Below are 144,179 nucleotides of genomic sequence, written 5' to 3' on the forward strand. Positions count from 1 at the left end.
CATCACCAGAGAAAAAAATAATATATTTGAACGTGAGAACACGCGCGCGCGCTCGGCCGCGCTTGCACGGTGCTGCCATCTATACACACACTTTCGAATTTGCTACCTTCTACATTTACGGTCTAGATATACGCGCGTATATACATACACTTATACATATACATATATAACGAAAGCATTTAAACGCGCCGCGAAAGAATTCAGCTCCGCAACTTTTTACTTTTTCCTCGACGAGAAAAAGTCATCCGTATTTTCCGAGTGTGTGCGATGAAACGTCGCCAATCCGAGTATTCCATCGAATGTATCCTATGTGCTTGCGTGCGTATATATATATATATATCTATATATATATATATATCTATCTATATACTTTTCGAAAAACGACAATACACGTGCGTTACGTTATCATCGATATAATTATTATTATTATTATTATTATGTTTTATCACAATTTTTTCACCATCTACTGAAAATGAACGACGCGTCTCTCCGGAGACGATGGCGAAGCCTCCTTCGTTTCTCGAATCCCCCTAATCCTCCTAATTGGTCATGGAGTACGGTCCGTCTGTGACTTGACTCTGCGGGCACGATGCCTCCGTTGGCCGACGCGACGTAGCGCGATGTATCACAATGTTTCAACGTATTTTGATCGTCTGTTATGGTTGTCTATTTTACGCGTTCACTGTATGCACTGGCTGATGTTGTCGATCCAGACCTGCGCGTTTAGATGATCGGGCGCCAAGAAATTGTAGACCCTTCGCACCGTTTTCATCTGGAAAACAAAACGATCGAATCAATAATTACTACATAATTTACACATTGTCTTTATAGTAGAGCACTAGAAAACTAAATCTCCCACCAGAAGAAATAGAAACCATTCTGGTATTCAGGATTCAGGATTTGAAATTGTGACCTAGACTCGAACTTCGTCAATCCAAATATTTACCTCGAAGAATGCGTTTTCGTCATAGCGTTTCGGGGCGCCCTCTATCTTCTTGGTCGTCGTTACGGACGTCACTTCTTGTAAATCGATGAAACCTTTACAATGAGGATCGTCGTTCGTGTCATAGTAACGCAGCTACAGAAAAACAGAGTAAAACATTCAATGATCTGATCCAGTTTTACCACTTCAGTGCGGTGTATTAATCGGTGATTGACTTCCCTCGTACACCGCAGTGCCATGTATAAATTTATTTTCACTTAGTTATTATCTCTTTTGAAAGATAGCAGCACCAGTCAAACAAGTTGAAATGTTACAAGTAACTACCGATACACAGCGCCACGGTGTAGAGATTAGCAGTAACTAACGATACACAGCCCCGCGGTGTAGAGATTAGCAGTAACTAACGATACACAGCGCCGCGGTGTAAATGTCGTTTAGCGTTACGCCCATTTTACAATGCGCTGCAGTTTTTCAAACCATCTCCAGCACTATATCTTCATATTTTCGAGTTTAAAACTGACCTGATGTTTAACGGAATCGAGCACGAACCAGCGTTGTTTCCAGCCTTTCAGTCGAAATGCGCCGCGCTTGTACAAGTAGCCTTCATGCGTTCGATGTTCCTCGCACGGTTCAGCGGCGAACGTATCGAACGTCGGGCTGTCCACTTCTAAACGAAAACCGAAAATACATTATCGACCACACACAAAAGGTTCACGCATTAACCCTTTCATTAACTGCCAATCTTTCAATTACATTAACTATTGAAAGAGGGCAGCACCTGTGAAAAGAATTCCGAAATCTGAAGCTGCGTTCACTCCACCTGCTAGTTTTTATCGTATGCCCAGCAAATCGTCACCGGAGAAATGGTTAATGTCAATGAAATGTTTTTGTTTGACTGTTTAACGCACCTTGTCTGGCTCCGCTGGTCTCCTGCGGTAACGCTGCCACGTTACTATTTGACGACTGGCTCTCGGTCACCGATCGAATTCTCGCGCAGTTCTTCGGCACGTGCACCATGCATTTCTCGTGGCAATTATACGCGCAATCAGAACATCGCATACCTATCAAATAGAAATACAGAAAATATACGTTAAATAGAATTTGAAAAGCATATTACAGTATGCGTCATACGATAAGCGTTGAACTCTGTTCTTTTCGAAACCTACAGTTGATGACTTAAAGGTTTGTTCCGATAGTTTCGTAGTTTTGACTAGACTCCAACATCGGAGAAACCAAACTAACATAACCTGTAACTTTCTTGTGTTTAAACACACAACTGATTTTAATCATCTAAGATGAACTCGGTCTGAAGACTATTCACATCGATACAAACTTTCACGACTTTCCAACACTCTTAGTTTCACTTGATAACATAACAGATGCCTCTGACAATCTGGGGCTGCAGTTGCTCAAAGATTGGTAGCAGTTAACGGGATGTAGATACCATAGTATCAATGAAGTTTCAATCTTCACTATGTCGACTATCCACTTGTAAAAAGTTTAAACAACTTTTGAGCAACTGCAGTTCCATTATTTTATTTCGGTTTCATTGAAATCGTACCTGTTTTGACTAGACCCCACAATACGTGCGAGCAGTAATCGCAGTAAGCCGGCGTCGAGTAGGTGAACTTCTCGAACCGATGCGGCTGACTGAACATCTTCGCCGCCTCGCCGACCATTTTACCCTTGACGAGAATCTCGAGCGTCGATCGTTTGTGAATCGAACGTCCGTGCGATCGTACGAGCTGCGTGTTGAACGACGAATGCCGTCGCACCGATGAGTGATGCGGATGCTCCAGCTTCTCCCACACGAGTTTCCACTTCTGCGCGAGTCGATCCAAATCGAGTTCCAGTTTGTGGATTTCCTGCAGCAGACGAACAGCACGAATTATATATAGTTATCATCTGGAAGTTTTACCGGACGTTGAATGGTAAGAAGTAACACAGTTACTACAAGGGACTGAATACTTGAGAATATTACCAGTCTTAGTAAATATCATTGATAGAAACAATATCAATCTGAACTGTTACGGTTTTCCCTTACGTTTCAGGTGGAATCTTCCACCCATCTTCAGAGTTTATTTGTTTAGTGATTAGGCCCTATTTGAAATAAACAACAGGGTCCAGTTCCACAGTTCTGAGTTAAGATTCCCTGGGTTAAAAGATTGAAAATGAACTAACTTTAACTCAAGAGTTAACTCTAACTCACAACCGTGGAACTGGGTCCAGTTGTTTGTATTGATATTGAGCGTTTAAATCATTCACTCGTTACTAAACAATGCTTAACCAAAGCGGGGTAATTCACTTGGGAACCAGTTGCAAATCACGCACAATGATTTGACACTTTGTGCTAAAATTTGGTTCGGACCAGGTCCGACATTTTAACCCCATTTGGCACCATGTGAACAGTTGTTCCGGGCTAAAAATGCTCATGTCATCGCGACGAAGGCTTGTGAAAACGTGAAAAGGTGAATTTTCTACATCATACCTGTAGATAAAAGGTGCAAGCATCGGGCATTTTCGAATCGATGTTGTCGTAGCAGCCGTTGACGATACGCCGCATGCTCGGCGGACCGTCGATCAGTTCGTGTTCTTCCTCTTGTTTCGTCTCCTTGGCGACGACCTCGAAATCGTACGGCGGCCCGTGCGCGAGGTTCTCGTTCAGGTAGTAATCCCAGATCTTCAGGTTCGAAATGTTCGAGTACGGTCGCAATATCTGTAACAAACAGAAAAATAAAACAAATTCTTTTTAATCATTCGGATATTTTCCACGTAATATATTGGATGGACTGCGGTAAAATAAGAAATAAGAGCGAAAATTGTGTTAGTGAATAATTCAACTGTCGGGAGAAACGAAGATAACTACCTTCAAATACATGTAATTAGACAAGAATAAGAAGAAAGATTTTTCACTGTTTTTGAAAAAGATTATGATGAAAACATCACAGATATGAACGATATGATGTTTTAGGTGGAATGCCGGTTTAGCGCATCAGTACTACAAGTAAATCAAGCAAAATCTAAAGGCGCCGTTTGTTAAGTAGCCAATCTCTAACCCGGCAAACTGTTCCAAGACCACACGGACTGACACTTCCAACAAGTCAAGAGAATTTGAGGAAATGCATATTGATACGGTGTCAAGTCAGGAGACTACAATGTCAATTTTAAATTTTGATTAAAAATACAGCTATTATCATAGCCTATATTTCATCAGTCTGACGAAAGCAGAATTGATTAAGCTAATCAATAAACGTTAACTAAATTCAAAATTTTAAAAGAGTTATCACTTTTACATCCATCTACGGGTTAGAAAGCCTTGTACTGCTAGAAAGTGTGCGCTTAAAGTGATATGTGTTGTTAGCAATGTGCGATTAAAACTAAGAGAAGGACAGGACTAGACATGAATATGAAATTTTGACGATGAAGACATCGGACTACCCTCATACCATACAAAACTAGTAGTTAAAACTAGGCACGTCACTGATTTTAGCTGAAGTGAGCAAAGCGCTGGCACTAAACATGACGAATCGTGAGAATATAAGTCTTATCGCCAGAAATACGTTCGAAGCTCGTAAAAACTACAGACCAGACTATATCTGAAATCTCTAATTGCACACCAGACTACCTGATATCTCTTGATTATAGTAGTTATCACCAAAAAGGAGAGATATATGAAAATAGCATCCTGTCTCGGTGGGGATTCGAACCTGATGGCATCGCTACTCGACTTAGTAGTCACGTTCGAATCCTTACCGGGAAGGATGTGAAAATGGTAGTTTAATCGAAAATGAACTAAAAAACATTCTGATTTTGATGATTTTGCCAGTAGCGGGTTAAAAAGAGTGGAAACTACTCTACAAATAAAAGTCGTAGTCTGGCGCAAATATATTTAGTTTATACCGGATCCCGACAGTCGGTTAATGGGGAATGCTCCGATGCTGACTGCGGCGATCAAGCAATCACCAGATGGCTATTGTACGTAGAGTAAATACGAACCTTGAAAATACACAAATTGCTAAATTGCTTAAAATCATTTCGGGACCAGTCGATCGACAATTTTCAGACGGCACAAAAATCAAAAACTTTGGGAGAGAGAACTACTGTTCAAGGGCTGCCACCTGGTGGGATACAGTAGAGTTACACGGGTTCCGATACATCGATAGCAGCAGCAGCAGCAGCAGCCAGATAAAACGAACACTTACTTGTCTGCCGAGGGCAGTCCATTCATTAGGAACGGACGCCCCGCTCAATCTTTTCATTCTAATCTCATGCTCATCAATCTACACATACACGTATATTCAAATTTTACTACAACATATTCTACCGCCATCCACGCAGTTTGTGACAACGCATAATTTGAATAGGGCTATTTGGATTCATCAAATAGCTTACTACAGGACCCAGTTCAACGGTTGTGTTCACAGTGAAAATGAACCGAATCGAAACGCAGACGTGTGGAACTGGGTTTACTTATGCCGAGTGTGCCCGTAATTAAGAGCATACTTGCCGCCAGTTTTATTTAGCACCAACACACGATCACACGATCAAACATAGCAGCAGACGCAGTATGCGCGCGTTAGTGACAGGGGACAGATCGGGTGGTTTACTTGTCGCTAGCGTACAGCGGGCTTAAACAAAGAATCACGTAGAGGCGAGGTGATGAAGTAACAGCCGAAAAATAAAAATAAAGCTGAAAAAAATTGTAATTCAATAGAGTTAGATTTTTGAAACGTTAAAAGGTACACAGTCTACGGGGGTCGTTACCAGCTGCCCCATGTTTACTACGTACGCCTGCGCGTATGAAGATCGAAAGCTCTAGTGAGTTTTCTACGAAATCGTGTATTATTTCCCACGTTTCAAAAATCGAACTTCGTCGTCAAACTGCTTCTCTTACCCAATCTTGGTCGCACGGTCCGCTGTACATGAAATTGTGGAACACCGGCGACTTTTTGTTGTACTTGTCCATGTAATCCCAGATCGACAGCGGCGACGATTTCATCGACGCCGACGACGACATCACCGACGACGGCAGCAGGCCGGCGGACGTCGCGCTGCCGTCGATCGGCGACTGCAGTTTCGACGACGTCGTCGCCTCGAGCAGCCAGCCGGCCTCCATGCGTTCGTACTCGTTGTCGAGCATGAACGTGCGGAAACGATTCGACACGTAGTGATACGCGAGGAACTTCAGGAAGAACTGATTGAATTCGAAAGACAACGGGAACTGTACTTGCACCTGCACGTGGAAAGATAAATCCAAAGGGCAAAATCAGAGAAATTTGCAAAAAAAACTGTAGAGTACTTAACAATGTTCATACAGATCAGTCATTCTAGAATTCAAGGAGTTTTCAGAGAGAAAATTTCAAATTTCGAGGTGTGTATGCATCACTATCATATCACTATTAGACTCCAACTAAATTGGTACCGTTTATCTCGGTAAATCAGTAATTCAGTGGAATCTGCTTGTATAATAACTAGGCCTAAAACCTAAAAATATTCTAATCGCTAATTTCTCAAAATTCAAGTAGTTTTCAAGGATTTTTGGGCATTTTGCTCAAATTCAAAGATATTCAAGGATCTTGAAAAAACATTATTGGTTTAGAAGGAGTCGTACGGACCCCGATATTCAAAGGAAATTAATAATCTATCGGTTGTTTATTTACCTGATGAACGGCGTCCAAAAACTGCAGAAACATCGGCGCGAATCCACTCGCCTGATTAGCCGCCGTCTGGTTGCTGCGATGCGTGAACCGATGTCCGAACGACAGCCACTCCTTCTCGATCAACACTTTGAATCCGTCGATCGTGCGGTAGAACGGATCGAGCAACACCTGCGCGACGGTGACAACCTGAAATATCGAATGCAATCAGATGATTTCAAGTAGTAGTCAGGGGGAACAATACTAGTAGTCAGGGGGAACAATACTATTCCCTGACATGGATGTTGTTGTCCCTGACTGAATCTGCTAAAGCCTAGCGCACATCGACACTGCGATTGGAGACAACTAGTTGCAAGGCAGTTTTCGGCGCATGAGAGGAAATGGCTGGATACAATCAGTTGCTTGAATGTGTCGATGTGAGCGAGCTTACGATTGGTAAGCGTCGATCTATCTCCAGTTCCAGCCAGTTGCCCATGTTCTACTTTTGAGCAACTGGTTGTACTCAATCGCAGTCATATCCGTCGATGTGCGCGCTCTGGATCTCGACGATCGACACGCGCCATGCAGTTGCTGCAACTGACCGGTTGTAACTAGATTTCGATGTGCGCGGGGTAATCGTTCGGTAGCAACTAGTTGTCTCCAATCGCAGTGTCGATGTGCGCTAGGCTTAAGAATCCAATCGATTAACACAGACAAATACATAGGACGTAGATGGACATAAGATGTAGACGCAGATTTTCAATGAGTTAACTCTTGAGTCAAATCTTAATTCGGAACTGCGGAACTGTAGTATACAGTTCTAGCCGTAGAGCCATTAAAATTACCCTTAAAACTTGACCTAATCTAGGGAATCAGATATTATTGTTCATTGAGACCCTGACGTCCGGGTTTGATAAGTAAATCCGGAATTCCCCGATTTCGGCGATCCCTAAGAACCCTTCCAGAAACGTTAATAATACGACCCGTACCTGCGTGGTGATATCCCAGCCGTCCTCTAAACACACCATAACGGACGAACCCTGCACGTCGATCAGATCGACGACGGCTCCGGCCAGTTGTAGAATATTACGAATCTGCGGCAACCACTCGGAATCCTCGACGAGTTTATAGAAGTTCGACTCGACGTCCGACGACGGGTTGTTCGGCGCGCACGCCCGCATCAACTTCTTGAAACTCGCCTTGACGTGTCGCACTTCGTTGAAGTCGACCGGGATGAAATCGCATTTCGGAAACGCTTCGATTTTGATGCCCTGAAACGATGAAATAGAAATTAATTCATCGACTTATATTACATTACCATATTATTTATTATCTGTAATTTTCTAATGTAATTTAATTCGTAAATAAAGAATTTCAATTTCAATTTCAATTTGAAACTGCCTCGAAACACGGGCTACAGATCCTAAAAATACCCATACAGTCGATATTAAACGTCATAATGAGCTTAATCTTATGAAGTAGACTTCGGTTAACTCAAATCATTGGGGACCGGTTAGAATCTATTCTATTAACTACAGCCTCAGTAGCTCAGTGGAATAAAGACGTGATGTTGTCACATTCATTATCAGTGCCGAGTGACAAGCGGGTTCGAGTCCTGCTGGCTGTTTATGGTGTGCAGGCAACATTATAGAGGCCGTGGTCCGGCGTGAGGTTTAAATGTACAATCCAATAGGATTAGTCTTGGGAAACCGAAAGAAGTATGATAAAGTAAGATAAGTAGCACTAGTTGCGAAAGCTTATACTTCAAATAAATCTGGTTAACCTTCGAAGTATCTTTACTTTTACTGATCAAATCCGGACCCGACGCGAAGAAACTCCTACCTTCACTTGCGCTTTTTCTCCCAGCACGTAGAGGGCGGCGCGTTGTAAACCTTGCACGGCGCCTTCGACGAGATCGATGCTGTCGACGCCGCCGTTCGCTTTCGGCGTCAGCGACATGCCGACTTGTAGGCTACCGGTCTGCGCTGCTTTACGATCGCGATAGCTGCCGATTCGTCCGAGAGCTGCACGACGCGAAAAAAGAAATTACGAGAAAAAAACGATTAAATCATTTTGAATACCGTTACACGTCAGTATGAAGTTATGTATTGTTTGAGCTATAACTCTTTTAACTTCCACTTGTGACTACTACAAATACAACAATACTAATGTCTATTTCAACCTGACTTGAGAGCATTCCGGGTGGCCTAGCTCAGTCAGTTTTAGTAGTACATACCTGATAAAGGTCTTAGTAAGACCAGAAAGGAATGGCAGTCGACCTAAATCATCATTTTTTAATCCATTTGAAACTGTATTGAAGGATATCCAAAAAGACTTCACTGAAAGGGGTTTAATGAAGAGAAGCGACTCCATGATTTAAAAGTTTAACAATATGTTTCCATGCCTACATACCTAGCTTCAGTTGGTAGGCATGGAGACATATTGTTAAACTTTCAAATCATGGAGTCTCTTTTCTCTCATGAACCCCTTTCAATAAAGATTTTTTGGATATCCTTCAATACAGTTTAAAGTGGATTAAAAAACAATGTTTAAGGTCGACTGCCTGTCCTTTCTGGTCCTACTAAGACCTTTATCAGGTATGTGCTACCAAAACTGATTGAGCTAGGTCACCCGGAATGCTCTCAAGTCGGGCTGAAATAGACATTAACCACAAAGTTAACTTAACGTATGAAATGAAGAAGAATTAGAAATAATTCATATTTTTCAGTAGAAACGGCGAAGACATCATTAATTACGTTCATATGCGAATCATTGCTTTATCACGTTTAAAGGTTAGGGATTTGCTATATATATACACACACACGCACGCACGCACGCACGCACGCACGCACGCACGCACGCACGCACGCACGCACGCACGCACGCACGCACGCACGCACGCACGCACGCACGCACGCACGCACGCACGCACGCACGCACACACACACACACACGCACATATATATATAGAGAGTATACACTCTTCCTTACTCGGTAAAATTTCCGTCGGGGAAAACTTTCTTCACCGACTACACTTTTAGCTCTGAAAATAGCAGAGACTCCTTACTAAGTAAACCGGCCTCAAATCAGTGAATTTCTCCATGAAGAATCAATTTTGAAAAACATTCTCTATCGGCCCTGATTTTCAAATCCGGTGAAATAGCGTATTTAGTGTCCCACTACGTTGTCGAGTAAGGTAGAGCTTAATGCGATATCTCGGACTGCGAGTGCTTAGAGACGAATTCGAACTCCTTTCGATCCGAGATATTGCATCGAATCGGTTTAAATCGTAATTTTTCGAAATCATTATTTTACGTAATGATACATCAGATTTTAGACAGACTACATAGGTTTACTATATACACAGATACATTAAGATACACGTAAGGTAATAAATGCATAAACCATAGCGTAGATGAGTATAGCGAGTATACGAAATTCAGAATAGAAATTTGGAAACTTTTTTCGAGAAAAACTCGGCGATTTCGAAAGTTAAGTACAAACACCGAGAAGCAACAATTCCGGCGTAGATTTTGATCGAAATGTCATCGATAATGAAATAATCAAACAGCAGATCGAATGAGAAAAAGAAATCAATGACATTCTTGACGAATATGTTAAAGACTAAACAGAGAAGTTTGAAATACGACAATATAGACTTAAGCGAAGAACTAGAAAATATATATATGAGAAAAACCCTCTATCATCCATGGATTTCGAAAAACAGGATTTCGGCGCTTTTGTAAAATATTTGTCGCCGGAACAGCTTTAGTACTTCACAAGAAATTTTTAGAAAATAGATAAAAATATTTTTGATGGTATTTTTTTCTAGATAGTAGGATATAGTTCGTTAATTTGTACATGTATACACGTATATCATATCTATGTTAGTCGTGATTATTGAATCGTACATTTTGAAGGGTAGGGTAAAAGGGGGTGGTTGAAAATTTTCGACGTGTCCTCAAGTGCAACCGAAACGGCCATTCCTATATTGCTGGAATACTAGTGCTAGGATACAGGGAATCGGTTCTGTAGCTTAGAATCTGGTCCAAAAGTGGTTCTAAATCTTAACACCGGGCCCAATTGTTAGATTAGCTATAGGACAACGACAGTCGAAGCCATGACTTCGGAACCGGTCTCTGGGGCCGTTTCCATAGTCATTACTTAGACTTAAGACCAGTCCAAGACCATCTTAGTTCTATAGCCAATCTAACAACTTAAGACCAGTCTTAAGATATAAGACCACTTTCGGACTTAAGTCACCACTATGGGACCGGCCCCTGGAGTACATTCCGACAAAAATTCATTGACCAAAAAAAAAATCTTTTTTTCTTGATTTCATGAATTTTTGTTTTTCCACTAGTAGTAGATGAAAAACGTGGCGCCACCTATCTGGCCTCGTCGTATACATACGTTGCGCGCCTTTTCCACCGCTGGTGCGAAACGCGTTTCCGATCATACTGAACAATCCGCTCGAATTACGGCGCAAGAACTGCGGACTGGAGTGAGCGACGGCGGCGCCACCAGTGGTGGTGCTCGCGACGAGGGTCGAGTCGACTAGAGCGAAAAAAAAACATAGAGAAAAAAGTAGCCCTAGAACGTTCGCCTATCAGTTCGTTTAAACCGGTATATCGACATGGCTGTAGCACTGGGCTGATCCAGAAAAATGGGTTTTTTTTTGAAAGGACCAAATCCCACAGCACCTCAAACCTTTCAAATGACTTATCAAAATCTAATGGGGTACCCCCGAAACCAGCTATACCACCAGATGGCGCGACAAGCAGTAGGTCGTGTGTTGTCAAAATTAGTTCATTTTCAATGACATTTAAACTGGATTTTTGAACTCCTCAATCCATATACTATCACAGCACCTACCAATATACAATACTTTCATTCTTCTAATCGGATATCGGTAAAGTTTCCAAAAAATGATTCATTCATTTAAGAGAAAAGTTAATTTAGGTTTAATTGAAATGTAGACGAAATCGAACGTGGACGACCAACTATCTACTAGCGACACCTGGCGGATCCTCGCCTGCCATACGTGGAATCCTCGATTGCCACAGTAGCACTGCGGGTACCCCATTGAGTTATATCTTAACCTTAGAACCCCTGAGTAGCAAATCAGCTACAATGATAATCATAGCCAATTTGGATAGATGGCGTATAGGTGCAGACTGAAGTATTCTCTGATATCTAATATCGAAGATGTGTAGCCCCTTGTGGGGGTCCAACTCCAGGCCTAGCTCAGGGTGGGTACTGTTATTTATCCTGAATATAAAAATGTCTGCAACGGCATAGTATAAGAAGAGTTTGATGAATTTGGATGCTTCTAGGTATCTATTAAGCAGTAAGATAAGCAATTGGAACACGTTTGTAAGGCCCAGGACCCCAGGAGCCTGAGGAGTCTACGCCCATTATTGGTTCCATAGCCAATCTCACAATCTAAGACTTATTGGTTCTACAGACAATGATTGAAGACCATTACAGTCAGAACTGGGCAACTTGGTCCTAATAGTTTTTAAAACATAAAAAATTCACATCGAAAAGAAGTAATAGCTGAAAGAAATTTCTTCGTAGTCAGAATGTCACCAATATTCACTAGGATTCCTACAGCCATGTGTAATACCAGTAACGATGTCGCTGCCACCAACGAAGAACGTAAAGTTAAAAAGTGATAAGTTAGCGACGTTTCAACAAACGAAAACAAAAACAACGTAAATCAGTCTGTCGAAAACGACGAACGAATAAAACACAACTTAAACGAAAGAAATACGATTTCAAACGTAACATTTCTCGCAAAAATGCTAGCGTTAAATGAAACGTGAAGAAACAGAAGTGAACGAACGCTAACGATGCTGATGCTGATGCGGAAATCTGAGCAAAAAAAAAACTAAACATGCACAGTGGAATAACAAGAGCGTTAATAACGAGAGCCCGTGATAGTGATGTATAATAAATAAAGAAGTTCGTGTTTCGAGAAAGTGTTTTTTTTTTTAATCGTATACAGTGTTTCGGTTACCTTTGCTTAGATTTGCCCCAAAGTCATCTGCATATACGGCGCACGATGCGTGTGTGATTCGTAATGATAATGATAAAACCAGATATATTAGGGTGAATCGCGACAATAATTATAATGCGCGTATTACTTTCAGATGGGTCGAACAACTTCATAAGGACAATGCGGTTCAATTTCAGTTGTACAGCTAAGGCTTAGATTTATAACCAGTCTAAATTCATTTTGGACCTGTGACCACTATCTAACAACTTAAGACCAGTTTAAGCTCATTTTGGTTCTATAGCCAATCTGACAAGACCAGTCTAAGCTCATCTTTGTTCTATAGCCAATCTGATAAGACCAGTCTAAGCTCATTTTAGTTCTATAGTCAATCTAACAACAACTTAAGACCAGTCTAAGCCCATTTTAGTTCTATAGCCGATCTAACAACAACTTAAGACCAGTCTAAGTTCATTTTTGTTCTATAGCCAATCTGACAAGTAAAGACCAGTCTAAGCTAATCTTGGTTCCATATGCAATTTAACAGCTCAAGCTAAGACCAGTCCAAAGTCATTTTGGTTTCTATAACTAATCTCTAATAACTTAAAACTAGTATGATTTAATATCAGTTTCAGTCATAACTGTGCAATATTTTCAATACCGGGTTCTTACAGATCACAGAATCCAAAATCTGATTTTCTCCCACCCTTGACCAAAAAGTAAATCCGCAATTCTCCAGTTTTCCTATTAGAACCCTGGGGCCAGTTGCATAGTCACGATTTAGACATAAGACCAGTCTAAGACCAACTTAGTTCTATCACCAATGGAACAACTTAGGACAGCTTAAGTTTTACGCTTTTTTCCACTTTTGGACTTAACCCGCAACTGCGCAACCAGCCCCTGTTAATAGTCGAGCCTTTCCAATTGAAACTGGCCCCGTGTGTCATACGTGAATGTATATAAATATGTAAATTGAATACTTCAATTTTCGATCAAATCCGACAACGGTGGGAAACAAACTTCAAGCTTAAATAATAATCAACGCGTTATCACATCACAAACCTTCGTAACGGATTGAAAAACTGTGGCCGAATAAACAACATCATGCCCGAACACGCAAAAAGTAAACGGCAAACCGTAGCTGAAGCGCCCAAATTCGACGGGGATCGGGGCCACCGAGGGGGTGGGGCGGGGTAAAAACAACACGATCGATGTTTCGAGAAAAGCGCGAATACACGACCGTAAAAATATCCGCGCTTTTCTACATTTTGATGCCTTGTCAAATGCTCGAATTTGGAATTACTGATGACGGGTAACAGTCGGCGGCGACCGGTCGCTCAAAAATTGGTTCAAATTAACGAGTGGATAGTCGACGTAGCGACGATTAAAACTTCGCGTTGTTACGACGATATCTATCCAACGGTGAACTCCAACCAAACTTTAAGCGACTGAGCCCGAGCTGCTTTTTCTATTTTAAAGGCAATTTAAACTGGTCATTCAATGAAAAACTCAGCCTCTGAAATACTTCAATTACGACCCAATATTGAAAGTCGTCGCGCAAATTTTTTCCGCAAGAGACGCGCGAGAAATTTCGACTGGTATTGATTTTGATTTTCTACATTTTAGAATCATTTGACAAGTTCGACATGAGACAAACCGCGCTTCGATATTCTACGTTCTCCTAGCTCTCGAAAGGTGGCGAGTTTAACACGAAAACATTATTCCCATAAAACAACTCCATTTTGGCCGATTTAAGTATCAAAGGAGAATTCGAAATTTGATGATAGGAATTTGTGAGTAATATCTTCATAGGGGTTTTAGAATCGAGAATATAGAAGCGCAGTGACGCTGTAGACCACACACACACACACAAGATGCGTCTAGGCTAACAACTATAATACGTTAATTCAAACTAGTCACATTTATAGCTTTAAGACCTTTCAATTATGTCGCGCCAATACAAAAGGTATATAAATGGTTGGTTTTTTAAAATTTTTGGCTTAAGACTATTTGGTAAATACAGGCCTGCGTTCAAGACCTTACTAATACTAACATTATAATATTTTAGGAATATTCCAATTTGTGGTGAAATTCAAAAGGTCTTTCCCTAAATAGTTGTCTAAATCAGGGCCTCACAACTAGTCCCATTAATATTCATTGATATTGATAGCCTCTTAAAACACTTGTTTACTTAATACTCTTAGCTATTGGCTTAAAGCTGGTAGGTGGATACGGGCATTATACAACTAGTCACATCGGTAACTTTCCAATTACCGGTAATACCAATCTTAAAGGACTCATCGTTATCATTCTTCATTAGAATCAACCTTATTCCGCCAGGTAGGCCTATAGGCTTGACGACTTTCTAATGATTTTAAAATCAACATTTTTTCATAAGGCTTGGCAACTTTCTAATGAATTGAGAATCAACATTATTTATAACGAGCGTGAGGTGGCCCACAGCGCGATGTCTGACATAGACACAGATAATGATCGACAGTAATGATAGAGAGATAGAGAGAGAGAGAGTACAGGCTGCTTACACTTGGCTTTTCCGCTGCTGCGTATGCTAGTCATAGCTCGTGATAGAGGGTTCTTACGTGCAGAATTAGGCGTAGTATCAGGCGCCACAGAAAGAGCGGTAAGCGTATCGGACGTGCCTGCTGTTAACATGAGCGAGTCGAGACTCGACAACGAGTCGCTGACGTTCGCCGCGTGTTTCTGGTTCCCGGACGGCGTCGCGGCCACCAACGCCGAGAAGTATTTCTCCTGTTCGAGACTCGTCGATGTTTCTCCGCTTGAACTTCCTGAATTTAGAAAACAGAACATTCAGCGAACTTGAAGAAGATTCAATATTTGTTTTCAAATGAATGAATGCATGAATGAATGCTCACCAGATCCTTGCGAATGATGTTTCAACATGCCCATTACTCCTTTACCGTGGAAACCGCTAGCCCTTAACAGCACGGCTTTTGTTCTCGGGTGTTTCCACGTGACGACAGGGAATCTGTGTGAGAAAAAAAGAAATTCTCAAAATTTGCAAATTCTTTTCCCACAACCCTTACACGATTTTATGCGAAACATATTCTAATAATCTAAGCCTTCATTTCCATTTTTTCCACTCACTGTTCCCTTGCATTTTAAAATGCTTGTAACAGGAGAATTTTTTATATTTTTCCCACAGCCCTTCCATGATTTTATGCGAAATATACTCCAATAATCTAAGCTTCCACATCCAGTTTTTCCCCAGTTCCCTTCCATTTTAAAATGCCCGTAACAGGACATTTCTTTATATTTTTCCCTCCCCTCTCCATTTTTTTCTTGAAAGAATCCATACTCCAGGTAACTCAAAATAGGCGTCACATGTTAAGAGGGTAGTAGGGGAAAGAGAGAGAGAGAGTAAAGTACGCTTTACCTGTATTGTCTATGACTACGAGCAAACTTTCGTATACTTTCATCCGAGATCGACTGAGGTACAACGATTAATGCCGGATAACTGAACAAGAAAGAGAATAAACATTATCAAAACTGAAGTGTGTAATTTCATATCATCGGACTCTAAGTGTTTCATCAATTTCAGTATTCCTGAAAATCACTATCAAGTCTAGCGTACATCGAACAATTACTTGTGAGCGAGTACCCTGGTCACATTGAAAATCTAGAGAAAACTAGCAAACTGCCTCGCAACTAGTTGTCTCCAGTTACTTAGTCGATGTACACTAGGTTTTAGAATATAGTCGTAATGTTGGAATAAACTACTTGCTCAACTATCACTCACTATCGATGTGGGGTTTTATATAACCAGTGTTTTCACAAGGACATTGTGCAGCGGCTCCAGGGGCCGGTTCCATAGTCATGACTTAAGACTTAAGACTAGTCTAAGACTCTTTTAGTTCTATAGCTAATGTAATAGCTTAAGACCAGTCTTAAGATTTAAGACCACTTTTGGACTTAAGTCTCGACTATGGAACAGGCCCCAGGGCCTAAATGAATTTATTTAGTACACTTGTTCCAAGAGGCGGGGGACAGCGTCTGAGGATTGTTACCTGCGCGATACGGAGTAGTTACAGTTGACGGTAGATATTCTAAACGGATCGGCGCGACGTTGAAACCCGGTGTGCGACGACGTGCAGAATCCCTGCCGCGTGTAATCGCGATACGCCGGACGTTCCATCAGTTTCTCTAGACTCTTCGGGTCGGTCGCCATCGACATCGACAACTCTTTCTCGTCGATTACTGAAATACGAGACGGTAATCATGTAGCGTGTCTCTCGAACTACAAGCTTAACTTGTAAGTGGTTGAAATTTGCTGTGTGTTGTAAACTAAAGAACTAAAGACTAGAGCGTCGCACCCTCTATAACCTGGAGGCTAACTTAATGGGGAGTGCTACTGTGGCAATCGAGGATTCCACATATGGCAGATAAGGTTCCACCAGGAGTCGCTAGTAGATAGTCAGTCGTATTGCGGGTTCCCTATTCATTCTTTTAATTCATTTTCAATCGAGTTAGTTCCCAGGTTAAAGATAATACCAGTCTATAAAACCGGGCTCTAATATCACGCCATAGTAAACTTTCATTGGTTTACTGGTCAATCCTATTATATGTAATTATTAGTAATGAGTTGAACTTGTAACGTTCATATTCCATAAACACGTGGTATGCTGTACCTAGTCATTCTGTAATAATGATTTTTTGTTCAAAACGAAAAATCTTTCTGAGTTTTGGTAGATGGATGGATAATTTGGTGATGGATGTTTTACATTTCCAGATTTTTTAATTGTGCGTTTGACGCTCTTAATTCTAAGGTTGCAAAATTAACAGCAATAAAACAATATTTTGTGGACTTTCGGCAAGTAATTGAGTGACAATTTTCCAGGATATTTGAATGAATATGGGGTATTTTCATAGGAAATTGAGGGAGTGTTGTACGAACGGGAAAATGGACTCACTTGATAAATCGTCGTCGTACGCTACACTGGAACGTCGACTCTCAGAGTCGCTATCGCCCGACCGCACGGACGTGATCGACTTCCTCGAGAACGACGGCGACGGCACGAGGAATTTCTGTTTCCGCGACGACGATGACGACGACGACGTCGTGGACGACTTCGACTTGATGCCCGCTTTACGCGCGGTTTTCATCAACGTGCGTTTCGCGAAACCCCTACAGTACGACGAAAACACATTATACAATTACATTTCTCTATTAGATTTCCGAGGTCAGCATAACTTAGCATCTAGAGTTACATCGCGAGCATCATAGAAAACTGAACAGGCTGGCGACTTTTTTGCAATTTCTTTTACCCTGACTATTCCCTGATATACACGTTGTTTTCCCTGACTTGATCTGCTAAGAATCCAATCAATTAACACAGTCAAATACTAAGACATAGACGGAAACTGTTTGATTTTACACGCGATCTGGCGATCTGAATAAATTTCCGTGACCTATCCCCGATTTTTCATTTTTTTTCCAAATTCCCTGACTTATTTAGGAAAAGAAAATTTCCAGACCGTTTCCCGATATCTAAGTAAGCAGTCCCCTTGCTGAATGTGGGAAATGACGAGAACTTACTTCAGCGAAGCGTGTTTTTCTTTTTTTCCGTGTATCGGCGTTGTTTGTTGCGGTAACAACAGCCCGGTGAATGCGAACGTGTGGAACACCGACATCGGATGTCGCAATTTACTCAACAACTTGCGGAAAGTTTCCACGTCCTCCGAACTGACCTCTTCATCAAATGCCACTTTGATTAGCTGAAAAAGAGAAACGGACGGTGGAATAACTCTGGAACAAGCGCACACTTATCATAAAAGATATCAAATTTGAACCAAAAAACGATCCCACTGAGCACCACTTAAGGCATTAAAAAGAAAGACTAACTGACATTTACCACATGGACTCAAACACATGAACCCTGGATTGATGAGAGACCAGTGTAAGACTGACTGACTGCTACCACCAGGATTCAAACGCATGAACCATAGATCAGTAAGTGAAAGACCGATGCCTGAAACAACTCAGTCGCTGTAACTCCCCCTGAGACAAATCATTACCTGGAATGTACTTGATCTTATTTGTAGTCCCTCTTGTACCCATTGGTCTATATGTGATAGATATTGCACGCCTAATTTCTTCTCTTTCGTTAACGTCGACACGGGAAAACTGCGACTGACAATCTGTTCACAAACTGAATATAAAACGACCATTAAAATCAAATATATATTTCGCCTCGAATTTCTTCGAAAAAAATAAAATCTGCGCAAACCATACACGTACCTAGAGGGTCGCAAGGCGTACCCTTGAATAGAACGCGATATGTAGTGAGAAATATGGCGCCCTCGGCCGGTATCAGCGTCGGTCCGCCCATGTTTCCGCCGGTGCCCTCTTCCCGTCCGTCCGGTATGAGATAAACGCGTAGTCCACCCATGATCACCTCCTCTCCGGGCAGCGGAGTCGGTGTCAATATCTTCGGCTGTAAGTATGAACGTGCGCTGTGAGAAACTGGCTCAATTTGCATCGATAAATTTCACAATTTTCGCAGAATCTCAATCGTATGAGATACCCAACGTAATGAATAATAATATACGAACCTTTTGTATTGGAGGGAGTCGTTTACTCTCTGAATAAACAGCTTCTAGTGTTTCTATATGAGCTGCTACTGCAACTGTTAAATAGAAACATTCGATACACGTGAATTAAACAAACCATCTGTGCTGAGGATCACTGCGATATCAACCAACTGTTCCAGGAGATCTAATGAGGCCATTTTAGGTCGGACCGAATTCAAAATTTAAACAACTTAGCAAAATACCGGTCTAAAGGTTGAATTAGATTATTATTACCAAACTTATATAGCAACTTATTTAAAATGAGCTCTTAAGTGCTGTATACATACATATACATATAAACACAAAATAAAGATGGAGAGAGGATCAACGTATCACATCACAAACTGAAATGGGGATCCTGCTGAAATGTTCGAATTTGGGTAGCCTTTGTGCTGTGATCAATGCGATGGTATAATTATAGCCAAACACTGGGAAGATTTAAACCTTTCAGTGCCTGAACACTGCAGTGCGGTGAATAAATAGGTGATTGACTTGGCTAGTACCAATAACGATACACTGCACTGCGGTGTAGACGCACTTTAGCGGTATGCTCGACATACAACAGACTTAAGGAGGAATTTTTTGAAAATTTCAAATAATCTTCAGCACTGAAAAGGTTTAATGCGACCACTTTAGGTTGAACTGAATTCCAAATTTAAACAACTTAGTGCAATACACAAGTCCTACTCGAATACCTAATCCTACTTAAAATTACCTGGTATCATTTGATGTAAGGCTCTTATATGATCTTGCGTGACGCCGCTTTCATTGCATACTTTATCGACGAACCGCGTGACCCAGCGTACGACCACCGAACTGACGTCTTCCACTTCGCGCTCGTCGAAGCCAGATTCGGCGTCGAAACTATCGCTCTCCGCGACGCTGACCATGAAATAAAACATCGAAAAATTAGAAGAAGACGATTTACAGCAACTTAGTTTAACTGTGCATCTGACTCAGTAGCCGCACTACTAAGTGCGACAGTAAATTATTCACCAAGTTGACAAGATTATTATAATTATTGCTACAGGGTGGCCACTTTCCACCCATTTACAAATCTCATTACACAAAATTACCACCCCCCAGTATCCGAGAGAAATTTCTAGGTTTAAAATTTCACAATTCACTTAATTTTCATTGAATCACGTATTGATAAAGAAACATGCGGTCAAGAGAATTATCCAAATTTGACGAGTTTTCCAGGTTTTTCGTGAAATTTGTCAAATTCCACGAGTTCTCCCTGATTCTTTTCTAGATTTCTCTAATTCCCTGAGTTTCCGAGGTTTTCTAGATCTTTCAGGTCAGTGGCCACCCTACCCACACCTCACTTAGTAGCATTGCGCGACCGTGAATTCATCACCGAATTTCATCAAATTTCACACGTCGGCTAAATTTCTACATTATTCACTCACTTCGCAGAAATTCAAAAGAATTTTTAATATCAATCTCATCAAAACACACTAACCTGTTTGTAATGTTGCTGTTACTTTTACTTTCGTCGGCGTCGATGTTAACGTGCGTGCGCGCGTGTTTACTCGCGTCCAACGGCACGCGCATATAAACCATCTGATTGCTGTAGTGAATGGCCTGACTGTAAACCGTCGACTCCTCGTTGTTGATCATCTCCGTCTGCCGGTCCTTCGCCAGCGTCGGCCACAAACGCAACTGTTCGGCGGCGATCTCCAACGCGCTCACCTCCATCGGTTTGAACGACGCCGACGTCACCGAGCGGCGCTGCGAGTCGGGCGTGTGCCCGGTCGACGACTTCCACGAGTCGCGGCCGTGATTGTTGAAGTCGCGCGATTCGCGGTGATTGTCGACGACCGGGTCGTCGTACGCCGACGAGTAAAGTTTGCGTATTCCTTTTTGCACGTCCTGATAGAACGTCGCCTCCCAGAATTGTAAGTTCATCCAGACGGCGTGTTCCTGCACGCACGTGTACGCGAACTGTAACACGTTCGTACATAATTTCTGAAATTAGAGATCATGGGAAAAACCGTCGTTATTTCATCAACCTTTTCGCGTTAATCAAGGGTCAAGAGGTGTCTGTCTACATTTAACGGGCAGTTTAAATCAGGATTCCGAATCAGACTTCCCGCTATCTCGCAATTGAAAGAAGTTTTCACCGAAACATGAGAGTAACATAAAATCAAAGTTGAATTGAAAATGAACTAGAGATTATTTTGATTTTGAGATTATTTTCATATTCTTGGGAGTAGCGGAGCTCTTTAACAGTAGAAACTACTCTCAAAGATGAATTTGTATCTCTATGGATGTTCATAGACAGATGTATCTAATGCGTAGCATAGAAAGGGCTTTAGAGGCAGTAATAGAGTTTCTGCAAATGACGTCACATCGCCATTTTGGATGGGACGCCACAATTGATTTACTATAGAAATACTATAGAACGTATTCATCACTAAAATCCATCTTTCGTTGTAAAATTTCCTGTGTTGTTGTAGCTTATACCATAACATATAGGCTTCCTCTCCAATCGGTTCCCATAGTGACATGACATCATCGTAGAACCTCTATAACGATGTTCTAATAGATTTATAAATACAATCAACGGTTACTTACCCTATAAAAAGCGCAGGCTAGCGGTAGAATGGCGGCGGCGACGCCGTTCTCGTCCATCGTCGAATCGTTCTGCAACGCTCCGTTGAGCAGACGCACGATCAAATCGAACTGTTGATGTTCCAACTGTACGCGATTCGACTGCACGTGATAACGCAGTTCCTGGACTAGAGCGAGCCGCGCCACTTTGCTTTTCAACGCGCGCAACACGGCCGGAAATATCTTACGCGCGTCCGAGATCTTGTTGTCGAATATGAAACTGACGCAGTTGCGCAACACCTCGAGGCGTCGCGCGTTCACGCTGACGAGCTGTCGACCGGTCAACGTCGCGATGTGCGGACCCATCGGCACGATGCGCGGCTGATGCGGTCGAATTTGCGATAACCTGAAATAAGCCCAAATAAAAAATCAACGAACTCTGGAATTATCACCTTTTTTCACATGTCTTACAAGAGACATTTTTTCACATTTCTTAGCAACAATATAGCAGCATTTTTCGCATAATTCTTTCAAGTCAAGGTACAACAACATAAGTGGTTACGAAGCATAATCTGGATGGATTCAAGCAAAATTTCTCAAGCTTATCTCAGGTCGAATTACGTCCCAATCAGTACTGTAACGTGCCTGAACAAGACACTTATCTTCATAACCTCTCTCTTTGCCCAGGTCGCTGTAGTTTGGACGTTATTTCTCACCAGTAAGAGAAAACTGACCCATTAGATCAATTAAAACGTGCAAACAGTTCAATGAACAACTTCCCCCACTTACTTAGATTTAACGCTTGACTTAGCGAGGCCTTCGTCAATGATTTCTTGCACTAAAACCCAGTCTAACGTCGGGAAGGGCGGCTGGTGTATACGATTATTCACTCCTTCCGTCGGTTTTGGAATCTTTTGCGTATATACTTGCGGGTTTGGACATTCCTGTAGAAATGATGAAATGAACAAACTTCAAGAAACAGCAAATCATTTATAGCATTGAACGAAAAGACCCTAAGAAAAACCGTTCACATTTCTGTTCAAATTAATCAATAATCAACAGTAAAACCTTCAGTAACATCTTTCATATTTCTGTTCAAATTAATCAGTAATCAACAGTAAGACCCTCAGTAACATCTTTGATATTTCTGTTCAAATTAATCAGTAATCAACAGTAAGACCCTCAGTAACAACTTTTATATTTCCACTCAAATTAGTCAGTAAGCAGGGGGTAAGACCCTAAGTAACACTTTTCACATTTCTGTTCAATTTATCAGTAATCAACAGTAAGACCCTCAGTAACATCTTTCATATTTCTGTTCAAATTAATCAGTAACCAACAGTAAGACCCTCAGTAACATCTTTCATATTTCTGTTCAAATTAATCAGTAATCAAAAGTAAGACCTTCAGTAACATCTTTCATATTTCTGTTCAAATTAATCAGTAATCAACAGTAAGACCCTCAGTAACACCTTTCATATTTCTGTTCAAATTAATCAGTAATCAACAGTAAGACCCTCAGTAACATCTTTCATATTTCTGTTCGAATTAATCAGTAATCAACAGTAAAACCCTCAGTAACATCTTTTATTTCATAGTTCATCCCCTCATAAACACTTTTCATATCTCAGCACATATTCTAACAAATACGATGAGCATTTCTCATCAGGCCAAAGTACAAAATCTTACAAACACTGAAAGAGTAGTAACCTTAAGCCTTAGGAGTGATTACAGTAAAAACAGTGTAAACTTACATGTATATACAGTTGACTAGCTAATTCACGTATATTTACAATTTCTCGATCGGGATTTTCATCCTCTTCTTTACGAACTTCGTGCAGCGTCGCGAAAACCTATCGATCATTACAAACATTAACAAACTTTTAAAAAGAGAATCTAACGATAAAAATATTCATTCCGTCAAAAAAAAGAAAAAGCGAACCAAATACCTCGTCGAAGAGATCGCATACTCTGTACGGCGGGCCGCGTTCAGCGACGAACGAACTGAAGCCCATACTGTCGAGGACTTTAGTGAGAAATTCTTCCTCTACCATTGCACGATGACCCAGAAAGTTTGCCTGCAAGTAGGTCACCATTTATAGAATAATAACACTTCCGAGATAGTTACAACGTAAAAGAGTCGAAGAAACAATGTAGCACAAATTATTGTGCAATCTTTACTTGGAGTGCTGAAGACAGTATTCCTGAAGATGAGTAATAGGATAAAGTCGAAATCTTGAATTAAAATACTAGATTGAGGAAATGTTACGGAGTCTATTTTTCATTCTTAGTGCAAGATTTTACATTACGGTTACCGGTAAGCACACACTGTGTGACTGAGGGTTGACTTTCTACAGGCCAGATTCTACTTTTCATTCTTTACAATAATAAACACTATTGCGTTTATTTTTCTATCTCATGACAAGTGTGAAACTCACCTTATGAAATGAGATGAATGGTTCGGGATGAATTCGTATGATCGTTAAACAAGACCGATATCCGGTAAACAGGTCAGCAAAAAACCGTATGAACACAGCACGGATCTCTTTATCCTACAAATGAAACATAACCATTCCTTATTGAGAGATGTTTCAAACATTGAGGAACGATGATTGTTTCTGGTCTCGTTACAGGCTATGATAAACCCGTGAAGACGCTTATTGCTTCTCTTACACCTAGCAATTAATATAATAATAATAATAATTGACATTTATATAGCGCAGGTATCCGAACTTGAGTCTGTTCAAATGCGCTCAAACTTGGTATTATTACCCCCAGCCTATAACTCTATTCCATGTATCAGTCATCTCTCCCTGGGGAGAGGTAACATCCGAGCAGCTGCTAGGCGCTCAGGAGTCATCTATCAGACCAGGTACCCATTTACTCCTGGGTGGAGAGAGGCAATGAGGATAAGTGTCTTGCCCGAGGACACTACGGCAATGTACGGGGTTCGAACCCATGACCTGGGTTCCCTGAGTGGAACGCTCTAACCACTCGGCCACACCGCTCCACAATTAGATATTACTGCACTAAATGGAGCCATGTGGGCAAGAGGATAGCGCATTCAAGGCTATAGGTTCAAACCTTGCACAGTACCGTAGTGTCTCTCGGTAAGACACTAATCCTCAGTACTTCTCTGCACCCAGCAATAAGATACTAGTGTACTGGTGGAGCAGTGTGGGTGACTAGTTAGATGATTTGATACCATGCCGTAGGTTCAAACTCCCCACACTACTGAACTGTCCTCTGACAAGACACATAAACTCTCAGTACCAGGCCTGATAGATGACATTGAGAAATGTGTAACGTAACTTTGGATGGTTGATATCTTGTATGAAAGTTGATAAAGAGATTTTTATTACTACTACTGACCATCATGATGAAGCCCGATGATTTCGACACGGGAGGCGGAAACGCTTCGTCAGCTGTCAGCAATTCCGGCTTCAGTATCTTCGTCAACAATCCGATCATTTTGTTGTTCAACGTTTCCGGAATCTGCGATAATGAAATGCACTCTGGGATATGAACGCTGCCGCCGTCGAGGTCGACGATGATGACATCGAGCTGAAAATAAAACACGTGAAAGCAGACGCTTGATGAGTAGAAAAGGACTCAGGGTTCATAGACTTTCAACGACTTCTTTTATTCTTATTCTAGGACTTGTATGTAATTGTCATGCTTAAAGACAAGCATGCTGCAATCTAGATTTTCCAGGCAATCTTAAAATCAGTAGATTTTAAGAGCTCAAACAGTGAACTTGGATCTTGGATCCGCAGATGATAACTAATGACTGATGCCATTCAAGGACCATGACAATGATTTTAGGATTTTAGAGCCCATTCCTTGAAACTCAAGGCCATGAACTGACCCATTGTCAGTGGTGAGATTAAGCGTCGAGTGGAATTTTCATATTTTTCATATCACGCCTTTTTACTTATCTCTACTGCATTAAACTTGGAATTTTTGAAATATGAATATTTTTCATATTTTCATACAGATCATCTCTATTGCCGTTAGTAAAATTTAAGTCAGTATTGAGATTTATGGAGGCTTGGCAGGACAAGGTAATCGAGAAGAAATGTGTGCTTTCATCGGTGCTAAATCTTGGGAGACACATAATGCGCTAGCTGGTGACTGAAAATCCTTCGACATTGTGCTACAAGTCTCGGTTAATGTAATCATCGTAATACTCACCAGCTCGGACACTTCTAGCCGATGCATCGCGTGCACGCCGGCCATGAACGGCGTCGGCGTATTCAGTACCTCTAACAGACTAGAGGGCAGCACCGGTATGTAGACGTAGCTGTATTTCAACGGGTAGATGAGCGCGGTGAGGGCGTGGCAGGCGTCGGTGAGCCGCGAGTAACTCTGCGACAGGAACAATATCTTGTGGTCGGTTAAAGTGGCAGTGAATAGGTTCACCGTATTCTGTATTCCTGCAAGTATAAACCCACGAGCGATGAGAAAATTTACAAAATAGATTTGACTGGTATCAACATTAACCTAGGTGTTAACTCAATTCATTTTCAATTTCAATGCCCATACACTAAAGGAAAAATTGATAACACAAATGTTATAGTAATACTTCTTTTATAGACTGGTTACTATTACCTTTAACCCGAGGGTTAACTCAAATCATTTTCAATTGAGTTAACCCCTGGGGCTGGTTTCATTGACTGGTTATTACCTTTAACCCCGTAGGTAAACTCAATTGAAAATGAATCGAGTTAACCCCCAGCTTAAGTAAATACCAGCCTATAAACCGGGCCCCGGGTCTATGAAACCGGGCCGAGGAGTCTAGCGTATGCGACGATGTATTATGAGCAGAAACTGATAACGTACCCATCTGTAAGAATAGATTAGCTACCGTCGTTCCGGTCGTTGGAATGCTCGGATGTAACGGCGGCTGCAGCGCCTGACGATCTCCGGCGCCGATCGAGAATCGCACCTGCGGCCCGCCAGGCGGCGGTACTTGCACGCAGCCCAATATGTTGCCGATGATCGTTTCGATTTGGTACGGTAGATTATCTATATACACCGTATATATAAGCCCTAAACAATTCTGAATAAAACAAAGCATATTCAATGTATTATTCAACGTATTAGAGAGACTGTCGTTAGGAGGGAAATGTATTTATGAAACGCTATTATTATTTTTTTATCATGATTCCGATATTTTTCCTGAATTCTACTACTACTACTACAGGAATCATGGCGATAATCAGAGTATCTCAAAACAACGCTTTGTTTCAAGGATTAATCCGTCAATGGTCCCGTGTCAATCCCGGGTTCATGGGTTTGAATCTTGGTGGTCACAGTTTCTTCGGTTGATGGTTCTTTTCTGCCCTATTTCCCCTTAATCGGGAAAAAGAAACTGCGAACCTACTGAAAATACTTTGAGTGGCACTCAGCAACCTCAGGGGAAAATAGAAACCTCAAATCATGCTCGGAGTGGCGCTCAGCGGGTGGAAGAGTGGAACCTGCTGATAACGCTACGAGTGGCGCTCAGCGCGAGGGACGTAAAATCGAGAGAGCTTTCGAACGATACTTACCCTAAATGCTTCGAAGTAATCTAACCGTGAAACGAGTACTACACTCTTCGGAGCGTACAGTAGCTGATGCGGCTGTACGGCTGGCGGCGACTCGGCTATCACGACGTCCACGGAATCCGAGTCTCCGCCCGCGAGCGGCGCCGTCGTTATGGCGCGTTGTTTCAGCGGATTCTTCGCGATCGGCTCGTTGAACGTGAGAACGGCGCAGTAGTGCCGATCGGCGTCGATGTCGGTGAGAACCGACACGAAGTACGTCGGCGGCGTCCAGTGAGACGATACCTGCCATCCTGCCGGTTGACAAAACTGCAATCGAAAAAAATCGAAGATAAGATTTTCTATATATCTATATATTGTGAGAAAAGTAAGCAGAAAGTAGGCCAGGGTGCGATCTAAACACTTGTCCGATTGCCCGGGACAATTATATCCTCATCAGGGCAAGTAGGTTATCATTATCACTCGTCCGCCGGGCTAGAGCAATTTTATATCACAAAGCTATTTTCCCACTCGATACAATGAACCCCAATCGGACTGCCTGTGAAGGGCTAGTAGTTTCTTGAGGGGGCAAGCAAAATTTCAGATATGCTTGCCCCCCGGGCAAGTGGCTTTCACTCCTTAGATCGGACCCTGCTTTCAGTGAGCCAAGATCAAGCGAGGGTTTTTGCCCAGGGTTATATTTGACCTATGACATGACCAACGGTTTTCACGAAAGCGCTAAATGGCGGAATAGACATGTTTGATAAATTTTGGCGCTGGTCAAATTATAACGTGTGAATGCTAAATGGTTCTGGAAGTGAGTCTCGTCACCTGCCACAGCATCATTATGATAGTATTTTAGTATCGAATATTTTAGTGGTGAATGAGTGATTTACATGCAGAGAGGCCTATTTTGACTCGCCCAGTTTCAGCATCTTATTTTTCAGTTATATACCCGTTCGAACGAAATAATGGTATTCAAAAACGTGGCTTAGAAACGTGGACCCGATAGCAATCATAAACTTACCAGCTCGATGCCCTGCGTGAAGGGGCAGTCGTCCCAATCTTTCTCTGGGAAGCGCTGTAAAACTTTACCGTAGCTGGCTCCGCTGCCTGTATTCAAAGACAAAGAGAACAAATTGTAAAAACAAAGAGAACAAATTGTAAAATCTAACCACACAAGCAAACTTAAATTCATTCTATAGCATTATACAATAGGACGCCTTGTATAGTGAGTGCCTGTTGGACCAAGTAAGATATACTCACTATCAGAGGTTTTCACTGTAAGGAGGGCCAGGTTCTGATGCATTGCATCCTCTTAATAAACCACAAATAAAGCCAAACACTAAATTAACCATGAAATTAAATGCTAGACGATTATACAAGAAAATTGTGGCTACACGTACTGAAGGTCCTGAAGAGTTGGCTACATGTACCGAAGGTTAGGTAAAAATTGTAGAGAAACCCGTGTTAACCGTGGGTCTAATCAATAAGTAGTTATCCTTCAAAGTGTTATCCGTCTTCACTGGTTTTACCGATAATTAGTTTTGAACGATACCTGGCCAGAACGCGTGATTTGAACGGGCCGATTGAGGAAATTAGTCAGGACCGCGCATAGGGCCTAACCGCTGGAGGTAAAATGAACGTTTTATCCCAGAAAAAGTGTTCGCTATAGAGAGGTTTCACTATAGGCAGGTACTGATGTATCTATTCAAATTTTCAGACCAGGCCAAAGGCAAGGTGCTCACTTTTACTATATCTATGACATGTGTGGGTGTTAATAAGGTCAGAATTTCAGTACCGCCTCTGTTTTCGATTCAGGTGACTGTCTGCTTGCGTGCGTGCAGCAGTCCTGTGTTGATACATAAACAAACATCGGCGATTGTTGAATATATCAATATTAGTAAATAAACCGTCCCGAGTGAGAGCACTATTTATATTTTTTTGATGTGGTGCAGTTGATAAAGACGCACTGCTGTGAATAAGCCTCATTAGTCTCGAGTTAAAAAAAATACACGACAACTCAATACTAGCTAAATCGATGCAATTGATACTGGCAACTCATGTATGGGCTAATAGGGAATGCTTTATTGTCTTATGCGAGGGGGGTACAATAATAAACTAACCAAACCAGCTATGAAACGGGACCGGTTTGTTGGCCATCCCACTAGATGGCATTGACGAAAGTAACATGTTGGTAGGATTTTTTCATTTTCAATTTGTTCGGGATCTTGGGGACCCAGTTCAGACCCAGGTTATATGAGTTAAGACTTGACTCATTAGATAACTCATTGAAAATGAAATAATCTTAACTCAGAGTTAACTCTAACTCGCAATAGTGGATCCAGTAGATTTGACTTTGTCGATAGTTAACTCATTGAAAATGAACTAATTCTACCTCAAGAGTTAACTCAAACTCACTACCATCTCCAAAATCTTATCATACAAGTCTCAAAAAAGATTGTAGATGTTGATCTAAATCACTGATCGTAGATGTCGATCTAAATCGCTGTATATCAATGAATTGTTGATGATTCATTGACAATTCTATAAGTACGTATTTTCCTGAATTTTTTATGCGCGCCTGAAATCACGCTTATCAGTCGCGTGGTTAAACACGAATTGTGATCGATGCGCTAGAGATAAAAGAGCTCTGGTGACACACGATATTGTCTGCTCAATATGTGCTCAAGCGATCTTAATCTATTTTTGATAACGTGCGGGTATCATCATCATCATCGATCTAATAGCTGTCAGCCGGTGCAGCGAGCATGCGTCTAGGTGAGAGCAGACGACCGTTTCCTCCTCGTCATTAATCATCATACGCAACGATGACGATTTAAAGACGGTCGAATTTTAAACGACGAATGGGTTACTGGCGAGGTTAATCCACCAGGTGTCGCTAGTGGCGCTGGGTTACAGCTCTTTAATGGGTTACCGGCGACAGGTGCTGCCATCTTTCATTAGAGATAAAACTAATTGCCAATTACACCAATACACCGCGATGCGGTGTACTAGCAAAGTTTGACACTGATGTATGCACCGCACTGCGGTGTAGACACAGTATGAGGGTTTGAAAGGTTAACCGAGGTGAACATAAAAATGACAGGGGTAGCTCTAAAACAGGTGTACTAGCAAAATCTGATACATCGCACTGCGGTGTAGACACACTAAGAGGGTTTAAAAGGTTAACCAAGGTGTACATAAAAATGACATGGGTTGCTTAAAAACAGTTTGCGTTCATAAAAAGAAAACATCAACTTCGTCACAATCAGCAATTTGCGAAACAATAGGCGAATGGTTAATCGGTGTAAATTGCAACACGGCGTTAATATCGCTTTTTCCTACGACACGTTTTACAGACTACAGATGATGATTCAACAGCACGTGTACCTATAGGAACGCTGCTGCTGCTGAAATAATCAACACCGCGCGCTACAACAACTAGAAAATTATTCATCAGCAAACACCGCGCGAGCAGCGAATTAAAACCAACCGGGACAACGCGACGATGATTGAGACTTGATGGGCATAATCACCGCTCATTAACCCCATACCAGTCACACGCGCGCTCGTACTGTAGTATAGTAGTAATGCGCGCGCAACACCTCCTCCTCGTGATGATAGTCATCGCTATTAGCTTTTTTTTACTACGGTTCAATTACTATCTTTACTATACAGATATAAACAGATCGGAATTACCGAGTTCAAGGTCATACGATATCCGATCTCCATATGGCGGAGGTTGGGGGGAATATCTTTACGTTAACAGACAGGTACTTGAAAAAATGACTGGCCGCTGGTCGTTCATGAGACCAGTGAACGACTGATGGACTCCTACCATAGGATTCAAACACATGAACCCTGGATTGATAAGAGACCAGTGAAAGACTGATGGACTCCTACCATAGGATTCAAACACATGAACCTTGGATTGATAAGAGACCAGTGAAAGACTGATGGACTCCTACCATAGGATTCAAACACATGAACCTTGGATTGATAAGAGACCAGTGAAAGACTGATGGACTCCTACCATAGGATTCAAACACATGAACCTTGGATTGATAAGAGACCAGTGAAAGACTGATGGACTCCTACCATAGGATTCAAACACATGAACCTTGGATTGATAAGAGACCAGTGAAAGACTGATGGACTCCTACCATAGGATTCAAACACATGAACCTTGGATTGATAAGAGACCAGTGAAAGACTGATGGACTGATACCACCAGGATTCAAACACATGAACCCTGGATTGATGAGAGACCAGTGAAAGACTGATGGACTCCTACCATAGGATTCAAACACATGAACCCTGGATTGATGAGAGACCATTGAAAGATTGACTGACTGCTACTGCCAGGATTAAATTTCCTGATTTTAAACTTTCTGAAAAACGGCCTTGAACCCCTTGGGAAATAAATGCATACTAACAGCAATAATTGAAGATATTGGATTCAGTAATGTAGAATTTATAAACAACGTCTACTGAAAAATGAAAGTTTAATGAAATCATTCGACCCTGGAAATAACCGTTAATATACAGACAGTTATAGATAGGCTGCTGCTGCTGCTGCTGTTGTACCCTAGTAAACGACCAATCTGTTTTTAAGTTCCTCGTTACGATCAATAATACCAACACACTCCCTATTAACAATTCTCTCAGGCTAACAGCGCAACGGACGCAAAGAAATCAGCCAGCCAGGGGGAGAGGCTGAGGGCGGGGGAGTAGGAGGGAGAGGAGAGAGTAAGAGGAGAGGGGGAGAAGAGAGTAAGAAGAGAGAGGGACAGGAGGGAGTAAGAGAAGCGGTAAGAGGAAAGGGAGAGGAAGGAGTGAGAGGGAGAGGAGAGAGACGAAATGAGTGGAGAGGCAGAGGGGGTTAGGGAGAAAGGGGGAAGGGAGGCAGGGGGTAGGGAGTAAATGAGAGGGGGAGGGAGTGAGGAGAGAGTAAGAGGGAAGAGGAATGGAAAGAGGAAGAGAGGATTAGAGAGGAAGGGAGGGAGGAAGGGGTGAAGCGAGAGAGCGAGCTACAGCACTGTTGAAGAGTGGAAGAATGTATGGTCGGGCAGACGGACGAACGGATGTTTCGTTGAAGGAATGTTCGCAAAAAACGCGTGTTAATTATCGCACATAATCACATATCTGTTTAGACAACAACGTTTTATTCTCTCTCTCTCTCTCTCTCTCTCTCTCTCTCTCTCTCTCTCTCTCTCTCTCTCTCTCTCTCTCTCTCTCTCTCTCTAGGATAGCAGTAAATTATTACAAACTTATCCAACATCGGTGCAAATAAATTCAGTAGTGCTTAACCCTACAATCAGTAATCACGGGTCAAATACATTCGACTTGTGCGGTTAACTATCGCGATCCCAAATATTGTGGTCTAGATTTTACTACTACTATTTTCAAATCAAATTTTACTTCCGTCAAAATTCCTCTCTCAAGTTGCGGTCTTTGAGTGTGACACGTCTTTCTGGCATTTACCAGTAAAGGTTGTTGCCCTTAGTTATCACCCTGATCGCAATCACGCGGACTTCACGAGGAGACGCTGACCACAGGATTAATTTATACCAGAGAGTGTCCTCTCCGGATACCTGATCCTTCACTGTTGGTATCCAGCCTCAAGGTTTGGTGCTATCTCAGTTTGCCTGATGATAAATTCTTCTAAACGGTGAAATCAGAAATTTGTAATGGTTTCATTTCAACTTTTAGTAACTGAGCAAAAATTGACTTTCTATTTCTTTCCATTCTAAATGCATGTCCACTTTAGTACAGTTTCTCCTGCCTATTGATGTTGATATTTTATTGCAAGTCATTTCCTATGTAACCTGTATACGGAGCAATAAAATTAAAGTTCGAGTTATCACCCTCGAGGCACACGGGATGCTGTCAAAATTGACTCGCAATCTCAATCTGCACAGGGTGCACTGTATAATGACCAAGTGATGACCTTCAAAGACTTAGTTTGACTTCAAACATTGCATAAGCGCATCACAAGGCCTATGCATGAAATTGAAAGGTTCAAGACCCAGAATCTTCAATCTCAGTATCTCAGTATTCCCTGATAATTCCTCAATTCCCATGAGAATCCCCGATTTCCCAGCAGGGAATTTGGAAACCTGCATTCCCTGATCCACAGGACCCTAATAAAGTCATTAAATTGATACGCAAAAAGATTTCTCTTCAAACGGAAACTATACGGCGAAAATTCATTCATTAGGTTTTGATTACTCATTCCCCCTGAGATATTACGATTATCACATAAACATTTTAGTTCGGAAATCGGACATGCACCAGAGAGGGAGAGAGGGAGGGAGGGAGGGAGGGAGGGAGAGAGGGAGGGAGGGAGGGAGGGAGGGAGGGAGGGAGAGAGAGAGAGAGAGAGAGAGAGAGAGAGAGAGAGAGAGAGAGAGAGAGAGAGAGAGAGAGAGAGAGAGAGCACACTCTACGAAGCACAAGAACTACGTATAGTAAAGTATTAATAGCAAACTGACATCATCGCAATACAATCACCGAGTTGGAAGAGAGAGAGGTTGTGGTACACACAGTGGTGTATCCAGCCAAGCACAGGTAGTTTAGTAAAGGTATCTTTTCGAAATCTGCTACGATCATTCAATTTAACTCGCCTCACGTCGGCAGCTTCCACTACCGCGGAGGAGGCGCTGCTCACATCGTTATATCAAAACATACGATCATCATCAGTCGGTCGGATGCATACCTATTAATGATTGCCAGATATACTTGACTATTGCGCAGCAGCAGCAGCAGCAGCAGCAGTGGCCAAGATGTTACACAAATTAACTTCCTAATCTATAACATTATAATCAAGACTTTCAGATGATTGAAAATACATTTCTTTTGTATACGAAATAATAAGGTTCTCTAAATGCAGCTGGTTTTCCGATCATGAATTGAATCTAAGAATCGTCTTATGATAGGTTGCCTATAGAACTATGTAGTGCCCCCGGCTGCACGCTAGGCTAGTTTGAGAAAGTGGTTTAAATATTGTTGGCGACTTGTTGTAATTGCCAAACATGTAGTCATTTTTGAGACCCAGGGCTATGGGCTATGCCACTTCACTTGAAAAGGCCGCCATTTTGCGAATTGCACATGATTTTCATCTCGGCGCTTATTAGCCGTTTGTTACCAGGATTAGAGGATTGTCACTATGTAGCCACATACTAGATGTCGATTTGCTGCTGATCTACAGCTCTACATCTTCACGCCGAATATCTAGCACGTCAGAAACCGAGCGACCATCAACACAGGTACCCAGCGGCCGCACAAGAGGCGACGTCGTAACAACTTCGTCGCAACGAAAATCGCTAACAAGTTACCTAGCCTGGAACAGGGTACAGGACCGTGCTACAAGCTTTCAAAGCGTCAAACACTCATTCACCCGTGACAGAATCCGATCGCAGTAGACAGATGCCCCAGTATAGAGCAGCACATCTGTCATCACGACAACTCACCTCGACGCGCGTCTGCTGCCGTTGCGACATCGACACGAATTCATTTCGCGGATTCGAATTTCATTTTATGACGATCGACGAGAGATAGTATTACGAACGTAGCAATAACCGCCGACTCGACTGACTGTGACACAATGAGAAATATCACAACGCGCAATGAAAAGAACACGGCAGAAAAAACATGACGTTTATGTAAGATGTACATACTACATAACGTATATTCGTGTATTATAACGCGTGCGCGACATTGTACAACATTATCAATCATACATAAACAATGTTACGTAAGTCGTATTCCATAAATAATAAATAAAACCATTTACTGCCTTCATTTATAGGTTTATATGAGGCTTGAGTAAGAGAACAAGTCAAGGAACAAGTCAGAGAACAAGTCCGTACTTCAAATGACATCAAAAACGTTTAAGACGCAATGAATTTGATTCGGAAAATTAGGATCTCATATTTTACATCACGTGGCACAGTCAGGTTGTTTTTTTAGGAAGATTTGCCGAGATAACTATTCGTGTTCTATATCGAGGCTTAAGTCAAGACCATTTCTAAGATTTAAGATAATCACCAGTTCCATTGGGACTATCGTCACTGTACGTGATACGGAGATACTCGGGAGAAATTTCAGGATTTGAACCCCACGTATGCATGCATGCATGTAACACGCCCGCGGACAAAAACCAACGGGCACCAGCGGGCCGCCCTCAATGACTTTAAATATGATAATCATTTTTTCATAGACAAACTTATAGCAGCAAGTCTGGGCCGCTTGCACATCGTTGACATAGTCAAACTTGCAGCAAGTATGGGGTCGGTTCCACAACTAGGTATCATTGACATAGCCAAACTTGCAGCAAGTCTGGAGCCGCTTGCACAACTGGGCCAAACTTGAAGCAAGTATGGGGTCTGTTCCACAACTAGGTATCATTGACATAGGCAAACTTGCAGCAAGTCTGGAGCCGCTTGCACAACTGGGCCAAACTTGAAGCAAGTATGGGGGTCGGTTCCACAACTAGGTATCATTGACATAGCCAAACTTGCAGCAAGTCTGGAGCCGCTTGCACAACTGGGCCAAACTTGAAGCAAGTATGGGGTCGGTTCCACAACTAGGTATCATTGACATAGCCAAACTTGCAGCAAGTCTGGAGCCGCTTGCACAACTGGGCCAAACTTGAAGCAAGTATGGGGTCGGTTCCACAACTAGGTATCATTGACATAGCCAAACTTGCAGCAAGTCTGGAGCCGCTTGCACAACTGGGCCAAACTTGAAGCAAGTATGGGGTCGGTTCCACAACCAGGCATCAATGACATAGCCAAACTTGAAGCAACAGCATGGGGTTGGTGGCACACCCGGGCATCACTGACATAGTCAAACTTGCAGCAAGTCTGGGCCGCTTGCACAACTGGGCATCACTGATGCAGCCGAACTTGCAGCGAGTCTGGTTTTCAATTCTAATCGATAACCTATATAAACCAAGCGTAATTCAAGTGGTTATTCTTTTTGCTGAAAGGTCATGGAAAAAACGGATCCGCCGTGTGTACAATCAGAGTCGGAGTAAAACACTTCACAAACCGTGTAGTTCCAGTGTTGCAGAGACTATCTATGGAAACTGGAGGAAGAAGATCTAAACTAAATATATGTCAAGAGACTGTGCAGGCTAGATGAAAGGGGAGCTCGTACGCAATACTTTATGGAAAGGAACTCGTGCAAATGTCACGATGAACTGCACTTTATGGGGGGAATGTTGCACTTTAGGGGCATCAAGAAGCTCGTGTTGTGTCAAAAATGGAAGCGCTACCGGGGTTAAGCGATATATCTATCGCAGACTAAATGAAATTTCTTCCCGAGTAGGAAGAGAGGTCGTGTGGAAGCGAGCTGACCGTACATTCAAAAGAGACGTCCGCAGTTTCAGAAACGAAAGACGTAAGTTCACCATACGGGTCCAAAACAGGTCCCACAGGAATACGGTATCGTCTAAATATGGTTGACTCTGCGGAAGAGGGTCGACCGACCATATTCAAAACGGTGTCTGAGTATAGCGGAGGTGGTGGAAATCGATGAAGACTCCGCGATGACCCCAGTAAACTATATACCAGTGTAGCTATGATATTGATGTGAAACAGCTCACGTATCTACGCAACCTTTTATGCCGCAGTTTTCACCACAATTTGATAACTATTTTAGACCTTGAATCATAGCGAAAACTGCAAAACAAAATTAACTACGGAAACCATACGGTTGATTTCGAACTTATTTCGAAGTTCTTACGAGAAATTGAGCTCTTAGGAATAGCAGCAGCTACTCTTGAATCAGTGGTAGCCGGCGGTCAGTGCTCAGGTCTTACGGGAGTTGTTCGGAGTTCAAGTTCGAAAATCTTTAAATGTATCTCGGATAGAGAGAGAGAAGGAGTTCAAAGCATCGTTATAATACGACCAGCCAAGGAGCGAGATAGAAGGGAGAGAGAGCATTTTAGCTCTTCTCTGACAGACAGGTATTCCGCGTGTGTACATCTTATAGAAATAATAGTTAGTGTAAATTGGATCGTGTGTGTATCGTGTACATACAGAGAATCGCTACTTCACAACCAGAGAGAGAGAGAGAGAGAGAGAGAGAGAGAGAGAGAGAGAGAGAGAGAGAGAGAGAGAGAGAGAGAGAGAGAGAGAGAGAGAGAGAATATTGAAAACAACTTGTACGGCAAAACTTCCAACACAAACGAAAAGCACGAAAAAAATCTGCCGATCACTTTTCCCTTTTTCACAACACGAGTAAAAAGATCTAGGTCTATTCTCCATAAACAAGCACCAGATATAATGTTTATATCATCGGTTGTGGATATATGAAAGAAACTATCGTTCTATATATATATATATATATGGGGGGTTAGCCCGAGTTCCAAGAGACGTGTCAGAGAATTTCCCAGACATCATTAATCAAAATAAAAATTCTTAAAATTTCCCAGACATTAATATCTAAAAGCTTTCCGCGAAAATGATCAATAAGCCGATCTAGGTTTCTGTGGCGAGCTTTCTAGACCCGATGCCGCCGGAGCTGCCGCAGCACTTGGATGTTCATTCGGAGCCACCCCGAATGGTGGACGTGCAATAAAACCAAACGCTTCCATAATCCATTCTGAAAATTCTGCACAGAACAATTCGTGACCAAGTCCAAAATTCCGACAAAAAGATTAAAACGAAGATTAGTATGATTTGGACGGAAAATAGGGCAGAATCCTGATGCCCTAAAAGCTAAAAACAAGATAGCAAAAATGATGACAAATATCATTTATTTAAGCGCAGGCATCCTAAACGGAGTCCAGTTCTGACGCGCTCCAAATTGGTATTATTACCCCCAGCCTATAAATCTATTCCATGCTATATTCATACATTACAGAGAGCCCTGATAACCGGACAGTCTCTAACCCCTGGAACTTCACGTACAGCAATCGAGATGATCATTTTGATTTATCCTATCAGTCGATGAAGGAAGTAACCTCTTCGCACGTTGCGCGTCTATTTAAGAAGCGATTCATACTTCGGATACTTTACATTCCAACATTTTGAACCGATTGTCGAAAGATTCCAATTCGAACGTTGCCACCTCCAACGAAAAAACGACTTCAGAATAAATCAGCTACTGTTTTATCACCACTCATCAGCACAAAACCCTGCTCCAATTACGCTCACCCAGTAGGGATTCGAACCTGATGGCATCGAGACTGCCACAGTACGGAACCCTGTCTGATTAGCACAGGTACGTGTGCAGTTTAGACAATGTCATCATTAGCTAATCAGACACCATATTTTATCTCAACCCCACGGTTATTCCATTGGTTTTGCCCGAGCGATTGTACAAATACAGGTAATCTGGGCAATCTGATCGGTGAGGCAAATATTCCTGCGCGCAAACCCGTGCACTCGGGCTAATCAAGCAAGTAAGGGTTCGTGCCATGGCCGAGTCTCATGGTTCCATCAGGTTCAATCCCTGCCGAGGGGGGGGGACGGTCTCCATAATGCGATGACAACATGCATCGTATCTCGCAAACCTAGGAACTATATTGGGCACATACACGAGACGCTAGGCGTACTCCAGATACAGACCTCTGTGCATGACTGCTAAAGACTGACATTGTTACAAGTATTCCAGAGTTAATGAGCAAAAACCCACAGATTTAACAACTTAATCCGACAGTGATTTAACTTCATCATTCAGACAAATGAAAATAACTGATATTTTCGTTACACATTAACAATCGGTTTTGCTCATAGACTCCAGGGGCCGGTTTTATAGACTGGTATTAACTTAACCCAAGGGTTAACTCAATTCATTATCAATTGAGTTAGCCTCCGGGTTTAAGTCAATACCAGTCTATAAAACTGGGCCCCGTGAGTTAAGGCCATCAAACGATAATCTAGTTATTTTTTTCTTCAAAAAGCTGCTCTAAACCAGTATCAGCTAACAATTACACCGGGAGCGATGTAACAGAAGCCTAATTAAACACACGAGAGAAGAACAACTCTCAGAACAACAGAAGGCGTCTGCAGTGTACGTACGTGTGTGTGTGTGTGTGTGTGTGTGTGTGTGTGTGTGTGTGTATATGCGTGACTTCTAATTGTGCCAATAATTAGCTCCAGTCTTTTTAAACAAATAACTAATCATCGATACAGAATAATCAACACAACGAAATGTGATATATTTATACGAGAAAATAGAATATTACGAATTTTCTTCTTCTCTCGAGTTTTTCGAACTAATAGTCACAAACTTGACTCAGGAATGAATACGAAAAAAGAACAGACTCAACAGTCACAGATTTAGTGGTAGTAGTCATATTTCATCATATCTGCGCATTGCGGTATATCACTGCTCACCGCTAGACTTTACAGATTTGCGCCAGATGTAATTTGAAAATTACGTTATTTTCGATATAAAGTCAGTCAGTTTAGTAATCAAGATTCCCCCACTTACGCGACACCCAGCTATGGATCCGACAACACCTATATGACTCAGAGTCAATTACTGATTAAATCCAGGCACCCAGGGTAGAGAGATATTAGACTACCCAACGATACGTACCCAGAATATTCCATTCAGACTATAGCGAAAAGTACGAAAGTTTCTTCAGTCATAATATTCGCTAAGGACCTGCCGGGGCCGTGAATATTTCACCGAATCAAGAATCAGGGAAGTAGAAGGTTTTTGAAACAGCGAAAATTCAGTAAAATTCACACCGAACAATTTACTGAGTAAGGAGATTCCGCAATAACAGAGTAATGAACTCTCATTTTGACCTATCACGAAACGAGTTCGGGATGAGAAAAAACTCATAGTCATCATCATCTATTTCATTTCAACGTGTGTATATATATATATATATATATATATATATATATATATATATATATATATATATATATATAATTGTAGTGTTATTACAACGCTGCTACGGCTGCCACTGTGTCATTTCCGACCAGACCTCAAGCGCGCGTTAAGTACCGATTAGAATATACACTGACACTCAGTCGGTCGCAAGCGTACATGAGGTCACAGAGGTTAATATTATCACCGCGTACTGCTGTCTATCATCCCTCCTTTAAAAATGTTCGGTTTTTGTTGGTCAAGTTGTCGTGAACTCGTGCAGTCTATTATACGTACGACGGAAGCCATTTTTTATCAGTATTCAGAGAAACGGCTCCAGTCTCTCCGAGAAATAACTCAAACTATAAATGACGCAGATCTCATATTACTAGGGACAGATGGCTAGTAGACAGTAAGGCCCCTGTTACTGTTCCGAGTCCTTATTACTACTGTTCCTGGCCGTACACCGAGGACCATTAGCTATCCTGTTACTGCAACAAACAGCACTTGCGGCTGCGCACAAAAGCTAGCTTGATGTCCCTCTCCATAAATTGTCGACCATTTATTTCGTTCAATATTTTGTTAATCATAAAGTTTTTTTTTGCGGCGAAAATAAATCATATTTTATATATTAACTCGATTGGTGGCAAATGGCTGCATCAGGTTGAATGTTACGCAATTGTTAGCACTTGCGGCTCTGAGCAGCTTTACAGCTTGATTGGTATTATCCCTTTACACGTTATCCACCAATTATTTTGTATATTATTTTGTTGATTATGAATTTTTTTGTGGAGAAAATAAATCATAGCATACGATATCATATCACTGTTCAAGAGCTACTGGTACCTTTGCAAACACTATTGGAGAGCTTAACAGTAACTACTAATTGATTGAACTACCACTATTGGTTGAGCCCAAGTCACTGTCTAATTAGCACTGCTTAAGTACCTGAACCCATTGTAATATTTGATTGACCCCTGCAATGGCGAGTTTGGACCAGTTGAAGAGCTCGGGACAACTGTTGGCGAGCCGGGGCCACTGTCGGTTGGAGAGCCTCAGGCACCAATGTTGAAGAGCCTGAGCAAGTGTGGGAGAGCTTGGGCCATTGTTGGCGAGCCTGGGCAACAGATGACGAGCCTTGGCATGGTACCAGACAATGTACGGGTTCCCCTGTTTGAAGAACATTGGCTAGATATACTACACTGTGAGGGCCAATATGATGTAGGCTATCACTATCGGTATCAGAACACTGACTTAGTGATGAATGCCTGTTACTGCAGAGCTGTTAACAAGGCATCCGAATTAAACTTATTTCTCAATATTCTTAGAGGAAACTACCATAGGCCTACCACAAAATTAGAAATTTTGCAATTAATTGGCAAGAGACAATCAAAATCATCGATCAATATATTTTGGTGTTAACTTCTTCGATGTTAGCCGTATGAACACAGCTCCTTTAAATCCCTGAATCTGAAGAAAGCTAATTAGAATTGAACACGCGAACTGAACTGTGCATCATCATCGATCGAACACGTTCACTATCTAATCTCATCTCTGCTGCTGTCAAAATGAAACGATGCGGTCGGATGGGCGAGAGCTACCTCCGACTCCGTCCTCTTTACTCCGTCGTTTACCGTCGATATGACACCGATAAAAACTCGAGCGTAGAAAAATTCAACTCACGTGCGCGTTCATGATCGTATCCTACTACAACGAAGTAGTCAGCCAAACGGGACATGTCGAAAAAGCTCGATAATCAGAGCTAAACTAATCCAAATCGTTATACTCCGCTGTAGTCGCCATCTTTCAAGTGTGTCTGCGCAACCGGTCTGCGCACACGGGAAGTGGGCCACACTCGCGTGCCAGGGTCCCTTTCCACTACGTTTAAGACGGTATAGAATGATGATAGATTAATCTATTCAAACTTTACTACTAGAAGATTATCTCATAATCTTTTTGAAGACTACAACAATAATGAATAAAGTTCATTGATTACAGTCCGATAACGGATATTACGCTTAACCTAAATTTATCTTTTAATCAGCTATGTTCCATTGCTTTTGTTTTTGCATAAATTAAAGTATCTTAAGTGCTTTTTTAATTTTTTTCTTTCCAATCTCTTCTTAGGAAAAAAAACGATGATCAATTTCAGTTCATTTGTTAATTCCGATTCCGCATATTACGCTTAACCAAAACGTAAACACAAAAGTCACATGATTTCTGACGTTCAAGATGGCGGATGACAGGAAACCCAAAAATGATCAAAAATAAAAATGTTTTCACGAGAATTACGGCTTGATTAAATTAGCATCGGTTCGATTTTGGTTAATCAACGTTTCTTGCGAAGTATTTAAAATGTGGATAAAACCAGAAGAGGTTTTGTTAGCTAATGCCCTATGGTAAATTACCATTTTATTTTCATTCTGGGCCTATGCTCAGCTATGTCCCTCCCACCTCTGACTACTGATAAAAAAGGAGGCAGGTTTTAGGTTGAAATGATTCACCTGATTTAGCAAAATAAATTCCGGATAAACAAAATCTGTACCAGCCTTCTCATCAGCCAATGGATCACGCTATTCCCGGGTCGGGTGCACTCTGATTCTTATCTGGTCAAAACAAATTTGTCAAGAGGAGAATCAGTGGAGACCAATCTTTTTTCATTACCTGCTCTAGAAGGTGGAATAGTCTCTAATTACTGGTTTTTTATATCACGATCAATTTGGAAGGAGAAGGAGATTAAACCACTATCAATGACCAACCCTGGTACCTCGTTCTGTTCTTATCATTATACAAGTTACTGGGCAGTGGGTTCCCGTCAAAAATCTGATCTATTTCATGTCTTGGTATTCTAAGTGCCTTTATATTGTGTTATTCAGGGTGACTGAGCGCGCGAATCCGTTCTTCACTATGCAGAGAAGGAAAGGCCATGGTGGAGGAGGTCTGACCGGTTTACTGGTCGGAACTGTAGACGCTATTTTAGACTCTAAGGTATCAGTACTGGGATTATTCCAGTTCATTTCAAAATCACGCATTTTTTATTTATGACTGAATTTTTATCATTTCTTAATTTTCAGACGCCTCCATATCGCATACTTCATCATACACCGGGAGCTGAACTGAGTTACGGTATGAACTTTCTTCTCTTCAGGGACGCTGCAGTTGCTCAAAAGCTGGTTAGATTTGACCAGTGGATGGTTGACATAGTGACAAATAAAAGTTCATCGTTGCTATGGAATTTATCCGTCGGTTATCTTTAACCAACTTCTGAGCAACTGGCCCTATTTCTGGAGCTGGGGCCAAAACATCGAAAATGAATCAAATACATGAATTTAGAATATAACCCTATATATACGAATATATATACGAATTTTCTCTATTCACCCGCGGCAGATTCGACGAGGGAATTTTGTGTTGTAACATGAAAAAATAAGGGAAATCGCGGGGAATTTATAAATGAGCAGAAAGTGCTTTATATATTTCTTACATAAATGATATCACCTTCAGGTATTGCCATCGCGTCGAGTAAGAAGGAAATATTCCGTGATTGGGAATGGATTGAACAGTGTCTGATGGAAACTCTGTCGGCGTTCGAGAATAACGACGAAGCTTCGGAATTCGTCAAGTGTAAAATCGAGAGTCTCATCGCGAATACGACAATCGAAAGTTTCAGCGAAGGTACGGCCCAACCCCCGATATACCGCCCTCCCACATACCGCCACCCCGCCTACCGCCAAGTTTTCTCAATGTACATCTCTATACAAATACATAGTAAAACACCCCCAATATACCGCCATACTGTCTATACCGCCAAAATCATTCTGCACCGATGTGGGCGGTATATCGGGGTTTCACTGTAAATAAGTCTTAAGTCTTTTCTAACGATTATAAACAGTTCATTTATGCAAATGTTTTCAAGATCATATTCCCTCAACGCGTGGCAGGGAAGTAGAAATTTGAGTCAAAAACATGTGAGAATTAGCAAGAATGTGTGAACTTTTGTTAGTAGATAAATCTGACGTGCTTTTGTGCAGAATGTGCTTTCGGTTTTACCTAGGAAGCACGTATGCACATAAATGTGCGTGAACCCTTGATCTGACTCACAGGTCATTCGGCCACTAAACGGTATAATACACATTTTAATGCGTTTTAGATGAAGAAACTACTGATATAAAATCGACAGCTTTCAAGTTCAGGAAACTTTTCAACATGCCGCCTGAAGAGAAACTCGTCAATCGTAAGTGAAAAAAAATCTAAACCGTGATTTTCTAGAAATAGTTTCAGGTCTGAAATATTGACGCTAAAAACGTGTGGGTTTCGTAGATTATTCTTGCAGCTATTGGAAGGGGCGTGTACCGAGACAAGGCTGGCTTTATTTGAGCGTCAATCATCTTTGCTTCTATTCGTTTCTAATGGGAAGGGAGGCGAAGATGATCATTCGTTGGATGGACGTCACAGTAAGTCAAATACAAGATGCAATCGCATTTATCTGATCGTGTCTTGAACTTTTAATGCGGAGGCCAGGTACACAGACATGACTTGAAAACAGAAAACTTTGACCACTCAAAGTCATACATATTATCAATAGGTTATAAGTAAGATCACCAGGGGCTGGTTGCATAGTCACGGCTTAGACTAAGACCAGTCATAAACCATCTTAGTTCAATAGCTGATCTAACAACTTCAGATTTAAGACCACCTCAAGACTTAGGTCATGACTGTGGAACCGAGCCCAGAATTGTTAATTGATATTTCAAGATAAGAATTAGGCATCAGTATCTCTATTATTTGAGTTTGAATTTTAGATACTTTAACGAACACACATTGAACATAATCGAATATGGGTATTTTTCTCTATCAGAAACTGGAAAAGGGCAATAATATGCTATTTCCCGACAGTATCAGAGTCACAACCAGAGAGGCTGATGTAAGCTAAATTCATTTAACAATGCCCGAAATCTGAAACATGTTCCTTTAGCATTTCATTGAATGAATTCTGTTTCATGTATCTTTGTATCTTTTAAGCATTATTTCTCGATGTTCGTAAGAAGTTATGAAACATTTCGATTGATGGAGCAACTGGCTAACCTGGCCATGCGACAGTGAGTACGGTTTTATGATCTGCCAATAAATACCTTTTCACACTTCCTGCACTTGAAAGATTGATTTAGCGGTGCCAGTCAAATATGTGTTCACTCCTGATTTCAGATTGATTACAGAGGAAACATTTGAGGAGGACAGAACGATAGCATCGAGAACCAAGTATGAACAATACGAATCAGTTAATTCTGATTCTGGGATGAAATATTTGGGAACAAACTAATTATAACACTTTGAGTCAAACTAAAGAAATAGCTGCTCTTGAACTGTATCCAGCTATTTTCAGAGCATTTATTATTTTAAGCTTTGAAATATGAATTAGGCCCTACACCAATATTCATGCTTTTGGGCGATTATGTTGTGGATTATGATAAGTGTCACTTTTACCTACAAAAGTAGCTAAAAAGTGTTTACATATTCACAATATAAATTGCTTACTCTTGCCTCAACCTTGCTGCTATGAACCGTGTAAAAAAAAGTATCTGTGTTCAAATTGTAGAAGAAGAACTCGCAAAGTGTCGACGTTGAAACGTGATTTGGACGCGAGGGCGCGCAGCGAAGCTTATCGTCAGATGTTCAATTTAAGCGTAACGGAAAAGTTAGACGGCGACACTGAGGCGACGATCTGGGCTCCGTACAGCAAACAGTATATTACTGGCCGACTTTATCTGTCCGAGAATTACATCTGTTTCGCGAGTCGGGTATGTAAAAGTTGTGAAATGAAATGTTCTTTCTCGGGTAGCATTTGCACATATTTCCTGAGTTGAGAATCAGGGACAGTTTTAGTTTAGAAAATAATCTCTTTGTCTAATTCACCGACTTGAGACGAGTAACGAGTACTGTAGCTAGATTTTGAATATCTTTTAAAAAGATAATTCAAACATATATATATCTGTACTTCATGAAAATATCTTGAATATAATATATATAATATAGAATATAATATAATATATGAAATTGCAGGTTAAAAAACTGGTATTGGTACAAATTCCGATGAGAGAAATTTACGTGGTCGAGAAAGTGGACAATAACACCGGTGGGGTTAATGGAGCGCTGCTCATTACAACCAAAGGAAAGGTACAGCAACGAATGAAGTTTACATTTTCATGTTTTCAAACATTTTTCTCGGATGATTATTATTATCTTATGATGCTGATGCGATCTCTACTTGTTTTACAGATGAATTTCCTGTTCGCTCAGCTCACCGATCGCGAGCTTCTCTTGGAGAAAATATCGGATTTCTTGTCGAAACAGCCGACGCACAGAAAGAGTCGCAGCGAAAGCGGCGCCAGTACGAAGAGCACTGAATCTGATAACGGTAGGTTTCGTTCTTTAGAAACAAATACCTCCACACCTTTGAGAGTCGAATGGTCGATAAAACTACAAACAGAATCACTAGATCATTAATGATGATATCCAGATTAGATTAATATCCGGATTACACTGATCAAAATTAAGCTTGAGTTCGACTATATTAACTTTAACCCGAGTGCTAACTCAAACAGCCCTCGTATATGAACATTTTTTCCACTCGGTTATAGCCGTATTCAGAGATGTACTCATCATGAACTCTTTTTTTTTACAGATGATCCATTCCAGCCAGCCCTCATCAAAGTTTTCAATCGACGCGGTTCGGATGAAATTTCTGCCAAAGAATCCGTGAAAGAGCATCTATGGCAAATTCACTTTGCCGAATACGGCAGGTGAGGTTTCTAGAGGCCAACTGACAACAACTCATCTACCAGAGGTGCACTGAAGATATTTAGAATAAAAATTTTATCGGTTGTTTTATTGTTATTTCAGGGGCGTATGCGTCTACCGAACTCATCGTACACACGAGCTCATTCTGAAAGGTATACCTGATACATTACGGGGTGAAATCTGGATGGTTTATTCAGGAGCTATCAATGAGGTATATTGTTATCTATAACTATCATTAATCAATAAGCTAACATAGTATCAACACAGAGATGTGGTCTTCAGATCAGTTTAAGTACCAGTCACTGGTCTCTCATCAATCCAGGGTTCATGTGTTTGAATCCTGGTGGTAGCAGTCAGTCAGTCTTTCACTGGTCTCTCATCAATCCAGGGTTCATGTTTTTGAATCTTGGTGGTAGCAGAGTTTGTTGGTCAAAAGGTACTTTGTCCCTCTTAATCAGGAAAAAGAAATCTCACACCTGCTAATAATGCCCTGAGTGATGCTCTCGGTTGAGGCAAAAATGAAATCTTGCTTATAATACCCTGAGTAAGAAAAATACCAACACCGCAAATTATTCTCTGCGTTTTTCATAGTCATATCGCAATTGTTTATATTTCACAGATGGCCATGCATTCGAATTACTATGCATCATTGGTCGAGCAGTGTAAAGGAAAGTGTTCACTGGCGACCGACGAGATAGAACGAGACCTACATCGTTCGCTACCCGAGCATCCGGCGTTTCAATCGGAGCTCGGTATCGGAGCTTTACGCCGTGTTCTTACAGCTTACGCATTCCGCAATCCTAATATCGGTGAGTACTTCTAACAGAAAATCATAACTGAATTTGGATTATCTCCTACAGTGGGAGTCAGTTGCTCGAATGTTAAACAATGGATGACGCAGTTTCATTGTATCCACTTCAACTATTTATTTTCAACTATCCCATGCACGGTGGCCACTTTTCTGGGAATCAGGGATTGTTCTTTTCTTTAAAAAGGTCGGGGAACAATCGAGAGAATTTTGTAAACAAAAAAAGCTGAAAATCAGGGAAATGTCAGGGAAATTTGTTGACATTGCTAGATGTCATGTATAAAATCAAACAGATTTTGTCTATGTCTTCCTTATTTAACAGGACTTTCACCCATTATTGCATTCAACATGCAGTACTCATCTCATTAAGGATACAAATACGCCCTGTTCAAGATCTATAGCCCCAAATTGTGTCCTGGATGCAGTCCTGTATAATATAGTACAGTTATATATCTATATAGTTATATATCTAAAGTACAAGGTGTTATGAAATTGTCTTATACATGTTCTTATGGAGACAAGAGCCTTCTCAGTCGCTGCTCCACTTTTGTGGAACAACCTTCATCGCCATGTAAGAGCGGCTTCGAGTATCTCTGTCTTCAAGAGAAGCCTCAAAACACATTTGTTTTCACCACATTAGATTTATTCAGTAATATAGTGTCATTGATCACTTAAGTGGATTCTGGCACTTAAAATACCATAATAATAATAATGTTGTAATAGTCTCTCACATGTATGTTTCACATGTTTTTTAGGTTATTGTCAGGCTATGAATATAGTCACCAGTGTATTACTGCTTTACGCCAGCGAAGAAGAAGCGTTCTGGTTGCTAGTCGCGATCTGCGAGAGAATGCTGCCCGATTATTACAACACTAAAGTCGTCGGTGCCCTCATCGATCAAGGTATTGGAGAAAATCATACCGCATGATTTATACTCTATACACACGTCCATCTGAATCATTGTCTAGTAATATAGAATACCGGTCCATCAGAGATCTTGAAGAAAAAAACCTGACAATTGTGAAGAGAAACTAAGAGAGTATTGACGTTTCAACTCAATTTTATGAGCCCTATTTTCAAAAACAATGAGAGTAGAGACGTTTAGACTCGATTCTATGAGCCTTTTTCAAAATAAAGGGGGTAAGTGACGTTTAGACTCAATTCTATGGCCCATTTTTAAAACGTTTTTTAAAATACTCTCTTAGTCCTCCTTCATTATTGTGGGTGTTTTCTTCAATTGAATCATAGACACTTTTCGGTGGAAACTGATCAAACACTTTGTTGATTTCAGGTGTTTTTGAGGATTTGATCAGAGAATATCTACCAGAGTTGTACGATAAACTCGATAACCTCGGTCTACTGAGCATGATTTCACTTTCCTGGTTTTTGACGATCTTTCTCAGGTTAGTTCAGGCGTGGTTAGATGAATTGTCATTTTGATACTTGTAGATATATTAACAATATGGTTTCATATTTCAGCGTAATGCCATTTGTTAGTGCTGTGAATATTCTCGATTGCTTCTTCTATGATGGTGCTAAGGTCAGTTGTGCAGGGGCAGATTTACGGGTTGGTCTCGCGGTCCCGACCCCTGCCTTCCCACTGAGGCTACCCTTTTCATCAAGACAATGATTGTTAAAACCTGTAAATTTGACACTCATCCTAACGGAAATTGCAACCTTCCGCATGTATTTTTTTAAAAATATATTCACACTGTTGGTGGGAGCCCGCTAGTGGCTAACATAGCTGCTTTATCCAAGAAATGCCTTTTCTTTTCCTCTGGACCCGGGCCTTCCAATTTTCCTAGACTCATATCAATAACCTAAAGGAACAATATCCTAAAGGGGTTATACTAACAAAGAAGCAAGAATAATAAATGTCCGGTCACTAATTTCAGGTGATTTTCCAAATTTCATTGACGATTCTCGACACATTACGAGAGGAATTACTGAGCTGTACGGACGATGGTGAGGCGATGACGCTATTCGCGCAATACCTCGAACACGTGACCAACAAAGACAGCTCGTTACCGATCCTACCGTTACCGGACGCGTTGATCACGTCTGCCGGTAATGAGGATAACGGCGACGATGATAACGGCAATGATGAGGACGCGGGAGTTTCGTCCATCGAAATCAGCGAACTCATCGAGAATAGCTACACGCGGTTCGGACAGTTGACCAATCAGCAAATCGATAAATTACGATTGAAACATCGTTTGAAAGTCGTGCAGGTAATATAACCGAAATATCTCCCGATTTGACCTTGTCTAAGAAAGTTACTTCAGTGTTTATCCCTAGCCTCTATCACGAACAGAATATCAGTATCTCTCAGAAGTGACATCCAAGCTTCAGTAGCTTCAGGCCAGGTACCCTATCATAGTGTATAGGTTTCTTCCCCCTTAGGGTTATCAACTTATCAAGATCGATAATTGATCCACGGTTTCCCCTAGCCTCTGTAAAACATGTGACGCATGTATCTCTCTTCTCTCACTGTGGAGAGATAACATCCAAGCTACAGAACTCGGCACTCGGGAATCAGGCCAGTACCCTATAGCATTTGGTTATAGAGGGAAATGAGGATAAGTAGTGTCTTGCCCACGGGCTGCAGTACTATGGCATCCTCGAAATGAATGGTCTAACCATGCTGCTACTGGGTTTCTCATACTGATATACATGTATAATGTTTTCAATTCATTTTTTGACTTTATTAACAAAGTCCTGGGCATAGGGCAGTAGGTTCACGAGAAATATCTGCGAAAATTCTGCCAAGTTGGAAACATTTTGTTATTTTGATTACAGAGTATCGAGGACAGTACGATGAAGAACGTTATTCGAAGCGTTCAAGAGTCTACAATAACCACCGGTAAAGAGCTCGAAGACTTGTTCCTCGTATTCAAGGTAAGAATGCCAAGATTCAGAACAAAACCTCACATCTTCAGTTAGTAGTGTTAGTACTTTTACTACAACGATCAAGAGAGGAAAAAGAGAGAGGTTGCTTTAGAAAATATTCTGAGATACAAGAGCCAATTTCACATTTGTGAAATGAAATAATTTTGAGAACTCTCAGCTTCATGTGACCCTGAAGGTGCTCACAGGAACTACCCGGCATATATCCAGGATCCATACCCTATTCTATGTACCCTGAAATACAGTGGCGATTGAAAAAGTGCCTTTTCTCCCTGAAAAAGCCCCTACTGCACAAATAAAATTTCTTTTAGTTACTGGTTGTTATAAAGTAGAAGGTTTATATCAATCATTTTTGGCCGTAAAAAGGGGGCAGAATATAAAGTGCCCTTCGAAATTTGAGAATGCTACGGGGTTCTGGACCCCCCTGATAACTAAGATCCTAAAGACCAGACTACTATTTTCATATTTTCTTTGTTTTTATCCGAAAATATAGGAAGAATATTTGACGTCGTATTACTGGAGAACGAACCATCATCAGTTAGTAGAAAACAACGGCGATAAATACGACCCTTCGCGTCCGTATTACGAACAATACAAGATCGATTTCGACCAGTTTAAGACGTTGTTTATCGCGATATCTCCGTGGGCTGCCGGCGTTCACGTCAGTACGCTGGCTCTTCGTTTATTCAGGGTAAGTCCTAAATACCCCCCTAAATACATTTTTGAAACAAGCTCATAGCAGCCGTGTTCTAGGACATTGTCGTACAAGATTGGCAGCCATTGTTGTCAACTAAAATGCTACAAAGACACTTCAATCAAGTACCTGGAAGTGAGTTGTCTTATTAAGTCAGAAGAATTCTTCGTCTTGTAGGGCCAAAAATGTCTTTTTAGGTACCAATTTTCAGGACTGTAGCTTCTTAATGGTAGATGGGCCCCTACTTTAGGATAAGTTCCCAGCCATGGTGTCCATGATAATACGTTTATATCATAATGTTGTAATAGATTACTCCATTATTCGGTACCAGTCAATAAACAATAGTCAATAAATCAATTAACTGATCAACCGGTGAATTTTACTAAAATCTATTTCGTAAAACATTCAATTTTCATTCCTTTGATTCACAGATTCTGGACGTGAACGGCGATCACATGATCAATTTCAAAGAATTCAGTTGGATGATGGGAGTGATCAGCAAGGCCGATCTCGGAGAGCGTTTAAAGCTGCTGTACTGTCTGCACATGCCGCCCGCTCTACTGCCGTCTGATATGAACCTCGACTCGCCAAAGTCAGGTACCGGTATTGCCGATGAATGTTCGTCTAACACTAATCCAGACTGCGCACGTATGTGTTTTTAAATGTTTTTATTTACTAACCGCGAGGTGATGGCGGTGGTGGCAGCTCATACAGGAATTATACAGTACTTTATGCTTGAGACGCTTTAGAAGTAGTCGCTATAATGTTGTATGAATCTGCATGTGAGAGTGAATGAACGTGTGATTCTGGACCCAGTTCCACAGTTCTGAATCATTAGAGTAGGGTTAACACATCGAAAATAAACTAATATTCACACAGAATTAACTCATAATGTAGAAAAAATGCTTACTCTAACCCACAACTGTGTGACTGGATCCTGCGCCTAGATGTTTTAAGGTAACCCAAAGCTGTAAACAAGCATTCATGCTTTATATCTAAAGTCAATAAGTTATCTTTCATCTGCTTACCTAAGATACGTAGTTAGTTTTGATTATCGATATTGAGAAGCATTTATAGTTAAGAGTTGTTCGGAATTATGTCACATACTGCTAGTTTTGTCGTTTAATGTCTGTTTAACTGCAAAACTCACATACCCTTCGAAAGATACAAATCATAATGCAGCAAATTTAACTAAGATTTTGTGAGCCCACACTTCCTACACTCTTTACCCTACCTTGTTGGAGGATACAAATATGCTCTTTTCAATAAGCAAACACTAAAGCCCTTCATAATGCAGCAAGTTTGACTAAGATTTTGTGAGCAGGACCGCCTGCCCTACCTTGTCGTAGGATACAAATGCACTTGTTTTCATAGCTATTGCCCTTTTCATACGTAAAAATTCCGTCTAGTAACGACTTTTAAAATTTGAAACTGTAGATCTATGAATAGAATCAAATAAATGATGTTTGCCATTCTGATTCAAGATGCGACTGAAGATGCAGTAGAAGCAGCCGATTTCTTCTTAGACAGCGATGAATACCCCGCGAATATCGGCACCAACAAGTCACCGAAATCACCTACAAAACCTATCATACCAGGTACGATAATCAATTGCGATGTCAGACGGCTTTTTCGAAAAAATCAAAACGTCGTTTAAGAATCTTTAAACTTCAATCGCTTGATTTCGCTCCAGAAGAAAAGTCAGTTTTGGTTATAAGCATGTATTAGAATCTATTTAGTAGTTTGTATTCTAGAAATAACCGCTACGACTGCCACGACGAGTTCGTTCCAAGCGGCGACCGCGACGTTAGCGTCCGTGCCCGAGGGTTCGCCGACGCCTCCGACGACCCTCGCGTTGGAACGGAAGATCGTCGCGACGACGACGGCCCTCGAGTCGCCGTCTTGCGACAGTCTCGGCGGCGACCTCGCTCCGCCCCTGTTACTCGATCAAAGCGATTCGTACAGCCTCAGTTCCGAGAAGAGTAACTCGTTATCGCGAGGTGAGGATTTTAAAAAAAATTGTTCACATCGGTTCGATGTCATTCGTGCGTTAACGTGATTTAATTTTTCTCGAAATTCGTATATTGTAGATTACATATCACCGTATAAAGCAAAGTTGACCGGATGCTACGACAGTAAAAGCGATTTGCGAGCGGTGCCAAGAATGAACCAGGTAAAATTAGTGAAAGCCCGGGATCTGGGTTCCACAGTTGTTAGTTAGAGTTAACTCTGAGTTAAAATTATTTCATATTTTCAATGAGTCAACTCAAACTCAACCTCAAACTCAATGAGTGACAAATCCTAACTCAGAAATGTGGAACGGGGTCCTAGATCCAGGTTCCACAGTTGCAAGTTAGAGTTGATTCTGAGTTATAATCATTTCATTTTCAATGTTTGAACTCAACAACTGTGGAACTGGGTCCTGGCGTCAGTTTAAAACCCTTTCGCTGCAAAAACATGGTTGAATTGTGGTGTGCGGGGGCTACCCAGGTCAAAAACTTAAACCAGTTTTAATAAAACAAGGGTTTCTTACCAAATCAACCAGTCATTGACTTGATTATTTTTTTGTAGGAACAATTCATCCAGTTGTGGAAGACTCTCTACGACATGTTCGGCGACAACATCGACGAACAACAACTGTATCATTCCATAGCGACGGTCGGCACGTTGCTCTTAGAGATCGGCGAAGTCGGCAAACAGTTTTATCTGAAGCACAGTTCGTCGCAGGACAGCACGCGTAGCATTATCAGCATCGGCAGCGAGAAGAATGCGAAAGATGGCGCAACGGTAGCTGCTGCTGCTGATGGCGACGAGACACCGATGAACGAAATGCCGTCTGCAGACGCGACGCCCGCAGCAGACGCGACACCGGCAGCAGACGACAAAGAAATCGTCGAAAAAATTGACGAGTTGAAAATAACCGAAACAGAGGAAACAACGACAGAGTCTAAAGATTTAGAGGATGAAAATGATGATGATGATGATGATGTAATGGATATAAAACCGGACGTGAATCGACCGTCCGAACCGATCCCGATCAACAACCCGAATCAGTCGGGCGGCGGCATGCACGGCGGCAGCACGGCGTCGACGCCCAGCTCGTACCGGCCGGACACCGACTGGTCAATCACGTTCGAGCAGTTCCTCGCGTCCATGCTCACCGAACCGGCGTTGGTGCGATTCTTCGAAAGCGAACACGAACTGAGCGCGCGCATCGACGCGTATCGAAACCGACGTTTGATGCAACGTTCGAACAGCGTCGCGAGCGCCATCACTAATTCGGCGTCGTTATAATGATTTCGATGTTCGACGATTAAAAACTCACGCGGTGAAAGGAAGTTATTCGGTTTATTATTCACAACCCAGTTCCTTCGAACTCTCCAGTTACAATAATAAACGATTTCATCTTTTATTTAACTATTACTATGTTTGATGATATGTCGAAAATCCTACAATAATAATGAAAAAAATAAAATTAAGTCCAAAAATGTTTCCTCGAGCTAGTAGTTAGTTCAATGTTTCGACTATATTCTTATTAATTCTAAATATTCCTGAAGATGACTATTAGAATATAGTGGAAACGTCGAATAAACTACTAGCTCAAGGAAACATTTTCAGACTTCATATCATCTATTCGCTATACTTGTGGGATTCTCTACGTATTATCGTCTCAACACGTGGATATATTGTTTTATCAATGGTTACAATATTTTATTTTCATAATTCGTAATAAATGAGAGATGTTAAATGCTGGGGGATATGACACGAGCCTTTGAGGGCTGCAGTTACAAATTGCAAGGCACTGGAGCCACTTGCTGGAACTACTGGAGCCACTTACGTACGAGAAGGGTGCAGTTGAAAGTTAAGATTTGACTCAAAGAGTTTAGACTCGGTAATTGTTGAAAATGAACTTATTTCAACTCATCACAACAGCAGGACTGCATCCAGTAGATATAAAGTTCAGGGTTTACTCATTGAAAATGAACTAATTTCTACTCAGATTTAACTCTTTTAACTCACAAACTGTGGAGCTGGGTCCAAATTTCTTCTAGTTTGTTTATGTCTAGGGAATCGGAATCAAAGAGAAAAAGGATTGATGAACTGCATAAGAAAATTCAAATCAGTTGGATCGGTTAATTTTGAGTTTTGAAAACGGGTTTTTTTGTGAGAAGTTTTAGGAAATAGCTTTGCGATATATATAGACTTTTTTCGAAAATATTTTCAGTTTTTGATATCATTGTATGTGCAATACGTATGTGGCGCTTCTTGTGTATATGTGAAGTAGATCTCCTACTTGTTATAGCTTAATAAGAAATCATCATCGCTGCTTCTAAAATCAGGATCCGATTCCACATTTCTGGGTTGGATTTGACTCAACAATCAAACGTCGTTACATCGAACTTCACGGGACCAGAAAATCTGTTAGTTACAACCGATAGTTCGTTTCAGTATCCGGTATGAAACGAATTGAAATGTCTGATGAATTTTGTCTTAGACTGGACAATTCTAATCATTTCATACCAGTTAACCAGTGGATAGTTGACATAGAGACAATTAAAAGTTCATTGTTAGTATGGTATCTATCCACTGGTTATCTTTAACCAACTTTTGAGCAATTGCAACCCCTGATTTCCTGGTCTCCTCGGGCCAGTTTCATAGTCAAGACTTAAGACCAAAAGTGGTCTTAAATCTTAAGACTGATCTTAAGTTGTTAGATTGGCTTTAGAAAAAAGTTTGTCTTAGACCTGTCTTAAGTCTAAGCCATGTCTATAGAACCGGACCCTGAAGTTCGATACAGCGAGGTTTCACTGTATTTAAACGTTGAAAATGAATTAATCTTAACTTGCAATCGAGGGAACGGAATCCTAAACAACTTCATTGTGCAATGAATGTCTATTAAAACTGATGCAATCTTTCTACAAAGTTTAGGATGTAATTGTATTGATATAAATGTCGGCTGCCAAGAAGGCTTTTAAGTTATATATACGAAACATTCGATATAGAAACGTCATAGCAATCGATGTTAATAACGCATGAAGCCTGACCTGATATATCCATATCAGTAGTTGGTAGCCGTGAAATCCATGTTTAAGTCTGATAAAAGCCTGCTTAATCCAGATCCATAATGACGATAGCGAAACCCGCTAAATCTAGATCAGTTGTCGATAGCAATGAAATACTGATCGATCCTCCAAAGTACAATGTCAGATTGGATAGAGTCAATCCTGACAAAATAGTACTTGATTATAATACCGTATGTGGAGAATGGCATGATGATAACGGAAAAAAAATATTAAGTTCGAAAGTGTTTTCTTGAGCTATTTTCTAATAGTCACAACACTAGCATTTTATCAATGGTTAATATTGGTCCTGATTCCGTAGCGCTAAGATACTGTGCTCAGATAGTTTCTGCCGTATATGTGCCGGGTAAATGTATATATGTTACTTTGGAATTAATCGTACGTTTGTTATCATTTCCCGCGAGCCTGGGCTCTCGTCTTCCAGTGACAAAAGCGCTAAATGTTATCTTGTATAGGTTTGTAGGCTTCTAAGTTGGAAGAATGTGCTGAACAATTTATTTAGGCTATATATCGAACATCATTATTCCAGCAAGTTGTCTTAGCCTGGTGTTCATATTTTCAAAAAGGACGAAAAATAGTAGGTTTAATTTTGGCTCATTAGGGGCACTGGGTACTTCGAAAGGCTCATGAAACTCACTGGAATCCGGCTGTTATTTTCAGGCTTATTTCTCGTTATATTATTAACACCTTTGTTTAGTCGCGAGGTGCTGTAATATGTGTACATTGTATTTAAATTATAAATAATTGAAAAATTGCTGGGAAAAACGAATTTGATTTTGTTGTTGATTGTAGGAGATATTATTCACAGGATAGCGGTTGTCAATTGACACCTGAAGATTCTATCAGCACCAAATTAAATTGAATATACAGTTAAACGACGTTGATACGATTCTGATAAAGACAAAATCCGTTAATTAAATCGTACGATGATTTCCAGCATTTCCCAAGTAAGATATTTATATCAATCCAGATTTTGATAATACAACAATATCACTTTCGCCCACAAGATTTGTATGAACAAGATTCCAGTACTAGTTTATCCACACACGGGGGCCTGCGGTACAAACATTTACTACTGGTAGAATCACAGCGGTGGCTAAATTTGGAGAGGGGAGCTGTTGGGAATCAAGTAATTTATTTTATGCTATGGCCTTATTACAGTTCCACGATATTGTTCAGCTGCCTACTGGCGCGTGTTCAACCCAGTGCAGGAACCTAAGCTCAATGTAAATCCATTCAACAATAGAAAGACACAATGGTGGTTTTTCATAGTTGTTGATATCATTTACACGTGCTATTGATGACAATTGTGCTCCTGTTCCTGCTTCCTGAGGAACGACGTCTTTATGTTTTATGTGTTACTGTTCGTCTCCGTACTGTCCTGTACTGTTCCGTGTTTATTAATCCGTTCTATTTTTCAGGTTCTAATCCGTTTTATTTTTCAGGGCCGATTTCTCTGTCGAATTTCAACGTTTGCTGGAACAAAACTAATGTCCGAAAGCGTCAGCTCTCCGTCGCCGGTCACGTGTCGAGGATGTCAGACAAAGAGCCGGTCAGGAAATGGCTGACCTCTACACGCCCTCATACGGAACATGAAAACCAGGATGACGAGGCCTTACTCTCCCCACCTATCAACAGAGAGTGTGCTAGGTGACGTCAATGACGGGCAGATCTGTCGGATTGTTTGCAGTGAAAATGGAGTGGTAAAGCTGGACTGTCTACTAGTATTCATTGATTCCTTTTCAGGAATTGCTTCGGGCAAAGATTTGTCTCTTGTCTTCCTTTGCGTTCTAGCATTCATTGATTCCTTTTAAGGGATTGCTTCGGGCGGGGATTAATTTCCCTGTCTTCCTTTGCGTGCTAGGATTCATTGATTCACTGTGGGATCGCTTGCATGCTAGCATTCATTGATTCCTTTTAAGGGATTGCTTCGGACAGGGATTAATTTCCCTGTCTTCCTTTGAGTGTTAGTATTCATTGATTCCCTGTGGGTTGCTTCGGGCAGGGATAAGTCTTGTCTTCCTTTGAGTGCTAGTGCGGGCAATCCAGTTGCGCTACTTTATTTTTGTCACAAGCAATCTTGCAGGTTTATCAGTTACTGACGTCACGCAGCACACCCTGTGGGTAAATGGTGAAAGTAAGGCGTCGTCATCCTGGTTTTTGTGTTCTGTGTGAGGGCGTGTAGAGGGCAGTATATTCCTGGCTGGCTCATTGTCTGGTGTTCTCGGCATGTGACCGGCGAAGGAGAGTTGTAAAGCTTTCGGACATTAGTTTTGTTCTGTACCAGGTTTTCATCGCTCTTCTCTTTTTTCATTTCAGGACTCCCAAGATGAAGAAGAAGATGCTGAAGGCGACTACAACGAAGACAATGTCGAAAAAAGAACACTGAACTCGGCAATATTGAAAGTTAAGTTGATATACGTGTAAATTACGATATATGATACAGAAAGGATTGTGTAACTACAAAATATCATTCTTTTGCTCATTTCAGCTTAATCTGGAAAGGCCCAGCCGATACTAAACCCAGTTATCTCGAAAGGTAAGTTGACTTATATGGAATTTATTATGATTAATGCTATATATATGAAGAATTATGTATATTTCAAGATATTGTATAATTACAGGATATCTTCTTTTACTCGCTAAGTAACATCTATAAGACAAGCTCAGCCTGAGATCAATTAGTCATCTAGATTCTACTGATTAAAACAGCCAACAAAAGATTCCATCTTGAATTGAACTCATCAACTATCACAGCTAGAAATCTAGATTCAGCCAGCATTGGTTTATCGCCCAATGATTGATTTCTTCTACAATAGGTGGAGCAGATACAATGCGCGTCTTATATATAAACACTTATTCAGGAGCAGCAGAGACAATGCGTATATTATGAACACTTATTTAGGAGCAGCAGAGACAATGCGTATATTATAAACACTTATTCAGGAGCAGCAGAGACAATGCGTATCTTATAAAACACTTATTCAGGAGAAGCAACGACAGTAGAATATGTGAAGTATTGATTTATTCTACGTATCACCTTTTTTCAAACCAGTCTGATGGGTACCATGAGTTTACAAAATTCATTGTCTATTTGAAGGGGTGGAATAAACTATAAAGAAAGAGTTTTAATGTTGATTAATGAAAATTGAAGTTAGGTAATTTGGGCTCTAGGCCTGAGAAGGAACTATTCATATTTGAATATTTCAATAAAATGGCATCCTCCTGATTCTTTATATTGATTAGGCAAACTGTTTTTGATTTGTAAACAGATGAGTCATTAAAGTCCTTAAAGTTTGTTCTTGAAGTCTCATAAAATCTACGCTCCATTAATTCATCATATTGATCGCGTATAGCGTCTGGGTTCGACTCGTAGGTCAGTTGAAATACACTTAAACTGAGATATAGTATCGACAGGATAGTTCAGATAAGCTTCATACATTAGTTAAACATAGCTTTGCATGATTTGTAATAATGACATAGTTTATGGGATGAATACTCTTTTAGTTTTTATGGTTGTGGGCCATAGACGTTTTTGTTTTATAGAGTCCATGATTGGATTGTTTTTGAAATACAGTCCACGTGTTTGAGGAGCTTACATAATAATTCCTCGAGCACAAACCTGGCATTTTTTATAATTGTTGTATGAGAATAAATATGATTGTTTGAAATTCTTCATTTGTTTATTTAATTAGCTATTCTGAACTTTCTTTTCAACCGATTTATTTTATTTTAGGGCCTAACATTTTTTCTGCCGAATTTCTGGATATTTTTCTCACAGAAATAAATAAATTTTTTGCGTACATTTGTGATGCATATTTTGTTGCGTCTTTTTCTTTCACCACAGTTAGTCATGTATTTTTAATTCAAATCATGGTTGAATTTCAAACCCATCATTTATCTATTACAAACTATTTTCATTAGATTGAATAGGTTCGCGGATTTTTTACTTCATCATGTTTAGAAATATTTTGGGAAGGATTAGCCATGCATTTACAGTATCTGATGCTATAAACATCATCGCTCCGTCATGCTGAGTTTACATTTCACATTCAACCAGTATCTACATGCAGCTGTACAGTGTGGCTGGAATAACAAGCTCACTTCATGTAGGCGAGACATGGGCATGGCACTTATTTGATCCCCTCCTCAAAACACTCAAAATAAAAAGTCAAACAGGCACAGGGTTTATCAAACAAGATGACAGAGAATGAATAATTATGAAAGTGAAACCAACCAGTGTGTTTTGACAGATCAGAATGTCGGAAGGCGTCGTGGTAGGCCTATATAATGGTCTGCCGATCACACAGTCTATGGAATAGACTGTCTATTCCATCGAATTTATCCATCTGTGCAAATAGAAGCCGGTATCTGTTGATGAATATAAGTCTCTATAAATGGACACGATTGTTAAGAGAGGAGATGAAGAGCTGTCAGTCGGTAGATGCGCCGGTTAATCAACTTCATTTGTGAAATCCTGATACTTTTTTGCAGACGGAATACGAATATGGTGAAATCGTTGTAGTGTAGCTACAGTGATTTTTCTATCAAATCGCTCACGTGCCACAGTAGAACAGCGAGCTGCGTCAGATTTAAACAGTCAGGTGCTGTCGCTAGATATAACGATAGCGGTGAAAACGCGAACTAACATTTTACTCACTTGCCAGAGTCTTCGAACTGTTAGAACGGACACAATATTTACCGCAAAAAGACGTTCTTATGACGTACAGCACTGATCGCTCTAACAGCGGGCCGGACTCGAGAAAAAATTATGAAATCCTTCAAACAGCATTAGAATTACAAACTAGCCAATTTTTCTGGTTGAAGATCAGTCAAATACGAAAATGGAGAGTGCTAAACAAACTCACTCACTTACTCACTCACCAATTTACTCAATTAACTCTGGTCTCCTCTGGTATACATACCCCTGTTTTTAGTCTATATCTCACACCTGACGATGATCTCTAGGTGAGATCGAAACGTCGTGTATTTTATATATTTCAGATTGTTCGAATTAATAAATTTCTTGTTTTTAAATTCTTTTAATTTGTAGATAGTGGGTTTTCATCTTATTATCCGTTCACCACGTTTGAGTGTAGTTATCGTTCTATAGTGCTAAACAACATTTTTTGTTTGGCGAAAAGTGGAATTGTATTCATAAAAAAATTATTTTCACACTAGCCATCGAAATGGTCTTACTATTATTGAACGGGCGGGTGCGTGTTGCTTTTGGACACATTTTCGGTGGCTAATATTTCATCCACTTAGTTGAACTATGGATGACTAAATCCCGGCCCGGATTTTTAATTGATGGCGTCAATTAAAGTGACTTTTCCAGCGGTGTGTCTCACTAGAATATTACTTGCTCCAGCTTGCGTCATTAATGACATTTTTTATTCGCCAGTTACTTGAAATTCTTTCTAAACGAGTGGAGAATTACAAAATAATTCTATCATTTTCGGCCCCCAAAAATATCGATTTTAAAAACAAGAATTTATTTATTCAATCTAAAATATATAGAATACACGACGTTTCGATCTAACCCTAGAGATCATCGTCAGGTGTGGATCTCTAGGGTGAGATCGAAATGTCGTGTATTCTTTATATTTTAGATTGAATAAATAAATTCTTGTTTTTGAATTCTTTTAATCTGTAGATAGTGGGTTTTTATCTAATAATGTGTAAAAAGTTCTATTTCGATAAATAGTTTGTCCATGATGCCTGTTCAAGGACTCTGGCAAGCGAGTAAAAAGTTAGTTCCAGTTTTTACCGCTATCGTTGTACATAGGGGCAGCACTTGATGGTTGGTATTTGATAAGGCTGGCTAACGCTTGCGGGCCGGATAATTATGAAATTCTTGAAACAATACTGAAACTACTCAACTGGCAATGCATTTCTATCATAAATACTAGCAAAAAAGAGAAAAAAGCTAATTTGAATTGGGAACAGGAGTGGGTGCCAGTTCACCAGCCTGGTGATTACAATCGAATCGACCAATACAAATATTCATTAGTACATTCATCTTTTTTCTATCATCAAAATGTTAATTTTCCCTAAAATCAGAATAAAAACCTCGAAACAAAAGGAAAAATTACTTACCCTACTTATTTACCATTAAAATTCAAAAGCTTTATCTTCCATCATGTCCATATGAGGGACAACCATTTCTTCCATATCTGGACCTCGTTGCAACTGCAGTACATACTGGATTTTCGTAAGAAAATGTCCTTCAAAGTGTAAATTATGGTCTGAACGTCTTCGAGTACTAGGCCCACTCAAACTGGCAAATCAAAACGATTGTCTAAGGTGATATACCTTGTACACCTCTGGCTACAGCACAGCGACTATTTGTGTCAAAGTTAATGCACAAACGACCATCAAATTCCGCTTCTTTAATTCTCTTTAGACGAAATCTATCGAACTGGGTATCGTGCCACAGCCGAGTGATGTTCGACTCGCATATCCAGCCAGAGAAGATTATCGAACCATCCACGCTATACAATACAGGGACTACGGACATTCATGAGTGATCTTCAAGTGAAGAAAATCAGGGCGGAAAAAAGACTCGAGAAAACGAGCGAAATTTTCGTATAAAAATCACTTTTATTCAACTTCGCGAAATGTCCTCGCTACAGACATACAATATATATAAATCAGATGAAAAATCATACAATATAATAACAAAATATTGGTCGGAATCTTTAATATGTACATTGTGTATACAATAATAATAAATAAAGATAAATATCTCTTTCATGAATTTACAATATTTTTCAGGGTCGGAACGAGGAGATTATGGAATGAGAGAGAATACAAATATAAACAGTCTAAGTTTGCGACGAGTAAATGTTCATATATTTGGCACATGATACGCTCGTAAAGTTATCACAGACTGATTATCGATCGATTCATCCGCCTCGTCGAAAAGATTATCTATAAATCTCGATTAGAAAACCGAGCTAGGGCGACCGGGCGCTATAGGTTCAGCAGATTTCAGTCAATATATCAATATATGTAAAAATAAGTAAAGACGATGCACACTTGTGTCCTGGACTAAGTTCTACAGTTCTCGATTAGAGTAAGACATTGGAAATTAACTAAAGCACGGTTTGAATGAAGCAGTAAGGTTTAAGCGAAAGTTCTGGTAACAAACCACTTTTTAGCACAGCAAAGGTAGCACTTTTTCAGTGAATCGTGCCTATGTTATACGTTTTAACTGCTCATTATGATTTGTCAAACCGCAATAATCTATGGACAAATCACTTATGTCATTCATGCACTAGTTGCATGTGTCATCCAGAAGTAACGCGTGCTTAGCTTTTGATTATTCCATCAATGCTTAGTATGTTACAATTATGAATGCTGCGATAAAAAGTTTTCAGATGGTTTGTAAGTCATAAGTAGCACCTTCCAGCACTATACAACATTTTTGTAAAAGGTTAGCGCTAATCAGCAGCGCATCAACAGATCGTTTCTAAAAAGGGACCGGTTGTCCAAAAGTTAGTTACATGACAAGTGAGTAGACAAGAAGTACGCCTGATGATGGCTAACAGTTGTTAGCCGAAATATAATCATTCTGATAAAGAATTTTTCAATCTTGGCTTCGTTATTGTGGGATTTCTCTCATGACAAGTGAGTAACCGAGCATTTTACTTAAAATGATATCAATGCCAACAATTTTCTAATGGAGGTATCTACAAAACCTATGAGCACGGAGATAAATATCGCATACTACCGGTAAATAATATCTATAAATGAAACATGTACGAAAGCGTCCTATTCTATATCTATTCTCTAGCTTGAAATGAGCCACACGAAAAATAATCATCGATAACTGACTGATGTACGATTCTTACAAGCATCTCACACAAGCATCATTCATTATCTCACACCGTTTAAATGGCAGTGATTGACATTAATTTACTCAGAATCTTTTTCTTTCATTTCTCTTTTTTTCGAGTTAAGAAGTTAACACGACAGAAGTTGTTTTTACTCGGAACATTGCGCAGTAAGAAAGCAAACCCTTCACATAGTTCAACTAAACCTTACAGCACGGTGCAACTGACTTTAACCGATGCAATCCTATTGCTGCCATTTCTCGAAATATCTATCGGTAAATTTTTCAACTGCCATATTTTCGAGACGACGCACGTTTAGAGAGTATTCTCTCCACGCTGAACAACGACGATGACGAATGATATCGCAGTCGTCGCCGTGGTTTTCATTCGCTACATCGAGAACACTTCGCACCACAACGGATGTTTGTTCATTTCCGGCCAGTCGATGCGCAGCTTCGCGATGACGTCCATGTTTTTGATGGCGAGCTCGCGCACCGACGGCAAATAGCTGAGAATACGTCCGAAAACGCGCGGGTCGTCCGGGTGATTGCGTTTCAACTCGTATTCGAGAGCCTGCGCGATGATGATCTGCCACTCGCCGATCGGGTCGGGGTGTTTCAGCGGAAAGTGATCTACGTTGAAAAATAAGATTATCGTCATTAATCAATGATTGTTATGCTAGTTTCTGTCTTCTGGTTAGCGTTAGATTCGATCCCCGGTGAGTGCACGTAACTTCACCGCACTTCCTAATCGTTACAGTTGCCATAAAAGTCATCCTCCCTCGGCAGGGTTTCGAACCGGATGGCATTGCTATACTCAGCCATAGCACGAAACCCTGCACGATAGCTGAAGTGCGCAGCTTAGATGATGTCATCGTCAGCCAATCAGAAATCCTGTTTTATACAGGAAGGGGTAGAGATCTATTTTAATAGCTCGCTAGGCTTTACAAATTGCATCTAATAAAATCTAGTCAAACTCGCTTCAAAATGCTGTTTCCGTTGAGACTAAACTTTAAAAATCATAACCAACACCCACTTACCGGTGTATAACATGACAAGAGCTTTCAGCAGAGCGCGTTCGGACGACAGCAGCTTCAACTTTTGAAATTTGCGACACGTCTGAAACATCGAGTTGCAAAACTCGCTGTCCCAAATCGACGAGAACCGTTCGAGATGCAGCGTACGTCCGCGATACGTCGTGAACAAGTCGTGATCGAGACAGACGCCTTGATATACACACATGAACCATACCTCGAACCTCCCAGCTGAAAACATAATAATAATAATAATAATAATAATAATAATAATAATGATAATAATAATATATTTCTTATATGATACAGACACTGCACCGAAAAAGGGCAAGTATCTACTTAGAGCAAGTGTCTGGAAAATAATGAACTATCAGCGCATCTTAATGTAATTTTCAGTTACCGGTATTTGAGTGAAATTAAAGACAATATAAGTTAAGACTGAGGACGGCTGACTGCTGCTCTACTTTTAACTAGCGGAAAAATTGCCCTGAATAAAACTGTTTGGAAGATGGCAATGTGAGCGCATGCGATCGGTAAAAGTGACCTTAAATCTTAAGGCTGGTCTTAAGTTGTTGGATTGGCTAAAATGATCTTAGACTAGTCCGGAGTCAAAGCCATGGAACCCGTCCCTAGAAGTTTACGACAAGGATTCTTCGTCGATTTACCTTTCAGCATTCCGGTTTGTTCTTCTATCGACAGATCTTTGAATCCGGGCAATCCTTTACAGAACTGCACGAACTTCTCGATCCACTTTACTAATTCCTGCTGCCAGCCGAACACGAGCATGCGTCTGCAGTCGATGTCGATTCCGGTCTCTTCGAAGAAATCGTTGTACTCTTCTTTTGTCAGTTGGTTCATCGGACCGAACACTTTCGTTCTCGCCGCTTCCATTTCCTGAAAGAGGAATTTACGTTTTTCAGCAAAACGACGAATCAACGATCGCTAGATTTTTCCAATTCGAAACAACTTTTCCATTTTTTCCCCTGAAAGCCTGGATAGTGTTTTTGGTTGTAACATGGTGGCCACTATTATTGACTTGCTTCTCCCCCGACTATTCCCTGACATGCGCATTGTTTTCCCTGACTAGATCTGCTAGGAATCTTATCAATTTACACGGTCAAATATGCAAGATATAGACGAAACCTGTTTTACGCGCAATCTAGCAATCTCAACAAATTTCCTCGACTTCTAGCTTTTTTTCGGAAATTCCCCGATGATTTTTAAAGAAAAGAAAGTCCCTGACTTGTTCCCTGATTTCCAGCTAAGTGGCCACGCCGTTGTAACGATAGAAGTGCCTAAAACTAGGAGTCCCAATTTTATGTTTAAATCAGTTAAATTTGAATTGTTGTCCTCATTGAAAACATGAAGTAACCAATAGCAATTGCAGCAAAAAGTTTAGAAAAACTTTTTCGTGAAACTGGGTCCTGGACTTGCGGCGCTTGGACGCGCGGAGGTTATCCCGAATTCGAACGTCTTCAAACAAAACGCTACACTTACGAGAAATTCTTGTTGACTTTTCTGCGCTATGAACTCGAAGTCGGGCGGGTGTCGGTTGATCAGATGGTCTAATTCGATCACCTGGTTGATTATGCTCTGGATTTCGGACACTTTGTTCTCGAGTATCGTCGACGCGACCTTCGCTTTGCGCAGTTCTTTCATTTCGACGATGTCTTTCGTTTTCTTCGCGTGCGTATATCGTCCAGTTTTTATAGCTGCAAGAGATATTCGAAATAAAACCCGAATGAAAATTTTGATGAATTTGATTTAAACGCATTTTGAAAATTTGATCTCAATGCATTATATAACGGGCATGACACCATATTGCATTCATACCGCGGTGCGGTGTATCGACAGTTACTTATATTCTACTATGTTGCACAGGTGCTGCCATCTTTCAAAAGATTACAACTCATTGATTGTTACATAATTACACCCCAATGCGATGTATTAGAAAAGTGAATAGCACTGATTCATACACCACCATGCGATGTAGAGACACTGTTCAATAATGATAATGATAATAATAATGAAAATGAATAGATAGACATTTAGGACTGCAGAAAAGAAATAAAGCAGGAATGAAAACTATGATGAATTTGATTCAAATGAATTTTTGAAAATTCGATCTCAATGCATTGTATAAAGGGCATATATTGCATCTACACTATATTGCATCTACAGCATGGTGCGGTGTATCGACAGTTACTAATATCATACTATGCCATCTTTCAATAGTTACACAGATACACCCAAATGCGATGTATTAGCAAAGTTAATAGCACCAATTCATACACCGCACTGCAAAGTACTATCTTGACAAGATACATGCATCCCAAACCTTAGACGTACCTTTTTTTGACATGCCGACTTCGAGACATTTTTGGTATCGACAGGCCGGGCACGCGCTGCGCTGGCCCGTTTTGATCTGGCACATCCTTTCGCACTGGTGCGACGAACTTTTGCTGAAGATGTCGTCCTTTTTTCGTTGCAAACACCGTCGGAAGAATCCTTTGCACGCCTCGCACGTGTTGACGCCGTAGTGTAGGCCGGACGCGAGGGCGCCACACACGCGACACGGTGGTAACAACGGCAGCTGATCGTTACTAACACTTGAACCGGACGGTGAATTCGAAGAGACGTCTGAACAGCTGTTGAAGCTGTTTGGGCTGCATGGCGACGATGGATCTTTCTGTAAATAATAAATATTCAATATTTAGCTGATATTGTATTGCGTGTAAAATATTGGGTATAGACAGCCGATTGTCTGAGGGCTGGGTACAGACAGTAGACTGTCCGAGAGGGTTGGGTCGACTGTCCGAGAGGGTGTAGGGTACAAAGATGCAATAACCGCACAGGAATTTTGTCAAAGAGTCGTTCTAAATGCTCAGAAATTTTGCAAACTGTCTGAGGGGAGAGTAACGATAGCAGATTGTCCGAAAGAGTACAGACAATCTGCTATCTTTTGTCTAAGGGGAGCAGAGTACAGGCATCAGATTGCCTAAAGGTTGATAGTACTGGATTGACAATTAGTGCATCAACCCACTGAAATTGTGAATACCACTTTATAGATATGTTTTATAGATAGAAAAAACCAGAAAATATTACTTTATTCATGTCAATTTTCAGGCTTTGTTCAACGACTGAGTGTCATGCGCCGATTTGGTTCAAGCGATCAAAGCACGTGGGTGGATATCCATTCAACCGTTAAACCGGTCGATAGAAAAACACTGATCATTGAACGACTCGACATCATTAGTAGAGCGACCTCGCCCTGGTTTATGAAAAAGTGCTTTACTAATTCGAAGTTCATCTATTCAACAGGATCCAGGTTCCGACCAAAGACCGGCGTCGTCCCCGGGTACTGGTGGCTGCTATCGATTTATGATACTATTGATACTATAAGGGAATGCGCATAGCAAAAAACATCTCTGGTTAAGAGTTACCCGATGAATGTGACCAAAAGTACATCATCTTTATGTATTTTTGATGTACTAACAATTCGAACTGCATGCGCCGGTAGATACCGTGGTTATTCATCCGATCGTTTTCTGTAACCGCGTGCAACCAGTCCCGCGCCCAAAAATTTCAAAAACCAACTAGTACCCGGTTTATAGACGCACACTAGACATCTGCGCTAGACGCACTTAAAAGTGATTGAAATAAGCAACCATTTTGACTCCACGTGTCAAATCTAACTCGGAATACCTTCAGTTAGGCTAAATGAAAATAGGCTGAAACGGGTCCTAGATCTTTAGGCAGTAATTGTTTTACCATCGCGCGCGTCGTCAGTCGATACCAGTTGGCACGTTTTAAAAAGATTTCATATCTTAAACGAAAACTAGTTTCAACAAAATGCTCGACTTATAGCCGGCTGTTAGCACATGATATCCAGCGGAAAGCTGATCTATAGTGAAAGCATTCACGGGGTGCATTTAACGCATTCAATACACGTCGAACTAAGAATTCATAAAACCACCGGTAATGAATGCCAATATTCGACGATAATTGGACTGTAAATTCAACCTTGAGCGTTAAAAAAATGTTTTACGTAATGTGTAATGTTATATAATATCGCAATTGCGTTTATGATTGTGATAGAAAAAGTCAATGACGGGCTTTCTTTTGAAATGTCTAGAGGGCCAAATTTCATGAAACCTTTTCAATCCTTGCCGAGGTTTTGCCCGGAGGAACTCGGTCCAGATCTGTCAGTCGATTTTGATTAAGCTTAAAGCCTAGCGCACATCGACACTGCGATTGGAGACAACTAGTTGCTACCGAACGATAACCCCGCGCACATCGAAATCTAGTTACAACCGGTCAGGTGCAGCAACTGCATGGCGCGTGTCGATCGTCGAGATCCGGAGCGCGCACATCGACGGATATGACTGCGATTGAGTACAACCAGTTGCTCAAAAGTAGAACATGGGCAACTGGCTGGAACTGGAGATACATCGACGCTTACCAATCGTAAGCTCGCTCACATCGACACATTCGAGCAACTGATCGTATCCAGCCAGTTCCTCTCATGCGCCAAAAACTGCCTTGCAACTAGTTGTCTCCAATCGCAGTGTCGATGTGCGCTAGGCTTAAGATTTCGATATATCTAATCGACCGACTCCGATGACTGAAGTTCGCTCGAGGCTAATTCTACCTGAGTTTCACCTATTTCTTGGGCCTGTGGCGACATTACATTTCTTTAATCATGTCATACGCACGTTGAACTCGGGTGAATCAACCTCGATCGCACCCGACCGACTCATTCACATTTCACGTTTTATATAACGCGTTCTATTCCCATAGTTTAGTTTAATTGTATCGGTGGAAATAAGTTTTTGTGATCGTATCAACGAAACCGCAACAATTGTAACCAAAACATTCGCTGTACACAAACCGCTCGTGTTGCTATCAGCTGATTTCTTTTTTCATATTAAGATCAATGGCGTTAATCCAGGCGTGCTAGCTAACCGGGTTAGAACGTCCTTCAAATGACCGCTAACCAACGGAAATATTCTCTCAATGACCGTCTGACCATTGGAGATCGGAGATATACTTGTTGGTTTAATGTTGTTCGGATCTCGGTTTCTGGAACCCTATAACCTTATCGGTATATGACAGAATGGCCTATGCCTGCCCGTACACTGTTAGCAAAATGGCCCTCTGGGACTACATGAAGTACCACTATTGCAATTACACCCCCCTTCCCCCACCTCCCCCCCCGATCAATATCCAGATTTTATGAGAGCCACAGGGGGCATTGTTTCTGATAGATATATAAAAGTTTTTTCTAAACACGATGGCTAACTCAATAGTCAATTGAGTTAGCATCAGTCCATAATCAGGGTGGCCACTTTCCGTCCCTTTACAAATCCCCTGATTTATTTTCCATGCAATTTTACAAAATTCCCTGAGTGAATCAGAGAAATTTCTAGGTTTAAAGAAACACGTGGTCAATAACATCATCTGAATTCCCTGAGCTTTCCAGGTTTTTGGTAAAATTTGTCAAATTCCAAAAGTTTGCCCGAATTTTAAAAGATTTTTCTAATCTGGCTTTTCTGAGCTTTCTAGTTTTTCCAGGTCACCAGATATACCAGCCTATAAATGTAGGCAGCGCCTTCAAGACCAGCCCCTACAAATGGCGAAAATCATGTTTCAAAGAGAAAATGTCCTTTCCTAAAGCACGTGTACTTGAGTCAATTGTTTGACATTGAATGACATTCAGAACGGACGCACGTGTTCTAAGCCGGTTTATTTTCTCTCTGGGAAAAACTGCGCGAGTTTGAATAAATCGAGCGCGACCGGATTGAACTATTCACTCAACTATTGAACAGTTTAAAACGCAGCCATTTTTAAGAATTAATCAGACTCTATAGATTAGTGAAATAAATTGCCCACGGGCAAAGTGGTTTAGTTTGAAAACAGGAGCTTGTTAGCATGATTCCTCTTAACCCTTTCAGTGCTGACTAATTAATACACTATAGTGCTGGAGAAAATTTGAAAATTCTCAAAAATTCCACCCTAGTGTGTTGAACAATGGGAATACCACTATAGTGCGTCTACACCGCAGTGCGGTGTATCGTTAGTTACTAGTATTTCACTATGTTTGACACTTGCTGCCATTTTTCAATAGAGATAATTACAAATTACTAATTACATCAATACACCACAGTGCGGTGTACTAGCAAAATCCATCACTGTTTTATACACCGCACTGCGGTGTAGACGCACTGAAAGGGTTAAGAGGTTTAAGTCTACAGTGCTAATTAGGGTTTTCTGTTACTTCACAGATAACCCTATTGAGATTCACGTGTTTCTTATTATTATTATTTTATGTCACACTATTTTCACTAAAATAACATAGGCTTTGTTGCCTTGCCGCTGTTGTTGATAAAATCCGTATGATATCCTTCAGCTCACTTCGATCTACAAATACTACAAATACGCCGTGCGTATTTTGATAAATCAACATAACAAAAGCACAGTCGGGCCGCCGTAAACATCGAAAATTGGGTCCCATTCAATGAGGCGACATGTTTTTCTGAGTCGTCATCCCGAAATCCACAGGAGGTTGCCAGTCACTTCGATTATCGATTCAAGTGTAAATAAACAAATTCATTGCCGCAGGACTTCACATTCAGCCGCGGGTTTTCAAACAGTAATTCATAACCATTACCCATTTTCCTCATCAAATCATATTTCCGATACACAGGAAATTTCCTGCTCTAGATTTTAAAAGCACTGTCGAGCCGTAAACATCGAAGAATCGACGTGTGTCACCACATCGTCGTTCCGAGGATCAGCTGCGAGTTTCTCCTCATCATGAGAATCAAATCGAGTACAAATTAATTCATTACTACCATTGATTTTGCTGCGGGTTTTAAGCAGTTAGTTTAATAATACCTATTTTTCTTTACTAAATTAACCGTGTATTTACTAAGATAAATCTTTAGTGTACCGGGGAGTCGTAGGCCTAAACTAAACATATAAGAGATGTAGCGGAGAAAAGCTGTTTTGTCAACGAGGCATCAAAATAAAAGATTATATTACTTTATTCGGCCGCGGGCTTCAACCATTTATCAATACTCTATATTTCCTACAGTACATACCGATCATTGTCAAAGGTATTTACTAAATACAAGTATATAACACACTCAGATCCGTATGCTGGACTCACACTTGACATTCGGAGTAATGTCATTTATCAGGACATTAAAGAGAAGACTACTAAGGATACTACCTTGCATGACTACACTTAAGTTAGACTGACTTTTTCCAAGATGAGGCGTTCCGTTGATTTCGGCCACATGTTTTCGTTCAGAGATAACTGCTGAGCCATTTGAGTGACTTATCATTAATACTGTTTTCTAATAGCCTTGTTTAGTAATGGCTGATGTTGTAACTTATCAAATGCTTTGTCGAAATCATTAAGAGTAATAATAGCCTAACAGTAAATTTTCCAGAGTCAAATAGTCAAATTTCCAGAGTCAAATAGGACCATCCGGTCCAGTTGTCCATGGTTTAAGTAGGTCTAATTGACTGTTTGTCGACCTTCCTCTTATAAAACTGTGTTAACCATTGAGCAGGATTCTAAGACTGTGCAGAAAACCCGTTATCGCTGCTTTGCAGCTATATTTTACGTTGCATTTTATCTTTTTCACAATTTCGTTGTCTAGATTTGAACTAATCACATAGAACAGTTCACAACACAGCGATTTAACAGATTCTCAACATATCATTCTCCATAGAATAGTGAAAAACCACTCATTTCATACACCGGCCAGTAGCATGAGGGGGTTGGGAGTTGGAGGCTGTTGCAAATATTCAGAACATCCGTTCAGTTCCGACTGAATTAAAAACAAACCCATACTTAAATATTTCTCATGCTGAAGGCCTAGTTATATTGATAAAATATTTTCTAAATTAATCAAAATCAGAGATGTAGATATTTCGAACTCTCATCATCGTCGGGTGTCCATCTTTTTTTTTAGACCCGTCCTTCCCTGAAGTACATACGCAGTTCATTAACCAACTAAATCTGAAGGGCGAATAGAGGTCGAAATGAGTTGAACCCGAAACAGACGACAACCAACAACACATAACACAGCGGTTTAAATTTACGATCGGAAACACAATGAACGAGTAACAGTCTATAATTCTGAATACCTCTATTTCATTGACGAACAATCAACGCGGATTCCCAGGTATTTATTTGACCGAACCGGCGGAATGTCTTCCTCATTCGCGTCTGAAACCTTGGGAAAATTCGCGAAACTCGTTTTTGAGAGAAATTTTGCTGCAGTCCCCTTGTAACCTATCAAGGGAGGGGCAGCTGAAAATGTAATTTCTCTCAAATAGACTTAATCCCAAACCAATGAAGCTCATATCGGAATTGTACATAAAAACTGCCAACGCTGATAATAGTAAAGAACCCGATTATTTTCAAATGGTTGCACAGGCTGAGCTACATAGTCTGATTCAGGGAGGGCTGCAACCCCAAATATAGGGCATATCATACAATCAAAATTATAATTAAAATTCGCTAGTTACTATGTCATTTATCAACTTTATCTTAACCAACTTTTGAGCAACTGCCGCCCCAATATACAATGCCATTCGTCACCGGCCAGAACAAGACCCATGAATTCAAATTCCCTTATTTTCAATAAAAGAGTCAGAATTCTCTGATTTTCTTTGCAGCACGGGAAAAAATAAATCAGGGAATTCCATGATTTTCCCATTTAGAACCCCTCGAGTCAAACGACTTACTTTCATCGCGGTTGTCGAGTCAAAATCAACGAACGACCAATCGAAATAACGCGGACATTCAACTGTCTGATGCCACGCTTCGAAACTGTCATATCTCGACGATAGTTCACCGACGGCCTCCTCGAATCCGAAGCCGCCCTCGACGAGCGAACAACTCGCCGCCGCTCCGGTTTCCGGCCCCGAGTTTGACGCCGCTGAAAATACGGGCAAACCGACCGACGGGGTCGGCGTCTGCCACACGTTGAAATCATCGACGATGTCGGAAAGTTCGGTGAGCTGTTGAAAAACGTCCGGTAGATCTTGATCGTTCCGATCGGTCTGACTGGAATACGATAAAATCAACGCTTCGATTTCGTCTTTTAAATCAGCGTCGTGCACCTCGACGACGTAGTCATCATCCATACACTCGTAGCTGGACGCCGGCGAGTGATATCCGCTATCCGTACCTCGATTAAACGCCGACGACGACGAGCAAGATTTCGTCGCGTTAAACCGACGACTACGAGTGACGAGTTCGATGGTCTCATCGTCCAAGTCGTCCAGCTCGTTGACGTCATCGCAAATTTCCATGTTCGACACAAATAAAAAACAATAATAAAGTTTTCGAAAACACTAACACTTCCGTCGATCAATAGGCGTGGGTGGTTTATGATTTAATGTTCGAGCCAGCGAGCGTTACGGTGGTCTTAGGGTTTGATTATAGTACGTCGACGCTACGCGCGGCCAATGAACGCTCACCGATCGATCGGTTCGTCCTCGCGGGACAAAACACAACACCTGAATGACGCGATCTATTTTTAGCCGATGCCGTAATCGCGCGAATTCAATGTTTTGCTATGATATATGGGATTGTTTTCGATCATAAATACATAAAGACGACTTTACTTTTGTTGTAAAATAGTCTCCGCAGTTTTGCACGTATTATTATACGTTATAAACAAAACGACCGCAAATCGTTTTATATTTTGACTTTCCATTTTTTTTCTCGATCACCAGTTTATTACGAACTTCCGCATTATCATTATTTCACTGTTTCAAACGAGTTTTAATTGCGATCGAAACCGATAAATCGACACCCATCTCACCAGCATTCGTATGATACTTATTTTCAAACGAAACTCGGAACAGCTTATCTTTTTACTGATCTAACCGCCGAAATTTAAATTCGAATTTTTGATCTCGCGCGGTGGAATATATTTCGATGAAATGGTGCCGCAGCCGCCGCGCGAAAAAAAAAAAAGTCGCAAGCCGGCACTCGCTCCTGGAAGTTTAACAGTGATGGAAATATTTTTCGAAATTTTTTTCCCACAACAGAAAAGGTGTCAACACCATATCCAACGTCCATTGCGCTTTAGGTTCAGTGATTGATAAAATTCATTTTTTTTTCAATTGATAAAACATTCTTTCCAACTCGTTTTTCATAAGTTCGTCGACCGATTAATGTTTGTTTCTAGCGATTGCGAAACCGCATCGTAAAATAGATTCACCTGTTTGTAGAGAGTTTGAGTCGAAAGTTGAATGATTAAAATAAAAAACAGTTCAACGACTTATTATCGCTTATTAAATAACCTATATTCTAATAGCCATACTGATTAGCGATGGAGTAAGGGTCTGACTCAGGGAGTCAAAAATAGGGCATATCGTATAATTAACAAAAAGGGCACCTTGAAAACTACAACATTAACTCATTTTTGAAATATATCTTATGAATTCATAATCTTTTTTTAGTTATCAGTTTAAATATTTCATTTTCCCCTAAATTGCAGGACAACTTGACATTTCTAGGAGGGGCTGCGCACCCCCTACACGCTCCCCCATGGATCCGTCCCTTACTGAGTATGCCTGATGATAATGATTATCAAAATACAGCTGAAACACTGCAGTCAAAATCAGGGGCAGATCCAGAGCCCAATTTTGAAGGACTTGTGATATCCAAAAAGGACACTTTAATGCCCAAAAAGGCAATATTAGGTGTAATTCCGCGCTGAAAAGCACCAATTATCATTGTTGGATATAAAAAGGGCACTGAAAAAAATTGATGGCCTTGTACAAGTCACATATGAACCACTGCGCATAATATTGAACACGAACATTTTGTAATAGAATCATAATTGTGGGATTTTCTAACGTGTCTGGCATAAGAATATTTATATTCGTAACAGCAGGGGAGACAGAGTAAATAAAGGCCTAAATAAGTGACGTTTTGTATGGAAACATATTGCCTATATGCACGCACATGTTGTGCCCTGTGCGCGGAGGGACTCGAGGTCGTTTTCGCGCATGCCAAGACTTCACTTTTCTAACCCGAACCAATCCCCCCTCTCTCTTTATCTCTCTCTTTCTCGGTCAATGACGTCATTATTTTTAACAGATCCATAATCTGAATGGCTGATAGAATATAAACGCATTATCAACAGTCAAATAAAACCACATGACCGGTTCTTCATGAACGACGCACAAAAAAAAAAAAAACGATCTACCTATAAATAGCGCGTTGAAAACCGACTCGCCGTCCGCTTGTGTTCGCGCAAGTTTCTCCGTCAAAAGGAAATTTCATTTTTCGGCGACGACAAGGAAACAATGAAAAACGATCGCGAAATTAGCGCGCATGATGTCATACGTGTATCAGCAACGCGTAAAAACGTATAGAAATGCTCTTCGAAGGTTAAACTAGATTCGTTCAAAGTTGAAGCTTTCACAACCGGTGAATAGTAGCTTTTATCAGGTGAATGAATACGAGTAGAATCAGAGAATCTAAACGACCGTATCAAAAGGGAGCGACTCTAATTACAGCATGTCCGCAACTCTCCTAATGATGTCATAGGGTTTTGAATTCGCTGTTAAACCTCAACAGGACAGTTTTAACCCGATTTATTCTCTTAATGATTTATTCCCGGTGCCAGATAATGAACTACCGATGAATATCATATAAAGGTTTTTAAAATCATACATAGAACAGAAGAAGGCGATATAGCCCGACAACAACGCACATGAGACAGGGAAACATGAAACATGAAACAATAAGATGTTTACCTGTGTCGTGAGTGTTTACGAGGGAGTCGTATCCAACCCAAGGGACGTAGGATTTATCGAACATCTCGTGAATTTGTAAAATAAGGTTATCGCGTTCAAAACACAACCATGTTTTTTTTTTTTATTTACAATCTTACGCTTTGGTCCGACGTCTATGCGGTACTTTTCCACGCTCGTATAATAAATACAAACTAGGCTAACATCGAAAAAAAAAAAAGGTTTTTTTCTAAGAAAATAATCAACGTCGAAAAATATCATGAGATTTTGAGTCACGGCGCACTTGGAATAGATTTTTCTATTGAGTCGATATTTACTGATATCATCGTTATTCAACGAGTTTTAATGTTTTATCGAAACACGGCTTGTTCAACCAGGTCAGCGTTGTCAGTTTTTTGAAATGTCATCGATTCATAGGCGACGCTAAAAAAGCGTATGACATCACCGGTATAAGCTATGACACCAATAACCAGTCTTGTAAGCGCGCTAACACGGGTGGGATGGGCAGTTTTTGAAATGCTGAAACCAGGGCCCGTTTAACCTTCTACTTATGAGGGCCCATAGTTGGGCAATTATTGAATGTCAAACCACACTGAGTCAGTTCATGATTTTTAGAAAAAGTGATTAACCTTTTTCCTGATTTGCTCCTCAGAAAATTCATGCTAAAAAACTGCATTTACTATGATACAGAATCAGCTCACTTCAAATTTCATTTTTCACGTATTACAAGTTTTTGTTATTTTTAATAAATAGTCAGCGCTTGAAAAAGGAATTTCGGTAAATTTACGCTTTTAGATGGCATTTCCTGCATCAAAAATCATTATTTTCAAAAAATAAATTCTGGTATTTTCCCTTACATTTTCTTAATGCTTTTTTTTCAACAACATTTGATCCAATAAAGGGATGTCCTTTTAATCTGCAATAGGCCTATCAGTTATTACAACAAATAATGGATCCTTGTTACAATTGAACATAATCGAACATAACTCCAATACGCTTACTCACTTATCAATCAGGGACGGGGTTGAGCTTATTTGACTAGTTGGATCGAACTTGTGCTTTCACCAAGACGCCATCTATCAATAAGCATAACCGATGAAAATTTCACTACACGCAAGTTTTACATGCACGCATGCCACCTATTTTCAAACATGAACTATGAGTTAAGTCAAACACATGAATAGGGGTTGCCTACTAAAGTCTATCTATTTTTATCAGGGATCGATTTTCTTTGGATATTTCTCTCAATCTTTTGAACATGTAGGCTACATTAATTTGGTCTTAATACGACCAATGAAACTGTGCAGTCTGAATAAACCATTGTTTTATATCCATTTTACACCGTATTGAAGGTTTATGATTAAAAGAGAAAAGATCAGCCACATTTGAAATTCTAACAATACATTGATGTTTGCATGCTGAAGAACCATGATTTTTGATGATTTTTAATGGTAGGCATTGAAACATACTGTTAAAATTAATTCAGTTCATAAAATGGAGTCTCTTTTCTGTGATTCAAATGAGTTAGCCTAATGAAGACTTTTTGCCAATTCTTCAAAACAGTGTATAAAATGGATTTAGAAATCATGGTTAATCTAGACTGCACAATTTCACTGGTCATATTAAGACCAATTAGAGGAATGTGTTCAAAAGATAAAAAAGAAATCTTTTCAAAAAAATATATCCCAGACAAAAATGATTAGACCTGGCCTAACAACTCAATTCACCAATAGTTGAGTAAACCATGTGGCTATAAAACTGGTGGAGGGTCAGAAGTTTAAGCCATTGGGTTAAAAGTCTACTTAAAATAAATCGAACGAACCTGACCCTGGACTAGAGGCTATGGAGCTCTGGCCCGCACAGGCTTGAACTTGAAATCGAAGAATGCATAAGAAGACCTCGTCCTCATATCTAATTTCAAAAGAACTAAGAAATTCTTTCATAGTTTTTAGTTTCTGATGGCTATATCATGGTTTTAAACATAAAACTTACAGCTCTTAAAGGTTAGGAAGGGCAAACTCTCTGGTCTTACACAACTGTGGTACGTTACAACTGACTGAGCGTGGTATAAACAGACTAATTCAATTTCAACTTATTGACGATTAAAACTTTATGCAACTCATTGATTTAACAGCAATACAACTGAACTTACCGCAGACATATCGGTTTTAACTGGATGAGCGATGAAAATTCCACTTAAACCATTTCGTTTAACATTTTAACGACTTTGAAAAGTTTGAATACTTCCTGGAAAGTTTGTTTCTGTTGTGGCATGCCCAAAGACACCGTATAGTGCTGCCCCCATCGAGTCATATGCGAACTAAATCATGAGATCGGGTTCGAACCCGTGACTCCGCTCGAGGATTTTCTTTAGAGTTAAAAAAGTTTTTTTCCATATCCTTTACCTTTAGGTAATAAAACTTATTTTGAAATTTTTTCAATCAGCCATCCAGATGGCAGTCTGGAACGATTCCCAAGATGCAAGTCCAAAGCCGAACAAAGGGAGAAATCAATAGTCCTCGCATACATACAGTAACGAATACCCAACTGTAGCACTTTCCATATTTCCTTAGAAAAAACACCACAAACTCCAGTGTCAAATAAAAAGCTCCACGATCAACTAAGATCAGAAATTGATATTTTCAATTCGTTCAAAATCAATTTATTTACAAGAATACGTATCAAATGATATACAATCGGATATGAATAATATCGATATATAGATTTGATATTGTGTATTTACATCATATAGAATTATCAAGAATATAATTATACGTACAAAATGATATAGTACAAATTAAACACAGCCGTACGATGAAATATTCAGAAGCGAACTGAACGAAAATAATACAATTATATATATAATACATGGTAATAATACAAGGTTTAATTACAGTTATTGAGGTTTATAAAATTAGAGGCAATTTCACAACAACAAAAAAACAAGACTCGAAACTCTTCCTTCCTAATTCAGTATAAGGAGTTCAGATTAAAACTCTCTAGAGACCATCATCATCTTTTTGATATTTTCGATTTCAAATCTTGATAAATGAATTTCGCGATTTTAATCTTCGAAATTCGTAAACGGTGGGTTTTGATCTTAAGATCCGAGTGGCTCTTCCAATATTTAGGAGTTACACCAGGTCGAGGCTCTTTTAACCCTTTTAGTGCATCTACACCGCAGTGCGATGTATAAATCGGGTAATGGTGAGGGTTTATACGAGTCTCTCCGTCGAAACTTTTCATGGGCGAAACCAGGCCCCGAATCACCGCCGCCCGGACACCCAAATTCAGAATATTCCCAAATTCAGAATACTTATAAACTATATATACAGACCAGCACAGATTCGGCCGGAATTCTTAATTACGCTTTACAAATTATACATCGTATCGTAAATAACTTGAGAAACCGTTGTATACAAAATAGGAATGTTATCAGAAATAGATCATACTTTCATACTGTAAATCAGTTGAAAAAAGCGCAGAAAAAATTCTTAAATTTAAAATTCATGCATCATTTATCCGATATGATATAAGTGATATGATGGTAAGATCGGTTCTAAAAATCATGCTTAAATATAGCGCGTATGTATATGTACGTAGATATATATATATATATGGACGGAATTGCGATTTATATTTCTACAATATGGAAGAGCGTAAGATTATAATATAAGTTTTTACAAGATTTCACAGTTTGTTTCTAATTCTTTGATTTTAGTAGTCTTAATGACAAACCTCTGCACCAGTTCCAGCTGGCCCTAGTATCTACATACATCGGTGTCATGGCATAGGTCTTAGAAATGTTCAGTGGACGATGTTTGTTCTATAGCCAGGCAATCTAACAACTTAGGATGCAAGGCCATTATTGGACTTAAATCAGAGGCTGGTTGCTCAAAAGTTTGTTAGAGTTTACCAGTGGATAGTTGATATAGTGACAATTAAAAGTTCATCGTTCAATGGTATTTATCTGCTGGTTGTCTTTTGAGCGACTGGCCCCGGAGGTGTACAACTGGCCTGTCGATTTTAAAAAGTGATCCTTTTCAATTCTATAGCCAACCATGGAACTGGATGCAGAGTTTCGCTTGCTCTTTTTCCACGCAAAAAATACTGAACTGCTTGAAAATATAATTTTCCCTAAATACAATAAGTATCCCTGATCTATTCTCTTAGCTAGAACTCCACTCGCGGCTACTAACTAAGGAAACAAACAACACAAATGGACTTTTGTCTTCAAACAACGTCCACTAAAAACCCCAAGCATTTAAAGCTCTAAAAATAATACGTTTTCCCTCCAATCATTGGGAAATTAATTCTCATCTTTCATTTATTTATTTTTTTTTGGTAAATTTTTTTTCTTTCTTTATCTTTATGGAGCGGGACCAGCCCGCCTCGCGACGTTTACGAATAAACGCCGCGGATAATTATACGTCATCCGCCGGACCAGCCGGCGGGAATACTACAACTCCATTCAACTCACTTCAACTCTATTTTCAACTTAGAGCAACATTTCTTCCAGACTTACAGATAAGGGGCTATTAGACTAACCCCCCCCCCCCCCCCCCCGATTAGCAGCATCAGAATCGAACTATTTTCTCCGAATCAACAGCTTTAACTTACAGACGGAATGATACTGTACTCATTCACGAAATGAATCAACTTTAACTAGAATCCCCCTCTCCTCCCTATCCCTGCTAGCATGAACCATACAAAATTACAAATATACAATCAGAGTCAAAATGAAAATGAAATGAATATTCCGAAAATATCAGACCAGCTGAAGAAAATCTCAATTCAATCATTCAAATCATTTACACCAGATTTTGTATTTGATAATCTGAAATTCGATGCCTTCAAGGCTAAAATTTACAGCCAGGGCCAACTTCGGTTATCGGAGTTAGTCGACTATTTGCGAACTAAGTGAAACCGAATGTCAGTTAGTCGGAAATGTAGTGCGGAAATAGTCGACTGCAGGAATGAGCCTGTTCCAAGACGGCTGGCAATGTGAAATGTATGAGACCGAACTACAGCGCGTTGGACCGCTAGTCGAGACTAACTACTAGGACCGAAGTTCGCTCAGCTGCTGCAAAATCGATATTCGACTTCGTTATCACGAAACCGATAATAATTAATTAGTTACCAAGCGCGACCTTCTCATTTCCTGTGACTTCGAACAGTTGAAATCGAACCTGATTAGTTTTGTGAAATTGGACACCTGAGGAATAATATAATTGGGTAGTTTGTTACGAATTCAGAATGCAGTTCCAAGCTCGTTCTGGTCCCGGAACCGATTCAAAAATAAATCAAAAGTTGTCATCAAAAAGGTTCAAATCCACTAAGCGGACTTGAATATATACAAACCCTGAGTTTTACTTTGTACAAGTAGGAACCAATTCCACAGCTATGACTCCCAAATCTCGCTAGTTTACCACAACTGTGGATCAGTGTCCTTTTTAACATTTACAGTCTTACCGCTTAATTCGGATCAAGTTGGACTGAAAAAATTCATCCGTGTTATGAGAAATCTGAATTAACGTCATATCTCGCATACCGGGGTACATCTACGTAACAACATGGACTATGCATAATTGGACTGTTATCAAAACCTGTGTTTAACTGACCTGAATAAGGCGGGTTTGACTGTCATAAAGTGTAGTAGCAAAGAATCATCGAAAATAATAAGTTTGATTCTAAAATGACTAAGATACGAAATACTATTCAGAAAGCAATGAGACATATAAGAATAACTACAGTAGACTATTCCTTACGTCCACCCAGTGCTGAAAGTGGCTGGCTCGCGTTTACTGAGAGCTTGCATAATGACCACTGACACTAAAGTACTCAGCGAACTCCCTCGGTACCGGCCAACTCGATAAACCACTCGTAAGTAGCACTATGAAAACTCGATTTTGTAAAACCAAATATTTCCCTGATTCAGGCTGCTCGAGTCGATGAATTTTATTCATATTCATTCACACCGGTCTCCGGACTTGTCTGCGAAATATCGACAGTTGTATAACGCTACCTAGTGAGACAGTATCTACTGTAAAATCAACGAATAAATCAGTAAGAATTAACGATCTTGTTTTGTCACACGACGGGCACCGGTGTCTGATGGTGTTGACGATGAATTATTTCGGGAAAGAGTTTATCGTCGACGACACTGGTCGGTGCTGCCACCTGGCGCGACGTAATCGCATTAAAATTGTCATCATCTGCTGCCAGTACTATTGTTTTATTCGAGATACGTTCATCGCTTGAGTGTTTATTATTGGTTGAACTATCGTCGGTGATCGCAGCATCTACGATCAGCGCCGGTGAACTGGAACCTCGATTCTCGTCGGAGACCTCGCGTACGTCGCCGAGCGGCGGTGTAGGTGGCGTTGTCGTCATCGTCGTCGCGTTGTTATTTAGGGTAACCGAAGGCGGCGTATCGTAGCGTTTGCCATTCTCGATTGTCACGACTTTCAAACTCACGCGAGACGAAATACCTGGAAATAAACGGAAATTCGAGAAAATGAAATATTTATCTTAGAAAACTGCGTTAAGGTTTTAAACATCTGAAAAGTGCTATCAGTAAATAGAGCGCTTTTAGACTTGTTCTTATCAATCCTAGATTCCTTGTATATTAGTCACAGCTATAACGCAATATTGTTAACTGGTTAAAGCTGGGCAGCTTGAAAAATAGGTTGCATTCAATTACGTATTTAGAAATTGTTGTTAACCACATTTTCAATAACAACGAAGAAAAAAACAACAAAATAACATAAATTACAAAAAATGTTTTCTCGAGCTGGTAGTTTATTTCACGTTTTGACTTTACTCTAAATAGGACTTAACATTATTATTTTGTTATCATTGCGAAATTCTCTACATATATACAAAAACTTGTTAAACCTATAATCTGCAGTAATTCTGCCTGGTTTTCAGCCAAATAGATTATTGAAGGATTAACCTATCGCTAACAGACGTCACAGCGTGTGCGCTTATGTTTACTTATTTACGAGTAGTCATGACGAGGACACGTCATTGTCTTAAGATAATAAACTTTCGCAGAACCGTTAAACCAAACACTGCGTCATTCGTGAAATTATCGATGAAAATTGATCGTCAAAAACATGTTTAAAATATGAAAGCAAATGGATATATGAGATTATCCGACTATAAAAAATAAATCGATCGCTACTTTTCAGCTAAACATTTTTGAAGCTCCTAAAATGTTCGTTTTATATAGGCCTTAATTGAAGACAAAAAATCTATCGCCTGAAGGATGTTTACTCGTCGAAAATTATTTAGTTTTCATTCTCAATGGGCGTCAAGAACGAATTCACTCTGTAAGAATAACGCGTTTAACAAAAAAACCTACACATAATTCAATGAAATGTGCGTAAATAATATTTCTCAAAATCGGACCAAAAAGCTGAAGAGGTATCATATCGAGAATTTCAGCTGAGAATTGTTAATGAGTGAAACCCACAGTTGATGATTTTAGCAATTTATTTTCTGAAAGTTTTTTTAAGTTTTGAGTTAACTTCTTTATCAGAGAAATGAGAAAAAAAAGAATAAAATACTCTATGTTTCTTTTCTTTCTCTGATGATGAATTTTGCGACAGTCAGTTAGTTGTTCGTCCTGCGGAGTAATCAATTTCTTAATTAATCAAGGCCAACTTTTATAGACCGGTAAGCCGGGGGTGGGGTGGGGTTAAACTCAATTGAAAATGAATTTGGTCAGTCTCCTAGGTTATAAAGTTATTATCAGTTTATAAAACCGGCCCCAAATAATTACTCCACAAAGTTGTCCTAAGCTTTAAAACTTGCGGACACAAATTATCGTTACGATATTTAGATAGCAGTACTTATGTGAGAAAACTTTGAAAGTGTTTAATACATAATCCCTCAAAGCGCAAGAGGACGATCGGGAACAGTGGTCACGTACTGTAAATATTTATACTCGAGATAAAAATTATTGGACTGAATTTCAACGCGTGACATGTCGTACTTTAAAATGTCAATTACGTATGACCTTTGTTGAGGTAGGCTTATCGAAGCGTTCTCGTTAGACCTTTCCTAGGACAACGCTGACAAACAGAGGCCTTAACCCGTGCCAAACGACACTTCATACGTAAGTGGATAATCCTATATAATGACGCGTAGATCAAATATTCCAAATATGCCAATTTAGTCTTAGAAAATACCTTATCGCCGGTGATTTAGATTAAAAACATATCGGAATTAAATTCAACTTCAACCCATTAACTGAGAAGAAAGGTTTTTTTTCTTCATAAAACCCTGAGTAATCATTTTAGACCTCCGATAAGATAATAAATCTATAAATGCTAAAAACAGAAAGGTGATACCGAGGTGTATTCTGGAGTATATGATATACTGAAAGTGAGGTACATTATCATTAGTATATTGAGCACATTATGTACTCAAGAATGCACCTCACTATCGATTTTCTGTTAATTACATTTTTAGTAAAAAGGTGCACAGCCATACCCAGCAAATCTAGGCTTCAATATAGAATATTACACAAGTCTCATAAATCAATTACGCCATGACTGTCTTTCAGTCGACACAACAACAACATTAAATATTCAAATCTATTTCCACAAATCACCCGGTCACCTAGTAACATCTTATCGAATTAATGAATTAATAGCTACCGGTTTGTCGAGATATCAAGCGCTATACCAGCTACACTGAGTTATATTCGATCGATATGTAATCGAAATGATGCAATTTCCGCGATGAAAGATTTAATAAGTTATAATCTATAAAAGTGACTTCAGCGTGGATTAGTGACAAAAAGAAGTTCTAAGTCTTGAGAAGTCTTGAACTTTAATAATACCTGCAGTAGCAGCATGGTCGAGGCTTAAGATTTCAAGGCGCGTGTTCACACAAGTTGTTGATACTAAAAATATGCTATCGATGCTGTGGCAAGTGAGGAGAGTCACATCTAGCACGCCAAGTTTACCTGTGCCGAAATCTAGCCTGGACCGGGTCCGTTTTTTGTTGCGCCAAACTTGGCCCTTGTCAAACAGGCATGGCCCTATTTGGCACTAGTGCGGGCCAGGCCAGTTTGGTTAACTAGGGTCCAATCTGACTCCGGTCAAATTTGGCCAGTGTCAAAAAAATTCACGCGATCGCGCTTTAAACCAGTCAAAGTTGACTTTGCTTCCAAAAGATTTAACAACTTAAGAGGTTGTAACTTAGAGAGATGTGAGACTGAAGTACGCACCTCGGTGGTCGTGTTTAGGAGATCCAGTTCGGGACGTGTTGCGAGACGTCGCTCGGGACCTCGTCGACAACGACAGTCTCTCTTTCTCATCCATTATATAGTCGGACATCTCCTACAAATATATAAACACATTGAAAACATTTAAACCCTGCTTTACCACAATACCAGACAACCTGAACTGAGTTACAGTTTCATAAACAGGGCTAAGAGTTAAGACCGGTCTTAGAACATATTGATTCTATAGCCAATCCGAAAACTCAAGACCAATCTTAAGACTTAAGATCACTTTTGGACTTAAGTCTCGACCCAGATTGGTCTGGAGTAATTGAACAGGCAAAGACCTTAGACTAGTCTTAGACCACCTCAATTCTATAGCCAGTTCAATTAGTCAAGATCAAAGACCACTTTTGGACTTAAGTCTCGACTATGAAACAAAACACAGTATATGAGAATTATCGTCGAATCTGACCTTGGCCTCGTTGAATCGTTTCTTGTGTTTTTCGCGCAGTATCTGCTCACGCGTCCATTTAGCGTTCGACTTCGACAGCGCGTCACCTTTCAAGGTCAGCGGATCTTTCTTCGCGATCACCACCGGCGACGTCGGTTTCTTCTCATCGCCATCGACGTTATCGGGATACGGATAAACCGTCTTATCTGCGCAAACAAAAACAAAACACACAAACTTTAAATCAACCTTCATTGATCAGTACCTTATACCATCGTGCTAACCATACAATACCAGATCACACCCGTCTAAATCTAAAACCACATGGAGCCAAAAATCTTTTGTACAGTCACACCGATATATAGAACTACTTTTGCACACTGATAAAAAGAACTACTTTGAAACGAACAGTTCAAATGTTTTGCAGAAATATTAAAAAATCAAACCCTAAAACTTGACGTGATATCTCATAAAATGCAGCGATGATTTGAGATATCTGACCGGTCACTCAGTAACACCCTGGTGGCTTCAACTTCAATGCATGATTCAGAGTTAAACATTAATTTCTATCACAAATAAGACGCACTAACTTTTTATTCGTTTCACGCGGTTAAGCGTTGAAGAAGGACTCCCCATTTGACCTCGATCAGTATAGTATCGCGGACTCTTCCGTTTTAGAGTCCTCGCTTGTATCCACAACAATCCATACAAATCGAAACCTAGTCGAGAACTCAGTGAACCCAGACGGACTAAACCTCAATTACGTATAGAGTCCAGAGTTTGAAATTATCCACCGCGGAAATTACTTTTACGTCGTTAAACTGAGCCATTGCTCGGCTAAAAATGGACGCCGCCATTAGAACACGCTCGCTTGAATTCAATTCACTAAAACACGTGTAAAATTCAATCCATTTATGTAAACCAGAAAAAGACAACCGATCTGAAGTGACTTATTTGTATTACTAATTACGGTTCAAATAGCTGTACTCCAGTGATCCAGTTCAGTTACCACTCGCACTCCTATTGACTGACCACCTGTACATAACAGTCATCTATTATTGTTTAATTAGTAATTAGCGCTAATTGTTTACTTGGTCATGTGTGTATATATGTTTACTGTGGGCGGATATTTAACAGTTTGTCACACCCGGTAATAAGATACTCTCGAATGTCTAAATGAGGTTTTGTAACAAATAGGCGCAAGAAAGGGACGAACCGAATCGAGCTTCCAGATTAACTAGATTATAGTTATTTTTGTTTCGGGAGGTCAAGTGTCAACGCTCTACCTAATATCAAATTTTGACCCCCCTTCATAAACTTTTATAACTTTTAGTTCTCTGGTAAAATAAAAAGTTTTATAATTAACCCGACCACTGGTCATAAAACCAATCTTTTACAGTTATGGCATTTACTGAAAGAAGAGATCTATAGACAATGAGTATTGTATTGATAGGGTGTTGGGGGTGGCATGCCATTAGTTTCGTCAATGATGTTGTTATGGAATTACTAATAAACAAAATGTAAACAAATGTGCAACGATTTGAATCAGAGCCAAACATATCTCAGGTTTTAAGACATGAGGAAAATATGATCGGAGACTTAGAGAAAAGAATATTCGATTCGTGTTAAATCAATTCTTCAAGAGACCCGGGCCAGATGAAGACTAGGTCCGAGACAATTTCAACGTCAAAGCTCGTCAGTAGCTATGCTCTGACGGCGAACGAAGATCAAATCCGGACTGAGCTCATTTCGTTCCTACAACCCTGAGACCAGACTCGGCGAAAATCAAAATTAAATCGTTTTTATCGGACTTCATCTAAAACATACGTAAATGGCTGCAGAAATGGATCCTGGTATAGTCAGATATGGACCATTCATTAAAGCGCGCATACTAATCAATAATAACTCATCATTAATAACTCTTGTCTTCCTTATAAGAGCTAATATTTACTGTGCTTTAAATTTGTTTATTTTGTAACTGTTTTCACGATGTTTAAACAGTTATCTTTGTTACTCAACGATCCTAGTGTACCCACTTGTGGTACAAGGTGAAGCGTACCCCCCTGCCCTGAATGAGTATTATGCCAGGCTCAATGAAAAGGACACTGAAAAAATGAGCCCAGAAACGGAATCAGACCGAGAGGTCGCTAGATGGATTCTCAGAGATCAACTCAGTTGCCATATCGCGAAATGAAAAGACTCGTCGGCGCGCGAATAATGTGGGCGTGATGCGACAAGTTTCTGGGCGAAACAGGTGGCCGATAAACTGAACTGAGCTATTCATTCATTCCATCACACCGGAGCTCGATGATCTGTGAATTCGAGAATACCTTCACAATGTCGCCCGACGAAATTCTTTTCAGCTACTGTCCGTCGCGAACAGGTGCACCTTACGATTTATGAGACGTCTTTGAGAATCTTTTTTAAAGAAAATTCCCTCGCGTACCTATATATGTATACAATGAAAACATTGAATTCGAATCTCTTCTATGGTTCCAATACAAAACGAATCGGGGCCTTTCAGGACTAATAAAACCGAAAAGGTATTATTCTTACTTGACTTTTGTAAAATCAAGATGCCATGATTTATATCTGCGCCGAAGAGTTCGAAAATAGGGTCCACAATAAAATAATGGCGCCATCGCAATTTTAGGCGGTCATAAAATTTTAGAAGGTCATAAAATTTTTTCTTTGAATCTTAAGATCTTACGGGCTACTCTAGCAGTCAATTGAGAAGAACTTTAATTTGCATCAATAGACCACATCGACTAAAGACTCCGAGTAACTTGAAAAAACCAATTTGGCAAAATTCAAACTATCAAACTTTCGTGATCGCGTCGCGAAATATCCAACCAGCAAGCTTAACTCCCCTAAAGTGAAGATGTTTCTAAGCGCTAATAACAAAGAATATCTATCTAACAGACTTAGGGTCTAACGGTCTAATGAAATTATCTATAATACCAACAATTAACGTGACAACCTTAATTCATAATGTACAACCATATAGACCAACAGACCGGCTGATATAGACCAACAGACCGGCTACGTTCAAATCGCCTTGAAACGTTCGCAAATATTTAAACCTCTCGTTCGCCCGATTGACAAACTTTCTCATGTCATCGTTAGATAAACACAGTTATATCTGCGTACATGCCTCTTGGCATGAAATTGATTTTCTTCAAATTCCGTATAGTCAAATTCTTAAGAAAATATATACTTTTCACGGCACTTTTGATGACTATTATGTACATACAGGCCCAATTTGAATTAAAACTATCACCATATTCATAAAAAATTAATTGGAAAAATGGCTTCACATAAGGCCTACGAACGACAAGAATTCAACCGTAATTTGATGTTGTACCGAACCGGTTGGTATTGATCTAAGCTAACCCCGCCTTGATCTATGTTACGATATCAATATGAAAATATACCTAAATCACGAGAGAAATCTTATTCTTTTCCACTGGATGAAAACGGATAATTTTAACCTCTCGAAGTCGTACATATTATCAATAGCTTTAAGTAAGATCACAGGGGCCGGTTACATAGTCATGACTTAAGACCTAAGACCAGTCGAAGGCCATCTTAGATCTACAACCAATCTAACAACTTAAGACCAGTCTGAAGATTTAAGACCGCTTTTGGACCTAAGCCACGACTGTGCAGCCAGTGAGCCCCCGAGTTAACCTAAGATAAAATTCAATCCTACCTGTTACTGCAGTTCAGACACCTGTTACAACGTTCTCGTTAAGACCCCGCAGGGTACAGACCCGGCAGGCACACACGGGGAGCCAGCTCCTACATGTCGTGTATCTCCGACAGGTCCGTACCCTACCGGGACCAACGCGCATCTGACACCCGAAATTACATCGTACGTTTATTTTATATTTTGCGCCAAACTGCACGCTTGAGCGCGATTGAATAGGCCGAACAAAATCCTATTATGGGAGGCTCTCTCTGTTGACCTAGAATAGACAGGTTTTACTGGCGAAAATTGATGCCCGTTGAATAGCTAGCTGGGTAGCCTATAACAGGTTGAATCATTTTCAATGAAGACAATAGTTCGTTGGATCAACAAGAGATATAGATTGTAATTCGTTGTATAGGCCGCTAATGGCACCGTGTTAACAATATATCGAGCTATAATGAACTTTTCCCGCCGAAATCTCTGAATCCCCGAGATCAAATATGTGCGCAAAAGATGGAAGATATCCGATTACCTCCGGGGTGCGTGTTTTAGTAAACAAATTTGAATGGAACACAAAAGACGTTGGTTTTGACTAATGAATGAATAAACAGTTTTAAATCATCGGGTCCTGTATTCTATGTCGCTGAGTAAATATATCGCCTGGTTCCTCGGAGACAGCTCGTTATGAGATACCCGTACATAATAAAGGGACCAAGGGATGAAGAATGGAGGAACAAACTTTATTTAAATAATTACAAGAAAGATTTACGGAAATCACACAGAATGGCCACTTAGCTAGCTTTTCCTTCACTACGGTATAGGCCTACCCTGACATACACGATGTTCTACCTGACTTGATCTGCTAAGAATCCAATCAATACCGGTAATACAGTCCAATATGTAAGACATAGACGCAAACTGTTTGACTTATCCCTGATTTTTAGCTTTCTTTAAGTTTTTTTTTTTTTTTACAAAATTCCTTGACTATTCCCTGACTTTTTTTAGGAAAAGAAATTCCCTGATTTTCGGGTGAGTGGCCACCCTACGACACTACAGTGGATGTTAGAATATAACTGTCTTGCTCCGACTCATTGTTTCAGAATCCAGAATTCTTAGAAATCGCATTGCCGGGCAGCTCCAAGAAATATTAGGTAAGCTGAGTCCAGTGTAAACTTTCTAATCATCATTTGCGATTAAGTTGCAACAGTTACAGGTTATTTGACACAGGATGTATTAAAAAAATCATTACCCGACCAAGGAGTCAAATTTCTTTTAGTGTAATTGGGGATTATTCAAATGTACCGCCATAATTAAACTAAATCTAATAGTTATCTAAGGAATACTGAAGTTGAACAAAGTCCATCAAATTCATTTCATGGAAAGCATATGACAAGCGATATAGAACCATAGAATTTCCATCACCTCAGTTTTCTAGTGAGCTCTCTGTTGAATTCAAGGGTTCCATTAAATCCTGATTACATTAATTCCACTCGGACACTTCAATTACATAATGAAATGCAATCGCTAGAATAATCGGGGCCTATTTCATTCTCAATAACCGAAATTCAATATCATCGGTCATTAAACCCTGACAACCTGTGATTATATAGTGAATTAATTCAACGTTGAGACCTGTATTCGACTAAAGTTAAACTGCAATTTGAGATTCATTTTCTATGTCTACGTCTTAAAACCAGGCAGGAGGTGTTGGTTGCCGATTATAACAATCAAAAGCTTATAAACTGAAGATTCCATTAACTTTGCCACAGATTCAAGGAGTTTGAACATTTTATAGCGAACTTCAATCATAGGATTTGAATGATCTATGAAGGAGTCAGATCAGATAAACTCAGGAATAGTCACATTTATCACATCCTTAAATTGGCCTTTTTCTCTTATAAATGTTTTCACAACAAAACACAAGGGCTGGGTTTCATAGATTTGGAAGAAAAATAGTCCCTAGGAAAAATAGGGAATATTTTGAAATTCGTCAGTTATAACCAACATGGTTCCTCATTGTTACTACGGTGGTTGTTACCCAGATTGAGGATTTACCCCTAGAGATAACTTTAATACCAGTCTATGAAACCAGCCCTAGGATTTCTCAAGTTCATTTCATATGATTTAACCAGATTTGTCGCATCCAAGAAACGGTTTACTGATCACGAACTGGATGGATTAAAACAAGATTTCACTAACTTAAACGCTGCTTGTGCAGAGATTCTAAGCGCCAGGAGATCCAGACATATACATTAGCCTATATATCGACAGGCACTAATTTTCTTGAATTTTTCATACATATTTTGCAAGCAAACATAGGCCTACATCTTCCAGACACGTTTCATACCAGACTCAATGAAATGAAGTGTGTCAATGAGATAATTTCAAACTCACCCGGTTTTAACCGATAAATTCTAGAAGCACGTAATCCCATGAAATTTGTGAAACACTTTCGAACGTTTTTCGAATAAGTCGTCCTACAACTAGGCTAAAACCACTTCACGGCGTTCAGGTAAATTTCAGGGTACAGAAACTACCAACAAATTCAAACGGTCTATAGGCCTACATGTATAGTGAAGGTGGTTAGAATCTATCCGTTAGGCTGTTATCCAATAAATACACGTGTGTCTCAAACAACTGATTCAATTAAGAAAAACAGGTCTCGGAGATTTAATATCGCATTTTCTAACTGAACGTAATCTTATCTGTCAACCGATAAAAGCCTGAGGTTTAAATCCAACCACTTTTCAGGTCATCGCTGATTTTATAGGATTACGGTTATGTTTATTATCATTATTATGGACTCATGGATAGAGTTCTAATATCTGTCGTGCGGCGACACCGGGTCCGAATAACTCTAATTATTGAAATTTAAGATTTTAAAGCAGCTTTAAATATTCTGCAACTATGAACTCTACAAAGCATTGTCAACTTAAAAACACATAGGGCCTAATGTCTATTTATTTTCATCTAATATTTTTGGGATATTGAACTCATACTTCAATTTGGTATTAATAGGACCAGTGAAACTGTGCACTCCAGACACATCACCGTTTTATCTATGAGGGCCAATTTTTGGCACAAGCCTTAAATGTCAATATGACTTTTCTTACTTTTCCCCTACCAACTAGTCATTGTCAATGGGTTCATTTACACTGTCTAAACGGTAGACCTTAATTCATTTCATTCACACTTTAACATACACTGAAGTTAATGAGATAACCTACCAAAGGAACCTCTACGACCAGGGAATTTTACCGAGATGACCTGACCTGATAAATAAAGCCTCAGTTATCAATCGGTACAATCGAATCTCTCAATCAACATAACCGATTAATTTTTATCGTTTGAGCTACTACTCTCCTACTCTTCATCTCGTCACACAGACGGACAGTTGATAAGTTAAAAAAGTACCAGAGTCTAGAGAAAAATACCGGGCAGTTAAGTTAGTAGGGTAATCTGGCGAACTGGGTCCAGAGTAAAAAATCTACTCACCGAATATTTCAACGGAGGCGCTACATCCCATCTTAATCTTGTCTATTCCTCTCTCGACTAATTGGTCAATCAGTCATCCGAATTTGTTGTGATAAAATCCGTAATATAAGAACGAATTCATGCTTCTTCTTCTGGACACCGAACTTTCTTTTTCACTTCCGCGTTCGCCTGTCAAATGTTACTGCGACATCTATCGAAAGAAAGGAACACTAAATATTGGGGTAGATAACGGAGGGCTCCGATGTGGACTGTTGAAATGTCCAAGGCACAAAATCGAGCTTAAAAGGCTTTAAATATAATCAAACAAGTATTGAATTACTAAATCTAGGATTTTATACCCGAGTCAATAGTTTCTTACCAAATTTGATTATGTAAGCCGTAATAGGTTGCTCCGAAAATGTCAAACTCAAAAAGGCTGTCTTCGTTTTACATCAATCCTTACTCTTAATTATATGAAATATAGAGCAACTAAGTAGAATTCCGAATTTAAGCTCATAAACAAAAGAAAGATGTTGATCGATTAATAGGATTCGAACTCGATCAGCAACTCCTATCCAAGATGGAGGACGTTGAATTTTCTCACTTAAATTTCCTACTAAAAGTGAGTTTTTACCATTTGTATACAAAGCAATAAATACTAAGGTTGGCTTCTTTAAAACCCCAGTTTCGGAAGATATCAATAATGCTTCATTCTTCCCTGTGACAGGAGCCCCTTTCTCAGGAATTGCGTTATAATCGCGAAAATTATCAATTTTGCGCCGTCTTGTGGGTGTTTTGTGCACTAATAATGAAAACTTGTATGGTTACTGCGCCCTATAGCCTTTGGCGTTGTTGGGACTTTAAATATTTCACACAAATTTACCGAGTGGTTCGTTTGGATTAATGATCGACGCATTTTGTGAATTTCAGGCGAACTCAAAAGATGTTGTCGTACAGCTGTGTCATGAAGTGTTCAATCATCGTCACGAGAAGAACTTCGTCAAACAAGTTATCGTCAAGTGTTCGAATGATTTTGGAGTGTCGCAATTAGAAGCCAAACAGGTAACTCTACTACCCCAGTGTTCTCCACAAGAGATTTTAGAGGGGTGACTACCCCTTTCATCTTTTAGGCCTACATCCATCCCTCCGAAAATTAGCCACCTCTTATGAATAATATCTGCTGCCTCTACCATACATAGCAGAAAGGCAGTGAAAATTGCTGTGTCGTCTAAATTTTGTATCTGATAATTTTTCTACAGCTTTTAACATCTCTTCGATCAGTCGTCAAGAGAGCCGTGTTCATCGGTTCGTCGGAACCTCGCGCGATCCTGGCTATATTTCCGAGTAAGTATTCCCGGGGCGTCGCTGACGAGCTGATGATAGAAAATAAAATTTATCGAATGATAATAATTTTGTAAAAGCAAACGATTCTTGTCGTTATCATTTCAGGCGATTTTCACAAGAACCTTCGAGATCTATTGGCGAAGATATTTCTCGAAAATATGCAGAATTGGCGAAATGCGGCCGTGAACAATTTAGGTAAGAGATCGATAGGATAACTGGTAAAACGTGCTGCAAATTTGGCTTCATTCATTCGGTCAAAGCCGCTAATAATTGTGCCTGTGCCTTACTTCAAAATTGTCACGCAAAACTGGGCCACAATAGACAGTAAAGTATTAAATGTAAGCGTAAAGGTTGTGAAAAATATAAATACATGCATTCTATGGATTCTTTCTTTCAGTTTCGATGCCGAAATTAATCGATTTTGATTGGAGAGTTGATTTGAAGACGTCGACCGACAGTATATCTAGGATGTCCGTACCGACTTGTATACTTCAAATGCAGGTAATGTCCGGTTATTTGTTGCGTGTGGGGGAAGATAGTCGAAATTGTCCACTTCAATTTCCGAAGTATCGACCGTTTCAATTTCCGAACTCCGTTCGATTTCAGGTTCAAGACGCTCCATCGAAACGAAACGAAGTTCCCGACACGTCGTGTTTAAACGTCGAACTATCGAAGGAGACGTTGGATACGATGTTGGACGGTTTGAGTAAAATACGCGATCAACTCAGTTCCGTAGCCGGAAAATAGCCACGACTCGTCAAAATATAATACTCGTCGACCGTTCTACTGCTGAAACTTTCCCGCCCTTTAATTGTGGAGTAAATTCAACGATTTTTGAAATTTTCACCGCGCGATGCGATGTACATATATAATGCGATATTTCTATGGATAAAATTTCACGATGTTTGAGGTGTCGCCGACTTTCAAGAGATTTTAACACAAATCAACGATCGAATGGATAAACGGCAACAGTCGAAGCGGTGAAACGATTAAAATGGTTAGAGTAAAAGTAGTTTACTTATAATGTCACTGTTGGGACCGAGAACATTGTGTTATAACAAATTTGTAAGAGTCCTTTATAATTCCACTGTTGTGGCCAATGAAAATATGGCGTTAATTTGACGTTTGGCATATGATATTTCCATTAAATTTGAGTAAGATTGGGCAGATTTGATCTCTGAAAAATGTTTGTGTTATCGTGAGCAGTGGTATTAAAAAGGAAAGCTTTAACAAACTTTTACTGTATCTCATGAAGTGAGTAAGTTTACCATTCATTGCGTGTAAACAACGTTCTTCAATGAATGAAAATTAATAATTGGTGCTAACAAAACTTCTCGATTGATTTGTACATAATGATGATTGTCCCTAGCTAGCCCATTTTAGGATTGAATTTTAGAATTACAAACTGATTTCGATGTTTGAGTCTAAAGTGAACCCTCAACCGAGTAACTTGCTGCTGGGGCCGGTTTGTGTAACTTCAACCCTATGGTTTTACTAGAACTGTAACACGGGTTGGTAGATGAATTTACATCGCGGTTAAAGTTCAAACTGGGCATATTTTAAAAAAACTGTGCTAATATCGCAATTGTTATCATAATAATGTAACTATTACCATTATTATCGTCATTAATGTCAGCATGTTTTCTATGTGATTGTTAAAATTATTATAAATCGTAACGATGAATACTCGTAATAAAACGTAAACATTCCTAAAATCATTTCGGTAATAAAACCGTTATTGACTTATGACTTATTTCGGTTGTTCGAGTTATTTTATCATCGAAATCACCGAGTGGAATTTTATCCCTTTACGAGAAATGAATTATCGTAAGGCAGTAAATGATGCCTTACTAGGAAGGAGCTCATCCACCCCATATACGAGATAAATCACAGCTGAACGCGGAAATTTAAATGCATAATTCGTATTTCACAGAATGATCAGATTTTCTCATAGATGACATCATTGTTAAGCGAGTGACGTCTGCTAATGTTAACATCTGCTGCCAGACGCATGTGATTACATCTGGTGACTCTATTTGTATATTTCAAGCACTGATATTAATGTATCTAGCTTGCAATAAGCAAATGAACCATCCGTGGTGCAACTACATTTCCCCTTTTTACAAACAATTATTTGAAATACATACGCATATGCATGAAGTAGAAATATCATGGTCAATTATCCAATGATGAAGTGAAAGTTTGATATGTATTTCATTTAAGTAGTGCCACAAAAAATGTTTCAACAAACTTGAAATGTATATAGCACCAAATAAACTACTGGTATGACCATGTGTATTCCCCAGTCCCCCTGGTTATAACTTACCGTTTGCTGCTTCGAAGTACATTGGTCCTCTACCACTTAGACTGATTCTTAGCTTAAGTCTTGCTTTCTGCTTTTACAGACCTTTGCCATGTTGTCGAGACCTTCATCTGCCGAGTGAAGGAATCAATGGGAATAAGTATCTAGTCGAAAGTGAGATGTTGCTGGTTGGTTTCCTCGATTAGTCTCACACCATGCGCCACTTTCTCCTTGAACTTGCTCCAGCTTACATTTCCAAGTCTCCCGTGCATGAAGGAGAACATATGTCATGCTTCAGTCCTTTATAATGCCAGTGTTGTTGGTACCAATGAAATACATGGCTTTATATCATATTTTCTTTGAATTTAAGCAAATTTTCCCCATAAAAACTTCCGGCGTTAAGTGAACACTGCGGAAGAAAGGATGGCAGCATTACGACGGACTTTACGTGTACTGACCAAGTACTTCCCCAAAAAATCCTTTTTCGTCTCATAATCCTCCGAAAAGAACTTAAACAATTCTAAAAACAATCAATTTCAATGATAAAATTTGTTTTATTGCATAATACCTGATATGACATCATTATACATTGTACAGGTGAATCATTTAGACAGAAGACTCAACCCAGCTCCTTAAGAAAGCATATCATTCCCCAAATAACATCAGATATCTCCCGAAACTCGAAAAAAAAAAAATTCAATAATACGTAACTATATTTTGCACTTAAATGTATCATGGCAAACTCGACAACGTTCAAACGTTTGAAATGCAGTGAAAAGGAAAAAATATCAGATCGAATGCAATCGATTTTTAAGTAAACAAAAAAAACCTAGTAACGCGAAAAAAAAATTTACTCTAATACAGAAAAAGAACTCTGGAAAAATACATTCATTTCAATGAACACAACAGAATATACAATAATGTTAATAAAGTTGCTTTGAAAGCGATCGCCGCGCTAAAAACTTCATTCATTCAAAGGAAACATGAAACTAACTGTGGATGGATGGATGGAAACCTAGATCCAGTTCTACGTCCGAGTTAGACTTGACTGTAGTCGAGTTAGTTTAATTAAAGCCAATGTCATTTATTTCTAACTCGAAATGAGTCAAATGTAACTCGTACTCGTAGAACGGAATCTTACGGATGATTGAACATTTATTATGCAATCTGACGGACATACTCGGATTTCACGTACGTATTTGAGAAAATAATTTTTCGCGTCGAAACGAAATACCGTGGAACCGGTCAGTGGAACCTCGTTAACGACAAACTTCATCAGGGGGACCAGTTGTAAAACCCAACGCACACGACACCGCGAAACATGAGAAACATGTTTTTGAGCATTTCCCTATGTCATGCGCGTTCATGGGAAATGAAAAACATGGTTTCTGGACACACACACAATGTTTCAAAGATCAAACGTGATTGATTCCACGTATCTGTGCTTCCCCGCGTCATGTGCATTGGGCTTAATCGTAATATCAGTTGCAACCGGTATGAAATTAATTCGGTTCACTCAAAATCAGTCACACTCAGCTTGCCTTGGATTTAAGAGACTCATTAATTTTCTCTAGAAACAAAGAGAACTTCGGGCAGTCGGACCGAACAGACGGACCGAGCAGACCGAACGACAATGGGTCGTAACTGCATTGGAGTACATGAAAATTTGAACACTTTTTTCAGGTGCATACCAATGAGGGATCATTCATTTATTACGTACGCATAAAATTTGAATTTTCCAACCCCCCTACCCCCATGTACACAAAATCGGCCATTTTTCATATACATTAAGCATTACAGTACGCAATTGCACTGACCCCTCTCCCTCCCCTAATGCGTACGTAATAAATGAATGATCCCTGACTGATAAATCGTCAAATACCCAAGATTGTCGCAAACGATCATTCCACCCTTAGTAATGTCGCACTATATTAGTGAATTCATTTACTATACCCCCTAAACACCGAACACACACATACACGTGTGTGCTATCAAATGTATATTAATCGTTTCAACGATGAAATGGTTTTAACAATGAAATGTCAGTCTATATTGATTTAAATCGATATCGACTGCAAATACATGTACATCATTATAGTATAGTATATATTATATATTCAACCCCCATACATGTATATATATATATATACCTGTGTCAATAATGTTGTATCTGTTGCCTGAAACAGCTGTGTGGCACCGGCGCCCACAGTAATTCACGACTTCGTTCTAACCATTTCAACGTCGTCGTATTATCAAACTTCGATATAGATTATTACGATAAGTATTGTCAGAGGCGGTGTGGATCCAGGGGCATGATCTGAGGGTTTTACCAAATAATTCCAGGGCAAATCAATAAGATATCGACATGATTCTGGTAGCGCGTTTTTGACCCATTTTCAAAATTACCAACAAAATTGACGCTTTTTTTTACCGAAATTGCCCTCTTAAAATTTTCCCCGCAAAATTTAGCCCTTTTTAAAAACGTATTCCCAAAATTTTTCACGACGTTACAGAATTCTCATAACACCGCCTGGATCGACCCGTAGGTTTAAGCAGCAATATATATATGAAAATATTTTTCATCTGTTTAAATTTCTCGACGAAATCGCGATTACGAATAACACTCGTATATTGCATAAAGCAGCTTTTTTTAATTGACTATCGCAATATATATTTACCGGTATATACAAAATATTCATCTGTTTCACGAGGACAAATGCAAAAATTCTAATCCTATTTGTTAAAATTTGGCATGTTCAACTGCCTCCGAGGGGGAGGGGGACGAAGGGGGTGACTGACTCGGACTGTCAGCGTGAAGAGAGCCTTCATCATCAAAAGGAGCCCTAATTATTATTATGTCAACTGGGTACATCAATGTTATACAGTAAAACCCATTCGATATTGCTCATTACCAGGACTACCTACTAATTTAACATACTTGTATGTACAGTAAAAGTCCTTTATAACGCCACTGTTGGTACCAATGAAAGACATGGCTTTATAAAGAATGGTATTTCTATTGACTTTCAGTTGGATTGAGCAAATTTGTTCCGGAGAAAATGTTGGCGTTTGCGTGAGCAGTGGCATTAAAAAGGATGGCAGAGTTATAACGGACTTTGACTATGGGCCTATATCTAGGCGGATGATAGATGTAGGTTTGACTGTACAGATGGATGTTATAGGCTTTGTTTGCTATCAAAACCTGGCCCCAGTTCTACGGAGAAAGATCTAGAAAGAAACTGAGAACTTTCTTATAATATACGTAATCCTAGGACAGGTATTCTCATTTGCGTACAAGAGTTTAACTCATATGTGAAGGAAATTTCCAATGCATCATCTGAATATTTCTATTATAAGACAACATAATCGTTATGATGACTATGAACATGTGTATAAAAATACTGAACGCGCGAAGACTAACGACAAGAAATGCAAGATTTGTTTTTCAATAGAAATGGACATAATGGAATTGATCTTACACGGATTGAAGCTGGGTTTCACTAGCAAAACCATTTGTCGATATTAAAAGAACAAAAATTCATCAAGAAGGTCATTCACAAGGCTGCCAACCTGCCAAAAATAATCAACAGTAAGACCCTCGGTAACACCTTTCATATTTCTGTTCAAATTAATCAGTAATCAACAGTAAAACTCCCAGTGACATCTTTCATATTTCTGTACGCATCAAAAAAATCAAATCAGTATTTTTCATTATTGAATAGTAACAAATACTGAAATTCAGGAACAGTTGGCAGCTCTGCGATTCATTAGTTAAGATCTCCGGGTAGTGTTATCAAAATCAGACCAAACTTGACTCTACAGGACCCAGTTCCACAGTTAAAATCAGTTCATTTTCAATGAGTTAACTCAGGGTCAAATTTTAACTCCGAACTGTGGAACTGGACCCTCAGTTTACTATGAAAAAATACCTTAAGATTAAGATTTTTTGACACCTTCGTCGCGCCAGTTCTCAAATTGCATAGTCTAGATTGCGGTGGAAGTGTGCACGAAAACCCAGCTTCATAAGTAGAAATCCTGATACAGTTGAAAACTGTTCCAATTTTAGGGAGATACATCGCAGTAATAAGTAGAAGTTACACTAGTTTTGTTCATAGTTAAGTTATTGGACAATTTTGGTCCACTGTTTTAGTACGTTTGGTGAGTTTGACGTTACAACATAAAATCAGCAGAAGGATTCATATAACTAGGCCCAGTATGTCTAGACCAGAATTTCAAACAAATTTTCAAGCAGTCTGCACAGACACACACAAAAGCAGGTGTCGGATTGACGAACTCTGAATTTTCACACGTTTTTGCACCCATACTATTAACTTCGTTTTTACATTTTTCCACAACAAAATACTAGAGGCCGGTTGCTCAAAAGTTGGTTAGAGTTATCTGGTGTACTTAAACCACGGTAATTATGCAAATTCAATTGTCAGTATGGCGTTTATCCACTGGTTAGCTGCAACCGACTTTTGAGCAACTGGCCCCAGGATTTTTCACATTTTTTCACCTAATTTAAAAAAAAAATTTGTACGTCAAGGTACAATTACATTCGAGCAGATAATGATTCCACTGTCCAGATTGAAAACGAAATTTCTCAAACTTTAACACGGCTCGTGGACGTGCAATTTACAAAATGAGGCAGCCGATCGCGAGAAACAATGTAACGTTTTGTTTTAACTTCATAACATCTGCGCCGATATACAATAGAAATGAAGCAGGTGTCGATTATTTTCAGTGAATTATAACAAGCTACGAGATTATAACATTTACTAATCTTAAACTCAGTCGTTATAGGCCTAGGATACGGAACAAACATGATGGCCACGAAATTCAATCGAGCAATCAACCAACCACTATTGAGTCGGGCCGATATAAACCCGACCCAGCGAACTTTTAGCACCATATCTGAACTTCCTATATCACTACGCATTGAGCAATCGGCCTCTTAATCACCGGCGCTGTTCCGTCTCAAAAATACCGGCATGTTCGGTCACAGATGGCAGTAATATTCCTAATCATAACGTATTTGAAACGTAGTTGAAATCCAACCGGACTACCTGATATCTCTAACCGGACTACCTGATATCTCTGATCGCGGACCAGGCTACCATTATGGTTCCTACAGGACCACAAATTACATGTTTTTCGAGGGTTTAATCAGCAAATCATACTACAAACTTCGAGTAACTGACCTAATACTTCTAAATACAGTATTTTTCACCGACAATGAAAGTAATTGACTCTGATTTGAAAAATTGCAGTGATCTGATTCAAAATTCTAATTTCTAACATTTTTAGGACTACATCGAGCTTTTAAACAGGAGTAGAAACTACTCTTAAGCTAGTAGTTGTAATCAGGCGCGTGAAATGGATGACACAATCGCGCTATCATTATATTTCTTTCATTATGTTTCATATGTCACAAATTTCATCTCCACCAAACGACGCATTCAAGCAGCAATACGCGGCGTAAGTTTTTAAAGCAGAAATGGAAATGTTAGATATCGACGACGATGTATTTCCACGCCGAACGACGCATTCTCGACGCGAGGACGAATTCATCGAAATCAAACGCTCGAAATTCCGCCATTTCTCCGTAGTCCCAATATTCCGCCATCGCGCAAAACGACGGCGCTCACTTTTTAGACTCGAGTTAACGATACGATAGCACCATGGACGTGGATCGCGTTTTTCTCTCTCTCCCTCTGCGAAAAAGATCGTGCGAAATTTGAAAACAACAGCACGCGCGCGCGCGCGAACGAACGCACGTTGTTTGATTGGTCCCACGATATCACAAGATATATATATAATTCGCCACAGACCTAACGAATACTGTTATCATTATAAACATCGTCCGAGTTCGTTTTTCATTTTTTTTTCACAAAAAAAAAAATAATCAGTTATAATGAGTCTTGATGAGTTTTTTTCTCGTCGGACGGAATTCTTGCTCATTCTTTCTTGTCCTTCTTTTTCGCGCCGATCGGCACCTTCTCGTAGACGGCGGCGCCGACGTCCGCCGTTTTGCCGGCGACCCACTTAACGCCGCTGACGCCGTAGCCGACCGTGCCGGTGACCGCCGACGTCGTCAGACCGACCGCGCCGCTCGTCACGCGCCACAGAATATTGCCCTTCGGCGCCTCGGGTTCTGAAGTGATGAGAAAAATAATCGACCGTCAGACATAATGATATCATATATAGATATGGTGCTTTCCCCGGTGGCAGTTATATGAACTAATCATTCTGGTTGGCATATTGTATTACGGCAGGCTACGTCGTTCTGATTTGGATCGATTTAAACGATCAGTTGTTCAAAAGTTGTTTTTCTCCTAAGATTGAACATTATCATTTTGTGGATTTAATATAGGACCAGTTGATTCAATGCTGACCATGCGAAATATGATCAAGTATTGGCAAACAATTCCTGTTTAGAAATATTCACCTTGCACTAAATGCTTAGACAAATGCATTCAAAATATGATATTTACTTTTTATACAAAATTTGTGTGAATAGTAACTGCCCCCTGATTCAGGGTTTAGAAATGTATTTGTACTGGAAATTCCTGATAAAAGCTGATTACAGAATAACAAGGGACACGTAAAAATACTGGAATCTAATCTGTAGATTTTACGATTTAGGCCTAAAAGTAAACATTATAATTCACATGGGAAACCATTTACTAGACAGGAGCGAAGTAAAAGCCTATCTGATAGGTATCAGTGTACAGAATTGATAACCACTTCCAATTATGAAATTCGATATATACATATAAATAAAGATAGAATAAAAATTCTCATCGATAAAATGGCACCATCTGGGTTCCACATTAGAGTTGAGTAATGAAATACCGCTACGACTAAACAGTTGAAACGAAAATGAACTTATTTCTCAACTAACCGAGTTAGCCTTAACTCGAACTCATGAAGTTCTGTGGTCGACATGTTAGAAATCTAACTAGGCCCCTATAATGTAACAAATTCTGTCATTTTTCCTTATAAAAAGGCTACAGTATATTTAAGAGCAGTTCGAACTGTTTTAGTCCTTCTGGCTTCAATGACAACTTTTTAAGAATTTCAAGATCTTTTCAATCTTGAGGTCAAACTGTTTGGAATCCAACTAATTTACTACCAAGTTCTCTCATTGGTTGTAACAATGACAACTCTTTTTTTAAGAATCACAATTTCAAGATCAAGTTTGGAGTTTCCAATCCAATCTAGAGTCGACAAGCGAAACCCTCTCCTACCTGTTGCAGCATCGGTCTTTTTGTCAACGGATATTTCAGGAGAATCATTCTCTTTCACCGACGATGGATCCGTCGTGGTAGTGTTTTCATCCTTCTTGTCTGACGCAGGAGGACTCTGTAATTAATTGAAACAATGCAGTCAACCTACAACTACACTATAGGCCTATACCAGGCTTTAGTTAAGACTAGGAACAACCGGATTTAAGTTTAGCTAGTATCTGGACTAGCCCTATAGTCTCAGTAACTGGACAGCAATTTAGTCAGTCCCAGTTAACTGCCAACTGGACTAGTTTAGTCAGTAGGCTGCTGAACAGTCAAGTCAGTAACAGGACGGCAACTCAATCCAAACTGTGGTTTTGTCAGTAAGCGGGCTTAGTCAGTATTCCAACTAATCTAGTCAGTTTAGACTTGACTACCCGTCTATAGGTATCACCGATCGGACTGCGATTTAACCAGTCCGGACTACAGCGTAGTCAGTATCCGGACTGTGTTTTGGTCAAAAACAGACCTGCAGTTTTTGTCAGTAAAATAGTTTTAGACAGTATAATCGGCAGTCCCTGAAATGAAAGTGAATTTTGCTTGCGTTGCGACAAAGATCGGCAGGTCTGCCTTCTTTTAGTAAGTAAAGTTGGGAATGGCACCAATAACTTTCTGTAAGCGAAAATATAGGCCTACCATCTTAAATAAGCTTTATCTGAAATTCATGGATAATTAATTACCTTTTGCAGGCAGGATACGACCGATTGGTAAATCCTAGACATGATGAATTTTTTTGACAAAAAATGGTTCGAGTAGACTTCTCTTCAAAAACTTTTCGATTCGACGATAGACCGAGTTAACAGTTCACAATCGTGCCCGATTTTATCGCTGAAGATGTCGTTCCTCAATATTACAAAGCGTCTCGTATCGCGTCTTACGTCTTTGTATCGAAAAACCGTCGTAAATATCAACTAAATTCTGAGAATTTTCGATTTTACACCATCAACATGCAATACGTGGTTCATAACGTAAAACACGGGTGCTGATTGGCTGAAACCGTTCATTCGACTCTAGCTGCCATCTATCGACGCTTTGCTGAAATATTCTTCGCCCGATGACTAGTTCGCCATCTATCGAAAAAAACATGGGCAATCGCTAGACTGCGGATTTGGAATGTGAAATTCCAACGGACAACTAGGCTCCGAGCCCGGAGTTAGCTCAGTTAACTTGGAACTGGAATCGGACATCCAAATCTTTTCTCTCTCGCTTTTGCATTCTCAGACTTCCTAGCCTGGGACCCCGTTGTCCAAAGTCACGTGTGACAGTCAGTTTGGCGAGGAATTCAAAATGGGACACTCAAACGCATTCGGGACGCGCGGCGGCCCGACGGCGCCGAGCCGTGCTCTTTAGTAACCTTTTTGTTTCGGGAGATTCTGTCCAGAATTCTTGTGATGAGAGGTAGTAGCTGCGGCCGGGAACTCTCCGTCGTTTGGTCTAAGAACAGGGGAGCGGCGGCCAGGGAAATCGGGGGGGGGGGGGGTGGCTGAACCCACTAGATCGGCGAAGGGCCCGGAGAGGCTCCAGCTACTCCCAAAACTATCAACCCTAAAATCAGGCGTGGATTCCAATTATGATGTCGAATTACTCTTATTTTTGGAAGAAAACTAGGAGATATCAAGTAAAGGACTGGTCCACGTTTTTAATATTCGCGCGAGGAAATGCTTCACGATAAATCCAATAGAGGAGCGACACAACCACCACCATTGAACGGAGTTTCGCCGCCTCTGACAATAAACGCGACTGTGAGCACTCTGTATATGTACGCGCAGCGATCGCTCATTGAAACTACAATGCGACCTAAAATACCATTCGCCACAATCAGGCGTATTGTCGTCGTTCTATGAGGAATAATGCATTCGTTGATACTGTCAATACCGAGAATGTGGATTAATCACCGTTTCGATCGCTGACGTAAAATACAAATTTTCCAGGTGATCGCCGTGTCCTGCCAGTACTGTCTACCACTCGGATGTCCATGTCATCGTTTTCGAGCGCGGTGTTATTGAGCTTCGTGCTCGTATGCTCAATATGGGTAGGTACAACACTACAGTGATATGTATATACACAATACGCTACTACCGTTTATATATTTTGTTTTGTTAAGCACTAACGATGTAATACGATATTGCGGAGAAAAAAATCCATTCGGTCGAAAGATTTATGACTAGCTGTCAATGGAATCTGAAAGTTGGCTATAATTATTATTACATGTCATTTACGTTTATTCATGATACTGTTTTTTATCGTAAGTAAATATGAATATTTAGCGCTTAAAGTCATCAAAATAATACATAGTACCCAACTAAAGATATTGTGGCAATTCTACTATGTTCGTATATATACAATGTAGAGATATCTAGACTGTTCTTTTTTGTGAGTTGACCGCCATATATGGATCGACCTAGGTGTCATTTCGCCGATAACGTCCTAAGGCAAGCGAGACGGTCGTAAATTAAAAAGCGACAGATCAAACTCGACACACGAAAGCAGATTGCGTATATATCATTATAGGAACCGCCGATACCGTCTTGACGTAGCTTTCGAATTTGTTTAATTGACCTAAATTCGTCGACGCTCGTAAAGAAAGAAGTCATTGATGACGAAGAATGCAAGCATTCACTTTGAAAATCACTTCACTCTCTTTAATACGCGTGTATATCAATGAATTTCCTGTTCGGTACAATGACATTCGAAGCGACGTCGTTTGTGGTTTTTCGCTTTGAAGGGGCCTCTCGTCCAAAAACGCATCCAAAATATTCAACCAGGCAACGTGTACTCTTACAAACCATGGACTTCGTTTTAGAGTCCACGCTTTAGTCGATAAACTGTACTGTGGTTTAGTTTCATGATCGGTTATTTTTTCGCAAACCACATATGGTATAAACATAGTGAAACCGCAGAGTTCCAGGAATTATATATGAATATCATCATGCTTTCGGCGAAGTTCGAATACCCGTGGTATGAATAAGATTGAGCGTATCCGCCATCTTAAACCCGATTCCTGATCGTAATCGATTTAAACGAACGAGTAAAAATTCGCGATATCTCGAAGAACCATTATCAAGATAATGATAGTATTGTGTATTCAATACACACTCCTTATGATTTATAGATAAAAATTCCGAAATTCGGGGTTTTTAATCTTTCGGGTTTTTCATCATTGGATTTCACACTTAAACATTTCATAAACGTGTGATATATTTATCTTTCAATCGACTTGAGCGTCAGTTTGCATCCTCGGTGACTAATACTGTAGATTAGACGACTTCATCAGTCGATAATCTCATTTATTCAGGCGAATTATTAGATTAACCGATTCAGTGTGATGCGTCGCTGTAGGCCTATAACCCGGGATAGTGGAGTTCGCGTCGCTGTAGGCCTACAACCCGGGTTAGAGGAGTTCGCCTGGTTCTTTACTTTACTTTACTTTACTTTACTCTATTCGATAAACTTTTGGTCTTAAAGACAATTTGGAGTGACATATACAGTACATAAAAATAGATACAGTAGGTAGATACCTAATTAGATACTGATTTAAATGCGAGCTATTTTTAGGGAATCAGGTGAAAAATCTCATAATTCTATCAATAAAGATACACAGTTTACGAAGCTCGGCTCTGCCTTTGGTTTGCATTAATAATTCATGTTTGAAAAGGTCGGGGTTCGTATGAAATCTTCTCTCCAGATATAATTCCCTACTATCATTTAGATATGTATACAGTTCCAATCCCAGCTCGCAGCCTTTGGTTTTTGTTCGTTTGCCAATATACGTGGTAAATGGAAAAAAATGGCCAAGGAAAGGATTCAAGTGGACATGCGAAACGTTGTCCGGGTCACTGACTGACGTAGTAGTGCCAGTGACCCGGGGCAAGGTTTGGAATGTCCGCCCGAATGCTTTCTCCGACGACGTTTGGTTTTGATGTCGAAGGGATATTCATTAAAATGTTCGCCTCGGTGGTGTTAATTTGTTTCCACACGCTGTGATTCGAGTGCGAATTTTTGCAGCACATATATAGAAACATTGGCTTTACCGAGCGGGGTCCGGGTATAGTTACGCGGGCGCACGCTGTGACCCTCTCATTGTTCGTCCATACTAGAACATACTACCAGGCATACTAATGAATACTAGCGAATTAAAAACGTATCAAATGACTGTGTTGGAATGACTGGATGTAATGGAATTATTAGTCTCAAATTCCCTCTTATATTGGAGCCTACAATAACAATGTAACATCGAGTAAAACTACACGAATATCCGGTACTTAGAAAATCAAATTATCTCAAACGGTTTCAAACTGGTTGCTTGAGGAGTATTACTAATCGCTTGTCGTTCATGAGTCATTAAGTAAAATTGAAAGTCCAACAATGGACTCTATAGAGTCCAACCGATTCCGAACCCGGAATCGAAGGTCGTCGTTTATGATGTTGCAATTTATTCTCTATACAATGATGAGGTGATTAAATTAAGTACGCAACTAAGCCATCGACCCATTCAGACCGAGACCTCGCTGTGATTCAGAATGTGTTACATAATTTTGCTATACACGCGATGGTCGCTGCTGATGACACATCGTCAGCTGGTCAGCATCAGGACCTACGAGCTCATTATCATTATCTCAGATAATTGATCGTGGGTTTCACGAAGCTTGATTTGAAACGAACTGAAAATCTAACTTATCAAAACACAAATGATTTAGTCCACCAACGAATTTAATTTCTTGCAATAGAGATCATTCCATTTCTATCTGATTGATTGATATGATTTCTACGTAGTTATTTGGTATGTTGTTATCAGAAATCGAAGAATCGAGATATCAGTTTGGATCGGCGCTCGAATTTACAGAATTGTTTTGCTTTAATCGAAGCGTGTATAATTGGAAATTTCGATTCCGGTTCGAGTGTAAACAATATTCCATCCAGCACGAACTGACAAACGACTGATTGGAGCTTATTTTTTGTGAAATGCTGTCACTCTAAACCGTAGAGCTCCTATGAAAGTGAACGAATAGTCCATTTTCGATGCGTTTAACGGTCTTCGCTATCCGCGGGGACGCTGAAAATGCACGACATGAAAATGACTGTAACGGAATATACCTACAATGAAAACATGGGAATAATCCACTATTAGAAAATACTAGAAATGGCACAACCTGATAAAACAAGAACTGGAAAATGTAGGAACGTACACACTGGATTATAAAATAAAAATCCAATAGTGGAATATACAAGAAATACCCCTTACTGGAAAATACAGGAAATTGAAAATGTAGGAATTTCCTGAATATTCCAGTTCCTGCAAAGTGTGATGCAAGGTAAATTGTAATTCATTCTGACGAGGTATCAAGTTTTCAATCAAGTTTTATCTGGACCACCATATTCAAATCCTCATATGGCTAAACAAAAAACGATACCTTGTTTCTCCGCAGCGGCCGGGTCATTTTAGTAAAATATGATAAAATTTATAAACAGTTCATTTCTATAGCGGCCGGGTCTGTTATGGTAAAATTGATCACGATTTTAAAAAAAAAGTAATGTATAGGGTAGATAGGCGGCCGGCCGGGTCAACATTTAAGCTCAGCAGAGCGGAGAAACAATGTATCAATTTTTTAGCCTATTTTCTATTGTTTTGTCCTGAATTCCCGCTAAACAGTAACGATATCGATGAAATAAAAATATATATCTGGTGATATATAATTACATGTAATTAAGGCAAGCTTAGCTTGTTTTGGCATTTTGCTGTTGTATGTATATCTGGGTACTACTAAATATTGCTCTATGCGGGGCTCGAAAAATTCTGACGTTCACGCGATCTCACGGATTATATATCATGTTGAGGATTTGTTTTCCGAGTTCGCGAACGCGTTTATCGATAGGATTTGGATTCTCACATCGCAGTGCAGCGAATACGCGGAGTGCTGCTGCTGCTGCTGTTGCTGCTGTCAATGCTTGGCTTTTATTACAGTAAGACGTGTGAATGGAGATGTATAAACACGTCATAAATCTTTTTGGAAAAAACAACACTCACTCAAGTCGTCGTCGTCATCAGATGAGTTGTCAGGTTACTGCAGTCGTCTTTATTTTTGAGCCCCAATTTGTATTTCCAAATCAATCAGGCCAAGCGTAGTATTTTGGACCAAATTGTCAACCGTGTTTGACTGGTACATTGTATATCAGTTTGAGTTACGACGAAGTCCTCAATCGTATCGTATCGTATCAGTTTTGGTACTATGCCTCAGTGGCCTTAACCCCTGGACCCAGTTCCACCGTTGTGAGTTAGGATTACTCCGATCAACTGACTACTCCAAGGTTGGAGTTATCTCAGAGTTGAAATTAGTTAATTTTCAATGAATTAACTCCGAGTCAAATATTAATTCACAACTGCGGACGGCTTGTTGGAGTTGAAACGTTGTGCGGTTGGTGCGCGTTTGATATTGTCCTAAAAGTACAATTTTGGACGACATCTTAAAAAAATGTCGGAATCCGTTCGACTTTCCACTGGTACCGGTGGATCTTCCAAAAATCTGGAGCTACCTCCATGCAGGTATAACGCGAAACCTGTTTTTTTTTTAGTCAGCACCTCACAGCTATTTTCCCTACGAGTCCACTGTGTATAGGTTGGTCTACTCCGTCGTACAATTTGCCCCGCGTAGCTTAACGATCGTTCCTAATCACATTTAAAGACGCCATCTTATCGATCGCTTTTCGACTCATTATATCGATTGATTGGTTTTCGATCGATACATTCGATTTTCGTAGTGTGAATATATACACGCGATATATGATTTACATAGATGATATCTCAACATTATGTAACATATCGAGTCGATGAAAATTCTTCATGTTCAGTCATTTTCGTTCCCGATTTTGCGACCGATTTGTGGAAAACAAATTATCAACTTTAGTCAGAAATCGAGGCTTGATAAACCCCAAGATTGATGATATTCTAGCCGGGAAATGCGGAAACAGGAGGCAGAATATGTTTCTTAGCGTTTCCCTGTGTCGTGGTCGTTTACAAGAAACATGGTTTCGCGAAACAATGTTTCTGAGAACAAACATGTTCGATTCCGTGTTTCCGCGTTTCCGAGCGTCGTGTTCGTATAGGGCTAAAAACTAAATCTGATCATCAGTTAAACAGTATAACGAAACAAAAGATGACATCAAAATCACATTTTTTATCTCCATTTAACAACACTTCTAAAACAACCGAAAAAAGCATCAGTCTACGAGTCATGAAATCGGAGCTTAAATATTTTTTTTCTCGAAAGATATCTGAACGTTCTTTATGAAATAGGCGGCAGTGCGCGGTAATTATTTCAAGGTCGGTGTGTATTGCTAGTTATACGAGTCTCGACGGAGATCTGTCGCTTTAAAGCATCGCTAAGTGGTTAATGAGAGAAGACCCGATCACGGAACAGCGAACCGCCGACCGCGGTAACAGGCTGCAATCAACCGCTTCTGATGAGCCATTGCTATTATATATGTATATATGATTATGTCGGGCCGTGACGCGACGGATAGGCTTACTGGACTTAATACTGGACATTGATAAAAATGGCGGGATGGCGATGCGTTCTATTAAGCTTAAGCTTATAAACTCTTTTTGCATAATTTTCCCCTCAGGAGCTTGTCATATTTGAGAGTAAATGGTGACGAACCCCAGCGGTCTATACTTTTCTCATATTATAAAGGAACCCGATGCTGGTTTGGTCAATATTGATTATGGTCTTATCTCATTCAGTATTGAAATGTGACAAGTCCCTGGGATTTTGATCCTGAAATAGGGATTGTCTCTCTTTTTTGGTTTGTAGATTTGATTAGTGTCACTTTTAACCCACCACACCTGCCGGGATCGAAACAGGGAGTTTGATTTTGGAATCGGAAATCGAAGTATGTTTTTCGTGTGGGTATATTTCTATACAACCCTTGGAGTACTCCAGGCTCTAGCCTTTGAAAAGACCTTACAGTGAAAGGTATATACTGGTGATTACGGAACTAATATATCAATCTATAAACGTTCCACGTCCGTTTTGGTGAAAGCCACGCGCGCGCGATGATGCCATTACGTTCCATGTCGAATATTGACATCTCGGCATGGGAATGTGAAATGTGTCTGTTCGCTTCTGCGATCGCATCAACGACCGTTTATAAGCGAGCCTTAATTCGCCGAGCTTACACCGTCGGCTTACCGTGGATTACATTATGTCAGTTTATGTAGTGTCGATAAGCAGTTTTCCCCCTCTCTCTCTCCCTCCAGTTTTCCGATCGACGCCGATAGAGAGTTCGTCTGCTTGTTGTTTCACGGGCATCGATTTCGTTTCGGAAGCGGCGCTGTCTCCACTGTATATCTATAATCGGACCACGAAAACCAATTTATACGTCGTGTTTATGATCCAGGGTTCGCACACGCGCGCGCGGCTGTCGGCGACGGAATTTCTAAACGGGTGTCATCATTGATCCGCTTTTTTTTTAAAAACTGAACAAAATTATGCATCGACCGAGAAAAGTGTACGTCCCGGGGATGAATTCTCATCGTCGATAGTGCCCAGCAGCGAAGCATTAGTCACTCTCTTTAATTCCTCAAAGTTTTCCGTTATTATGTCCGTTATTTTCAAATTCAAATGTTCGTAGTAGTCGTTACCATATCATCACAAAAGGCTGGAACTATCTTTTGACGGCCCATGATAAAACGTAGTCCAAATTGCGAAACATCGGTTTGATGTGAATTCTTTGGTCTCGATTTCAATATTTTGTGGCCCCGTTCAACCCAACGCACGCGGCGCAAGGAAACACGGAAACAGGAGACAGAAACATGTTTCCGAAGCGTTTCCCTGCGTCATGTCGTGTGTGCGTTTACGAGAGAAACATGGTTTCGGGAAACAACCTACGTAGAATCTAAGATAAAACGTGTTTGTTTCCGTGTCCCTGCTTCGGGTTTTATCTGTTTGTTACGCCACGAGGATTCAGAAGCTGGTTAGGGAAAAATGGTTTCGGGAAACAACCTATCCGAGATCAAACATGTTTCTGTTTCCGCATCTCCCGCGTCGCCAGCGTCCGGTCGTAACGCCGCGATGATTCAGCGATAGGGAAAAAAGACAACAAAAACAACTCGCAATCCCAGGTCGCGTCTGCCCGATTACGTTTATGAACCATCGACGAAATCTAGACAAAATGTGCTCGGCGGTGATGTGAAAATTGAATAAACCGCATACAGCATTAATAACCGCGTAACCAGTTTACAATATCAACGAGCTGTCTGGCGTAATCAAGGCTGACAGACTCGAACATTTTTTATGGAATTTACTGGTGTAGTTTCGTGTATGCGGTATATATCACTTTAAAGTTCTAGTATGGATATACGTGTAGGCGCCTAGATTTGAGCGCGCATTGCGTATGCACAGTTTCATATATATATATATATATATATATATATATATATATATATATTACGAATTATATTATATGATTCCAGCTGTCGCGACATGTATCGAATTCTGCGGCTTCGATTTCTCCGCCTCGATTTGTGCGAAATTTATTTCAATTTACGTCTATTACTCGATGTAGCCTTGTTGTTGTCGCTGCGCGTCGAAGCATGCGCGTTTATGGAATGTCTTTTGTTCCACGGTCGTCGTCCTAATCGAAAGTTTCCTATACACTGCAAAATTTCGGAACATTTACGGTACACAGTCTTACGTGACCAAACCGTAAAATGCATTATCCCCGTACCAATTATGTACCGAAATTTTACAGTATACCCTCCGAAGAAAGATTACCAGAGCAGATTACCGAAATGATTCTGACTTTCTATCAATCATTTCAAGATTACCGTGGGATTACGAGTCATCTACTATTTCATTTGTCATGTTGGTGTTTTGTCAAATCTCGAAATAAGGATGATTTTCCCTTTGATTGATGAATTGATTGATTTGATATGATTCGATTTGATTTATACGTATTGGTGAACCGTTTACCAACCCTCCGCGCCTGATGAGAACGAAATTCAGGGGTTTATATCAAATTTGTGCGTCGTCCTCGACAAAAATAGGGAATCGTCCCACAGAATTTTTCATTTAAATCGAATTTGAAATTTCGGTTCCGGTTCGGGTAAGACAATGTTTAGTTAAGAAGCCGTTGCTTTCGGTTCTAGATTTTGGATTAAGCTATCATACAAGTTTTGATAATATTGAATTAGGTTTAGCCCAAAGCCGAACGAAAGATTCTAAATTATATCGCCAATTCCAGGCAAGTCTCAAGATCGTTGGCTTCTTCTAATCTCCTCCACATATAGAATATCTCATAATTGTATATGTATTTCGTGGCATGTTATAATTTATTGTGTAAATCAAGCATTATCATAAGATGATGTTGATCGTGTGACGTCAGATTGACCGTCAAGCGTGTTATAAGTAAATGCAGTTTCAATTTGACGACATGTAAACAATACGTGATATCGGCGGGAAGAACACCACCCATGAGACTGCGAGACGCCGCAAAAAACATATCCGTTTTTTTGATAATGATTGACGGGTCCGACCCTTGAAAAACAGTCAACGAACTTCCGCCCTGTGAAGTATAAATATCGACTGCAGCGTTCAAATTACCGATATCTCTTTCTTTCCATCGCTATAATTCATTTTCCGTTTTCCGTAATATATATATATATATATATATATATATATATATATATATATATATATATATATATATATATATATATATATATATATATATATATATATATATATATATATATATATATACCGCGCCGTTCATTTTGCGTCTTCTGATTCTTCCAGGTTGGACTTCGACCCGGACTGACGTCGGCGCAGATAATCCGCTGTAAGAAATGCAAGCCGGGATTCGGCTTACGAACGTACTGCAACGTCACGGTCCAATCGGTTTGCGATCCGTGTCGGCCGGGAGCGACTTACTCGTCGACGAACAGCGAAATCGAACCGTGTTGGCCGTGTAGACGTTGCGACAAGGGCCAGGTGGAAATAATCGCGTGCACGCCCAGGTCGGACAGGGTGTGCCTGAGCTGCGCGCATCGACAGGCTCCGAAATACGACGGCTACGACAAACAGTGCATGTTCGGGGACGACCCGAACGGTAAACCACAACCTCAAGACCAGCCCCCTCCCGAAAACCAACGGGAATCGCCTCCGGCTCCCCCTAGTGGGCCGGCCTACGCGATCGAAGGTCCCGGTAAGTGTGGATGACGAAATGGATTCGATCCTGTATGGACGAAATTAAACAATATCCCATCTTTAATCAACGGTTTTGAGTTCTAAAGAACTTCTTGGTACTCATGAACCGTTTTCTGAACCAAAATGATGTAATTTAACAAAATCATCAAACTGTGGGTTTTTACTTGCTAACATTAAACTAATCATCCGAACTTCAATCATTCTTGGTCCCTAGAAAACGGTTTTGATTGCTAAAATGATGGCGATTAAACAAAAGCCTGTCTATGACTTATTCCCCCTTATTTGAAATAGGAATGATTGTCCCATATATCTATGATTGATATCATGATGATATCGCGCGCTTATTTGAAAAGTCCGCGCAGCAAACTTAACCCAGTATTCTAATGAGACGTAACGTTTTGATCCTTTTAAACTGAAAGTATACCGCGCATCGACGACGTCTCAGACGTAATGAGATCAAACATTTTATCTTCGCTGTTTGTTTTAGGCATATTTTTGTATATACACATTGTATATATAGGCATATATATGTTAATCAGAAATGTCAAAGTAATTTGCATTTGAGCGTATAATATCGTGTATATATACGTGTATCAGCGCACCAGGTTTTCTGTCATTTCAAGCGGTGTGATATTGTCGAGAGAATATGCGGCGACCCGGGGATATTTATATATTAATCTTCGCGAAACGAACCCAAGTCGTGGCATTGTATCATCCTTAAGTGACTTTAAACTGTAGTGGGACCTGTTTGAAGATTATTAGGATTCGGATTATCAATTAGTCGTTCGGATTTTACTGAAGGGCTCAGACAGCTCGCGTGCTCCGTCTGCTCTGATCGTGTACTGTAACCTTGGCTGATAATATCAAGCTTTATAGCTGTGTATCGGAAAAACGATGCCTTACTGAATTGGCCCGTGACATATAAAATCTGACCCACGCGGGTTTATCGGTGACACTACAGCGCGATCCCGGTTATGACTGACCGAACCCTGGATACGGCGCGTAAATAGTCAGTCAGATCTTTCGGTTAGATAAGCCGTTCGTTCAACAAGACGCGGTAACCGCATAACGGACGGGTTTGATTATCAACAACATTACTAGCTATGAGTTCGATGTCGTTGTAAATTTGTTTATTTTTCAGCGCCGGCTGGAGTGGTCATGGAGGCGGTAACCGACTCGAAAACAGAGGTAAGCATTAATCTACATTCACCGCAGCAGGTCGATTGTCGCGCGATTAATGTACATATGTTACACGATTTTCACGATTTAGACTCTCAGAGCAGTGGGACACCGAAGCTATAGTACGTGAGAGTCCATGGTTTTGTCATTAGCGTCACTTCGAATAGGGGCCGATTGGTGCATTCCTTTATTTATCGACATTTTAAACATAAACCCACCAGTCTCTCTAGCCCCATTGTCTTCTGACATTTTCTTCCACCATTATTTTTCGTCCAATAATATACGTCGCGCTATACTCGTGTTCTGATTGAGTGTTTGAACGTCGTCGCTCGCGGTCGCAGTTTGTTTCGATGTGAATATTCTTCAGACCGAGTTCATATAGATATAGCTAAGTCCGTTGTGGTTAGAAAAACGGAAAAAAAAGAAGAAATACTCGGTTCATTTGTTTACAAAATGTTTCACATGCCTAGAGTGAAGCCGTGTTTTTAACTAAAACGAAGAGAGTTTGAAATTTTTTCATAAGTAAAAGGTTGGTACATCGATCAGCGACGATGCCTCTAACCAAATATTTGGGAGGGGGTGCCCGTGTTCGAGGGATCCAATACTTTGCGAGTGCACAATACACAATTTAAGCATAAGGTATACCAATGAAATATGCGGGAAATTAGGAAAAGGTTATATTACACGAAATAATTTGATTTAGCGATTAAGCGAATTCTATCGATAAGGCCGTTCGAGTATTTGAACGTAGGTTTTGGATATTCATGCTTATATTTCACCAAGAACCTTAGAGTCTGATGTACCGCAGGCACTAAGGTCCTTGTCGAAATATAAGCACACTAGGATCGTAGAGCGACGTATCGATCACTGTGGGGACAACCACTGCCAGGGCTGGGTGAAGCTTTATATTCAATCTTTATTCAGCATAAACATTAATAAAACATTGTTTGCAACTGATACAAATTCGGAAAATCAAGTATATACATGAAAGAAATCTTGTCGAGCGATGAGGATCTTTGTAAAGCCCAACGCACACGGCAAAAAATTTGTTTCGCCGAAACAGAAAACACGTTTTTCACAAAACGGTTTTTGCTCGTGAAAAACGTTTTTCAGTGCGGTGTTTTGTGAGTTTTTGCCCCCAACGCACACGGCACCGAAAAAACGTTTTTTTTTTTCACGAGGAAAAAACGTTTTTTCAATCCCGTGTGCGCTGGGCTTAAGGTAACCGGGTGTGAAGTTGTTTTTGTACCGCGTCGTCGTGTCTCGACTTAACATCGTCGCCGCCGGTGAAGATGTAGCCGCGTATGATGCGAACGACGGTATCTCCTGTAACCATGGAGAATGATAAAGAGACTCAGCTATATACGTATCATGACTATACGTATACGACTTTATAAAAATATATACGAAAACGTCGTGTAGTTAAAAGAGCGAGGTCGCCGTCACTGTTCTCCCTACAGCTGCCCCGCGGGTGCCGCCTGTTCAGAAGACGTTCTAACTCTCTATCCTTATACATTATTCGGTTGTTTTCCCGTAGTTAGAAATTAACGCGCGATATTGCGACCGTAAAGAGAATACCTGCGCGCAATTTATTTATGGGAAATTGACGCATCGGGAAATGAATATCATTAAGATTAACGCATACACACGACGCAATGCAGAAATGCAGAAACGTCGAACGTGTTTGAGCTCGGAAACGTTGTTTTTTTTTTTTCGCGCAGAACCACGTTTCTCGTGAACGCACTCGACGCAGGGAAACGCCGAAACACTGATACCATCATGATCGATCACCAAAACATTGTTTCCTAAAACCTGCCTCTTGTAAACGCGCACGACTCAGGGGAACGCTCGGAAACCACGTCCTCTGTCGCCTGTTTCCTTGTTTCGTTGCATCCATATTTACGTTGGGCTTAAACACTGCGGCATTTTTGTATCTCGTTCATATTTCATTCTCGGAAACGGGATGTAGTCGATCACTATTCATACCCCGTAAAATCGTCTATAGTTTCCGCGGTATATATGAATGCATGAGGCTTTATTATGCACATGTTTCGTCGCGCATTCGTGTGCCGTCGAATTAGCCGCTAATGGCCGCGCCTGGGCTTCATAAATTCCTGCAAATATCACCTCGTATCATAGGAGTTCCGATGCGCATGTATCTCGCGTGTACAATTTACGTCGGGTCTGATTTCATTTCGTTCCCGTCGCAGACGACGAGAAACGCACGCCGGGGTAATCACAATTTGCAGATCGTTCTCTTTCTCTCTCTCTCTCTCTCTATCGCCCGGCGCGTGGAGAGAGAGAGAGAGTAGAAAGATGGATTATATGACTGGAATATAGACGAGATGCTCGATGCTGTATCGGGTTTCCACCTACTATTTTATTTCCCCGTCTCCTAAGAGAAGAATGCCGCCGCCGGCTCGAACGCTTTTATATACGATCCATATTCCCGACTCTCGGCTGTATCGCAAAAATAAAGTCTTTTTTCGTGTTCTTTGTTTTCAGCCTGCTGCCGGGGCCGTGAGCGATGACAATTCCAAGTACATATACATCGGCGTGGCCGCCCTGGCGCTGGTGCTGGCTGTCGCGCTGATCGCCTACTGTTGTTGGAGGAAGAAAAAGTGCTGCAAATGCTGCCGCGGAGGGAAAAAGGTAAAGAAATAAACGATGACCCGTTGGGACCTTTGGAAATCGCATTGTCAGTTCATGTCACGTATCCAATGATATTGCGAGCCGATTTCACCGTTTGTAGGATGTAGCGATGGAGAGAGTGAGAGTGAGAGAAAGCCTAAATGACTTAGTAGCAAGAGAACGGATTATGCCATCATCATTATCGGCTTTTGGAGCGAGGAGAGTCGAGTATACGCCGAGCATTGCAACTTGAACTCCTTCGCTATTATTGTATATGATTTCAAGAGATCAATCGTTGACAGCACGTAGAGTATCACTCATTCTCTCCATCTCTCTCTCTCTCTCTCGCACTAAATGAGACATCACTACTCTCCAGTTACGGCTACAAACACCAGAACGCTGTCACGTGAACCTCCCCCTCCTCGGGGCTGTATCCGTTCGCGAACTCTCCATCAACCGCAATCGGTTAACGAACCAAATATAGATGCGTACTAAACGGTTTCGAGATCATGCTGAATCTTATCATCGTCATCCAGAAAAACAGTTGTAATGTAAAAATAGAATGATCCATTTTTCGAATGATTTTTTTTCCTAAATATTTTTCATTTTTTCCGACGAAACGATTTGTTTTTGAGATCATTATCTTTTCGTTACTGGTTTTTTCTATGAAGATCAGATTTCGATTAACCTCGAAAACGTTTGAGTGATGAATAAATATAGATGGATTATTCATAAGCCTCTGCACTGTAGAACCCTTCAGTCTATCTGTCGTCAATTACGATTATAGTATATGACATGTTTATGTTTATCAATCATTCCATTCCTCAATCTTCGCAGTATGAAATGTATAGTTGAAAAAGTGAAAAGAGTAGAAATTGTAAATATAAATCATGTATTGGGAATACCGGATTTTGGGTCAGCTCATAGGCATTAGTCAGTAACTAGGCAATTCAAATATAATCAGGGACACACTAAAATTAGACAGAGTTGTGCAATCGTAGAGACGGGTCTCAAAATTGAATAACAACAGCAGAGAATCTTAACGAGTCATTTCAATTGATTTCAGCATTACGTCCAGGCGCCGTTGGAAGAAGCTCCCAACACGCCCACCTACGTTCCGATGTCTCCGGTGGACGAACCGAACACGTGCACGAAAGATCCGATCGCCCAGGTCACGTCCAAGCCACGTCTACTCCGTCCAGCGGCTAACGGGCACTTGCCCGTCAATGATGAAGGTATTTATTGATGTATAGGACCTACTCCGTGTCAGGGTTTACTACATTACTTCAAAATGAAAAGATACTCGTTTTTTCTGCGATAAATTCGGTTAATCAATTCAAATTATTGTTTACGCATATTTGAATATGTATATGTTGTTTACATAACTACATGCTACGCAATAACTTGTACAGACGGACCAAGTCAAAAAGGTTCTTTTTTAAAATCATTTTTTCAAAAAATCTTGGTAGGGTTTAATATCATAAGCTTTTGGTCGATATGTAAACAGCTTCCATCTTGGCCCGAGAGTGACTGGTTGGAATAATAAGGGAAAATGGTTATATTCGCGTCACAGTGTTAATACACCGCGCGCGTTGAAAATAAACATTAAAAAATTAAAAAAAACGGTAGGTCGAAATAGATTGGTGCGCTTAATTAATTGCCCGTTCGCAAATTGACATCAGCCGGCGTCTGATAAAAAAAAGAAACCTCTTGTGTCAACATGGTCGCGCGTACTCCCTGAACCCCCGCTATGCAGCACAACAGATGCCAACGAAGTAAAGGCACATTTTCCTAGATTCTATCGTGCGCGATATAACAGTTGATATACAATATATATTGATTGAAAATATAATAAATGCTCTTAGTTCAACATCGTAAGTTGGCGTTGGAGATTGCGTTACCTCGACGCTTGTGATGGCTTTGACGGATCATCAACACAATCGCTACGGCTATGTTTATTTGCACGTCGGTCTCGGTGTTTTCGTATCAGGTAATATCGGTGTAGAATCATACAGAGAGGTTTTTGTTCGCATGGGTTTTTTTTTCGTCGACTGATCCCTGGCGATGTTTGGAGTCTTACAAACACGCAAATTCCCGACTCGGATTGTAACAGTAAGGCTGGAGCGTAAGTCTGCGCTTCGCAGCAATTTTATCGCGGAAAAGGAAGCTTTTTTTGGTGAATTGTTCCCGTGATAGACATTGTAACTGTTCTGAAACATGATTTGTCATAACAATAACCTATGGACAAATCATTCATGTAATTCACGCTGTTAGTTGAAGTGTGCTTGGCTTTTGAATCAAAGAGTATCACCTTTCAGCACTTATTGGCATTCTTTTTGTGAAAATCAAGAACAAACATTAACAAATTTTTTCAGACAAGAAGTGGCACTTATTAGTAGACTTGACTTGCTATAACCCATATCTGAAGAAGGGCATTTTCTCGAACAACATAATTCCAGATTGCTATTAGTTTTTGGTGATAGTGAACCCTTTAATGTTCAAACTGATGAGATTTCATTTTCTTACTTTCAGAACGTCCACTGTATTCCGGTGACGACCTTAAGTTTATAGACGATGAATCGGAGCCGTCGGACACCGACGAATTTCCCCGACAACGGGGCGATTCCGACCCGCCAAAATCTCCGTATCTACCGTCGTATCCGATTCTTCCCGAGGGTCTCGAACTGCCGAAGCCCAGGGGTAAACCCCGACGCGATAGACCGCCCAGTATTCCGAAGTCTCCGCTTCCAGACGACGACGAGCAGGAGAACATTGATCGGCCGCCGGAGTCGAGTGACATTCCCGGCGGTTACAATAACAACAACAACAACGATATTCCAAAACCCGATAGAAACATTCCGATAAAAAAACAATCATCGAAAATACCAGACGATCAAATAGTGCCGCTGGAAGACATTCCGATTTTGTATTCGAAAGCGCCGCACGAAATCAATGACGATAGCGGAGTCGTGTTAGCGCCGGACGATGAACCCGGACGCGACTACGAACTAACCGACTCGGACGATTCGGACGATTTGACGACCGACGCGCTGGACGAGTTCGAACATTCTTCACCGGCGCACAACCCGAACCGATCGCATTCGCCGACCGATTATAACATTCTGGACGACGGTCCGACCGAACCGCGGGCGTACTTTCCCGATTACATAAACCCGGCGTTCGGCGGCGAGTCGGACGACGACCCGAACGATCAGTTTTTCGCCGTACCGATCACGCTCGACGACTGCGTGCTAGAAACGATTCCCGAGGAGAACGAAGAGTTGACGTCTCCGTGGGAGGAGATGATACCGACGGCGCCGTGGAACGTTGCCGGCGGTCTGCCCGCGTCGAAACACGTGTCTTTCAATTTGCCTCGTACGCGCTGCTCGGACTCGCTGTCGTCCGAATCGCCGGAGATGGAACGGCGATACCGGCACGAAGGAAGCGATACGAGCGATACGAGCTCGGTGACGTCGTCGGAGGACAGCGATTACGGTCTCGGTAGCCCCAATATACAACAGCATACACCGACCGAGGAACAACCCGGTGCGTTCATTTTCGAGAACCAACTCGCCGTTGATCATAATAATTAGAGTGAACCGTGTATCATTTTTCTTATCGGATTTTGCGTTACCATTACGACCATTATGACTAAATATGGCGCCTCTCGCGAACTTCGAGCTTCCATTTCATCGGTATATTAAAATAAGTTCATCTTTGCATGCAATCCGATTAGATTTAGATTTTTAAAACGTTAAAAATACAGAATTTTGTAAAAAAAATCACCAGTGAGCTTTCGATCTAAATCCATAGATCTTCGACAATGTACTACACGAACACACGTTTCACAATTTACTACATATGCATCGACGAAGATCCGTGGATTCGACTCGAAAGCTCTGGTCCGAGTTTTCTACGAAATTGCGCATTTTCGACGTTTTAAAAATCTTACTTTTTTGATTGGCATAATTCGTGTCCGATGATTTTTTTTGGACACAGAATAAGAATATATCCATCGCTTCGTTTTGATTAGAACTATACTTTTAGGTAGTCGTGTATAGATTTATTAGCGTATCCCGATAGCTGGTATATTCGTATAGGCGCTCTCGAGTCCGGTGCGATCTTCTGCGGATTGACTAAAATTCATTTTTATTTGTGTGTCTACGCTTCTTGGGGTACTATCAATTACGGGTTTCGGTTGTGCATCTTTTTTTACCTCAAAAAAAAAAGAAATGAACTCCCTCTACGATTTAGTTTTCCGTTCGTTTATTTTTTCTTTCAATGAAAATATATCGAAATAGGTTTAAATATGTATATATATATAAACGTACGTACGATGGGCTTATGGCGATCATATGCTGCTTTGGTAGTGCGTTGATTAAGTCGTGTATTAAGGTACATCGTGTTCTCGTGGGTCGTGTCCGATATGAATTTAATAATTTTGTGATGTTCGTGCTGATGGCCCCGCGCGCGCACGTAGTGAATCGGTGCAGAGTGTAACTGTTTCATATTGTATGTATATGTATTACTATTATTGATATGCAAATTTAGTAAAACCAATGTAATGATGATGATGATGATGATGATATATATATACTATATATCTTTGTTGAATAAAGGCATTTTCTTATTTACTTGATTGACTATTATTTCTGTATAGATAAATGAAAGGCCCTTTAACCGAACCGAGTCACCCCTCAAAATTTGCAATACATCTGTCTTGTTGATACGACACTGCGCAGTTGCTCTAAACTTATGTTATTCTGGTTCGTTGAGTGCGGCGTAGCAATCACGTATTCCCCCAGCGTTCGTTCAGATATTTACTCTCTCCCGTTGCTGTATATGCCACATTTGTATGCAGCTACCTATTTAGAAGATACGGATACAGAGGTGACACATTATCAGATACAGTGAAGCCTCTGTCCTCGCTTGTCGGGTTGATAGCCGCCGAGACGCAGGAGGCAATCGAATCAAACCCTAGCAAGGTGTTCGTGACCATGGTATTTCCGGTCCTGGCAAGTGGGTTGTATCCACAGAGATCTCCGTCGCTCTACGATCTCTGGTAGATTCTTGGTGAAGGTATTTGGAGAAAAGCTGATGCATCCAATTTGTGAATGACGACATTTGGTTTAGTAACAGTACCTTCTGACGTGTTGGCAGAACAATTGTCATCATCGCTCGCTTGCCAGGGTTTGAACGCCTACCGCCGAAGCTTACGTGTTGGCGTGAGACAGTTTTCGGCGGATGATAATCAAACCATGGCTAGCGAGGACGAACAAATGCGAGATTAACATTGTAGCAATAAATTCTAAATTGAGTTGAATCGGTCCGTGTCCGTGCCCGCTGTCGACAGAGCGTTTTACGGATAACACGTCCTGATTTCCGGTTGTGATTTTCGGCGTTTGTAGCGATCAAAATACGTATATTCGAGAATTGGCAGTTTGAATCGGGAAGGGAAACGACTATTCGGTGAAAATGGTGACTGTTGATCAGCTTTACGACTATTGCAATATTTTAGACGAAGCGAAAGACAAAATTTCAGAGGTAAAACATCGATAGAATTTATCCCTCACACGAGCGACACCTAGCGGTGAGGCCGAGGGTGCCGGTGATGTCGAAATTTCATTTAATTATTCCCCTTTGTTTCACTTTCATAGAAATTCTAAGAAATGAACTCAACTGAATTCAACAATTAAGTCTGCTTCTCTAGGTCCCAAGCCTTCTTGTTCAATCGATTTTTTTAAAAGCGAAGCGCTGACGCTGTAACGAATAACATCAAATCGATCCCTGACTGACTGTGTGACATTAAACATAGACTTCTGAATTTTCGATCACCTGTCCTGTGTGCCGCTTGTGTTATTAAAGAATAGCGTTATGGTTAGGTTAGGTACATAACTAATAGGGACACCTAGAGAACAGTCGCTCCCTTCAATCTATCTATAGACCTCTAATTTTGATAATGAATGATTAATTTGTCAAGTATGTGAAGCTTACAATGTATGTTGGCTCCTGCGGGCGACACTTTGAAGGGAAAAATTTTAGTTACTCGGTAGGCCTAAGACTATGTAATGATAACGAGGTCGTTCTTGCCGGGTACCGCTGTAGTAGTTGGATAATGATGTCTGTCTGTCAGGTTGGCCATTGACCTGAAAAACTTGGAAAACTCAAGACAAATCCAGGGAAAAAACTCGAACTTGGAATTTGAGAAATGTTTTTTTTTCTTCTATTTCGCAGCATGAAACTGAATATCTAGCGATACTCGAAGGGGTCAAGGCCGGAAATCAACAGAAGAAACTCGCATCGCAGTTGATCGCGCGTTATTTCAAACACTTCCCGAAACTCGCCGAACAGGCGATCAACGCGCACATCGACTTGTGCGAGGATGTCGAAGTTGAGGTAAGGAAAACTACGTTAAGGAAATAATATGGTTTACGCAGAGAAACCACAGAATTAATGGTTTACCGAGATAAACAGTACTGATTTAGGAGGAGTCTACTGTAATTTGGATATAAAAGCTTCCTCGAAATTTGAGTTCTTCTTCTCTAAAATATCAGGAATGACTGATCTGGAGGCACCGTGACATGATTTTGATACCTTTGAGTTTAAATTGTGAAAATACTTATAAGGACCTCATATCTTCTCTAAATTTGAGAAATTGCCGTCTTAAATTGGTTCTTGAATTTCCTAAAAAGAATTCAAAAGTCTATGTCTCATGTTTTCAATTTTGGTGCTAATTTTTACTTAGGGGAGCTTATTTCAGAGATACCTATTCCTTCAAGTAAATAACTCAACGATTCTAGTATTGGACTTCTGGCTGGCTACCGAAATTAGTTCCAAAAATGATCAGATAATGTGGCTAATATCGAAATAAGGATGATTTTCAAATTCTGAAGCTGAAGGTTTAATGGTTACCGAAAGAGAAAGAAACCGTGCTTATTTTCTACTTCCACAGATTCGCAAACACGCCATCAAAGATCTGCCGCACCTGTGTAAAGACATGCCGGAGGTTTTGTCTCGAATCGCGGACGTGTTGACTCAACTGCTGCAGTCAGAAGATCAACAGGAACTGCTGTTGGTTCAGTCGTCTTTACTGACGCTGTTCAAAGCCGATATCAAAGGTAACGAAATGAAAAACCGATTCGATTTTACGAATCTGATGTATTTGAGGAGATAACCTGCCGAAAAAAATTTCTTTTTAATTGGTGTATTTATTTTAAGCCTGTTACATTATTTTTAGGCCTATTACGTTTTGTTTACTTGGTGTACTTTGTACTTAAGTACTTACAGAGCCATTAAAGATTGTAAAGATAGGCCAAAGATAGTCCAACTATCTGGGAAACAGGGAATATTCTTTTCTTTAAAGAAATTCCGGGAATAGTCAGAGAATTTTGTAAAACAGCTATTTGTTGAGATTGCTAGATCGCGTGTGAAACAGTAAAGGTCTATGTTTTACATATTTGACTGTGTTAATTGATAGTCGATTCTTAGCAGATCTAGTCAGGAAAAAAGCATTTCGAAAAAAAAGCTAAAAGTTAGGGGAATTTGTTGGAATGGCTAGATCGCGCGTAAAATCATATAGTCTATGTCGTACGTATTTGACTGTGTTAATCGATTAGATTTTTAGCACGTGGAGTCAGGGAAAACAATGTGCATTTCGACAAAAAGCAAATCAGATAAAAGTGGCCACCGTGATTAATTGTTTCGAATATGTTTATAGAAGCGTTGACCGGGCTGTTTCAACAGATACTAAACGGAGACGACGTCGTCAGAGATCGAGCCATCAAATTCCTCTGCAGGAAAGTACGATCGTTACCCGACGAGATCTTCACGAAGGAAGTCGAAGAATTGATTCTTACAGAAAGTAAAAAGGTAAGACGAGTGTTCGTATGAGTACGTCGAGGACCTGGTTAGTGAAATAGGGTGTCGAAAGTCTGTAAAGTGTGCAATGGCCGACTGTTTTAACCTCTTGACAATACCAAAACTTTGTATATTTCTCGATATTGTTAGACGAGTGTTCGTATGAGTACGTCGAGGATCTGGTTAGTGAAATAGGGTGTCGAAAGTCTGTAAAGTGTGCAATGGCCGGTTCTTTTAACCTCTTGACTATATAAATATATCCCGCTTGGGAAATATGTAAGGATTTAATAGATGTTCTGGGAAATTTAATTTAAAACTTACAGGTCATGATTCAGGGATGTCATTGTTTCGCCATAGGGTTTCTTCCAGAATTTTTCTTGAAAATCCTCTTTACCAACCAGTCTCTATTACAATATTGACGTCCCTGAAGTACTATGGTTCACTGTAACAAGGCCCCATATCCATTTGGGGAACCCATAAAAATCTTGAGGGGGGGGGAATTTTGAAGGATTCAGGTTGGTTGTTGTGGGAACAGTGGACTAGTAATTAATAACTGAAGTGGTAATGTTTATTGACATGTTGATTGCAGACAATCCAATACATAGGTTCCATCACTAACTTATGCCGTTGCTAGTACTTCATAACTTTAGTTTAATGTACTCATTCTATTCCTCTAAATCCAATTCATGTTTTTCTCATAATTCTTTCAGATTTTACAAGATTGCACGGGAGAAGAATTTCACGCGTTCATGAAGTTGTTGTCCGGCTTGAAGATCACCGCGTCGGTGCAAGGTCGACAGGGATTGGTCGATATCATCGTCGAACAATCGGACCTCGATAGCGAATTCAACGTGAGTAGATTATTTAGAGAGCGTGAGATCTACGCAAATACAAGTACACACTATACTAGACTTTGAGTGTTTGAAAGCAGTCATATTGTCACTTTGTCACCCGTTTCAAAGAATGTTTTAGACCTAAATATAAGGCTATACCTTGCATTTGAAATTTAGGGGGGCTGAGAAACCTTTAAAAGGGGTAGTTATATAGGATATGACAGTAATATGTGGGAAAAGAGCACACTTGTCCCAAAATGCCCCTTCTGTCCCCTGTTAAATACGACCTTGAAATAGTGGTTGGTCCGACTATATCTTATAAAACCTCGACTTTAAAGGGATTTGTTTTTGCTGATATCGTAGTGGAATTTTTGTTTCTTGTTCACGTTGAAATTTGTTATTGAATGATTTTCAGCCGGCTGATCCGGATGGCATCGACAGACTCGTATCATGCGTAAAACAAGCTACTCACTTATTATCGGTAAGTTCTGCTTTGTATGATACACCCTACCTCGACTGGGATTCAAAACTGATGGCATCGCTCGACTCACAGCCACAGCACAGGCCCAGTGCACAGGTTCACTGCACAAAAACTGTTATATTGTATAATCGCTGAGGCGAATTTCACGGATGAACTATAAATGGAAAAACCCGGGCTAATTTAGGCCAAAAAGAGGATTTATGATTGGCTGATAATGACATCATCTGAGCTGCGCACTCATGGGGCGTTTCAGTTTATATATATATATTCATGTTTTTTTTTTTCGTTTCAGAAAAATGTGCCGTCGTCGAAGTTCGTCGCGTATATTTGCGATCACGTTTTACCGAGTTTGTCAGACGTACCGAGCGTCGAAGGCACCGACACGCAGTTAGAAATGCTACGATTGTTCGCCGAGCTCGTTACGCATTGCGGCGATCTAGAAAAAGGCATCGAACGATTGACGACGATTTACGATAAGCTCTTGGTAAGTAGGGCGTTTCGTTGTATCGACTGACGGTTTTGGGGGGTTGTAGAAAATTTCATTGATTAAGGTTTTGAAAGAAAGCATATGCATCAACTTTTATATATATTGTCACTGCTTCAATTTCGTCGCATCATTTCTGTGCAATTGAGAGAATTATCGAAACTGAAATTCTGCCCAGTTTCCAAGTTGATTTGTTAGATAAAAAATTCCAAATTTCAATCTGCAGTACAAAACCACCTGACCACCTCCCTTTAGACATTCGCCATTTCGATACAAACAAAGCCTTGATGGTCAAATTTATGCTTTTGTTCTGAACACAGTGGGCGATCAGTTGTTGAAAGTGCGCAGATGAAAATGCATTAATATCGGTGTTTGTAGTGCATTTTCAATCAACAATGTCTTGGGGATGAAGTTCTGAACTCACATAAAGTGATCGGTTAGATATGTGATGGTTGCGGTATCCAGGCATTAGAATAGCTGAGACTGAACAAATTTTGACTGTTGTACATGAGTTCAACCGTAAATCCAAAAACTATAAAGTAAACTTTATCCTGTATGCAAATTGATACCAAGGTTAAATGAGGCTATGTTTCATGTTTTCAGGAGTATATGCCTTTACCACCGACCGATGAGAAAGAGAACGGAAACTTAGACAGCACCGACGAACCGAAATTCCAGTTCTCGCAAGTCGAGTGTTTGATGTACGCTTTCCACCAGATCGGACGCAAGCATCAGGAATTTCTAACGGCCGAGGCAAACGTAGATCGTTTAAAAGATTTTAAACTCAGGTACGTTGATGCGCGTTTCATCCGATTAAATCGAGAAAAAAATGAAGAGAAATAAGACTTGACCGGAATGAGGAGGTCTAAAACCTATCGCACGCTAGTTGCTGTTACAAATACCGGGACCCGGTTCCACAGTTGTGAGTTAGAGTTAACTCTGAGTTCAAATTAGTTCATTTTCGATGAGTTAACTCAGAGTAAAATCTTGACACAGAACTGTGGAACTGGGTGCTAGGTTCTTACAGATCAGGGAAATCGGGACGTTCTGACTTGTTCTTGAAAATCGTACTCGTCGTTATTGCGCGACAGAATTCAGAGATCATATACGTGCGCTGTGTGTTTATTCGTGTTCTTATTTCAATCTTTTTATATTTGCAGATTAAATTATTTCGCGCGTGGATCTCAGAGTTATTTCAAACAACTGAAAACTGCGTTGACCGGAAAATCGGCCGAATCTCTCAAATCGGACGAGGTACGATCGTCATCGATACAATCCTTTCGGTTCGCGTGACTTTTCATGTTTATTACAATCAAAGTTTGTTTCACATCGACGAAACGTTGTTCGTATTGTGTAACAGGGTCCCTACAACTCCTTGAATCCTTGAAAACTCCTTGATTTTTGAAAATATTTTTCAAGGTCCTTGAAAATCCTTTAATTTTGAGAAATATCCATAAACTCCTTGAAACTCCTTAAATTCTGGGAAAGTCCTATTAAAAATTTTCAAAAGGTCCTTTTCAGAAGACAGTGTATTCTATTATTCTTCATTGTGTGACTTGTGAGTGAAAGTTGTTTCACTTTGAGATTTAAAACATTTAAACATGTAAAACCATAACGGCACACACAACAACTGATCAAAATTTGAGAAAAACATGGATTTTGTTTTTGAATTTTCGACTTTTTTTCCTTATATATGACTGCGTAAACCTCCTTGAATTTTGAAAATTACTCCTTAAAAAGTCCTTGAATTCTGGATACCAGGAATTGTAGGAACCTTGTGTAACTGTGTCTGATATAAAATCTCTTATGAGAATGAAGAATGAGAGTCTAAAGACTTTATCCCAATTCAGTAGACATTGCCTAATCGGACAAGGCCAATTAAGATATTCAAGACGATAACTTTTAGAAAATTTTTCAACTTCCTTATGCATTTTTTGTCTATATTTGTTTCGTTTTTATCGCAGAACAAAATCAAAGTGGCGGCGTTTAAAGTGATGTCGAACATTAATCAACTGATCAAAGATTTGTTGCACGTTCCTCCGTCGTATAAATGTGTCATCTCGTTATCGTGGAAACCAGTAACAGTAAGTAGAGTTTCTCTAATGATTATGTAAGGGTAGTCCTTATAAGGTTGAGGGGTATTTTTAGTGAGAAAGTTTTTATTTCCATCAGAAAGTGAGATTTTTAAAACATTGAAAATACACCATTTTGTCGAAAACTCCCTGGAAGAGCTTTCAATCCAAATCCATGGATTATCGTCAAAAACTTATTCAATATTAAATCGAAGAATTGAATTCTCTTTCACCAGAGACCGTTGTTGTCCGAAGTGAGTGACTTAAATTTCTTTGCTTTTGAACTTTGACGTTGGTAAATTCTAGCGGATTTTCGTATACGGTTTATACAATAAACCCCAGCTCGTTCAATTGTAATACTTCTCCCGAACTCCATTACTCGGTTCACTTCATATAATGTTTTATTTCATTTTTCAGAAAGCGGTCAGTGCTCCGGCGTCGGCAACTGCAGGGTAAGTACCTCCGTCATTGAGCTTTTATTGTTGCGTGAAATCACAGTTTTGCGGATGAGATGTCATAGGGTTCCCGTGGTCGATGTGAAAATTATTCTTTTTATGAACAGAACGAAAAGGCTGAGCGGAGGAGCCGGGGACAGCGACGCGACTAAGAACAAAATGTCGAAACAACAAGACCGCCAGTTATACGCACCGCCCGGCGGGAAGTACAGCGAAAAAGCCGGAAATTACAGAGAAGGTTCGTTTCCATTTTAGAATAATCAACCGCTAACTTAGGGTGCCTACAACTCTCCTTGATTCCTTAAAAACTCTTTAAAAAAACAGAAAATGCTTTTAAATGTGCTTGAAATTCTTTTGGTTTGAACAAAATCCTCAAAACTTTAAAGCTGCTTCAATTTTGAGAAATGGGCAATTAGAAATTTGACCACGCCTAAACCGGTACAGTTGGGACCTTGAGTTTATTAGGCAGTAACCGAATAAGAAACTGAATTTAGATAGTGTATAGGATGAAAATTTGCTTCCAAAACCTTTGAATTACTGGTTTACTGAGATAAACAGTACCGATTTAGGAGGAGTCTACAGTAATTGGGACATAAAAGTGATGCAGACGCTTCCTTGAAATATGAAGTTTTCTCCCTCTAAACTCATTATACCCAGGAACGACCGATCTGTAGAGACCCTGTTGAATGTGTTGATTATAAGCAAATCTGTGTTATATTATTCAGGTGGAAGAGGAGGTCGTGGATTCCGTGGACGAGGTCGCGGTGGTTACAGAGGTCGCGGTTCATTCAGGAGCGATTATTATTGAGGGAAAGCGAGTAGTTTTCTTCGCTTGGAAAAAATATACGGAAACTTGAGAAAGCGAATAAGATTGACATTTGCATTTTACGTGTACATAAAGCGAACATATTTGTAGTAATTTCTATTCGGCAAAGTTTTTCTGTTCGATAGCTTAGTGTAATGTGCAGCTTCCATCAAGGTGCAGTTATCAATCTGGCTTCAGTTCCACAGTTGTGAGTTAACTCTGAAGTGAAACTAGTTCATTTTCGCTTAGTTAACTCTTGAGTCAAATCTTAACTCAGAACTGTGGAACTGTGTCCTGCAGGCTATACGCTGCTGCACCCCGGCCTCAGATAATCTGCAGTCTGTACCCTGCTGCACCCCAGCCTCATAATTTGCAGCCTGTTTTCGAATAGTCTTGAGGGAGTTGGTACAGAGTTAGTCTGAGAGGGCACAGGGTACAGGCAGCAGATTGTTTGAGAGGGTGCAAGTAGATGGCAGATTGTGCATAGGGTGTTTTAGACAGCAGATTGTATGAGGGGTGGTTTAGACAGCAGATTGTCTGAGGGGTGGTTTAGACAGCAGATTGTCTGAGGGGTGTTTTAGACGGCTGATTGTCTGAAGGCAAGCTACTGACTGCAGATTTTTGCCTACATTGATTAACTCCAACTCAAGTTAAAACTATCAGACCTCAGTCTCTACTGTAATTGGCTGTAGTTTGGTTTATACATCGATATTCAGGAGTCCAGTTCCACAGTTGCGAGTTAAGATTTAACTCCGAGTTAACCCATTGAAAATGAACTAACTTTAACTCACAACTGTGGAACTGGGTCCAGTTTGATGTGTGTTTGCCCAATTTCAACGTATAATCTGTGCATGTTGCATTTCACTCGTCTAAATTTCTTTTCTTCCATTCTCCATTTCGCTCATTTTCTTTGACAATTCACTTTAAACTCCCCCCGATAGATAGCTCGAATAAAAAGTCGTCGTAATCTTCCCCTGGCGATATTTTCTCCTTGTCGGGAGAAATCTAGCTTTACTTTTATTTTAAAATGTTTGTCTCCTACATGTGGCTCGAGTTTATTTATTTTTCGTATTGTACGCAGTATCAAATGCGAACATAATGTTGATGATACAAATAACAATGCAAATCGATGTATTGAGTTTCATAAAGTTTGATGTTATCTTGATTTCGGAAATGAAACTGCATTGTGTAAATTTGTAAAATAAATAAATGTTTTTTAATCAACGAACCGCGTTCTGTTATAAGAATCTTGGTTTTTGGCACAGCGCCGTCAGTTCCAGCTCATCTCCAGGTGACTTTAGTACAGCCTCTTCTCTACCCTTGGGCCAGTGCTATGTAGGGCAGCCTTTAGTATGTTGCCAGGCTCCATTCGGATGACATGTCCAGGCCATCTCAGTCCGTGCCGTCTGATTTCGTCGGCCAGGTTCTCTGTGTCCTATCGTGGAGGTGGTATTCATTCGAGATTTTCGTTGGCCAAAACAACGTGCAGATGCGCCGCAGGCCTCACAGTGGAAGGAGTCAGACGATCTGTTCATTTCATCCTTGGTTGTCCACGCTTCAGAGCCATGCGATCCGACTTTACATTACTGCTGTGCGGGCTTGTTCTTCAGTGAAAGGGTGTTTAATGTCCAAACTGACCTAAACTTTTAGAAAGACAGCCCTGGTTATGTTGATCCTGACCTGGATATCTCATTGTTCCGCCATGAGATGTGACCATGCGAACTGCTTAGTTCTAAGGATCGCTCAAGAGAGGCGACTCATTGAGTTCAGGTAAGTTTGAATATGTTCCTCCGAATATGGTATGAATTACATTTTACATCATGTATTTTTGCATGCAAGCTTTGATGATTGAAATTCAATAGGTTTCTAAGATTCTTCCGATGCAAATACGATGCATCTATTTTGAAATTCAGAATTTATTTCAAGGGTGTCGCCAGAAGTTTTGAAAAGGCTTTCGAATGTATTGTTTGTTGAATTCGAAATTAAGCCGTATAATTTGATTTAAGTCTCGAATGAATATCGAAGTCAATGGTAGGTTAATAATCATTTGAATTTTTGCAGCGGATTTTCATACAGAAATATTCCCGAATTTCTCGTCCCAGTAAAAGATATATGTAGAAATTCACCACATAGTTACATAATTGGAACTGAGTGAAAATATCAAATAGGAAATCTCTTCGTTCTGTGGAGATGGGCAGGTATGCGGTAACAGTGGTTGGAAGTGTAAATATTGCAAATGCGAGTGAAACTGTTACAAGCATCATTGTTGTACGTTTTGATTTTGTGGTTTTTTGATCGGTAGAAACCATTTTCGAACCGCTGAATAATTGAAATATTATTACAGAATTTGATATAACTATTAACGTTAAAGGTATGGCGTAAGTAAAGATGACGAATGCGATAAAATATGTTTTTTGGTCTGATAATTCATAGTAACATCCGACAGACTGATCGGAAAAATCTATCGCGGAAGCGGGTGAAAGATATAGAATCAGTAGATTCACCCCGGTTATTATCAATAAAGTGAATCTAGCGAATCTCGGTGTACATATAAAACGAGATGTGAACGGGAAGAGCACAACTGCCGCACGTTCTAGAGATATAGCCACGATTAACCAGGAGCTATTATAGGCTGCAAGTGTTGTTACGAATTCATACATTTGACAACTGATCAGTGAATTCATCACAAATATTGGACCGGTTTCTACGTGCAACAGAACAAACTGTAAAACAGGCATCAAAGATAGATTGATGCATGACATAAAATCACTGACTGATAAAACGATCAGAAAGTTAGCGTAAGATAAATTCCTGAATCTGCGACTTATCATTATCAGGAAAGTAACCGAATTTCCGAACGCCCCCATCAGAAACAATGTAGACAGAATGATCAATGTCAGCGTAAGGTAGCTTCCGGACCTGTTTGCCGTAGACATGATGACGATATAACTACTATAAGCTCGACCAATTTGCATCTGAGATAGATTCATAATTCACGGTCGTATCTTTATTTCACTGTCATATCTTCATTCTTGTATACAAACCAGTCAGCCTTTGTTAAGGCTTACGCGATCATTGACGTTTACAAGTAATGACTAATGCGTCATACGGCAAATTCCCATTTTCAACTATTTAATTCGAAATCGCGATATTTCCTTGCGGCTGATATAGAGAAACCCGCAAACACCCTAATCAGTGTAATATTCATCTCTCATCGACATAAGATTATGTGAGTGTGGTGTAAGTTTTGGAAAGTTAATAAAATGTGATATAAATCTAGTTATTTATACAGTCTCATCATATGAAAGCTAATACTCATGTTGACATTCATTCATTATTAACGCGATTGATTCATTGCCAAGCGTTGATTGTTAACAGCGAATAACAATCAGCTCACGAATCAGATTTGTGAAAGTTAATTCCAAGGAAGAACCAAGGTCTGGTAATGTGACTGAATTGAATAGAATTTTCGAATTTTGTGAGCTCATGCGGAACCACCATGCATGATTGAGCACGAAACGGCCAGCAACTCTCAAGGTTTGTTGTATCCTAAAAGTAATCACCCAATCAGAATAGATACTCCCGAAGTTATGTATACAAAAATTACCGATTGATATATTTCATAACCTTTGCGATTTGGCGATGGCGTTGTTACTGTCAATATTTCACCGAGTTGATGAGAACTCGAGAGCGGCTTTCCACCGAGTAAGGAGCAGTCCGTTGTAATAGTAACAAAGATTTCACGTATTTTGACTAGGAATTAAACTTTCGTACAATCTACACTCCGTGTAGAGAAACATGAAGGAATTGATTCTCCTAAATCTCGAAAGTATATCTTAAATAGAAATATCGAATCGCTGAAAATCTTTGCAATTTCAAAGTGCTTTTATTTCGGACGTCAAATCAAGATGAATGTATACATTATTGCGACAGTTTCAGAAACAACCTCTGCGTTACTGAAATTTGTAAATATTCATCTCGCGTATTATTTCTTCCTCTTCTCCCTCAGACCCGACAATCTCTGATCTTGCAGATTTTGCAGCAAATGAGCGTTGAGATCTAAAAAATTGAAATCGCGTTGAAGTTATGAAAAAACAAACATGATTCTTGAGTCGTTGAGAAGAAGATGGTTTAGATGGTTACTGACCGTTTGAATTTCCAACGCTGATGGATCGACCTTTTCGATTCCCTCTGGTCTTAGCGTCAACACAACAGTTATTCGCGACAAGCATTAGAACCAGCGACAGAACCAAAACGCGTGAAAATCTTAAAGAGAAATTGCGTCATTACAGTTGGAGAACCTCGTTGTAATGACCCCAGAACTTTAAACGAAACAGGGCTTGTAAATACGAAATAAATATTCCCGGCCAAATCTTTCTCATTTACAGTTGAAAATCCTCGTAAACAGCGTTAGAGGACTTTTACATCAACATCTATACCCGAGAAGAAACTACAAGACTTTCGGACTATCTACACGTAGAAAACGACCAAAAATATGAAAATGGGCAAAATGATCTTCAATTTTGTTATAGCTATTTCCAAAATCTCGATGTATTAAATTAGGCAGCCGATCACACAACTATATCTGTACTTAAAGATTTCTGATTTCAAAATCAAACCCTCTGTTTGGCTCCGGAGGGCGTCAAATGTTTGTAAGGAACACCAAATCAAAACAAAAATCGAACAGAATCTACCTTTCAAATAAATAAAATGGTAAATCCATATTTTAAGATCAATAATTAAGTTAATAACAACTAATAAAGTTGAGTGATAATCGAAAAATTTACATTCTACGTACCTGGAGAACAACATTGCGATGCCTGACGGAGTACAGTTAGAAATGAATTTTTCGATCCAATTTTGGTTTTATATTCTAGCCTGACGATAAGTGCTTTGCATCGATTTTTTTTTAATGGAAGCAGCAAGCTGACTGAATTGAAAATAGCTTCATTTCTCCAGAATCTGGTCAATTATTCCAGAGTCTCTATTTATTTTAGGCCGCAGATGAATGAACGATACACTTCATGAATTCTATGTGTAGTTCATGTAGTTCATGAATAATATGAACTTTTCAAATTTCTCAACACAAAAAAAAATTATATTTTCTCAGATAAACGTCCGCTGTCTTGGCCCTTTAATCAATCAACCGCATTCTGTTTGTCCGTTGGTCTGGATCCGTAAGAACCCTGGTTTTGGAACACTGGCAATCCTTCTCAAAATAGTCGAGGTTTATCAAGAGCCGTATAAGTAAGTTTGGAATTTGCTTCTCGAATATGAAGTGCAGTGAACCTCGTCTACAACTCGGACAAACATGGACCAGCAAAATTGGTCTGAGTACATGGTATATTTTTGCATGGAACCCTTGATGATTGAAATTCAATTGGTTTCTTTCGATGCAAATACGATGCATCTATTTGAGTTCAGAATACGTATTAAGGGCCTCACCAGAAGTTTTGAAAGGGCTCTTGAATGTGTTTTTGTTGAATTCGAAATGAGTCGAATGCTATGAGTGATTTGGTTTATTTATTTGAACTTCTACGGCATATTTTTGTACAGAAATATTCACAAATTTCTCGTCCCACCAAAGGGTGATTCATTTCTTGGTTATTCCATTATAATGGAATTAGCAAGAAATGAGTTGAGATTTTCGTAAAAGATCAGAGTTTTTAGAACTTTGAAAAATAATTAGCTATCTCAAAATGTAATCTATACTGGTTGTCTCCGAAAATCCGCTAGATTTCTGTAACTATCCTGATTTGAATAAACGCACAGTAAATAAAAATATCTGATTTCCGCTATATCGTAAGAAAGACGCTGGGTAAGAAGTCTGCGAGGTTTAATCGGGATCTTTTTCAAGGGCATCTCACCAGACTTTTTGGAAAGAGCTCTTGAATAAGTTTCTTGTTGTTGAATTCGAAATGGAGATATGAACGTATGATTTGAGCGCCGAGTTGATCCAAAAAATAACGGTTATTTGTTTGAATTTTTGCAGCGGATTTTCATACAGAAATATTCACGAATTTCTCGTCCCAGTAAAAGATATATGTAGAAATTTACCACATAGTTACACGAATGGAACTGAGTGAAAATATCAAATAGAAAATCTTTCCGTTCCGTAGAGATTGGCAGATACACAGTAACAGTGGTTGGAAGTGTAAACATTGCGAATGCGAGTGAAACTGTTACAAGCATTATTGTTGTACGTTTTGATTTTGTAGTTTTCTGATCGGACGAAACCATTTGTGAACCTCTGAATAATTGAAATATTATAACAGAATTCGATGTAATAATTAAGGTTAACGGTACGATGTAGGTATGGATGGCAGCAATGAAAAAATACGTTAATTGGTCTGATAATTCATAGCAACACCCGAAAGACTGGTTTGAAAAATGTATCGATAAGGTTGGTAAAAGATACAGAATCAGTGCATTAACTCCGGTTATTATGAATACTGCAAATCTAGCGAATCTCGGTGTACATATCAAACGAGATGTGAACGGGAAGAGAACAACTGCCGCACGTTCTAGCGATATAGCTACTATCAACCACGAACTATTCAAGGAAGCAAGTGTTATTATGAATTCGTAGATTTGACAACCGATCAGTGATTTCATCACAAATATTGGGGCAGTTGCTACGCGCAAGAGAACAAACTGTAAAACTGGCATAACAGATAGACCGACGCAGTACATAAAATCACTCAGAGATAAAACGATAAGATAGTTAGCGTACGATAGATTCCTGAATCTGCGACTTATCATTATCAGGAAAGTAGCCGAATTCCCGACGGTTCCAAACAGGAACAATATAGGCAGAATGATCAGTGACAGCGTGAGGTACCTTCCAGACCTGTTCGCTACAGACATGATGACAATGTAACTGTTATAAGTTCGACCAATTTGCATCTGCGATGAATTCATTATTCACGGGATAAAGAACTCAGTCGCTTGTTGTAAAATGAATTGAAAATCCATAAAGATAATCTATATAGTCTTTGTTAACTTTTCATTTGTCATAAATGCGATGAAATCATCGCTTTGTCCACAATTGTGCTCGAATAAAACATCAATATAACACAATTCACTAGCCTGCCCTTTTTCTAAAAGTTTATTATGTGTGAATAAAATGAAACGAAATTGAATGGAATTTTTCTGCACGGAATAGATTTCTGAGCGTAGATAATAAGATCTCTATACACAGGTTTTTTATCTGCAGCCTGTGTTGATGGCCTGAACTATTGAAATTCCATGCAACTGCAATTTATTTGAACACTACCTGTACCGGTATTATGTGAATGTGACAATGTTGATAAAAATAAGAAATAAAACCTTGCGTAAGTCGGATCTTTTACGACCTAAGAAAAATCCTCCGACTTCGATCAGTCGGATTTCCAGCCTTTTTTCCGAGAACCACGACCCAAGAATTAATTTCGGTAAACACCGAAATTGAATCAACATCTACAGAAATGATTGAGGAACACTGACATATTTCGCCAGGTTTATTGTTCACATGATGAAGTAACGACTGTTGACACATGGGTTTCAAGTCTGGAACAGGGAAGAAATCAAAAGTGCAATGGGACGAAAATATCCGACTTTGGCCGAACCAACTTACGCGAGGAGGTTTAGTGTAGGCCTAGTACTGGAATCATTACTTTATTATTTATTATTTACTTATTATTTAGTTGGCCCGAAACCGATGACCGATGAATTGAATTGAATTGAATTGATGACCGAGAATTAGCGATAACCGCTGCCGTGTGGAGGTTGTGGAAGTTCAAAACAAAAGCAGTTTTCTAGTCTTAAAAAACTGATTTATTCAAGAGAACGGTCTCAATTTGAGCTTAATCATGAGCGGAGGTGTCTACGGAGGAGGTAAATACGTTATGTTCCATTTTATAGAAGTCTCTGTTTTGATTTCGGCGGCCGCTTCTTTCTTTTCAATATCATTCAATCAAATTACAATTAAATTCTATTCAACCGTCTCGAGCGTTTTTCATTATTTTACAGATGAGGTCGGAGCTTTAGTTTTCGATATTGGATCGTCATCGGTTAGAATCGGTTATGCCGGTGAAGATTCCCCTAAGGTAGGCTTCCCTTTAAAAATGATAGAAATCTTTCGGTGTCATGTCATATAGGGTTGTTTATTGTTTCAAGTAGGTCTAATTGACTGTTTATCAACCTTCCTCTTATAAAATTGCGTTAACCGTTGAACAGGACTGTGTAGAAAACCCGTTATCGCTGCTTTGCAGCTATATTTGCTTTTGATATTGTTGGAACCGGCAGTAGTGAGTCAGCCAGCTTAAGACGATTTTGCGGATGTCACTTTCATATTGAAATTCTGATTCTGGCCAAAAGTAGGGTCTTACTGTAGTAAAGGTTACTTTCCACTATGTGACGCTAGTGTTATGAAAAGAAAAATTAATTCCCTAAGTAGTTAGTGGTAGGCCTATCTTAGTAATATATTCAATATATATATATATTTATTTATGAATTTCGATTCTTTTTCAATAATTGGTAAATGAAAAAGAATTGAAATGCATAAATAAAAGTCTGGTTTTGTGGCAATGTGCTACTGCGGCGATATTTAGTTTTTATACTTAGTCAACTAACAAATGTCTATTCTTCAACTGGGTCAAACTTCAGTTCATTGTTTACCTCTTTATCTCTGTTAACCTCTTTATCTCTGTTTACCTCTATCTTTCTCTGTTAACCTCTTTATCTCTGTTTACCTCTATCTTTCTCTGTTAACCTCTTTATCTCTGTTAACCTCTTTATCTCTGTTTACCTCTATCTTTCTCTGTTAACCTCTTTATCTCTGTTTACCTCTATCTTTCTCTGTTAACCTCTTTATCTCTGTTAACCTCTTTATCTCTGTTTACAGGCCGAATGTCCTTCGATGATCGGTTTAATCGAGGAGGTCGTCGATAAAATCGACAGCATGGACACCGACCAGAAACCGGCGGAGAATCGTTATTTCATCGACACGGTCAACGTGTCCGTTCCGCGTAAAGGAATGGAGATGACTAGCTGGTTGAAGGATGGAATGAGTAAGTGTATCTGTCGCTGTGGTGGCGTGTGAGTGAGAGCGTGCGATTAACGGATACTGGGTTCAAACCCTTTCAGTGCGTCTACATCGCAGTGCGGTGTATGAATCGGTGATAGATTTTGCTAGTACACTGCACTGCGGTGTATTGATGTAATTAGTAATTAGTTTTTATCTCTATTGAAAGATGGCAGCACCTGTCAAACATAGTGAAATACTAGTTACTAACGATACACTGCTCAGCGGTGTAGACGCACTATAGTGGTATTCCCGTTATTCAACACACAAGGGTGGATTTTTTCAGAATTTTCAAATTATCTCCAGCACTATAGGGTATTGATAAGTCAGCACTGAAAGGGTAATGGGATAGGGCCTACTGGGTTCAAGTATCGTCCAACGCTAGTCCTCACTGCCTCTCTGCACCCAGCAATAAGATAGGCCTATTAGTGTAGCAGTATGGGTGAGTGGTTAGAGCATTTGACTACACGATACCAGGCCAGTTCAAATCCTACATAGTACGTACCGTAGTGTCTCTAGGTAAGACACTTATCCTCATTGCTTCTCCGTATCCAGCTAAAAGATAGGCCTAGTATACTACAGGAGCGTTGCGGGTGAGTGGTCAGAGCGCTTGATTCCGGGATACCAGGCCCTGGGGGTCAATCCTTGCACTGTACCGTAGTGTCTTTGGGTAAGACTCTAATCCTCGTTGCTTCTCTGCCTACAGCAATAAGATAGGCCTACTGGTAGTACAGTAGATTGGTTAGGAAGATTTGACTATGGTTATGTGTTCAAACCCGACGCAGTACTGTAAACGAAGTCCAAAATCCTCGTTTATGAAAATGATTTTAATCTGCGGGACTATCTGATTTTTCATGTGAATGAAAATGAGCAGAATTGATGAACAAATGAAATCTATTTTAATAGTTTTTGGGAACTCTTTACAGAAACTGTGCCCTGACTGTCGTGTACGTATCTCTATTTTGCAGTTGATAATTGGGATTTGTTTGAGAAGGTCATGGACTACACTTACGCGAAGCACATTCGCTCCGAGTCGCAACTGCATCCGGTACTGATGTCTGAACCGGCAGTAAGTCTCACGTTTTATTGATGATTGACTGATTTTTACAGGGGTCGGATTGCTGTGAAAATGGATGTCTGCTAGAAAAAATAAAAAATTTGAAAACTAAAATTTCCGCCACTTTTTATGCCATATACCGCAGAGGTCAGAATTTATGTGCAAGCCCTTCTAAAAGTTTGAGAAATTCTAATTTTATTTGTCTGCATCTCTTCACGAATTCTGTCTGATGATTAAACTTACTTTCAGTGGAACGCGAAGCAACGACGCGAAAAGCTCACCGAGGTGATGTTCGAAAAGTACAACATTCCGGCATTTTTCCTGTGTAAAAATGCCGTGTTGTCGGCGTTCGCCAACGGTCGTTCGTCGGGGTTGGTGATAGACAGCGGCGCCACGCACACCACCGCGGTACCCGTGTACGATGGCTACGTTCTCGCTCACGGTAAGATTTGAACTGTATTTTTTAATACGAATCGCTCGAGGTATTTTAAAGCCATTATATCAGTGCTAGAATGATATGCGAACCTTTTGTAGTTCGGCTGCTATGTTTCACAAACTCTTGCTCAGTTCCTATTTGACATCGACTCGCGGTAAAATTTTGTCAGTGTCAAGTTTATCTAGTCAGTGTTACTGTATTTCTCAAACTCTCAGGATTTGACACCGACTAAAGGTAGAATTCTATGAGTTTTAACTTTACTCCAGTAAGAGGGAGACGGAGTCCACTGTATTTCACAAAATCTCACCCAGTACTTGACACCGACTTAGGGTAGAATTTTTCCCAAGTAATAGACAGGGCGTGCTGTATTTCACAAACTTTCATACATTTTACCTCAGTTAGTCTCAAGTCTCAACTTAACCACAGTGATAGACAGATTATACCGCATTTCTCAAACCCAGCATTCAACTCCAACTCGGGGTAAAACTTTACCAAGTTTTAGTTAACCAAGTACCATGCGCAATCTACAGTATCTATAAGATTTCAATTTGATTAAACACTGTCATTAGCAGTGCAAAGAGTGTAAGGATTTTGAATATCTTCGAATGCGTCATTTTGATTTTTTCGCGAATCAAATTTTCTTTTCGCAGCTATTGTAAAATCGCCGCTAGCCGGCGATTTCATCTCGATGGAATGTAAAAAGTACATCGTCGACGAGTTGAAAACGGAAGTCGTACCGACTTATCAGATAGCCAGCAAGGTAAACTAACCCGGGT

At 40.1% G+C, this 144,179-nt stretch overlaps 9 protein-coding genes across 9 annotated transcripts in view; 5 read left to right on the forward strand and 4 right to left on the reverse strand.

The window, feature by feature from the left end:
• Window positions 1–418: 418 nt before the first annotated feature.
• Window positions 419–41,906, reverse strand: LOC141913245 (myotubularin-related protein 13-like). The gene is made up of 33 exons (XM_074804711.1): window positions 41,791–41,906; window positions 28,295–28,380; window positions 27,295–27,597; window positions 26,585–26,804; window positions 25,937–26,178; window positions 25,115–25,306; window positions 24,181–24,294; window positions 23,692–23,820; window positions 23,497–23,595; window positions 22,532–22,686; window positions 21,767–22,148; window positions 20,652–21,157; window positions 19,902–20,068; window positions 19,169–19,242; window positions 18,855–19,050; window positions 18,632–18,765; window positions 18,153–18,331; window positions 17,527–17,741; window positions 16,624–16,813; window positions 15,993–16,073; window positions 15,472–15,584; window positions 15,121–15,384; window positions 10,993–11,136; window positions 8,422–8,603; window positions 7,569–7,850; window positions 6,604–6,789; window positions 5,838–6,176; window positions 3,432–3,659; window positions 2,505–2,808; window positions 1,852–2,004; window positions 1,465–1,610; window positions 947–1,078; window positions 419–772 (listed from the first exon to the last, which is right to left on the reverse strand). The coding sequence occupies exons 1-33, from the start codon at window positions 41,843–41,845 to the stop codon at window positions 680–682; spliced, it is 6,285 nt and encodes a 2,094-aa protein (XP_074660812.1). The 5' UTR covers window positions 41,846–41,906; the 3' UTR covers window positions 419–679.
• A 439-nt stretch (window positions 41,907–42,345) lies between these two features.
• On the forward strand, window positions 42,346–57,953 carry LOC141913410 (TBC1 domain family member 9-like). The gene is made up of 26 exons (XM_074804940.1): window positions 42,346–42,506; window positions 42,984–43,095; window positions 43,182–43,233; window positions 43,612–43,782; window positions 44,258–44,341; window positions 44,428–44,561; window positions 44,966–45,031; window positions 45,130–45,206; window positions 45,313–45,366; window positions 45,704–45,905; window positions 46,168–46,281; window positions 46,384–46,522; window positions 46,790–46,907; window positions 47,008–47,116; window positions 47,525–47,714; window positions 48,469–48,615; window positions 49,005–49,116; window positions 49,193–49,280; window positions 49,609–49,944; window positions 50,513–50,611; window positions 51,114–51,311; window positions 51,746–51,962; window positions 52,799–52,912; window positions 53,069–53,314; window positions 53,405–53,487; window positions 53,886–57,953. Exons 1-26 carry the CDS (start codon window positions 42,463–42,465, stop codon window positions 54,606–54,608), a joined length of 4,029 nt encoding a protein of 1,342 aa, XP_074661041.1. The 5' UTR covers window positions 42,346–42,462; the 3' UTR covers window positions 54,609–57,953.
• A 5,035-nt stretch (window positions 57,954–62,988) lies between these two features.
• Window positions 62,989–74,770, reverse strand: LOC141912829 (peroxisome proliferator-activated receptor delta-like). The gene is made up of 6 exons (XM_074804243.1): window positions 74,030–74,770; window positions 67,616–67,955; window positions 66,764–66,978; window positions 65,932–66,160; window positions 65,273–65,497; window positions 62,989–64,865 (listed from the first exon to the last, which is right to left on the reverse strand). Exons 1-6 carry the CDS (start codon window positions 74,597–74,599, stop codon window positions 64,624–64,626), a joined length of 1,821 nt encoding a protein of 606 aa, XP_074660344.1. The 5' UTR covers window positions 74,600–74,770; the 3' UTR covers window positions 62,989–64,623.
• A 6,895-nt stretch (window positions 74,771–81,665) lies between these two features.
• On the reverse strand, window positions 81,666–94,086 carry LOC141912937 (uncharacterized). The gene is made up of 4 exons (XM_074804371.1): window positions 93,932–94,086; window positions 86,770–86,954; window positions 86,301–86,412; window positions 81,666–83,550 (listed from the first exon to the last, which is right to left on the reverse strand). Exons 1-4 carry the CDS (start codon window positions 93,960–93,962, stop codon window positions 83,150–83,152), a joined length of 729 nt encoding a protein of 242 aa, XP_074660472.1. The 5' UTR covers window positions 93,963–94,086; the 3' UTR covers window positions 81,666–83,149.
• A 391-nt stretch (window positions 94,087–94,477) lies between these two features.
• Window positions 94,478–96,952, forward strand: LOC141912767 (COMM domain-containing protein 9-like). The gene is made up of 6 exons (XM_074804153.1): window positions 94,478–94,532; window positions 94,841–94,972; window positions 95,170–95,254; window positions 95,360–95,449; window positions 95,652–95,755; window positions 95,861–96,952. Exons 1-6 carry the CDS (start codon window positions 94,491–94,493, stop codon window positions 95,999–96,001), a joined length of 594 nt encoding a protein of 197 aa, XP_074660254.1. The 5' UTR covers window positions 94,478–94,490; the 3' UTR covers window positions 96,002–96,952.
• Window positions 96,953–98,099: 1,147 nt separating this feature from the next.
• LOC141912578 (uncharacterized) lies at window positions 98,100–105,814 on the reverse strand. The gene is made up of 3 exons (XM_074803867.1): window positions 105,526–105,814; window positions 104,807–104,921; window positions 98,100–103,710 (listed from the first exon to the last, which is right to left on the reverse strand). The coding sequence occupies exons 1-3, from the start codon at window positions 105,565–105,567 to the stop codon at window positions 103,514–103,516; spliced, it is 354 nt and encodes a 117-aa protein (XP_074659968.1). The 5' UTR covers window positions 105,568–105,814; the 3' UTR covers window positions 98,100–103,513.
• Window positions 105,815–106,567: 753 nt separating this feature from the next.
• Window positions 106,568–124,475, forward strand: LOC141913211 (uncharacterized). Its single transcript, XM_074804682.1, has 6 exons — window positions 106,568–106,877; window positions 115,639–116,047; window positions 117,191–117,237; window positions 119,734–119,880; window positions 120,926–121,094; window positions 122,392–124,475. Exons 1-6 carry the CDS (start codon window positions 106,815–106,817, stop codon window positions 123,450–123,452), a joined length of 1,896 nt encoding a protein of 631 aa, XP_074660783.1. The 5' UTR covers window positions 106,568–106,814; the 3' UTR covers window positions 123,453–124,475.
• Window positions 124,476–125,055: 580 nt separating this feature from the next.
• LOC141912997 (apoptosis inhibitor 5-like) lies at window positions 125,056–134,025 on the forward strand. Its single transcript, XM_074804437.1, has 13 exons — window positions 125,056–125,403; window positions 126,094–126,255; window positions 126,812–126,977; window positions 127,577–127,728; window positions 128,427–128,567; window positions 128,965–129,030; window positions 129,323–129,514; window positions 130,118–130,302; window positions 130,675–130,768; window positions 131,479–131,598; window positions 132,004–132,038; window positions 132,149–132,279; window positions 132,767–134,025. The coding sequence occupies exons 1-13, from the start codon at window positions 125,335–125,337 to the stop codon at window positions 132,847–132,849; spliced, it is 1,596 nt and encodes a 531-aa protein (XP_074660538.1). The 5' UTR covers window positions 125,056–125,334; the 3' UTR covers window positions 132,850–134,025.
• Window positions 134,026–134,600: 575 nt separating this feature from the next.
• LOC141912570 (actin-like protein 6B) overlaps window positions 134,601–144,179 on the forward strand; it is a 14,681-nt gene continuing 5,102 nt past the window's right edge. Inside the window, exons 1-7 of the mRNA XM_074803854.1 lie at window positions 134,601–134,616; window positions 140,532–140,721; window positions 140,857–140,933; window positions 141,731–141,896; window positions 142,879–142,979; window positions 143,217–143,409; window positions 144,054–144,163. Coding sequence (XP_074659955.1) covers window positions 140,697–140,721; window positions 140,857–140,933; window positions 141,731–141,896; window positions 142,879–142,979; window positions 143,217–143,409; window positions 144,054–144,163 — 672 coding nt within the window. The 5' untranslated portion in view covers window positions 134,601–134,616; window positions 140,532–140,696. The remainder of the gene's footprint in view (window positions 134,617–140,531; window positions 140,722–140,856; window positions 140,934–141,730; window positions 141,897–142,878; window positions 142,980–143,216; window positions 143,410–144,053; window positions 144,164–144,179) is intronic.

The sequence above is a fragment of the Tubulanus polymorphus genome, chromosome 11, assembly GCF_964204645.1.
Source record: "Tubulanus polymorphus chromosome 11, tnTubPoly1.2, whole genome shotgun sequence".
Classification (NCBI taxonomy): Eukaryota; Metazoa; Nemertea; class Palaeonemertea; order Tubulaniformes; family Tubulanidae; genus Tubulanus; species Tubulanus polymorphus.

Excerpts from the sequence above, each read along its gene's own strand:
- LOC141913245 (XM_074804711.1), bottom strand. The coding sequence starts at position 41,845 with ATGTCCCGTTTGGCTGACTACTTCGTTGTAGTAGGATACGATCATGAA. Across the intron at positions 24,295-25,114 it reads CATCGGGCTTCATCATGATG|GATAAAGAGATCCGTGCTGT; the intron begins GTCAGTAGTAGT and ends TTTCATTTGTAG. Across the intron at positions 7,851-8,421 it reads GAGAAAAAGCGCAAGTGAAG|GGCATCAAAATCGAAGCGTT; the intron begins GTAGGAGTTTCT and ends TCATCGTTTCAG.
- LOC141913410 (XM_074804940.1), top strand. The coding sequence starts at position 42,463 with ATGTGGATAAAACCAGAAGAGGTTTTGTTAGCTAATGCCCTATG. Across the intron at positions 45,207-45,312 it reads GCTAACCTGGCCATGCGACA|ATTGATTACAGAGGAAACAT; the intron begins GTGAGTACGGTT and ends TCCTGATTTCAG. Across the intron at positions 46,282-46,383 it reads TCATTACAACCAAAGGAAAG|ATGAATTTCCTGTTCGCTCA; the intron begins GTACAGCAACGA and ends CTTGTTTTACAG.
- LOC141912829 (XM_074804243.1), bottom strand. The coding sequence starts at position 74,599 with ATGGAAATTTGCGATGACGTCAACGAGCTGGACGACTTGGACGATGAG. Across the intron at positions 67,956-74,029 it reads ACTCGACAACCGCGATGAAA|AAAGATCCATCGTCGCCATG; the intron begins GTAAGTCGTTTG and ends TATTATTTACAG. Across the intron at positions 64,866-65,272 it reads TCTTGTCATGTTATACACCG|ATCACTTTCCGCTGAAACAC; the intron begins GTAAGTGGGTGT and ends TTTTCAACGTAG.
- LOC141912937 (XM_074804371.1), bottom strand. The coding sequence starts at position 93,962 with ATGGGATGTAGCGCCTCCGTTGAAATATTCG. Across the intron at positions 86,413-86,769 it reads AACGATTCAACGAGGCCAAG|GAGATGTCCGACTATATAAT; the intron begins GTCAGATTCGAC and ends ATATATTTGTAG. Across the intron at positions 83,551-86,300 it reads TCCTAAACACGACCACCGAG|GTATTTCGTCTCGCGTGAGT; the intron begins GTGCGTACTTCA and ends GTTTATTTCCAG.
- LOC141912767 (XM_074804153.1), top strand. The coding sequence starts at position 94,491 with ATGGAGGACGTTGAATTTTCTCACTTAAATTTCCTACTAAAA. Across the intron at positions 94,973-95,169 it reads CGCAATTAGAAGCCAAACAG|CTTTTAACATCTCTTCGATC; the intron begins GTAACTCTACTA and ends ATTTTTCTACAG. Across the intron at positions 95,756-95,860 it reads CTTGTATACTTCAAATGCAG|GTTCAAGACGCTCCATCGAA; the intron begins GTAATGTCCGGT and ends GTTCGATTTCAG.
- LOC141912578 (XM_074803867.1), bottom strand. The coding sequence starts at position 105,567 with ATGTCTAGGATTTACCAATCGGTCGTATCCTGCCTGCAAAAG. Across the intron at positions 104,922-105,525 it reads TCGTATCCTGCCTGCAAAAG|AGTCCTCCTGCGTCAGACAA; the intron begins GTAATTAATTAT and ends AATTAATTACAG. Across the intron at positions 103,711-104,806 it reads AAAGACCGATGCTGCAACAG|AACCCGAGGCGCCGAAGGGC; the intron begins GTAGGAGAGGGT and ends TCATCACTTCAG.
- LOC141913211 (XM_074804682.1), top strand. The coding sequence starts at position 106,815 with ATGTCCATGTCATCGTTTTCGAGCGCGGTGTTATTGAGCTTCGTGCTC. Across the intron at positions 106,878-115,638 it reads TGCTCGTATGCTCAATATGG|GTTGGACTTCGACCCGGACT; the intron begins GTAGGTACAACA and ends TGATTCTTCCAG. Across the intron at positions 116,048-117,190 it reads CTACGCGATCGAAGGTCCCG|CGCCGGCTGGAGTGGTCATG; the intron begins GTAAGTGTGGAT and ends TTTATTTTTCAG.
- LOC141912997 (XM_074804437.1), top strand. The coding sequence starts at position 125,335 with ATGGTGACTGTTGATCAGCTTTACGACTATTGCAATATTTTAGACGAA. Across the intron at positions 128,568-128,964 it reads ACCTCGATAGCGAATTCAAC|CCGGCTGATCCGGATGGCAT; the intron begins GTGAGTAGATTA and ends AATGATTTTCAG. Across the intron at positions 129,515-130,117 it reads CGATTTACGATAAGCTCTTG|GAGTATATGCCTTTACCACC; the intron begins GTAAGTAGGGCG and ends TCATGTTTTCAG.